Source organism: Rhinolophus sinicus, linkage group LG05 (assembly GCF_036562045.2).
Source record: "Rhinolophus sinicus isolate RSC01 linkage group LG05, ASM3656204v1, whole genome shotgun sequence".
Classification (NCBI taxonomy): domain Eukaryota; kingdom Metazoa; phylum Chordata; class Mammalia; order Chiroptera; family Rhinolophidae; genus Rhinolophus; species Rhinolophus sinicus.
This window is the reverse complement of record NC_133755.1, coordinates 130,522,770-130,666,948: the sequence shown is the minus strand read 5'-3', so window position 1 is coordinate 130,666,948 and position 144,179 is coordinate 130,522,770. Positions and strand designations below refer to the sequence as shown.

The window sequence follows — 144,179 nt, the reverse complement described above, 5'->3', positions numbered from 1 at the left end:
TCTGGCTCATTCTTTCCAAATTTACCATTTTATTAGCTGACATTACCTACCGAAGGGTCCAGTAAGTGAGAAAAGGGAAAGGGACCAGGAAGGAGGGTTTCACTTGTGGGGACATTTCCACATGGGAGGAAACATCAGAAGTGGGGAAGAAGCATCCTCCTTATCATTCACCCGTTAATGAAATCAGGCAAATTGAGGGCACAGACTGTGATGAGAAGATGAGAAGCTGGAGCAGGAAATCTGGGGCACTAGAAACCAGGAGAGGGCAAGTGGGAGTGGAATGAAGAGAAGAAAGATCTCAAGAGGAATAAGATTCTCCTATTTAAGTGAATAAACCTGACTCTGCCTTTTACTCCAAGAGCTACTTTTAATATGTGACTCTCAGTGTTGTCACTATGAGAGTTTCCTATACATTTTTTATTAATACTCACCATTTTGAAAACTATAAGCTAAATAGTATTTTACTACTATCATATAGAGGAGGCCACTGCAATCTGGAGAACTTAAGTAACTTAACCAAGATGACTCAGCTGGTCAGAAGAAAGCTTAGACCTAAATCCAGGATTTGGATGCAGGCCCCTATGTAGCACTCTCTCTGGGTACATAGTTGGAAAAATATATGTGCATGATCTCTTAATTCGGTAATTATTTAAAAGAAGGATGACCAAAATGATCATCTGTGATTAGTTATGGCTCCTCAGATGCTAACAGCACAAATAAAAATAAACCACAAGATCTTCTATGCTTTATAAGAGTGAAATAATTATAATAAGTTATCTGTGTGTTTGATATTACATTACTGTTAGTCTACCTCTATGACATAATTGTGTTCTTTTGGGCTCTGTAGTACAAGGGGAAACTCAAAGCTGAGGCAAAAGTCATAAATACCTGAGAAAACATGTATTTACTATCAGTGCTAAGTTGTGATTTGTATGGTAATTTCACCTAATAATTCAAAAATAGCATTTAACATAAAAAAGCTGAACCTCAGACTTTTTTCCCCCCCAAAAAAATGTACTTTTCCCCTATCTGTACCTCCTTCCAACATTCCTTAGGCTTTAATTAAATAAGAGCAGGGGAGAGCATTGGGCTTGAGTTCAGGATAAATATCCCTGGCTTGAACAGGAGATTTTGCTTTAATGACTTGGAATATATCCAGAAAGCTCAGACTGGCTAGCAGGCACATCTGACAGCTACTGGCTCTCACAGCAATAACATCCTAACCAATTAAAAGCTGAACTAGAAATAATGGTTTGTCACTGAGTGGTGTTTCAGAAACCAATTGGTCCAGATTAACCAGAGGATTAACTTTTTAAACTGAATTTAAAGGTCACAGAAAGCTGACTTTAATGAAAGAAAGAGGAAAGCATTCCATTAGAAGGAGAAAATGTATATATAGAAATTAGGTTAATAGATCTTGCTATATTATTTATAGAAAACTAACCAAATTTTTATCTTATTTTATGGGAAGTTCATAGTCAAGGATAAATACGCTCATTATGAAAAAGAAAGTTAAATGAGAAATCAGGTATTTTTAAGGGATTCCTCTAATGGAAAGGGCATAGATGAGCTTCCAACATCCACAAGTGTGTCACTTTTAAAAAGGATTCTTGGTAGATAAATGTAGCCTACTTTTGACTGATACTTAACTCTGATGGGATCAAAATCAAGTTAATGGTTTGACCTTCTGACTTATGGAGGCACCTGAGCTCAACTTGTCAGATGGCACTTGCATGGATAAGACAACACCAGACTCCCATTCTTATCAGGGCCACTGAAACGTGTGTGAAGAGAAGGTTTCAGTGCCACTTGCCAAGCTTTTCACCCACTGAATGAGGGATGACTTTTCCTTGTTGAAAAAAAATGTTCCTCTAAGATTCACTGTTCCTGCAGTACCTACCCCTAGAGCATCTACCCCTGTTGTCCAGTCAGCCCCTCACACACAAAGTGACAGTAGTTGGGTATGGGTGGGGGAATCTCCAGGTAGACCTTAGGTGAATTACTGGAGTGAAATTATGTGTTTAAAACATCTCCTGTTTCAAGTCCTTTCCTGTACCTAGCACATACTAGGTTTTAATAAACATTTATGGAGAGAAGATTGGGTTGGAGGGAGCTGAAGGAAAAGAGGGAGGGAGGAAAGTCGATGGGAGGGAAGCAAGATATTGTTACTGACTGTATGAAATCAGAATGGCCAAATAACTGAGTCAGTTCAGTACTGTCGTATGTGTGTAGAACTTGAGTGAAGTTCTAGGCCTGGATTTGAAGAGCTGGATTTTGATGTGAAGAGTGACGTTACATCAGAGGTGTGTGAAGGACCTTACAGAAGTATGGCACCTCGACTGTTTAAAGGGAGCCTGTTGGTCCCTCTCTGAGACATGTGTCAACAGCCCCCAACAGGCACCACTTGTCCCTACCAAGCCAGGCAGAGGTTAGCATTTTAGGCTGGATCTAAATTCTTAACTGGATCTATTAACAGACATATACAGGGCACAGTCAATTATCTGGACAGTCACCTCTGGTTGGTTGGTTGGTCCAATGTTCAGTTTATGGGTGGAAACCAAATTTTATGCGTATACGAGGTAGGACAATTAAGTTCGTGAACTCATCCTAGAAAAGTGCTACATACCTCATTACTGAATATCACTACGGTCATCTTCGAAGTAGTCCCCTTGGGAAGCTATGCACCGACACCAGTGCCTACTCCACCCTTCAACAAAATTTTGGAACTCTTTTTCTGGAATGGCCATCAGGGCTGTCATCATATTACCCTTGATGTCCTGAATGTCATCAAAATGTCTTCCTTTCAATATTTCCTTTATCTTTGGGTAAAGAAAGAAGTCATTGGGGGCCAGATCAGGTGAGTAGGGAGAGTGTTCGAATACAGTTGTTTACTGGCTGAAAACTCCCTCACAGACAGTGCCGTGTGAGCTGGTGCATTGTCGTGACACAAGAGCCATGAATTGGCAAACTGTTCAGGTCATCTAACTTTTTCATGCAGCCTTTTCAGCACTTCCAAATAGTAAACTTGTTTAACTGTTTGTCCCTTTGGTACAAATTCATAATGAATAATCCTTCTGATACCAAAAAAGGTTAGCAACATTGTTGCAGCAAGTTTGCGAACTTAATTATCAGACCTCATATTCAGGGATAATTTTCAATTGGTAGGCACTGGTTTGGCTCTACTGACTGTTAAGAGATCAAAATGTTTTGTACCTGTGGTAATGGCTGCTGCCACAAGCACCCCTGGCCCAATACCCAACGCTCCCCACCTTTGCTGCCCTAGCCTCTTCCTCACTATCCAGCAGCTAAAGGCCTGGCCTAAAGGGGACTTCCAGAATTCTGAAGCACCCCTGCGACCAGTGCCCATTCTCAGGGGTTGGTGCGGAACAGTGTGAATATTGCTCCTGGCTGCATCTGTGCTATGCTCTCAGCAGTTACTAACGCTTGTGATGTGTGTCCCTGTCATCGTTTCAGTTTAGAGAGGTCACCTCACTGACTTCTGTTCACAGGGAAACATGTAAGTAAGTTACCTGCAGCTATCAATGAAGCAGTTGGTTAACATCTTGGACTATATGCACCAAGACTGGGCCTATATATCCCAAAATGAACTTAGAAATTACTGTGACTTGGCTTAATTTAGATGTGAAGGCAGTCAAACTAGTTCTCTTCGTATAAAGTATATTTTGCTGACTGAATTATTTAATGTGGTTATTTAAATTAACCAGGTAGTTGACATTCTCACTTTGCTCTAGGTATAACTTTGTTGCTAGCATTTTATAGCAAGAAATACAAGCATTTCAAACATTCTCGGCATTAGCAAAATTCCTTTGTCGATAGTTTGTTTTTCTAAACCATCAATTTAAGTTTTCCCTTTTAAATCAGTTTTACTCAAATCATAAGAAGTAACAGTGACCAAATAAATTGACCTATGTTCGCATTAAACCCCTAGGAAAAGGCCTTTGTCCTGGTAACATTTCATCTCCGACTGAAGTTATCCCTTCTGTATACAGACAGCGTGAAGCTGAGTGGTGTTGGTTCCACTTGTGAGACTCGACTGAGCTCCAGTTGTTAGGTTTTGCGAAAAGTGCATTCAACAAATGCTAATAGAGGTCCTATTATGATCCATGTACTCTTTGGCGTTGTAGGGATTCAGACATGAGCAAAACAAAATCCCTTCACTTGTGGGCCTTAAGACAATCCTATACTACTGTGCTGTTTACAGGGAAAGAATCACGAAGTCCCCAAACATTTTGAGGATTTAAAAAAGATTCTAAGTTATTTTTTATCTTATTTTTCATTCATTCTAGTGACTATACTTTTCTATTGTATATTATATCCTGACTGGAGATGAGCAAACCTGAAAAGAAGAAAAAAAAATCTCAGAAAGCAACTTCTGTTTCTATTCATTTATTTATTATACAAAACACTAGATGTCATCCTAATAAATGACTTCCGATACATTTTTCCAAAAAAAGGTGCACCTTATTTGTTGGTTTTGGTAAAATGCATGGTGCTTAAAAGAGTATCTCTACCCCATGCACTGAATATCCTTCATGCACTGCACTGGGTCAGACTTCATGTTGGCACCTCTGTATAGAAAGCTCTTCCCCACATATCTCCACTTGTGCAAGTTCAATCTTCTCGGTCATTTGCAGACTCACTGTTTTGGTGCATATGTTTTCCTCCATAGATGTTATATCCTTTAAAACTGACAGTGTTACAGCTATGTAAGGGCCACCCTTTCTTCAAAGCCTTGCTCAAACATTTCCCGCTCCAGGAATCCCTCTCAGAGCCCCTGGGATGGGGCTCATCTCTCTTTCCTCTCTTCCACACTCATTATTCAGTACTTCATGCAGTCTATCTTGAATTAGGGCTCTTGCATGTACATTTGCCTCTTCCTTTAAAGCATGAGCTTCTGGAGGACTAAAGCTGTATTTTAATCATTTTTGTATTTCCCAGAGTAGCTAGCACAATGAGTTACACAGCGTAGTCACTTAATAAATGCTTATTGAATTGAATAGAATAAAATAATATAGCATCAGTGTAATCCTTTGTCACTGACTTGAAAAGTTGGAGAGGGGAAAAATTGGGTTAAGCTGAGCCATACTCCTCTTTGCAATATACCATATCAGACATAAACATTGTTCAATAAATTTGTTTCAAGTATCTTATAGAATATTCTTTCAATTCATAGATACACTGCATATTGGAGTGCTGAAGTGAATTACACATGAGGCACCCTGTCTCAAATATATAGAATTTATAGAATTGCCTAGGCTTTGTGGGACCCCCAAAATGAGGGAAATAAAGCCTATCAACCTTTTTTTGAAAGTCACTGGAGAGGAGTAAGATACAAAAAGGTAATCATGCAGTAGCAGCTACAACCACACTCCCTAAGTTGTGTCAAACTGCCTGACTAGTTAGAGCCATGTTCAAGGCATCTCCCGCCTTTTTCTCTAACTCTCTCCTTTCCCTCTGCTGCCTTGGGAAGCTTGCTCTCATTAAAAGGGATGGGAAACTAGCCACATCATTACATTCACTTAAGGCAGAGTTTAGCTGGTCAGTTCTCACCACTGTCAGCAAAGGCTGCCACTTTGGGATTTTGAGCCCTTACTGGCATTATGGTTTGGGTTGGGATTTTTATTTGTCTTGCTTTGAAATTTACATGTCTTTAGAACAACTGAAATTCACAAGAACAAACTAATTAATGGATTCCATTTTTGACAGCTACAAGAAGACGGATGAGAAAGTAACATGCTTCTGGCAGCGTGTTATCAATTGGGAGGCAACAGTGCATTCCCTCTATGTGGAACAGTGAGCTGGAACCAACACTGACAGATGACATGGCCCTTTGACAGTGACGCCTGTAGGGGCTGACAGCTCCACTTGCAGTCAGTCAGTCAAGTCCACACTCTGCAGTGGAATTTTAACGGGCTTAATTTGCAGAATATGCTTTGCCTACTTCTCAGCTTGTAGTAGAAGTGAATAAAAATTTCAAAGCATTCACATTAAATAGTGGATTCTAGGAACGTTACCCAACCGTCTTCTCCCCTCAAAGCTAAAAGTAATGACAGTAAAGCATAATATTGGGGGAAAAACACAAAACCCTAGGATATCTAGGAAAGGAACAATTCTCCCCTTAAAATTAGGTTTTCTGTAAATCAAGGTAGTTTACGTATTAGTTAACATCTCTTAAGAAGGACGAGGTACCAAGTTTCCCAAGGAAATGATAATTTAATCATAAAAATAAGTGTATGCATGTGTGTGTGTGTGTGTGTGTGTGTGTGTGTGTGTGTGTGTGTGTATACAAATCACCCTAAAGGGACTGACTGATTTAATTATGCTTTTAAAACCTACTGAATGTATTATACCAAAAGACTGCTTCCAAATTTTAGAAAATACTTTCCTTTAAGGAAATCAGTCTTGCTTATTCACTTCCTGGTTTTAGGTCATGCTTTTTATTTTACCCGTTGGCAGTCTATTCCCTTTGAACAAGACATGCATGAAGCTGATTTTTTGGTGTGACTTTTGGAAAGTTACTGTTCTGTGTTTCAATTCCTTCACCAATAAAATGTAGCTAATCACTCAATGGTCATCAGTATATCTCACAGACTCAGAGGAAGAAATAAGGGCAGCAGTGGGTGCAAACTAGTGAATGGAAGGCCCCTTGGACTGGCAGGGGCTTAGTGAAGTCTTTGCACTTGAATGCCCCTAGGCTGGACATGTCCCCTCCAGTTTACGTCACCGCTGCTCCCAGCCTAACACTGTGCTTGCACATGTATGTAACTTGCCTGGGCTCTGACGGCAATTGAGTGTGTGACCAGGCATCCTCATTCTCACTCCTCCTGATAGAAGCACATGCTAATTATAACATTGTTGGTTCTCAAAGACTCACCATAAATGAAAGGAATGAACAGAATTTAATGGTGGAGGCAGGCAAATACAAATGAAATAAGCATACGAGTACAATGAACAACTAAAGTAAAAGGGTAATATTGGCATATAATGCAAACTCTGTTCCAAGGGTGAGCCACACACCTTGGAACAGCCCGAACTCATCCTTCCCTTCCATCCCTACCACCCCTCTCCCAGTAAACAAACACATAGAAGGCCAAGGTAAGTGACTCATTTGTTACTTGGGTATGTAGCCAATTAAGATAACTGATCCAGCCTTCACATATGTATAATTATGAATGATTATAAAAAATGATATGGAAGGCATATGTTGGAGAGATGAGTTTCTGAAGTGTCTTGAAGGAGAAAGTTTTGTGGACTGATGGAGGAAAGGAAGAAGTCATTTTAAGCAGAGAGAATGCTTTACGCAAAGGTTCATAGATGAGAAAGACTAAGTCATCACTGCTGGAATGGAGCTCCATGCATTTTGCAATATGGAAAAGATAAGACTGGGTTCCCTGGATTAACTACAAATACCAAGTTATTACAGCATGCCAATTTGTAAGGAAACACATTTCACAGACTGCATACCAAAGCTCAGTAAGATATAATGACCTTCCATTTGTTTTATGGTAATTGGACATTTATTTCATAAAGTAAGTACTGTCATTATACCATGACCCATGATAAAAAGGAAAACTTTTCAGTTTACATTTCACCCATCATAACCTTGAATATTAAAATAAACTTACATGCTCCATTAACTAGAAAATAATTCCCATCCATGCTTTGAATTTGCCTAGGGTGTGGTTCTCAGTGAGCACAACTTCAATTGATATGCTTGAAGAATTCTAATTAAGAAACAAGGTAATTTCAAAGATATGACTTTTAGTGCATTACTAGCATTTTTTAAATGCATGTTTTTATTCCATTCTTCAATTTCTTAAAACTCCATTTTTTTTCTTTGAGGTTTACCTTTGTGATTTCTTGTAGGACAGGCCAACGTCTTATCCCACAGCTAAAAATTATCATGGGCTGATCAGGGATATTTGATTAGTGCTTAATATGCCTAGAATAATGTATCAATGACTATTAGTCGGATATCTATGTGCTAAGTGTCTTGGTGGTATTCAAAAGATGCATTGGATGTATTTTTTCCCTGTGATGAGCAGTTGAGGATATGAAACAGACAATTGTTGAAAAACAGATTTCCTCATTAATACTTCTTGCCAGGTTTCTCTTTTTCTTGAATCTCTAAATAATCAGTGTTATTTGCAAAGCCCTTGACCAGTTATGTGGTAGAAAAATACAAAATGGTTATAATATCAAATAGTCATGTTACATAAGAGTTTTAAATAAGCTAGGTTGATTGTAAGAAAATTATATATGATGTATAAAATTAATTATAAGAAAATGTCCCATTATAGATGGGAAAAGAGGGAACCAAAATTCAAATAAATAACTCTAGTCAGGTAGCAGGGGAGTATCCAAGTCAGATAGGAGCCCCAAATGCTTGGGGCATCCAGGATTCCTGTCAGATCTCTCACTGCCACTTTTATGGCCTATAGCCCACTATACTCACATGGTGGGCCTGAAAGCCTGTTTGCAGGAGATCCTCACCTCAATACCACATTGTACTGTCGTGAAAGAATTAAGCCTGTCAGGAAATACATGGTGATTTGGGCCACCATCATAACTCTGACTTGAGTTTTTTCCTCCTCTTTTTAAATCAGAATAACAAGTGATTTTTGTTGGGACATTGTCCTGAACATTTATAAATGGCAGGGGCCAAACGTAATAGTTCTCAGCTTAAATGAACTCCACGTTCAAAACAGGAATCTTAAAATTAAAAACTCTTTTTTAGGTTTCTATACACCTAAATCAAGTTATTTGTTTTATGAATTTCCTAGGAAATGTTTGCTTAAAGTTATGTTGTTTGGCATAGTCCTTATTCCTTATAAGTTGGGTAAAACTAAAGAGCGGGACACATGTATCTGATGATAAGTGTCAATTTTATTTAATAAGACCAATTTCATAACACATATAGCTAATAATGAGTGTATTAACTACAGATAGCCTTTGATTTCCAAAGCCTATTCACCCCATCAGCAATCATTTACTTTTTTTTTTCTTTCCTTTCCCCCAAATAATTTTGGGCTCAGTTGCCTCAGAATTCACCTTTCTACATCTTGTGGGACTCCCCTGAGTGAATCTTGCAGGAGCCAGGAAAACCAAGACACCACTGACTCAGTGTACCCACCATCTCTCCACCTGCGTGGTCCCTTGCTGTTTTCTCAGGCTGCAGATTTCTTCCCTTCCCCTCTTCTTTTCTTCATTCACTCAGTAAATATTTATTGACTGTGTGTTGGGTTGCTCTCAATGCTGAAGAAAGAACAATGAACACTACAGGCTTGGTCACGGACCCCTGGAGCCTACAGTCTTGGCAAAAGCAACTACATGCAACTACAGTGCAATATGGGAGATGCCATAATGGGGAAACACAGGAGGGGAACCCCACCCAAAGGCCTGAGGACACTTACTGGAGGAAATGACACAACAAACACCTAAAGGATGAAAGGGAATTGGCCAGTGAGGTGAAACGTGCTCCTGGCAGATGGTACAGCATATGCCAAGGCCCCACAGGCAAAAGAATGTGAAGGAAATTCACTCTGGCTGCAGTTGTGAGGGAGTGGTGGCGAGGACGCTGAAGCTAAACACTGGACAGGGGCTGCTCCTGTGGGGCCTTTCAAACCATACTAGGTTAACGCTTCATTCTTAGAGCAGTATGGAGCCTTCCAGGAACTTCAATTTGAAGCTTTTATATATTTTCTATTCTCCCCGTTGTTATCATGGGCAAGGAAGGGGAAGAGGGACATAATTCCTTTCCTTGACAAATATCATATTGTCCTTTTCGTCTCATTATACTTCTGTCTCTGTCTCTCTGTGTGTGTGCATGCACTGGTAGAGAAAAAAATTTCTATCTGAACAACTGGGATTCTCTTTCCCCAGAATAGTTTTCCAAAGGCCTCTGTATCACTGTGAGTTCTCCAACCCTTTTTTGATAAAGTGCGTCTTCACTGATTTAAAAATATACATATTTTTAATCACCTACTCTTGCCAATCGTTGCGCTAACTACAGGGACTTAATGGTGGGCAAAACCACCAGACACACTGCCTGCTCTTGGAATTTACATCGTTGTTGGTTTCCTAAAAGAAAACCCTAAATAAGTAAATAATAGATATTTTCCCAGTGATAAAGGAATGAAAATTTAGAAGCACAGAGCAACTTTTTCTCAAGAAAAGCACTTCAGAGAACACAGATCTGGATTGAAATGATTATTGGTTCATGTTTAAGCCCTGTTGACATGATGACAAATAAATATTTAGGCAAGTTGTAAACTGATGTGTGAAGGCCACAGCAGTATCTTAACTTCCCCATATCCTTTCCCAGCTTCACTCAGAAATGTTTTGTGAAAATGTTTCAAACTCCTGTAGTATACTGTCACACCAAAGGCAGGTTTCCAGGGGGAAGAGGAAAAGTGGCAGCAGCTTCTCTGCTACCACAGAGATTAATGTTTTCCAGTTATTTTTATTCCGTAACATGTGACTCCACGGCATGCCTGAAGGTGCTGGAGAGCAGGAAAGAAGAGTAGGAGAACATGTGAGAGGGGATTAAAATACATAGCTGGAAACAGGAGATGTGACTGGTGGGAGAAAATAAAATGTATGCAGTTTTTCATAGGATTCAATGAGGAGACATATTAATGAAATCAACTTCATTGGCTAAATTCACATCCCATAGGTAATAGGAATAAAAGGCTGACATAATGGGAGGCTGACTCTTTCTAAATGTACAATAATTAGTGAATATTTATTGACTACCTTTGTATAAAATGGCAGGGAGAGATATAAAAGTACAGAAATCCAGTGCGGATATGAGAGAGTTTTGTTTTAACTCCATGACACTTGTTCCAACGCTGTGATTGGGTGGAGTTACTGATCCCTGGGTTGGGGGCGCTGATACCTTGGAAAATTCTCAGAATCCAATACTCTTCCCTAAGGCTTCTCTTGTGCCATTCTGGGACTTCCTCACATTGGCCAAACCTTTAGAGAATTGGAAAGGTCGTTTCTGGAATGAGGGTGCAGATACTGTGATATGGACATTCTTTAACCAGAGAACTTGTGGGATCTGGGTTCCATCTACTGGGGGCTCCTCTGGCCAATAGAATTACCAGGGAAATTTTTTACTGAACAGAAAGTTCCCAAATCCAGCCATCTATCAGAATCTCTGTGAAGACTTTTAAAAAATACACATTCATGGCCTAATGCCAGACCTTCTGACTCACTCAGAATTTTGAGAGTATCAGAATCCTAAATTTTCAAAAGCTTTTAGGGTGAGTCTTATGCAACCAGTCTTTGAATGTGTTGGGGAAAGACTAAATAGCAATTTGTATGAAGACTATGTTGTTTCAGTCTAAAGTTTCCCTTCTGAATTTGAATTCAGTTCAACAATGGTAATTTGGTCATCTACTAAGAATTATCTGAGAGCCATTAATAAACATGGGGGAAAGTTATTTTTTTAATGTAGATTAATAGTTATAGTCATTAACCTGTTGAATGCTTCCAACTATTATCTTATTTAATGATTACAACAGTCCTTGGAAATAAACATTATCCCATTTTACAGATAGAGACACTGAGGGTTAGGCAGCTTAAATATCTTGACTCAGTCATGTCAACATTTGAGTCCAGGTCATTATAGTAACTCAAGAGCTTGAGCTCCGATTTGCTCAGCCTGCTGAATCTCTCTGTGCATTTAGTAAAGATGAGACTTAGAAGGAAATACTGTCAAATGCTGTGCAATGCATTGTTTAAACAACTGGTAAAAATTATTAGCTTTCTGAGTAAAATGCTGTAAGTAGATTACTTGCCTAAAGATATATATATATGTATATTTTAATTTTTTTTAATTTTTCAATTACAGTTAATATACAATACTATATTAGTTTCAGGTGTACAACATAGTAATTAGACATTTATGTAACTTATAAAGTGATCAACCTGATAAATCTAGTGCTCATCTGGCACCATACATAGTTATTACAATATTATTGACTATTCCTTATGCTATACTTTACATCCAAGTGACTATTTTGTAACTACCAATTAGTACTTAATCCCTTCACCTTTTTCACCCATCCCCCCAACACTCTCCCATCTGGCAATCATCAAAATGCTCTCTATATCTATGAGTTTGTTTCTGTTTTGTTTATTGATTTCGTTTTTCTGATTCTACATATAAGTGAAATCATATGGTATTTGATTTTTTCTGTCTGACTTATTTCACTTAGTATAATACCCTTTAGTTCCATCCATGTTGTTACAGATGGCAAGATTTCATTCTTTTTTATGGTGTGTAATATTTCATTGTATATATGTACGATTTCTTCTTTATCCATTCATCTATCAATGAACACTTAGGTTTCCTCCATGTCTTGGCTAATGTAAATAAAGCTGCAATGAACATATGGATGCACATGTCCCTTTAGAGTAGTGTTTTGGGTTTCTTTAGGTAATACCCAGTGGGCTTACTGGGCCCTTCTTTGTCTCTTGTTATAGCCTTTGTTTTAAAGTCTATTTTATCTGGTATAAGTATTGCTATGCCAGTTTTTTGTTTGTTTGTTTCCATTTTCATGATATATCTTTTTTCATCCCTTTACTTCCAGTCTGTGTTTGTTTTGATCAGAACTGACTCTCTTGTAGGAAGCATATGTAAGGGTCTTGTTTTCTTATATATTCAGCCACCCTGTGTCTTTTGATTGGAGCATTTAATCCATACACGTTTAAAGTAATTGTTGATAGATATATAGTTATTGCCATTTTATTATTCATGTTTTTTATCTTTTTTTCTTCTTCTTAAAAAATTCCCCTTAACATTTTTTTTTTTTTTTTTTTTACCTGTGGTTGAGAGGATGCGCTCCAACCAACTGAGCCATCCGGGAGGCAGCTCAGCTCAAGGTGCCGTGTTCAATCTTAGTTGCAGGGGGCGAAGCCCACCATCCCTTGTGGGACTGGAGAAGTTGAACCTTGTGGTTGAGAGCCCACTGGCCCATGTGGGAATCGAACCGGCAGCCTTCGGAGTTAGGAGCATGGAGCTCTAACCGCTTGAGCCACCGGGCTGGCCCCAAACATTTCTTATAATATTGGTTTGGTGGTGAACTCCTTTAGCTTTTTCTTATCTGGGAAGTTCTTTATCTGTCCTTCAATTCTAAATGATAGCTTTGCTGGATGGAGTAATCTTGGTTGTAGGTCCTTGCTTTTCGTCATTTTGCATATTTCCTGCCAATCCCTTTTTGCCTGCGAAGTTTCCACTGAGAAATAAGCTGAGTGTCTTATGCTCACTCCCTTGTAGGTAACTAACTGCATTTCTCTTGCTACTTTTAAGATTCTCTCTTTGTCTTTAACCTTTGGCATTTGGTTATGATATGTCTTGGCGTGGACCTCTTTGATGTCGTTGTTTAGAATTTTCTGCACTTCCTGGGCTTGTATGTCTATTTCTTTCACCAAGTTAGGGAAGTTTTCTGTCATTATTTCTACAAATAAGTTTTCAATTTCCTGCTTTCTCTCTTCACCTTTTTTTTTAAATTAAAACTTACTGGGGTGACAATAGTCAACAAAACTACATATGTTTCAAGCATACAATTCTATAATACATCATCTGTATATTGCATTATGTGTTCAGAGTCAGTTCTTCTTCCATCACCATATATTTGATCCCCTTTACCCTCTTCTACCACCCTCCCTCACCTCGTACCCTCTGATAATCACTAAACTGTTGTTTGTATCTATGAGTTGCTTCTTTATTTGCTTGTCTTGTTCCTTTGTTGCCTTCAGTTTTATATCCAATATATGAGTAAAGTCATGTGATTCTCAACTTTTTCTGTCTGACTTATTTCACTTAGCATAATAATCTCACGATCCATCCATGTTGTCGCAAATCACACTATTTCATCTTTTCTTATGGCAGAGTAGTGTTCCATTGTATATATACTGCAGCTTCTTTATCCAGTCATCTATCGAAAGACACTGTAGTTGTTTCCGTGTCTTGGACACTGTAAATAAACCTGCAGTGAACATCGGAGCACATGTATCTTTACAGATAAATGTTTTCAGATTTTCTGGGTAGATACCCAGGAGAGGGATTGCTGGGTCATATTGTAATTCTATTCTTAGTTTTATCTCTTCATTTTCTGATTCCCCTATGATGTGAATGTTGGTATATTTGATGTTGTCCAAGAGAGCCCTGAAACTATCCTCATTTTTTTGGATTATTTTTTCTTTTCATTATTTTGTTTGGGTGTTTTCTGCTACCTTGTCTTCCAAATCTGTGATTCAGTCCTCTGCTAATCTACTATTAATTCCCTCTAATGTAGCTTTGTTTCAGTTATTGTATTCTTTATTTTTGACTTGTTCTTATTTATGTTTTCTATCTCCATTTTTATGTTTCCTATCTCTTTGTTGAAGTTGTTACTGAGATCATTGAGCATCCTTATAACCAGTGTTTTGAACTCTGCATCTGGTAGATTGCTTGTCTTCATTTTGTTTCATTCCTTTTTTCTGGAGCTTTGTTCTGTTCTTTCATTTGGGATAAGTTTACTTTTCTCCTTAATTTGGCAGCATCTCTGTGTTTGTTTCTATGTATTAGATAGAGCTGCTATGTCTCCTGGTCTCAGTAGAGTGACCTGGGAGGTCCACTTGGTTCAATCTCTTCCAACCCTTCCACCATGCTTTTGGTGTCTTTTCACTCTGGACTTCAGCTCAGCTCCCTTCTGTTTCATCTATTTGATCCATAGGGAACTCAGCCATCATTACCACACCAAGTGGTGGCAGTCAGGCCACTTATCATTTAGTCCTTTCTCTTCACTTTGCCATCCCTTCCTTTCCTTCTACTCAGAAAAGCACCCCGAGTATGCTGTAGAGGGCATATTCAACTAGAGAACGAGAGGCCAGTCTCTTCTTACAGACAATCTGAATCTCCACAAGGAATTCTCTTAAAGACTTCCTCCTAACTTGGCAGAGTTGTTAACGGCTGGTAGAAATGATGAAAGAAAACAAAAGAAATTGTAGGCAGCAGTCCCCACTGAGCTGATGACCTCTGAATCCAGAGATCCCTTTGACACTGCCTTCACTATAATAGTAGAGCCAATGTGGCCAGCTTAGTCAGCTCTGAAGAAGGGTTTGTGATCCATTGTTTTCTGCTCACTTCATAATATGGGGTAATCTGTTCCTCAGTGTCTGTCTCGGGCCCTCGATGCCAATTCCAGGGGAATTACAACAATTTCTAATCAATATCTTGTTATATCCTACACATTTCTTGCAGTTTGCTATTCACAGATTTATGCCACCATCTGATATTAAGTCGGGGGTCATTTCCTCTACCCGAGCTGGGAAAAGGCCTCCCTTGTGATTCCATTAGTCATCCATCACATACTTTCATATACACTCTCTGCTGATATTTTTATGTGCTTACTAGTGCCAGGTACTCTTTTGGGGCAATGAACAAAATAGACAAATCGGCTGCCTCCATGGATCTTGCACTTTGGTTAAGGAGCTAACATTCTACATATAGATTGATTATTAGATTATTACAGGTAAGAACCTAAAAGGTGTTGGGTCTCACTGAATGCCTTGGGCCACTCCAGATTCTGGTTATTTTATAATCTCTCTCTCTCCCCCTCTTCCTCTCTTAATGATGAATCCTTAGTCTGTCCAACCTATATTCTTTTGGCCACCTCTGAGACCCTTCTTTTAAAAACTGTCCTCTTGACCTACTCTACTGAGTTTAATTTTGATCTCTTGCACCCTGCGACTAGAACCACTGGGCCCCTCCTGGGTGATCCATACCTCTTCCCCATCTTTCAGAATGGATGTCTCCTGCTGCTCCGATAGCCCTTAACTGTATCTTCATTAAAACATTTCCCACACTTGAGGGCAGGGACTAGGTCATCCCTCTTTGTAACTCTTCCCGCCCCCACACACACACACCCCACCACCTACTCTACCTCTATCACCACCATCACCATGGTGCAGGCCATAGCTGCCAACACTACCATCTTTGTGCCTTGTACAAAGTAGGAATTCAACAGAAATTGTTTGAGTCAAATTGTTTATCCATTAGCAATTAACCTTTCACAATGCCAGTGCAGTCTTTTAATAACTCAGCCTGGTCAGGCAATGTAAGAACTCCCCCACTTCCAAGCTGGCAACAGGGACAATTCATCACAGATAATTCTATAGGAAGTGACTGACCCTTGCTGCCCAGCTGTCTGATAGCTGTGGCTATTGTAAGACTAACCAGAGGCCTTCAGATTCCATGTCCTCTCATGATCCATGAACTCCCAGAAAGATAAATACATAAAGGAGAGGTCTGTTTCAAAAAGCTTTGCAGTGTTAGCCAGCCTTTAAAACCTTATTTATTGTATTCTTAATACGTCAATTTAGGACTCATGTTTGGTCAACTTGGCTGAAAAATGTTAGAACTGCAATCTGAGCTTCCTTTGTTGGTTTGAATTTTCCATAAAAGAATTTCTCCTATAATGAAAATAACCAAAAGGGCTTTCATTCATGAAAATATTTGAGGCATCCAAAAGCCTAGTACATGTAGGAGTACTTTTATACTGGTCTTTTTGAAGAAAATTTCTTTTAACTCTTTTTTAACTGTATCAAAAATGTTACGACAGATCTCTAGCAATTGCCTCTTCACAAACGACCATAAAATAGACACTAATTTTTAAAAAAGATATTTTCATTGGGAGTGGAGAAAAGTGGAGGGTAGATCAAGGTTAGTCTCAGTCAAAGAAAACAAGATCAAAAATCCTCCTGGGGTAATGAGCTGAAAAAAAAAGGATTTTCCAAGGTCAATTTGGGGCAAGTTTTCTAGAGCAATTGCCGATTAAACAAAAGAATAATAGGGAGCTTTACATGTCATTTGTTTTCCATATGACTTTGGGAAATTGTGAACCATATTTTCCCTTTCTACTTTGAAATTCAGCTAAAGACTTGGTCATCTAGTTAAACATTAGAAGAACAAACTCCTAGAACCTTTCTTTAGCCACTCAATAATTTCTAGGACTTTCAGGAAACATTGAAAGAAAAAAAGTAAAATTTATTATAACAGAAGAGAATGTAAAGGATGATTACATTGGAGACAGGAATAGATAGGATTACAGTCATTAATTTTAAATGGTTTAGAATGGAATTAATTTTATTTGCTTCTATTTGAAACAAGAAAATAGTAGATGATTCCCACATTAATCCATTCAAACATCTAACAAATATTTATTCTGCGTCTACTGTGTGTCATAATGAAGAGTAAGAGTAGATAATTAAGGCTCATAGAAAAAAACACCCAGGTAATAAATTTCAACTTAATTATTTTGAGTGTCCTATTACATTACCAACATATCATTTACCTTGAAGCAGTTCATAATTCTCTGTATTAAGGATTCCTAGAAGTTTTTTAAGGCTAATTCAGACTTACTTTCCAGCTTCCATAAAACCTATAACGATTCCATGTTTCTGGTGTTTTCTAAGAATCATGAAAAGTGAAGCAGTGAAGTTATGCAAATGATGTTGCAAATTGCAGGACTGGTGATTACCTTGAGAGTATTCTACATGTGGTAAAGTGTATGTCATAAAAAACAAATATTTAACATAGTGAAAAATTAAGATTTTAATAAAATTGTTAATAGTAATAATATAATATTACTATAGTAAAATGTAGTATATATAGTATAATAATATATAATAGTAATAATATAATATTACTAAATAAAATATTAATAATATGTATTACTTTCTTTTCTATTCCTAAGGAATAAATCTAAGATAAATGTAATTCATTAGTTCAGTAATTAAAAATACAAATTAAAATAGAAATGAGATAACCATTTTGTCTTCAAATCAACAAATATCATTTTACACTGAAAATGCCTATTATTGGTGGCAGTTCTTGAAAATAAGCAACTTCAAATAACCATCAATAGGAGTGTAAATTGATACAGTCTTTCTGGAGAACATTGTAATACATATATCAAAAACTTGAGAAGTATTCATTCATTTTGATCTACCAATTTTACTGAGAGCAATGAGAGCTACATACAAAGAGAAATCCAAGGATATTCATTACAGCATTATGTATAATAACCCCTAATTTAAAAAATCATCAAAATATCCAACAATAGGGCATTGTTAAAAATTTAGCTTGCATCTATGTTATGTTATATTTTAAAGCCATTAAAAATCACATTGTAAGTTCTCCCTTCGATAGCTCAGCTGGTAGAGCGGAGAACTGTAGTAAAAATCACATTGTAGAATAGTTAATGCATAGAGGAATCTTCATATACTGTTAAGAAAAAAACAACAACAAATGATACAGCAATGTATAACACAAGTGTATATTGGTCTGCTCAGGCTACCATAACAGAATACCATAAACTGGGTTGCTTAAACAACAGAAATTTATGTCCTCCAGTTCTGGAGGCTGGGAAGTTCAAGATCAAGGTTTCAGCCAACTCAGTTCCTGATGAGAACTGGCTTGCAGAGGGCATTGCCTTATCACTGTGTCATTATATGGTAGGGAGAGAGGGAGAGAGGGAGAGAGGGAGGGAGGGAGGGAGGGAGGGAGGGAGGGAGGGAGGGAGGGAGGGAGGGAGGGAGAGAGAGAGAGAGAGACTGGGAGAAAAGACAAACTCTGGTGCCTCTTATTATAAGGATATTAATCCTATGGGGTCAGGACCCCACCCTTAAAACATCATTTAACCTAATTACCTCCTAAAGGTCCTATTTCCAAATACAGTCACATTGGAAATTAAGACTTCAACATATGAATTGGTGGGAGGGAAACAAACATCCAGTACATAGCAACATGTATATTTCCATATGTACAACCTGCATTATGTATACATGGAAAGCAGCTTGAAGGATGCATATGATATACATCAAATATTAACAATACTTATGTTTAGGTAGTAAGTTTGAGAGTAGTTTAGATTTCTTTCTTTCTTTGCGAGTTCCTGTCATTTTAGAATATTCAATTAAGAATGTATTACTTTGTAATCAGAAAAACACTGTAAAGAGCAATCCGCATTTCTAATCCCATTGCCGTAACACCAATCCCCAAGGAGCCGACCATGCACAGAACAGGCCATCCATTTCGAGGCCAGTCCTGGAATCGCTTTGGGCAATGTATGCACAGCACAGCAGGGAACAGAGAGACGTACTGAACTTCCAAAGGACCCCTTAAGAGATAATACAAAAGACAAAGCTTTCATGGGATTTCAAGAAACAGCTACTTCTCCAGGAGAGCCTTATTATAAATGGGATATCTGGAGAATTTGAAAGCCAAATAAGAATAACAAATGCTTGAGTGGTACTTTTAACTTTTCTAAAGCACTCTCACATTTATTAATTCATTTGATCCTCATAACAACTATGCAGGCAGGGCAGCTATTAGTATTCCCATTTTAACAATGAAGACATAAAGGTAGAGAGCGATTAAGAGACAAACGCAAGTCCCACAATTAGCAGAGCAGGGTTACACTTGGGACCCAGGTCTCTGGCGCTGGGGTCCAGAGGTCCTCTCCTGTGCTCTCACTCACAGGACATTTTCCACAGCAGAGCCTCATGGACACTCTAGGATCTTTCCAGTGTTTATTAAAGGTAAAAGTCCCTTAGTTTTCTTGTGAAAAGAATGAAGCCAAGTAGGGCTGTAAGAAACAATAAAATTCAAAAGGCAAAATAGAGCCTCTTTTCACACAGGCTGAAGGCTTTACAGCTACAGTGCATCACATGCTTGTTTCTGGGCCTAAGAAGGTGTCACCTTTTCCATTGATTGTGTGTAGTTGCTCATTTGCCCCGAGACTTAAACAGGTCACAGCTTTTTAGAAGTTACGCGTAGCAAATACTACCATGGTAAAGTGCTTAGAGACAGTGCTTATTTCATCTTGAGTTGAGTGACTAGATGTATCATATAGTCATAAAATTATGTGGTCCTAACCTCCATTTTAATTAGAAAAGGATTATCTGAGGACATTATTTAGTATACTAGATGACTTCACAGTTCTCACCAAATGCAGGGTAAGAATATGATTTAACCATTTTTGTTTTAAACACTCAAATATGGCAGTTTGGAAGATAGTTGACAACTCTATTTTTAATTAACTGACTTAACTATAGATATTATAACTGCAAATAAAACACATTTACAAAAAGCTGTTGTCTTTAGAATTGTAAATCTGGCAAGGTTTTTAGCAGTGGAGTCTTAGTTAATAAAAAGATGCATCTTTTTAAACTATGGGTGTTAATTGGGCTTTTCTTATCATCAAGAACAGTAAAGCAGATGTTGATTTGAAACAACTACTTGTCATGTACAGTGGTCCTAAGAAATGGCATTTTCTTTGATGCCCTTATTTGTTCTGATTTACTATTGACCAGATTTAGCTCATCGTATTCTGACTTGGAAATGCCAACCAACAATCCGCAATTCAGGAGATAGCTATTACTAGAGCGGAAGTCCAACAAGAATATCACAAACATGTTTTATCAGTGGACTATAGCCATGTCAAGGTGAGATAAGCTAATCGTTTCACCTTGATGTGCTAAATTAAGTAGTGTGGAAAAATCAGAAGACAATGGTGAATAAAATGAGCTGAGTGAATAACTTGCTATTTCCTTGCATAAATACATTTTTTGTGATGATTAAAGCTTAGCAAATAAGTTCAGGGGAGGGGTGGGAAAGGCAATTATTCCACATAACAGGAGAAAGCATCTATAATTATTTCATGATAATTAGAGTCAAACAGGAGATGGTATCAGAAGGGTTGTGGTTGTATATTTATCTAGTAAACTAGGAAAAACAGAATTTGTCATTCTAGCTCGTACAACTTGGATTCAAATCCATCATTTTCAAAATGAAAAAGAAATATAAACATGGTCATCTAATAGAGCTGAAGCACAGAAAGAATGACTGCAAATACTGGAAGCTGTTGAATTTGAGGCAAGTTGTTGAGAAATGAACAAGAATAAGAAAGCTTGCTGTCCTCTTCCTCTCTCTCTCGACTTCACTCTTTTTTTCTCCCACACTCGGTTCACTGCACTTCAAGTACGCTATTTCTTGGGGACCTTCTGAGTTCCAGGTAGTCACTGAGAATGCAGTGGAAACAGTTCCTGCTCTCGGGCACTTCAGGGTAGGAAGGTAGTTCTGCTACATGAGTTTCTTCCTTTAGCTAAATGCTGCCCAGTCAGAAGACTTTCCACCTCAGATTGGATATGAAAAGTAGTCTCAACGTAGCTAATAAAGTCTGAGCAGCAAACATACACATTCTTAGGTAAAGTGTTGAGTGACAGCTCTTCTGTGGGATTTTCCAGTGTGCCTCTTCCACAAATGCATGCGCACATATGTGGCATGTACATGCATGTGTGTATAGGTGTGTAAGTGTGAGCCTGTGTGCATACGTGCATGCACATATGTACATGTGTGTCTCCAGTAGACAAGCAGTCAGCATGGCATGGGATTTTGCAAGTCTGAGGGCCTAAGTCCGGGACATTATCAAGCCTACTCTTGTATGACTATTTATTCTGTTTCTCAAGTTGGTGATTTTTTCATTGTATATGTGTTCTAAAGGCAGAACTCCAAATTTCTCTCGAATTTATATTGTTCTCACTTATGGGTTAACACATATCTTGCTTTATAAGACCCTTTGGTTGCAACTCTTCTTGCACACCCTAACTTGGACTCTTTGGTTTATACAATTTTGTAATGAATCCTAACTTAAAAAAAAATGTGTCACCAAAGCTAGTGCTGGGCACATGAGCATAAAACTTTCTTGCTTTCCTTACAGAGGAGCAAGCTGACAGCATCACTAACTTCTGCAGGGTGATGCATTTTCCCATTAAAATTAGGCAAGGCAGGGTCAAAAGTCAAACCTGTTAGCCCTAAGGGTGATTGCCCAGTGCCATGTGGTAAGTGTTGTGATGTGCTACTAAACACAAAGAGGGCACCAGACCAGGACTGCACAGTGAAGGAAGTTGTCCTGGAGGAGTTGTGATCTATACTGAGAGCTGAAGGATGAGTAGGAACTCACCAGGCTGAAGATGCGGAAGAAACACATTTGAGGTAGAGAGCTCAGAAAAGCCTATTTTAGAGATTAGAGAAAGTTATACATTCAAGGAGTTTGTATTAGCTTGCTAGGGTTATCAGAACAAAATACTACAGATCGGGTGGCTTAAACAACAGAAATTTATTTTCTCCTAGTCTGCACACTGGAAGTCCAAGATCAAGGACTTCTCTTGAGGCCTGTCTCCTTGGCGTACCGATGGCTGCCCTCTTGCTGCCTCTTCAAGTGGTCTTTTTTCTGCACACGCGCAGCCCTGGTGTCTTTTTGTGTCCAAATTTTCTATTCCTATAAGGATTGGATTAGGGTCACCCGAACAGGCTCATTTTAACTTAATCACCTCCTTAAAGGCTCTATTTCCAAATACAGTTACATTCTGAGATACTAAAGGGTTAGAACTTCAACATATAAATTTGGGGGGAGGGCACAATTCAGCCCATAACAGAGCAAAATTAATATCATCAGAGCATTGATTAAAGAGAAAATACTTCTGTAAATTCTAAAAACCAAACCATAATGTCAAACACTTCGTATTTTGGGACAATTCAAGAGGCTACATTAATTGTCTCAAAAGGAAACTAGAGGGCTTTCTCTTCTCCCCTCCAAATGGAATGGAAAACTATACTTTGTCTACATGAGTTGAAGATCTGGACCTAAAAACATCTCAGCAACTTGATAGTAGCAGTCCCTGGAGTACTTTTTTAAACAAACAAAAACAAACAGCAAGCAAATAAAAATCCCTACAGTTTAAAAAGAACATATTCCCATTATTCTATTAGTGCAATACCAGGCAATTCTCTGTAGGGTCACAGGGGAAGAGCCCACAACACTACTAAAGATGATTCTTGTTCTGGCATCTAGAGTGACATTATCATTAAAAGACCTGATAACCAAAAATAGCACTGTGTGGAATCAATGTTTTATTAACATGAAAAGAAAGTTCCTTCATGTATAGGGCATGTGCCTGTGTAGGCTGTAATGAGAAACATGAAGACTTAGGGGCATCTCACTATGGTCTAACTCCAAGAGAAGGACCTCTGCTTGCACTGTCAAGCGACCTGGATTCACGTACGAGTTCTGCCTGCTTACTGTGATTCTGATGTCACCCCTGGCACTAACATTCTATGATTCTATATCCCTCATATATCAAGTCGTGTCTGAAGGGGATCACAGCTAAAGAGTTAAGGCTGCACTTCTTTGCCCACATCAGCAATCATAAATGATGAGCCAATGTCAGAAAGCTGTCCTCATATGCCCCCAGCCCTAAGTTCATGAGGATGGCACTATTAATGGTAGGACGCCTGCTTTTCTTTTCTGGGCCTCTGGGCACTAGGCAGTGAAACTGCTCAAAACTTGGAAAGCTCCAGCTTCATGATTTATGGCTATAGCAAGTTCTTTATTCCCTCACTTTTATATGCACCACATTCCGTTAGAAAACTTGGGGGAAAATCTGCCAGTCCCGGGCTATTTTAGGGTTTCTTCATCATCTCTTGACCTTTGATTTGACAAGCCAAATAACAAAATGAAATATGGGTTCTGTAGTCTTGACCGTGATTACCAATCAGAGTAGGCAGCATGAGGAAGGGGAAACAAAAAAGCCACACCGTTTGGAGTAAAAGGTTCTGAGCTAGTGGCAAAGAAGAAACTTGAGAATTTGGACACAAAATCCCAAGAAAATAATATTTCAAATATGATAAATTATGTTTCTACTTTGCATCTATCCTTGTGGGGTAGAAATGGAAGCTTAAGGAATTGTATGCCATTTTAAGTGGCCACGTATATTAGGTAATCTTGAGAGATTCATCTCTGAGAGCGTGGATGTAGGATCTATAAAATCTGCTCGGTATTATTAATATCCTTAGCTATTCTGCAAAGTTAACATTGAAAAATGTCGCTTACCAATGATCATGATTTTCCTGTACTGTGTTGTAATTTTGTGTGAACATCAAGGTATTTCAGTATTGTTGATAGTTTTCCATTCTCGCTATATATATATAACATGGCTAAATTTGAAAGTGAAAGCAAAGTAACGAGGAAATTTGCAAAGCACAGAAATACATTCCATTCGTTCCCTTCCTGAATTTTCCCTTGCAGGTAAGGAAGAAGGTGCAATGTGCAAGTTAATCTATTTAAATGAAACCATAGCTTTTTAAGCTTTGAGGGAAAATATTTTTCAGACATTCACATGCATAAACAATTGCACTATGAAAGCTAAACTTAGTCATACAATCTACCTAGATCTTTAGAACATGCGCATACATTAAGCCAGCTCAAAATTAATAAAACTCTCTAAATTATGCATGGCGCAGAGGGTGAAAAAAGTTGATAACAGGAACTGCTGCCTGCCTAGTGCTATGAATTTGGTAATGCATTGAGAGCAACCCTATGGCTATGCACTCGAGAAGATCATAATAAGGTATAATTGTTGCTTGCTCATTTGTTTGAACTCCAAAACTATATCAAATAATACTTAATTATACCCATAGAATACCATTACAGTGAAGAACTCGCACTTGAATAGCTCCGTATAAGTGAGGACTTTTAATATTATTTGGCTCCAGTAGGTGCAAAAAAGATACAAAGTAGCAGCTGCTAATTAATCTGGAGTTCCTAGGTTTGCAACCTCAAAAGAAAATCTAAAGAATATTTCCTGGAGTTTGAATATGTAAAGTTTTAACAGCTCCATCTGGTACATGCCCTCTGATTACCCAGAATGTTGGCTGGCAGTTTGAGGGACGCATTTGATAGCTGGCCAAGTTTAAAGGTCTATTGGAGGTAAAACAATGCCCACCCTTTAACAAGAGGGCTATTGTTCCTTAACAATGCAGCTCTCTGGCTTATTTGAATGTCAACAATTCAGAAAAGTTGATGTTTGGAGCCATCAAATAAAATGTTTTTGTGAAACAGTTTATTATTTCAGTGGTAATTATTTGAATCATTCATGGTAAAGGATGTTTGCTAATGAGAGCTTGGCTGCTGTAAATTCCAGAGAGACTGAATGCTCTTTGTGCTGACAAAAAGACCCAAATCGCTGGAGAACGACTGACTGGACAAATCATTCATCTATGCAAATGCCAGCCGAAATGGTCAGATGCATTTATTACCCTCCTCATTATAGTAAACAAGGCAGGAATCGTGACTGGCAGTTATCAACTTGCCCTGAAGTATGATTTGTTCTCCTACCACTATTTAAATGAGAGGAAAAAAGGCATGCCACCAGGGACTTTGTTGGTTTATAAAAGAGTAAATGTCACATAGCCCAGTGCTTAAAGACTTTTGATTGACAAATGTTTTATTTGACATATCAAACAATGATGGTTTTCATATCAAATAGTCCATATTTGTTAGCAAAAACCTTAACCCCTTGAAGTTTGGCCAATGCTTTTAGCTCACTTCTGCCAATGCTTAGAAACTAGAACACAGATGGCAAGTTACATTAAAGGCAATACCAAATATCTCTACACACAATGTGCAAAGACCTAAAAATACTCTGCATCGGGTGACAGAAATGACACAGTGTTTTATCACAACACATATAGTGTAAAATGTTCTTCTGAACTGATAATGCAAATTAAAGTGATGTTGACCTACTTGCACTTACTAAGTATTCTTCTGCTGTTTAGTGCAAGATAAGCTAAACATTAAAGAATTTATACAGCATATGTCACAGTGAAATCTAAATTGTCTGGTGTAACTCTTCTTAAATGTCACAACAGTGTCACAACACACTGAGGGTTTCAGGGCTTACAGTTAAAGCCACAGCACCCTCATATAACCTCTCATTTTCATGTGCTGAAAACTTTCTCCTTGTTTCGTGACTTAAGTTTGTTTTTCTGTTTTTTTTAACTTTAAGGTTTTTTGAGGGGGAACAGTGTGTTTCTCCAGGGCCCATCATCTCCAAGTTGTTGTCCTACAATCTAGCTGTGGAGGGCGCAGCTCAGCTCCAAATCCAGTCGCAGTTTTCAATCTTTAGTTGCAGGGGGCACAGGACACCATCCCATGTGGGAATTGAACCAGCAACCTTGTTGTTGAGAGCTCACGCTCTAACCAACTGAACCATCCAGCCACCCTTCTGGAAGCTCAACAGCAGCTCGTTGTCTTCAATCTAGTTGTAGAGGACACAGCTCACTTGCCCATGTGGGAATCGAACTGGCAACCCTGTTATTCAGAGCTCGTGCTCTACCCAACTGAGCCATCCGGCTGCCCCTTGTGACTAAAGTTTTGAAGGCTTCTTTTCTGCACACAGTTGATATTTACAAGTTTACCTGAAAATACAGAAGCATACCAGGCAAATGTGTGAGCTTACAGAACTTGCAATCAAGGTTGTGACTTGATAAACATCATATGACAACCTGTCTTGGAGATACTTAGGGCGATGTCTTCCCACACATGCTTTCCTTTCTATGTTGCTATATTTTAGGATGTCACCACTGCTGGAGTTCAGTGCCTCTTCTTTCTTAGAACCAAGATAGAACTAATTTTTTGGAAAAGCCAGAAAGTAACTACAATCACAGAAAGAGGTTCTAAACAAACCCATAACTATAGCATGTTTGCCTAGCATAGAATACGGTATGAAATTTTCATTGGCTAAAACTAGGGTTAGTCAATTCATTATGTTTCATTCAGTTAAGCTGACATATTTTTAGGTATGTATGTCATTACCCTAAACATAAAAATAGTTATTTTCATTGGTATAATTTGAGTATTTTATCAAAAGAAATATTAGTATTCCTCCTTTAAATGTATGATGGTAAAAGTGGTGGTTCTCAATTAAAATCATATCATCTTGGATCTAAACTTTCTCCACAGAAATATTTCCACTTTTGTAAGTTGGAATCACAAAATAGAGCATGGCTATCAGGGGAGAATACTCATTCCCAATGCTTCTGCTTCCTTCTATATGGAGGGCCTTCCATTAGGAAACTCTTGGACTGTATCTTCCACATCACTCAATGTCTTCTCTGGCTGGTCCACTCGAGAAAAGTCTGAGCCCCTTTCTCTGCCTGCCACTTTGGGTGCATTTGTCTGGCTGCCTTCCGCTTGACTCCTTTATCTCTCAGATAGTTCAGAACTTGGGTGAGCACAAGAAATATATTCATATTAATATACAATGAAATTTGCTTCATTGATAAGATTTTGGAAATACATTTCTTCTGAACAAAATGGCGCAAATGCATTAAGAAAAGCCTAGACTTAGATTGCTCTGGTAAGTTCAGAAATGTCAGGGTTGAACAAAGAAAAGCCAGGACCATGAGAGGCAATAACACACAATAGGCTTTACTGGGGAGTGCTTGGACTAGGTGGCATAACGGGAAGCCCATCCTAGCGAGACCTTCCGGAGACAGCAACATAAGGCCATCACCCAAAAGGAGAAAGAGAACTCCCAGGGCAGAAGTAGACATCTGAGCAAGGGCTTTGTGTCTGGGTGAATTTGCTCAGCAACAAGGTGGGAAATTTCTAGGTCAGAGAACTCTGAAAGGTGACAGCAGTTTGGTATCATAGCTACAGGCTTTGTCTTATCTATGATTGGCAGATATTCGGTGCAGTTTATGAGGTACGTAAAGTAGGTAGGCTTCAAGTGGCTAAAAATATGTTCATTTGGACTTTATTTAAAGCAATTAGATGTGTGAGAATTTGAGTTTGGCGCAGACAGGCTTAGGGCTAATGGTATTACCTGCTGTGAAGAAGTAAATAACACTGGAGGCATTTTAGGCTAACACACAGCAACTGTCTCTGGCTCATTTATGTAACTCTAGCTCAGTCAAATTTTGTTTCTTTTAGAGGTAAAAAATATCTCTTGAGTAAGAATGCCCTAGGCATTGTTCTCTCTCTCCTTCTCCCTCTCCCTCTCCCCCTCTCCCCCTCCCTCTCCTTCTTTCTCTCCCTCCCCCTCCCCCTCCCCCTCCCCCTCCTCTCTCTCTCTCTCTCTCTCTCTCTCTCTCTCTCTCTCTCTCTCGGCCTGTTCTTCTCCTTCTCCCTCTCTCTCAGGCTTTGTTCTCTTTTCTTTCTTTCTTTCTTTCTTTCTTTCTTTCTTTCTTTCTTTCTTTCTTTCTTTTTAAGATTTTATTGGGGAAGGGGAACAGGACTTTATTGGGGAACAGTGTGTACTTCCAGGACTTTTTTCCAAGTCAAGTTGTTGTCCTTTCAATCTTAGTTGTAGAGGGTGCTGTTCAGCTTCAAGTTGTTGTCCTTTCAGTCTTAGTTTGTGGAGGGCGCAGCTCAGCTCCAGGTCCAGTTGCCATTGCTAGTTGCAGGGGGCGCAGCCCACCATCCCTTGCGGGAGTCGAACCGGCAACCTTGTGGTTGAGAGGACACGCTCCAACCAACTGAGCCATCCGGGAGCTCAGCGGCAGCTCAGCTCAAGGTGCTGTGTTCAATCTTAGTTGCAGGGGGCGCTGCCCACCATCTCTTGTGGGACTCGAGGAATTGAACTGGCAACCTTGTGGTTGAGAGCCCACCGGCCCATGTGGGAATCGAACCAGCAGCCTTCGGAGTTAGGAGCATGGAGCTCTAACCACCTAAGCCATCGGGCTGGCCCCAAGGCTTTGTTCTCTTAATGCACAGAAATATCTGTGGGAGTGGGAACTTTTGGCTTAAGTAGTATGGCATATAAAATCCCAAGATGTTGGCACTTTTCTGATCAAACGAAGACTTGTAGTTCTGACATCACACTAAGCACACACATTTCTTGATGGAAAGCTTCCTGAGGGCCAAGATGCCTTAGGAACATCTAAACAGGTCTTCCTTTCAGAACAATGACTTTTGCCTTGGCTTCAGCTAGTGACTTTACAGGGTTTTTGGACAGTGAGATTACAAAAATGAATTTGTCTAATCAAACCTGGGTTGTACCAGCCATATTCTTTATGTTGTCTGTAGTCAAACCTGACTTTTTGGTTTGTGGCCATAGTTGCTTCTTACAAGAAGTAACCATCCTGGCCACAGGGCTTTTGCTGAAGGAATTGATCCATCTTGCATTGGCGATTGTAATCTACTGCTACTGATGAGAAGTATTATATGTGTTGCTGGTCTGGTTTGCTCACCAAATATATCCCTCATTTCCTAGTTACAAGCTTGGCTTCATTCAGTTGACTCCGCCAGTTGAAATTCTGCCCTCTGAAATGTTAGCGTGGTCATTTCTGGATGATAGGGTTATGGGCAGGCAGATTATTTCCTTATTTAGCCTTGTATATGTTGTTCTTACGCTTTGCCATATTTATTTTATAATTTGGAAAAGACTATGAAGTTCTAATTAGGAAAATGTTCAGATTCAAATGATATCAGTTGTTGCCTGCTTTCTCTTGCTTTTACTGCCTGTAAGATAAGAGCATCTTCTGTTCTATTGACATGACTCTGGATGCTGCTGGCTGGCTCCTGGATGATGACAGGTTGCTTGAAAGATCAAGCCATGGTTAGAAGCTTGGAATTTCCTATCCCTACCCCCTATTCTCCAGAGAGGGGAGAGGGGCTAAAGATGAAGTTAATAATTGATTGTGCCTACATGAGGAAGCAGCCATAAAAATCCCAATAGTCGGGGTTTTGGAGAGCTTCCAGGCTGGCGAATGCATTCACATTGGGAGGGTGACATACTCTAACTCTTCAGGGACAGAACCTACTGTTCTCAGGACACTCCCAGACCTCTCCCTATGTATCTCTTCATCAGGCTATTCATCTATATTCCTTTATCATCTCTTTTAATAAACTGGCAAATGTAAGTGTTTCCGTGAGTTCTGTGAGCTGCTCTAGGAAATTAATTCAATGACCCAAGAAGGGGGTCATTGGAACCCTGGATCTATAGCTTGTTGGTCAGAAGCACAGGTGATAACCTGGGTTTACAACTGGCATCTGAAATGTGTGTGTATGTAAGGAGTGGGGAAGAGCCAGTCTTATGGAACTGAACCTTGAGCCTGTGAGATCTGACACTGTCTCCAGGTAGAGAGTATTAGAATTGAGTTACATTGTGGGACACCTAGATGGTGTGAGAGAATTGCTTGTTGTTGTGGAGGAAATCTCCACACATTTGGTGACCAGAAGTGTCAGAAGTAAAGTGTTCTGTTTGAGTGGTGAGGGAGGCTCACAAGGAAGAAACTCATAGTAGGGAAGAATGGGTTTTTTCCTACATAGGAAGATGGAATACTGATTTTTTTTTTTTAATTACACTGCTGGACTGTGCTTTATCTCTGTTGACCTTATTTGCAGACTTACATTCTTCTTGGGGTTGCAAGATGGCTGTCAACTGCCCTTGGGGTATAGTCTTCTTGGCTCATGCCCACCAGTAAAGTATGAGAGTATTTGTTCCAGTATTCTCATTAAAAGTCTTGACATTTACTCTGATTGGACTAGTTTATGTTATGAGTCCATCTTTGAATCCATGTCTGCAGTCCATGAAATTTGACTTATAGATTGGCTTAGGCCTGGGTCTAGCCCCTAAAGCTAGGAGAGGCGTCTCATCTGACCCCTGACAATGAGAACTGAGAGAGGAGGAGGGGTGCATCAGTAACGAAAAGTTATCCAAGCAGGCAAACAACAAACGTCAACTCTGTCTTTCTGGCGACCTACATATGAATTGACCAAGAGAATAGTTACTAAAGCGACAATGTTGATAGTAGTCTTATGACTCTCAGTGTACACCTGAATTATCTTTTCTGTGTTAGCTACTATGATTTTTCTCATGGAAAGTTTTAAAAATGATTTCATTTTCTAGAAATTTCATATTGTTTACTATATAGCACCTTGAGTCCAAGTTATAGTACTTATTATTTCCTGTAAGCTTTGAAGAACATGTACACATATATGGTCAGCCTAACTTTTTTTGGAGAACTAATTAATAATGGTAACAATGTTAGTTAACAATGGTAACAAACTCTTTAGAATCCAACAATGATTTTTCTACTGTGCATATATCGTCTGATGAATCATGATAGAAATTTTAGGTCACATTTGGAATATTTCGCTAAAAGCTAAAAGTTTTGACAAGAGAAGGGCACACTCAAATTATTAATATATGAAATTTAATGAGGTTAATGTTTAGAAAAATTGGTACATCTACTCTAGATGATTCTGAAATTGAATTTAAAAAATAGCAATTTATTAAAGCACATATAGAGAGGTCTGTAAAGCATAGAGACCTGCTAAATCCACTATTGATATATCTACAATGAGAGACTTAATATACAAACAGACAATGCTCAGGCCATATAAAAAAATAGAACTTTGACCCACAATCTGCCACAACCAGCCCAGGAAACCAATCCATTATCTATAGTCACCAACTAGGAAGGCAACCTGCTGTAAGTCAGACTTGTAGAAAGTCAGACCACTATCTGTAGCAACTAACCCAGGAAGCCAAACAATAACCTCTGTGACAAAATGGCCAGGACTTGATTAATAACTGACAGCTTTCCTAATGTTTGTCCCTGCTTCCAATTACGGATCAACCAGAGCAAGCCCAATATGCACCCCTAACCAATCACTTAGGATAACCTACTACTAGTTAGCTTTTCTACAGCTCCCCCACGCCAACAGCCTCCAATCAGGACATACCTGAAGGTTTCCTTTTTTCTACTCTACAGCTTTCCCTTTCCTCTACCTGCCTTTGAGTCTCTGCCAGAGTGAAAGTGATGGTGGCTAACTCCCTTGCTAGAGCTAGCTCTGAATAAATAGCCTCTGTTTATTCTCATTTGGATGGCCTTTGTTTTTTTCTATTATAGTTCTTTTCTATACATGCAAACTAAAATTTTGTTCACTTAATTTGTATTTTTCAGTTGCATAGATGTACTTCCAGTCCTTTTTTCCAAGTCAAGTTGTTGTCCTTTCAATCTTAGTTGTGGAGGGCGCAGCTCAGCTCCAGATCCAGTCGCCATTTCTGGTTGCAGGGGGCACAGACCACCATCCCTTGTGGGAGTTGAACCGGCAACCTTGTGGTTGAGAGGACGCACTCCAACCAACTGAGCCATCCGGGAGCTCAGCAGCAGCTCAGCTCAAGATGCCGTGTTCAATCTTAGTTGCAGGGGCGGAGCCCACCATCCCTTGCGGGACTTGAGGAATTGAACTGGCAACCTTGTGGTTGAGAGCTCACTGGCCCATGTGGGAATCGAACCGGCAGCCTTCGGAGTTAGGAGCATGGAGCTCTAACCGCCTGAGCCACCTGGCCGGCCCTGCAGAGATGTTAAAATATTAATTAATTCTACCAATGTCCTCATATTAGTATCTCCGTTTTACAAATGGAGTGAGTTAGAACGGCTAAACTGAGTAACTATAATAAATGAAAGGCAGAATTAGAATTCTAACATGACATTTTCGTTTCACAACTGATCTTTAAACAAACATAATAAGAATTGTAAGACAAAAATATAGCTAGAACAAAATTTCATTTTTTTTAATCAAAGTCTGAGGAAAGACAAAATTGAAGTTTATAAAAATTTTAAAAATATGTTTATCATGGGTATCCTCTGATATTTGATAGGAAACCATAAGGACAATGAAAGAAATTGTTATTTTATTTGACTGGTATAAAACATTTTTCTTAGTTGCTGTGTTCTTTGGGCTGGTAAAGGATAATAGGCAAAGTGGACGAATTGTGTAGTTAAATGAAAGTCAAAAGCTTAGTTCCTGTCCCAGGAATGATCCTATCTACCTGAGTAACCATGGTCAAGAAACTCCACCTCTGGACCTCAATTTCCTCATCTTCTAAAATGAGGTTTATAGCCTCTATCTGCCAGACTTTTGTAGGAATTAAAGGAGATAACGCGTGGCAGCAAATACATATTGGTTCCCTTTTCCCCTCTCTGTTCAGAGGGCTGCCACTCTCAGAATCATGGCTGTACGCTGATCCTATAGTGTTATTGTTACTGACTTGCCCGTCATTTTCTCTTCAGATTGAACTCCTCCAGGATAGGGATGGGGTCTTACTCATCTCTGCATAACAGTGGCTGATATGACATAAACACTCTGCAAAGGCTAAGTATAGATGAAGTATGACAGGTGGTCTCAGATTTCAGGACACACATACTCTATAAGAGAAGAGTAACATGCATGATGTAATAAAGGAATGACAAAAGACAGAAAATACTTAAGGGGTGAAATGTGTGGCCCTGAGTAAATGAAAAGAAAAATGTGGAAATGAAGGCAGGAAAAACATCACCAACGATGGATGAACCATGAGGTAAACCCTAGCAAAGGAGCAGATTTGCCACCTGGAGTCTGGTACAAGACATGGTGCAAGAGGAATGTACAGAAACATAGAGGTAGAAATAGACATGAAAGTCTTGGAGGGATGGTGAAACAATGAGCTTAACAAGCAGAAAAAATATCAAGGGGGATGAAAAAAAGATTGCACAGTTATGACCAATTCAGATGGGGCCTTGAGTTGGTCAACAGGTGTTTCTGAATATATATGCCTATGTTTGTAACAGCCTACATCCTCTGCTAACACCCTTAAGCCCCACCTTCTTGGTGGTTCTGGAACATTCTAGGCACCACCCTGCTTTAAGGTCTGCTTTTGCTGTTTGCTCTTCCTGGAATGCTCTTTCCCCATATATCTGTCTGATTATTTCCCTGACATGCTTCAGGTTTATGCTCCTCTGTCACTACTTCCATAACATCTACCTTGATCTTCATATTTAATACAGGAACTCCTTTCTCCAGATCTTCTAACCTGCTCTACATTTTCTTTTGCTCAGAGCACATTACCTCCTCACATAGCATAGACTTATTTATTTATTGTGCTTATTGTTTTATACCTCCACTCAAGTATAAGCTTAATGAATGAAAGGTCTTACTTCACTGCTGTACCCCAAATTCCTGGCACATGGCATGCCCCAATAAGGATCATTGACTGAATACATGAAGAAGTAGAAAACATTCAGTTTTAATCAAATGAAAACAAGACCGAGTTTCCAAATTTAAGTAAATCCTCTGCCAGCCAGCATTAAGATTATTGTTTCAGCGTCCCAGTTTAAGACTCTGACCACTATGGTAATATATACTCAAACCTAAGCAGAATCTGGACTTGTATTTACTCAACTGAAAGTCACTTGAATGTTGTAAAGGTTAGAAGAAAAAAAGAGAAAGTAATGGCTGGAGCACTGCAGATTTCACACTGACAGTAGGTAAAGCCAAGGAGACAAATGCAGAACAGAAAGCTCTCAATCAATGAACCTGGTTTCAAATGTGTATTAAGAAAGCCTGAAGTCTTAATTCCCTTTCTCAGAAATGTAGAAAGGTCAGGAACTTTTGTGACAGAATTTTGTTTGATCTTCTAACTGAGGTTTCCAAATGTTTTTCAGATATTTAAATGTGGATAAAAGGTCAAACATCTTGAACTAAAAGTTACGATCAGTCTTTAAAACTATGTGCATTAAACAGTTACACAAACTAAATCACCATTCATCAGGGAGCAAGAGTAAGGTAGAAACAAAAGCTGTGGCACTTCAACATCGTCAGCACAAATGGTAATTTGGCAATCAGCTTAATTCTGGGCAAGAACACTTCTTTTCCAATGGGGATAATGGTTGTAAGGATAATGAGACTTATGTGCCAAATGGAGAAAAATAATTTAGCCATACAATAAATATTCAAATTGAAGTTTCTTATTAGAATTAATAATATTATTTATCCATGGGACTCCAGTCATGTGACTTTGGTACGTTAGCCAGGAATTAAAAGTTGGAAGACAACAGTCGTCTTTAACCCATTTTTTTTTCCTTTCAAACATTGTATTCTATTATTCAATCATCAGAGCTTATGGATTTTTCTTTTGAAAGTTCACTAATGCGTATGCCTTTTCTCTTCTCACTGTCACACACTAATTGAGAGGTCTCTCTAGCTTTTGTTTCTTTCTTGTCCAAGGGCCTGTGACTTGTTACTTACAGAATAATCTTCCTAAAATTCCTCCTCCAACATTCAGCTTAATAAAGAGATGTTGACCCCTCCTAAGTGCAGTCCACCATACTAGGTGGTGTTCCTTCCTCTGTATTCCCTGCTGGAGGTCCTAGACTAATGGATTGTCTGCCCTTCTCTCATCCAACCCGGGACATGGGTGTCATGCTAGATGCATTCTGGCATGTCAGTTTTACATTCTGAAGATCTCTTATCCAAATTCCTCTCCATTCCACAGGCACTGTCTTAGTTCAATCAGTTTTTGCCTTAATTAATGCAGTAATCTCCTAAATTGGCATCCATTCTTATTTCCTTCAATCCTTATTGTGTTCAGAGCAGTGTATTTTCAATATAAATCTTAAGTCTACTGACCCATGTAAATTATTTCAGTAGCTTCCTATTAGGATAAAATGAACTTTTTTTTTTTTTAACATGGAATGCACTACTTCTTTTTTTGGGGGGGGGGGGGGAATCTGTCCTTATCTAACCTGAAGTATTGAGAGTGGGTACTGAGGTGTCATTCTGAGAGGCATCATTCTCACCTCCACCCTTTGTGTCCTAGACCCAAACATTCTGGCTGTGAGAGAGATGGAGTATTAACAATCCAAAGCGTATGCTTCACTCTTTAGCATCGCATCCCAGCCTTGCAAAAGGATTGTCTCTGAAGTTGTCTAGTTGAAGACTGTTTCGCTTAGTTCCAAAGGAGGTAGTAAGAGCAGGTTCTTTTCCTCTAAACAAATGGTTCCTTTCACAAGAACTCTAACTCACCCATTTGAAATCAAACCCAGGCAAAATTTAATGCTTCCTTCCAGTCTCCCTTCAATCATGTGGAGGAAGAGAGGTTGCGTGTCCAATCCAAAGGACAGTAGAGGACTTCATTTCTCATCTTTCTAGGCAAGGTACAGAGCCAGCTAGGAATACAGTGAGAACTGGGGATTGGAGTTGTATCACCCCAGGATGACGAAAACACCCTGTCTGAGCAGTGACAGATCAGCATTTCAGCCAATGGGTGTTTCCTGTTCAGGCTGCTTGGGAGTAAGTCAACATGTACTGTCTCTTATGATGCTGACTGAGTGTTGACCAGATTCTTACTGAGAACAGGCGGGCTCTCAGGACCTGGGCTGTGGGGGCAGGAAAGTGTTAACTCGGCAGGCTTTGGTTGATCAAATTCAAGGCCTATCTTTAGGTCTGGCCCTTGGCCAACTCCTGGGAGATAACCTGTGAGACCTTAGAATATTCTGTCTGAAAAGACTGGTTTTGTGTGCTCGAGGCCTTGGGTCATCATGCTACATGTTTGCCAGATGTTTACCCTAAAAATGTAATTTGTGTGTGGAGCAACAGGAACTCTCATTCATTGCTGGTGGGAATGCAAAATGGAACAGCCACTTTGGAAAACAGTTTGCCAGTTTCTTACTAAATTAAACATACTCTTACCATGTGATCCAGCAATTGTGCTACCAAGGGGTATTGACCCAAAGGAGTTGAAAACTTATGTCCACTGAAAAACCTGCACATAAATGTTTTTAACTGCTTTATTCATAATTGCCAAAACTTAGAAATAACCAAAATGTCCTTCCGTAGGTAAACGGATAAATATACTGTGGTCCATCCAGACAATGGAATATTACTCAGCACTAAACAGAAATGAGCTATTAAGCCGTGAAAAGACATGGAGGAAACTTAAATGCATATTACTGAGTGAAAGAAGCCAATCCGAAAAAAGTTACATACTGAATGATTCCAACTATATGATATTCTGCAAAAGGCAAAACTGTGGAGACAGTATAAAGATCAGTGGTTTCCAGGGGTTGGGAGATAGAGGGCTGAATAGGCTGGGCACAGATATTATTTAGGGCAATGAAACTCTGTATGACACTATAATGGTAGATACATGTTATTGCAAATTTTTTTCACACCTGTAGAATATACAACACCAAGAACGTTAATTTGTCAATGTAGGTTCCATCAGTTATAACAAATGTACCAAACTGGTGGGGAATGTTGATAATGGGGGAAGCTATGGATGTGTAGAACCAGGAGGCATATGGGGAATCTCTGTATCTTCTTCTCAATATTGCTATAAACCTAAGACTGATAAAAAAAAAAAAAAAGGTCTATTTTGTAAAAACTAAAATGTGATTTATGGAGAATGCTTATTTTTGCTCTGAGCTGGTAGGTGGACTCTGAGTAGCTATGATAGTTCATGCATCCCTACCAGCCTACAGGACTGACCTCCAATACAAACCCTGGACACCAGAAATCAGTGTCTTGTTTGGCAACACTTCGTAGGTGTTGTCAAATATTACTGCTGGGAGAACGAAGCGTGTCCCTGTGCAATTCTATTGGGGGATGGGAGGGACACCTGGAAGCTTGTGCCTGGTGTTTCCTAGACTTCGTCCTCTACATCTTTATCCTTTGCCGATCTCCATCTGGATCTTCTCACTGTAATAAACCACAATCACGAGTGCAACACCTTTCCCGAGTCCTGTGAGTCTTCATTGAGAACCATTTGGCCTGACAGGGTTCTTGGTATTCTTGACTTAGCTACCTTTGCACACACACCACCAAAGTATATTTTTAAAAGGTAATCAGAAACCTAGATTTCAAATATCCTCTTTTCACTTACATTTAAATGTATTGCTTTATAAACAATTTTCATCTTCTATTATTGGTTTAATGCCTTTAGGCTCCACTATAAGGCCACCTTTGTTTCACATACCAATGTCTTCCCCAGTCAGCAGTGGCCAGAGGGGCAGGTTGTTTTCACTTGAAGCTGGAGGCACATCTCATCCCAGGTTTTGAAGGGAGAAGAAACAAAGCAGTTCAGGAGACTCTCCTAAGGAAAGGCCAGTGAGTTCTGCAGACCCATAGGTCTTCAAGGATATGTGTGACACGACCAGTACATCCCCCTCTCTTTACCCTAAAAGTTTGTGTGATGAACTTAACTATAAAGGAAAAGCCACAACTATAGTGCATATGCAGATGTGCCTAAGGTTCCAGATGTGACTAAGGTAACGCTTTCTATCCTGCCCCAGTTTGGATGCTCTTTTTATATTGAGCTGGCGCAATGACTTTTTCTGTGTCCCCCACTATCATCTATATTAAATGATCACCTCTTCAGACCAGAGATGTCAGTGTCTATTTTAGAGCATGAGTAGCTTTTGCATCAGCATTTGCTCCATCAGTTGTATTTCTCCCCGAAAACATGCTCAATCAAATGCCTACCATGGCTGCCTGCTTTCCTAGGGGTGGGGCATTTATACCTGTGCAGTGCTCTCTGCCCTCTGCCTCATCTACCTGTGCTCCATCTATACCCACTCTGCTTCATGGTAGTGCTGTGGGAGGCACTTCCCATCTCACTCTCCACTTCTGGGAGTAGAGGCTAGATAGAATTGGACTGAAACAGGCTCCTCCACTGCACAGAATGTACGGAGTTTATGATACCCTGTAGCATCTCAGGGTTTTATTGTTTAACCACTTTATAGCCATATTAAGAGTAGGTGATAGTCATGCCGAGTGTGGAGTATCTGTACATTTTCTTAGTTCAAACTTATCAAAATAAATGCCCCCCCTTTTGCAATACAAGATGATAATCTGGTTTTCCTCTTGTAACTTATTCATCCATTTTCTACTATTGAGCTATTTTTGAAATTAACTTTATTAGGTCATTCTTTTAAACATTTAAAAATATTTGAAGTAAATGAGCTTATCTTTTACTTGGGAGTTTGTGTCAGTGCTTTTAAGGGCGATTGGTCTGAAGTTTGTGTTCTCCTTGTTAGATGGATGCTAACGTCATATAAGTAAGAGAGACAGTTTCTTTCTTTATCTATGTTCTGGACCAGTTTATATAACATAGAAACAATTTGTTTCTGGAAAGTTTGAAATAATTCATCTGTAAAACCATCTGGGTCCTACACATTTTTGAGGAGTAGTTCTATAACAATTTTAATTTTTTCCATAAAAATTAACTTATTTAGATTTTCTACCTCTTCAAGGGCCAATTTTGGTAATTTATATTTTCTTAGACTACTGTTCATTTCTTGTGGATTTTGTTATTCTAGAGATGTGCAAAGTATTTTCTTGGAGTTCTTTTAATATCCTCTCTGTTCTTTTTTTCAATTTCTAACTTTGTGTATAGGGTACTTCTGACAGCATAATTGGTTCTTGTATGATTGTTATAAGTTAAGTCATTATTAGACAAATTATTTTTGTGCTGCAGATACAATGTTACAAATCAGAGTTCTGATCCCATGCATACTATAAAAATAGCAATGTTAATCACAGAAGTAAATGCAAGGAAAATACAAAATATAGTTGTTGTGTAGAAACAAATATTTATAAATTCAAAAAACAAACATTTAGAATAAATTATAAATTGCAAACATCTTTTTTCAAGGATTTTTCTATGTGGAATTATACTAGGTAGGCTTTCTAAAATGAATTCAGAAAGTTTGGATTGAGCTGTTTAGTTTTTTTCCCTCTTTCTTGAAAGATTCCTTAAATCAAATAGAGATGCCCTTTGTTGATCCATTTGAGATCTTCTCCTTGAAAATTCTATGGTGTAAAGTTCTTGAATGGTGAATTCTGGGAGATGGGGTTATTTTTGTGATAATTCCATATGGCTGATTATAATGTACAAGGAGTAGAGCTGAATCTGGAAAGAAAAGCAGAAAGCAGATCACAATGTGTCCTGTATGTTGTGTACCATTTGTAGAATTTGGGGTTACATTCTTTAGACAATGAGGAACCACTGAAGTTTTAACCATTTCTGTAGTATGATCATATTACATTTTATAAATATCACTCTGGTAGCAATGTGAGGCGTGGATTAGAATGGAGAAAGCATGAAGGCAGAGATACCAATTATGACGTCAGGGAAGTGAGTTAGGAGGCAGAGGGACAAATTCAAATAAAATTTAAAAGGTGAAATGGCAAGTCTTAGAGACAATTAAGTGTGAGGGGTAAGGTAAGGAGAGACATTTAGATTGGTTTTCAGATCACCCCTGGCCTGAACAATTGGGTAAATGATGGCATCATTAGCTAAAGTGATTTGGAGAAGGAACAGCTGTTTGCAGGAAGACGATAAATGGCTTTGCACATATTGAATGTTCAATGAATGTTCTATGGAACATTCAGGAAGAGCTTTGTTTAGAAATCAGCTGTATGTATTAGTCTAAAGTTTAGCGTAGAGGTTTGAGCTGGGTTATGAATTTTGGCATGATTAGAATATGCTAGCCAAAGCCATGAGATGAATTTGCTTAGAGAGAGTGTTTTGGGGAAGAAATGAAGAGGGCTCAGGATCAAATCTTGAGAAATACCAAAGTTTAAAAACAATTGTATTTAAATAAAGTGTTTTCATCATTTCCTTCCCAAACTGAGTCCTCTCTTCTGATGAATATCTTCTCAAGTACTCAGGCTCAAGCCTTAGGGTCATATTCTTTGCTCTCCTTTGTGCACAAACAATTTGCAGGTCCTGTTGAGTCTTCTTTCATCAAGTCTCTCATCTCTGCCTCTTACTCTCCATTATCCCTGCCTCTCTCTGCCCTCCACCGGCATCACCCATCTGGCAAGAGCCCTCCAGACATAGAAGTTTCTGTTATCTAAGATCATTGGGACCAATGGCTTGTCTATATTATTTTTAAGTGTTTAAGCAGGGCATTATAAAAATTATGACACACACACACCCTATGAAAGTATAAGTGTACATTCACTCACTTATCTTTTGATGTAGCCATAGCATTTTCCTGCCTATTGATCCATATATTGGTGTTTGCACTGTCCCTCTTTTAAAAGACATATCCATAGTGCATAATAATGATGATCATAATAATAATAATAATAATAATAGCTAGCTTTTCTTTAACACTTTCTATATAGCAGATACTCTTTATGCACTTTAAAATTTTAAACTCTGTTATTCCTCATCATAAACTAGGAGGTAGGTACAATTAGTAACTCTATGTTACAGATAAGGAAACTGAGGCACATAAAAGCTAAGTAAATTACTCAAAGTCACATAGATCACAAATGGTAGAATTGGAATTGGATTATTAGGTTTGGCTCTATTGGCTCTTAACCACTGTGCTACATATACCCTAACATCTATTCTGAAAGTACAACACCATTACAGAGTAACCTGACTTTGGACTCCCTCTAGAGTTTTATTTGTCCCCAATCTTTTACCCCTGTCTCACCTACTCTATTCCTGCAGCAATTATAAAAACCCTTATTTAGGCGTTCTCAAAGAGGTCAGTTTGGTTTTCACAGAAACAACCACCCTCTTTCCCTTTGCACTCATAATTAATTTTGTTTAAAAATATTTAATTAAATGATGTAATTGCAAGTAAAGTTCATAAACAGATTTGGAAAGAAACATTCTGACTCTTGGTACACGAGCAACTCACCTGGAAAAGTAGGAATACAAGGGAGTGTTGGAGTGTGTCTTACTGATCTCAGCGTCCAGAGTACCCTGCAAATCAGTCCATGGATTTTAGAGACAACACTGAGAGCGAAAACTAATGAGGCATTCAGTTAAGAGAAGGTCGGTTAAGAGAGAATTTCTGTTTTCTCTCAGTTTCCAATTTCTTGCCACCCTGCCCAGGGCTTTCAAAGTGAGTCATTTTCCTAAATAATGTCACTCGCCTGATCAAAAACACGCAGCCATTTCTACATGGCCTCAGAACAAAATCCTGATTCCAGCATGAAACCTAAATTCTCAGGATGGCATTTAAAGTCCTCAAGGATTTATCCCAATCCATCTCTCCAAATGTATTTATCTTTTCCATGCTCCAGGAATATATTAATCTATCTTGAGTTTGAATTTTGAAAAAGACATAATAAACCTTATTAATAATTCCCGAAAGCAAAGTTCGGGCTTCTTGTTAAGTCCTCTGCCTCTCTCTTTAGTCAAGAAACTGCAACAGCAACAAAGGACATAGGAAAGGGAAGGAGAAGGACAGAAACCGAGAGCCGCACAGTATTTGTTCTGTGAGCTCTCTAGGGCCCTGTGGCAGACTGTATTTTCCAAATCCCCCAAATCCCTCATTCAAGCTCTTCCTTGCTGTTTTAATGTGGTACACATGATAGCCTCCCAAATGTGTTACCAGTATAATCTGCAGTGTCCTAACTAAAGTTACTGACTTGGTCTTATCTGCACAGTTTTTGTGTCATGTTTGCTTCTCGAACCTGATTAACTAGAATATTTCTCTTCTCCTCTTTGTAATACATGCTGTCACTTGACCTAATTTATGTGTAGGAGCACTACCCCACTGGTTTCCAGCACCCGACATGGAAGATACACACTTGTGTGAAGAATCTCCCTTCAGGCTTGTAATACCCTTTACATGGAAGATCAGTGAGGAAAATCTTTATATTATGTATAAAAACAAAATCAAATTTATATACTAAAACGCTTTGTGTAAAAATTTAAGTTGTTTTCAAATAAAAATAAAAATGCATTTCTGATTAAAAAAATGAAATTATGGCAGTGTTTCTAGTTTGACATGTGCTTCAGAACCTTGCTGTTCCTCCTCCCAAGAGGTGGAGTCTCTGTTTTCTCATCTTGAATTTGTGCAAGAGCTTACAACTACTTCCGCCTAGGATGCTTGCCCTTTGAACTCTGCCACCATATTGTGATGAAGTCAAACAAGCCTTTTTGCAGAGACCACCTGGAGAAACCCAAGTAGAGAGGCACTCTGGCCCCCAGCTGACCAAGCTAGAGTTGACTGCAAGATGAATCCTCAGATGACTCCAGTTCTCAGCTTTCCAGAATTCCATCTGAGGCCCAGAGAGTATAGAGCAGGGGCATGACCCTATTATGCTGTGTCAAAAACCTGATTCACAGAATTTGTGAGCATAATACATGGTTGTTTTCCTACACTAAGTTTTGGAGTAATATGTTATGCAGTCATAGTAAATGGAACAAGCCCTTTGGGAAAATAGATAAATTGTGTCATTAGGGGTCCACTTCCCAGAATTTTGGGTTAGAAATTGTTGGAGAAGCCCTTCCATTTTAGGATTACTTACTCAATGTTTGTATTCCAAACTCCCATTCCCCTTCTCCATGGGGCTTCAGCTGGAGTATGAAGTGATTCTTGGTGCCTAGACTAGCAGTCTCTGCTGACAGATTCTCACCCCAGTGGTGTCTTATGCCTTGTCAGCCATCTTCTCTGTGCACTGGGCTTGTCAGATGGTTGCCAATATTGTACGAGGTGTGATCAACAAATACAGTGAATATTTAAATAAAAAAATATTACAGTGAAAGATTCATTGCCATCAATCCCCCTCAAAATACTCGCCCTCACTTCAAACACACTTATCCCATCGTTCTTGCCATTTCCTAAAGCAGTTCTGGAAGTTCTCTTTTGTGAGTGTCTTTAGTTGTGCTGTCATGGCTGCCTCCATGTCCTGAATCGATTAAAAATGTTTAACTTTCATGGTCATTTTGACTTTGGGGAAAAGCGAGAAGTTGCACGGTGCCAGATCCAGTGAATAAGATGGATGAGGACCCACACAGAAATAATGCCATACCAGAAGCGATATGTGACACAGAGCAGTGTCATGACGCAGGATGAAGTAAAGACACTAACGAAAGAGGACTTTCAGAACTGCTTCACAAAGTAGCAAGAATGATGGGATAAGTGTGTTCGGGGGGGGGCAGTATTTTGAGGGGAATTAATGACAATGTGTCTTTTATTATAATTTTTTAAATATAAATATTCACTATATATTTTGATCACATCTCATATTACCAGATGACTCTTTTTTTGCCTGTGGGGTACTCCTTAGGCCCCTGATAAATGTTTACAATGTTAGTTAATGCCATCCTCAGTTGTCTTGGGCAATTTAAAGCAGTAAAATTATTGTGTATGTTCTCTGTAGAAAATCACTTTTGGCTTTAGAATTTCTTCACCTGTGAATTTGTATTTAAAAACAATATTTTCACAGCATTGATGAAAAGGAGGTAAAATTATCACAAAATACTGTGGGTAGAAAAGGGGTAGGAGATACTTTGCTACTCTTTGAAGCTCTCATTACCGATCCCCAAACATTTCCTGCCCTTTATTTCCCCCTACAGGCTTTTCTTCATGCTGTTGCCTTTGACTGGAAATCCCTGGAATTATACCTATCTTTTTAGGTCAGTTAAACATGCCTACTTCTTTAAGTCGCCATGCTTGGGGACAATCTTGTCCAGCTTGATGCTCACACAGCATTTTGTTTTATAATGCTTTGAAACCCTCTTCTTGTGATTAAGATATTTGGTACACATGGATGTTTGTACACACAGATAGTGAGGTCCTTGTTAGTCTTTATTTCCTTTAGTACATTTAGCAGAATGCCGTTCCCATAATATACGCTCAATAAACGTTTGTTGAGCTAAATGTCTGAGTTAAATTTCTAAATGAAAAGGAATAGTGAAATATTATGAGGTTATAATGTTATAATAAAGTTAATATAATATATATTATAAGTTTCAGAAATTTAAAACTGATTAGAGGCTTCAACTTGCATTTACGGTGTGTGTGTACGTGTGTACATATATACATAACTATACATATATATTTATATGTGATGTGGTATCTCATTTCCTTCAGCATTTTGATAAATTATTGTTGCCACTATTTAGGCTTAACTTGGTATATAAACTCAGAAAAGGCTCTAACGGACCTACCTGGGGAGAATGAAGGAATTTTAATGATGTCAAGTTGTCATACACAACTAGTGTTTAATCTGAGTAGTTAGTGGAACTGGACTCTAATTATTCCATTCTGATTAAGAATCAATAAATCCTTACAGCAGCTGAATGTGAAAATTTGAACATGAAAAGTGATAAAAAATATGATAAGAAAGAGCAAGAAAGAAATTTCAATGTTTTAACAAAGCTTTTACTTTAAATTGAAAAGTGTCTCAGCATATTTTTGCTTCAAAATACTTGCTAGGTATAGTGAATAGCTTCTACTTTGGAAGTGAGATAAACTACATAAAATAATTGTTTAGAACACGTATGCATGAATTGATTATTCCTTATTAACTATATGATGTACATCTTCCATTCAGAGGTATTAATATCAGGCCTTTCATTATGCAAGATAGTTTCCAGCTACAGCATTCCAATTAACATACCCATCTATTTCCATATGAACAGGGATCTGTGCTAATTTTACACTAATTCCTAAAATAAATAATTGAGATATTGGATTCAGTGCCTCCAAAAACTGAATATTGTTTGGCGCTTGAAGTAACAAGTCCTGAGCCATGAGTTAATCAAGAAAACTATACATAGGTCTTCATTAACATACCAAGAATCAGCCCACCAATAACAAAATCACTGAACATACACATTTAATGGTGTAAAATTCAATCACACTTAACTCAGCCTGAAGATATCAGTATCTTAATAATCCCTTGTGTTTATATAGATTAGAAGCTTTCCTGTGGAGAGAGCGAGGTTCTTTTACATATCTTCTTTGATTAACCACACTGAAGAGCAGATGCCATTATCCATTCTTTACAAAATATCGAAAAGGTGAAGCAGCTCAACCAAGGTCACACCGTCAGTGAGAAATCTAAATCAGCTCTAGATGTTTAGGCTGCAATTAACACTCTCCTGAATCCAGAAATAAACAGGACAAAATAGATTTCTATACTTGGACACTTCCAAGATATTATATGGTCTCAAATGATGCTGTCACCAACTTCTGCCTCCCTCCCAATGGTGTATGCAATGAATGAGGAAGTATAAAAGAGATGGAGGAGGTACCTCTCAGGAGTTTTGAGGCCATGATTCTGGAAAAGGATATAAATGGAAACCAGAGACACATCTATGTGTCCAACTATTTGGAACTATTTGGTCATAAACATTCTATAGTATGGTTTCAAGGGTTGTTATAACATCATTTGTGACCATGGAATCAGGCACAAAGAACCCAGTAGTAATATGGAAATGCTAGAGGGCAAAGCTTGCCATGGATGTGGTTCTAGGGAGTCCCGGGTGCTGGTCAATGATGAAAGAGGGGTAGAGGGAGTTTGAAGGTGAGGTGAAATTGGTAGAGCTGTTCCAGGCTCTTGATATGACCCTAATTCTTCCTCAGATGTAATTTTGAGGCCTCGTTAGTACTTGTATCTACATAGTTGGTGCTAGATAATGGGGGCGGGGGAGAAGTAAAAATGATAGAAAGAAATGAGAAGCATGGACTAGAAGTTAGGGTTGAAGCTAGATTTGGAAAATAAAAGGCAAACATGCCCTCATTCCTCTGCCCTTCAATATTGGAAGTGAAACCCATTTGTCATCTTGGACTAGATGCTCTTTAGAAATCCTTCTAGTTATATCATTATCTTACTCTGCTTAAGTAAAGAGCTCTTAAAAATTATAGAATGATAAAATGTATTCTCCACATGCTATATTCTGTTAACTGCTCTCCCTGAATACAGAGAAGTGTGGTTGTTTTTTTAAAGAGATAACTTAAGACCAGTAAAGTACTACAAGGTGATCTTAACAGCAACAGGTAACAGAGCAAGATGTCCTTTATTTAGATATTTCAACCACAAAGCTCACAGAGAACGTGAACAGATTGATTCAACACATATCCAGAGGTGAAGGGATATTAGATTCCTGAAGAAAACAAGGCCGAGCAAATTTTGCCCATAAATCAGCAATTACTGGTAGTTAGTCAATATCACAGGTTTGATAAAGTGCCAGAGCCCACTAATGGTATGAGAACATTAAGTCTTTGGTCACAAAGTCACAGCAAGACCTTGCTCAGATTTACTTTGGAGCTGTCTGGGCTTGGAGTCGTTGCTGTGAATAACAAATCGGATGTTTTTCTTGTGCTCTCATTTCTGTGCTGCACTTGCACTTGGTGAAAACAAAGGCAGGTCAGAGCAGAACAACAGCTGGAGACATGATACACTGGTTGAGAACTTTGACATATAGAAAGTTAAATTGGTCAAGCTCGTGTGGTCTTGGTACATGCTGGAATTCTATCCACAAAACTCTTCTAATATTGTCTGCTGACTTCTCTTGAAAGATGGGCCAGCCGTAGTCTTCTGAGACTAACTGGATGCCCACTCGTGCCATCACCTCATAGGTTTTTCTCTTGTACCTGCCTTTTCAGTAAAATGAAAACAGAATATGGATTACCTTTCCCTGTTCCCAAGGAAATCAAAACTATCTAAAGGAAACAACATATATGTTTAACAAGATTCTATCCATTTACTTTGTTCAAGTCCACAGTTAAAAAGTTGAAATATTGCTTTGTAATATTAGTACCTATTCATGGTAAATCTGCATAGTGCATAAACAATGTTCTGCAAATGACATGGCCTAAAGCTTTCTCCTCAAAGTATATAGAGTTCAGGGTTCAATGGCATCCAGATCATCTGGGATCTTGCTATAAATTCAGAACTCAGGCTCCAACCCAGAATCAGAATCTGTATTTTACAATCATTCCCAGGAGATGCATACGCACATTAAAGTTTTTTTTTTTTAATTGAATAAATTGGACATGTAACATTGTATACATTTAAAGTATACAACGTGCTATTTTGATACATTTATATATTGTAATACGATTGCTGATTAGTGATGTTTATCACATTACACGATTATAGTACAATAGTATTGTCTATATTCTTTATACTGTGCATTAGATCTCTATGGCTTATTTACTATATGTTACAAGTTTGTACCCATAACCAACATCACTCTTCTCCCCGCACCCACATACCCTGACAACTACCATTTTACTCTGTTTTTTACAGATTTAACTTTTTTAGATTCCATATATAAGTGATATCATACAGCACTTGTTTTTCTCTATCTGACTTATCTCACTTAGTATAACGTGCTTAAGGCCCATCCGTTTGTCACAAATGGGAGGATATCTTTCTTTCTCATGGCTGAATAATATTCCATTGCACATTAAAGTTTGAGAAGTATTGGCTTATAGGACTTCTACTATTTCTACTCTAAGTGGTATTTGTCAGGCATTCCATGTAAAAGAATGCCTTCTTAGATTTCCATCTGTACTTGGAGACACAAACAAAGTTGGAATAGAAAAAGCCACCAAACACTAGTATGATTTCCGTCTGTAGTTGGAGGCACAAACAAAATTGGAATAGTACAAAACCATCAAACACAAGTATGTGAGGTCCAAGTCGCAGTCTAAATGAACATAAATTCTTATCAGTGGGAGAATAAAATACTGATATTGTCCTTACAAAAAAATTGGCCCCTCCCATCCTCAAAATATGACCTTCAAAGAAAGTAGCTCAAACACCCACTCTTCTGAATTTCAAATACTTATGTTGGTTTCCTAAAGAGATACTTTTGAGTGATCGCATTAAGCTTGCTTTCTAGCTGTACTAAAGGCTATGGAATAATATTCATTATTAGGGAAATAGAACATACAAATATGAAATTGGCTCAAGACCTCTTATCCTATAAAATAGTCCAACACCATAGGAATAGCAATCTATTTAGTAAATAGTAAATAAAGTGCCCAGTTCCATAACAGACTGATCCCAACTGACCACTGTTAAATCTTGTCTGGCCCATCTCCAACTTGTTTGTGCTGTCCTGGCAGCTGCAGGCGTTCTCGGGGGGGAGGCTAGGAGGCGGCGGAAGGGGGAACGCTGCCAGCTGCCCATCCTGGCTTCTCACCCTCTTCTCTTAGTGACTTTCTTTGTGAGTCATTTGATTTGGAGGAAAAGACCCCTACTCTAAAGCAATCAAATCTCTCATCATTAAAGGCTAAAATGATAAGCAAGAAAAAAAAAAAGCAAGAGAATAGTATATAATAGGGAGCTTTATCTTTGGTAACATTTGGAGAAACCCATTAAAGAGGAAAGTCAATTTCTCCTCAAAATTCTGGAAACTTTCTATCAATTTATAACCAGGGGAAAAAAAGAAAGTCTAGTTTTAAATTTATTTTCTATATTTCATTTTAAATGACTTTGAAATAGAAGATTTTTTTCCCCAACAAAGCACTCAGGACTCTAACCAAGAAACCCCAGTTGTAGTATTATATCACAAAGGATGGTATTTAAAGATGCACTTTTAGAGAGCTTCTGCCAGATTGCCTTTGTCCTTTTACACACTATCCATGAGAGATACAGAACTGCTGGATGAAGGAAATGCCTTATCAAAGGGACTGGGTTTGGGAGAAGCCTTATAATAAAGGTTCATCAATCATTATAAGGATTTCATTTTAAATGATACTTAATAAGTTATTCTTGAGTCATTTATATTTACTATATATGTCTTATTACTTATATTAACTAGATGCGGGGAAAAAAAACACTCGTAGACACAGACAACAGTAAGTGGTTACCAGAGGGTAAGGGAGGAGGGGTGTGGTTGAAGAAGGTAAAGGGGTTAAATATATGGTGATGGAAGGAGAACTGACTCTGGGTGATGAACGCACAATGCAATATATAGATGATACATTATAGAATTATACACTTGAAACCTATATAATTTTACTAGCCAATGTCACCCCAATAAATTTAATAAAAATTGTTTTAAATACATAAATTGTGTCACAATGAGGAAGAGACATTCATAGTTGTGCAAGGGCACAAATAAATTGGTGAAATACTGTGTGTTTTATCTGAATAATCTAGTCCCCTCAAATCTTCCACTGAGGACAAAATAATTGTGAAGAATTGAAGACTTCAAACTATATGGAACACTAATATTCAAACACTCAGATAATCACATATATATTTTACCTGTATGGACAGAAAATCTGTATGGCTTTACCTGTATGGACAGAAAACCTTTGCTTTTTTTCGATTGATTACCATGTCACTCTGTGACTAGACCATAGGAATCTGCCTAATACAGATACACAGGTACTTCTTCAAAAGCATGTCCACTTAAAAAAGGAAAAAGGAAGGAAAGGGATTACCTGGGGCACTGGTCACAAGCTTTATTTTCATGGCTTTGTGTTCCTTCCATCAAAGAACCATAGGCATGAAATGACCTCAGGAAGAGATCTATTCTGTCCACTGTCTGCAGGTGGTATTTCTTCCTACATTATTCTTGACCACTGACAATCTTTTATTAATGCTAAGTTTTAAAGTAAATGATCCAAGCTACAGAAAATAGTACAGGTCAGAACAGTACAAACAGTAATAAGTTAGATAACTTTATTTTTAAAACATATTTTTAAAACATTTCAACATATCCTTTCGAGGCCTGTGTAAATTCAGTCTAAAGTTTAGCCAGATTATTTTAAAACATAGAACTAGTTTCTAGTTAGTATTCACTTACCAAAGAGATTAGAAGTTGTTCACTGGAAGCTGCAAGTTAGGAGACAAACATTCAAGTCTTGGCTTTACCAGCAACTTGCCGTAAGTTTTTGGGTAAATTATCCAGTCTTTCTAGGCTTTTCTCTCCTCTGGTAACAACTGAAAGAATTAGACTAGAATGAACTTGAAAGTCCTATGCTGACATTTTGTCCTAGAAAGACTCAATTTCTGATCTTCAACACATAATATTAACAATGTTCATACATTTTCATACTACTTTATAAGCTTACAAAGTGCTTTCAAATAGATGATCTCTTTTAAATCTCTCCAGTGCCTGTGAGTTGGACACATTTTATAGAGGTGAGAACAAACTCAAAGAAGTTGTAACTTACCCAAGATCACAGAGTTATATACATGGCAGAGCTGGAGAGACAGGTCTTCCTACTCCCAAGTTCAATTTTCTTTCTACTGTATTCAAGCTCATGATAATATGGAAGTATGATTAGTTAAGTTTTTGTTAAATCATAAAGTAATGTTGTATCATTAAAAAAAACCTACTAGGCTTAGTCAGAGAACCAAGTTTCATTGACAGTCTGACACTCATTTGGGAAGTCACTTAATCTCTCCAAGCCTCATTTTCCACATCTCTTAAAAAGAGGATTTGGACTACATGACATTTGGGCTTATTTCTTGCTTAACTTTTTTATTTTCCTTTTCATGGCTGTGACTATTTCTAGATTAATATTAAAATGAAACATTTTTATTGACTGTAAGAGGTTAAAAAAGGTACACTAAGAGATCACTCCTACTGGTTATTATTTATTTGTATGCCTTTTAGCCACCAGCATATTAAAAATCTTGGACTAATATTATTTACTGAATGCCATTTTCCAACAATCTAGGTAACTGAAGCTTTCACAGAGAGGTACATTATTTTAGCTGAGTTATGTAGAAAATGCATGGAGTTGCATTTTCTGAGAGGTCTTGACTTGACAGAAGACCTTACTTGAGAACCAATAATAGAAAACCTAAGGCAGCTCATTGTGAAGACATTTTTGGCCCTCTCTGCAGTGTGCTGAATGATATCTCTACTCTGATACAGTATCTTATTGTCATGTATACTGCTTGCCCTGAAAGTTTATAATTGGTAGACATTTTGTTTTTAAATAAGGAAAAATCACTTGAAAATAGTGGAGGATATGATGATGAGTGTTTCAAGGGTTAGAGACAAAGAAGAGTTTTGAACCTGCTCCTTCTTTGCCCGCCTCCCCGTCTGAGTAGAACATTGTAACTTTTGAAGCTAACAGAGAATGGATCACAACCAGCTTGCTGAGCTGGTGACTTTATGCACAATTAAGCTTTGTCGGGACTTTCTTTATTTGTGATAGGGCTGTTACAGCGTGGGATGCTATTCAGCTCCAAACAACATTCCATTTAATAAGTAGGCATTAGTTCACCCATTAAATCAGCGCCATCACTAACTGATAAGTATCACCCGTTTCTTTGGCCTCACTTGGCACTTCTGCCCAGCAAACAAAGCATGGCAATGGCATGGCCCTTGAGACAAGAAGATTGGAGGGAGGGTAGATTGAGCAATGATGACCAAAATTCCATCTAACACAGAAATGGAGCTTTGCCCTCGTCTTTTCTTTTCCTTAAACATAAACTTGCATACTTTCCAAGCAGCACTTTAAGTGCCTTTAAAAACAAAATAACTAACAGCACCAACTACTACATCTCTTAAATACCAATGAGATGAAAATGTATGGAGGGCCATGCAACAGATATGTACCAAAAGATATGCATAGGAATGTTCATAGCAGCATTGTTTGGAATAATCAAAACTAAAAACAGCTCAGTGTCCATCAGGAGTAAAATAGATAAATAAATTATGGTATATTTATACAGTAGAAACTCAACAACATGAATAATAGTCACAAACCTAATGTTGAAAGAAGCCAGACTTAAAAGAGTGTATAATGTATGAGTCCATCTATATAAAGGGAAAAACTTGGCAAAATTAATCTCTGGTATTAAAAGCCCAGACAACGGATACCTTTGGAGATGAGTAAAAGGTAGACATTTAGGAGAGCACATGGAGGGACGGGGTTGCTTCTGAGTGCTGGTAACTATTTTTTATCTGAGTGGTGAATACAAGGGTATGTCACTTTTCATCAAACTTTACACTCACATTTTGTGTCCTTTACTGAATATATTTTATACTTCAATGAAAAGTTTATTTGGAAATTATGTTAGAAACGAGAAACTAGTTAGACTGGATCTGAGTACCCTGAAGGCATCAACTCAATTCTCACCCGCAACCACAAAAGAGCTATTTACTTATTAGTAAATTAATTCATTATTTGTAATCCACTTTAGATTTTAGACTGAGATTTACAGAAAAGTTGCAACAAGGTTACAGAAGGTTCCCGTATACCCCTCATGCCTTTTCCCCTTAAGAAACCAACATTGGTACGTCATTACTATTAACTAAATCCACTCTTTATTCCAATTTCACTAGTTTTCCTACTAATGTCCTTTTCATGTTCCAGGAACCCATTCAAAATGCCGTATTACATTTACTCGTCCTGTCTTCTAAGTCTTCCTCTGGTCTGCGATAATTTCTCTGTTTTTCCTTTTTTTCTTCCCCATTAAGTTGACAGTTTTTTCAGGAATTTTGAGTTTTCTTATGTTGTCCCAAGTTTAGACTGGGTTTGTGGGTTTTGAGGAAGAATGTCATAGCAAGGAAATGCCCTTCTCATCATCAGGGTGAATGCTATCAACTTGGTTTAACGCTGATGGTGTTATCTTTCACCTGGTCAAGGTAGTGTTTACCAGGTTTCTCCACAATAAAGTTACTTTCCCTCCGTTCCATATTCTTTGGAAGCAAGTCATTAAGTGCTGCCCATACTCAAGGAATTTGGGGATTAAGCGTCAATTCCTTTCTAAAATTTCCTGTTTCGTGTACAATTTATACTGCACATCATATATCAGCTCAGTTCATATATATGTAATTTATAAATAAATGTCATTATTTTGCTTCCTTAGGAGGAGCAATCAGAGAGCAAGTAATGTGTAGTTCAACATCTCTTCATTATTAAATGTTTTTCTATCTTATTGGAAACTTTGTAAAAAGATAAATATGATGCAAACTAAACATAAGGGTGATATTATATATACTGAAAATTTAAAAATGACTAAGGGAGACCCGTGAGAGCATCTTGTTCATCAGAGGTAACGACCTCGGGTTTCTGAATGTTGGGAGGGAAGTGAGCCTGCAGGAAGGATTTGTATCTGGGGCATAAGAAGTTTGCAAATTTGGTGAATTATACCTTTAGAAAGCTTATAACTTTGTTGCACTTTTCCTCTGATGACTTGACCACCCGTAATCCCTATGCATCACCCGACCCACAAACTCTGGACCAAAGAAGCCCTAGGAGGACTACACTACAATGGCAAACTGGTGCAACCAAGGAATTTTTCCCCGAAGTAGATTTGCAACCAGCCCGCTTTGCAGTAACGGAGCAATTTATAGGGCACGCCTGGGGCCGGGAAGCTCCTCCCCTCGGCCTAGGAGAGGGCGGTCCAGACACCACGAAGAGCTTCCAGCAGGAACAGCGCCCCGCCTCCCCTCTCGTCCCGCCCCGTCCCGCCCCCCCTACCCGGCCCCGCCCCTCCTCGCGGCCTCCGCGTCTTCCTTCCGGGTCGCGCTGGGCAGGGCTCGCTGCGGTCACGCCGGAGCGCGGGAGTTTGGGAGCCGCCCCGCGCCCGGGGCCTCCCCAAGGCGCCTAGTCGCTGGTGAAGCCCACGGCGCGCGCTCTTCCGGACCCTGCAGGGTACGGCCCTTCTTTTACTTCTCCCTCCAGCGGGTCTCCGTCTCCCTCCTTCGGCGCCGGGGATGGGCCAGGCCGGGGCGCAGCGCCGCGCTTTGGGAGCCTGGGCGCGCGGCAGAGGTCGCCACCGATCTCCGCTCATGCCGCGCTTGCGGGGCTTCCTGGGGACCCCGAAAACGGCTTACGTCCCTCGGGCGCTGCTTCTCCGCACCAGTCCGCAGCGCCCGAGGCGCCGCCCGGGCGTGCGAGCGGCGCAGGGTTGTTTACGCCGGTGTCTGCGGGAGGTGGTGACCCTGCCGCCCTGTGTTGGCCAGTCGCCCGTCTGTGTACTTGTTGCTCCTGTGCCTGCTGCCTTGATTTCCTTTTGGCATCCCATCCCTGACCAGGCCCCGGTCTTTAATTCAGAACCGCCGGGAGAAATCCGGCAGCAGCTTTGTTTCTGTTCAGGGGTGTCCTTAGAGTGCGGTGTGATGGTGAACATCCACTTTACCTCCCTGTCAGCATGTTGGCAAGGGGAGTGGTTTTAGACTTCCTTGATGGTTTCCCAAATGCTCATTGCCACGAAGTCGGGAGGCAGCCACTAATTGAAATACACGAATAATTAGAAAGTCATGATAGAAACCTGTAGTCAGGTGGTTGCGTTGGCAGCGTACTGTGTCTGGCTTTATGCTCTGTAGGGCCAACACTAGGTGCGGGGTCTTGCTTGTCTGTTCGATGACACAAGCAGCCTTTACGGCTTCCTGGTGGGTACGCCTCTGTTCTTCAGTTCAGAATATAGGCACATTTTTTCCCCCCTTAAATCTCACTTCATGCTACTTTTATCCTGTATTACATAGTGTACCTGTTGGTTGAGTAGAGGGAAATGTTCCTTATATGTCAACACACCTATAGTCCTTTATTAGACAGTAGTAAGTTCTTGGGGGTAGTGCATCACCCCATAGGAGACATTCTTTAATTGTTCATTAGAATTGAATTCCTTTTGCCACACACTTCCTTTCTGAGTACCTACTTTTTTTTTTAACTGCTTTCCTAAATTTTGGCTTTTCTGAACCCTGTATTTTCATGCTTTTCCCTTTTGCTACGACTTGAAAATCAGAAGGGTCAGCTCACTGAGATGGTTAATTTCTTTCCACTAACACCATGATCCAGTAATGTAATTTTAGTCCTCTGTACAATGCTAACTGCTTATCTTGTACTTTGAAATAGGGTCAGTTAACAAAAAACGGCCTCTACTGTGTTTGCTCATGGCCTCATCCTCTTAATTTTCCTGTAATTAGCATAATACGTTTTAACTTCAAGGTTCTAACTCTGGTATCCTCTTAGACCTTTTGCATGAATTGTGTATAAATATCCTGCTCTGTTTTCTTCTAGTACTTTTTAATGGTCTTATTCTTCATATTTACATTTTTAACTTACCTCAATTATATTTTAATGTAAGAAAGGAAGTAAGGCTCTAACTCCCCCTGCCCCCCAAATTGTTAGTGAATGACCCCATCGTCATTTGTTGAATTCTGTTTTTCCCTACTGATACATACTGTTTATCCTAGCCCCTAATCCTGGTATATGCTTGGGACTTCTGAACTGTTGTTCAGTGGACTGGCTTCCTTTGCTGATACCATGCTGCTCTTATTACTCGAGCTTTATGATGTGTTTGAATGTCTAGGGATTCAAACAATGCCTGGCATCTTGTAGGCATCACTAAATATTTTTGGAATGAACACATTTAGTGGGGTATGTTGATTTCCTTTTTTTTACCCCTCCCTTTAAAGTTTCTTGCTTATTCTTGAAATTATTTTTTAGGTCGCTTTTCTCATGGTCAGTGGAATCATTATTAGCTGTGACTAAATCCTTTCTCTTGCTAATTCCGAACTCCATGTAGAGTTGCTCTTCGGAGTTGTACATGGAGAAGCAGCTCAATTCAAAATCTCTGACTTGCATTGTGTATTAGTAAGTGTATTGTTCTCCTCATCAGCTCTGACTCAGTATGTTATGTACCTGATTTCAGCAGCTCTAAGTGGTAAATGCATATAGAAGTGATCCCTGAGACCCATGTCTATTTGTATTTTACCACCCCAACTGGACATCTTAAATATAATAGATACTTAAAAACATTATTAGATCATAAAAGAAATGTATACATTCTTTTAAAAAAAATCAAGTAATACATGCAGAGTAGCCAAAGGAGAAAGTAAAAGTGTTGTGTATCCACCTGCCCAGTAACCCAGTTCCACAGAGATCACTGTTTAATCATTTGTTCTCTCTCTTTCAAGACATTAAAAATACATGTGTATAAGTCTACATTTGTTTCATAAATGGCAGTTTACTCTATATAGTTATTTATAACTTCCAGTTAGTAATAACTGATGAAAATCTTTCTATGTCAGTGCATATAACATTATCTATTTACAGTGTTTTTGGTATTTCATTGTAGGAATAACCCAGAAGTGCTTGGTCAAAGGGTACATACGTTTTAAATTATGACAAATTGTTCCATATTGCTCTTCAAAAGGTGTTGTAAGAATAAATTTATACAATGTTTGGGAATGCTGTTGCTGCCATATCATTGATAGGAATTGTGAAGGCTGAGATTTTACCCTACTTCAAGCTAACAGTCTTGGATGCTGGCAGAAGACATGAGACTCCTGGGTCAAAGACAAAGCACAGCAGTAACAGTAGCCAGAGGATTATCATTTTCTTGTGCTGCTTCCTTGACCCCTAATTTCCACAGGGTGATGTGACGAGGGTCAGATGATTCTAGAACACACAGTAGATTGCATTACAGGAAAGGAGTCCTGAGTTTAGGGAACCCAAATCTTTCATAATAGGCTGCAAGTAAACCTGCCTAATCTTTGCGCTAGTGAGAGGCATTACCTTTATTATGCTGGAGAGTAAACAAACCTACCTGCTGCTCCAGAAGTAGACCTCCCTCTATCTGCCAAGCTGTTTGAGATGCTTATATATCCTTGAAAAGATAGTCTGTAACGAAGACAGTGTACCTGCATATCAGACATGCAGAAATGTGAGACACCTGTGAAGAATTGTCTCAAAAACAATCGCTGCTAAAATGATAGTCATTTTTTACATTTTAGTAACTTTATGGATGAAAAATACTATTGTATTACTGTTTTAACTCTGCATTTCTTTGCTTATTAATGGAATTGAATATATGTAAATGTTCATTAGCCATTTATATTTTGTTACTTACCTGTTTGTGTTCTCTTTGCGTAGTTTTCTGTTGAAGTGTTTCTCTTTTTCTTATTGATCTGTAATAGCTCTTTATGTGTAGTGGCTATTAATGACTTGGTTCCTCATTTGCGAGCGTTTTTACATAGTCTGTTCTTTCAATGCTGTTTCTGGGAGCTTTTGTTAAAGGAAATCTTTAATATATAAGTTGTCAGTTCTGCTGTTTTCTTCATTTATAGACTCTGAGTTTCCACCCCAAGGTTATTAAAATACTCTTTATATGTATTCTCATATTGGATATTTTGTATTATATATTTAGATTTTAAAAAATGGTTGCTATGATAATATTCTAAATTTACTTTTCTAAATGTCTGGACGTTTCCCAAAACATTTTTGCCAGGCTGTCCTTTCCCTGTTGTTTTGATTTGACACATCTATTATGACATACTATATCTTTATGTATTGTTTTCTCGAAACTGACACATCAGTAAGCAAAATATGTTAGTTTCCTACTGTGACTATGAATTTGGTTGAATTTATCCTTATAGATTACTATGTGTAGTTGTTTGTTTAGTGGATTTTAATCTTACAAAATATAAAATATCTTTTTTTGTCCTGTGTAATGAATGATTTTTGCCTTGGAGTTTCATTGTCTGATATTACTATTGCCATCTCTGTCAGTTTTGTGTATACCAGATAGATCTTTATTGCCCATGTTTATTTTCCATCTCTATATTATTTTGCTTTACTTGCTTCCCTTAAAAACATCAAACAGCCTATAGCTGGACTTTTATTCTCCTTTCAGTCTTCACTCCTTCCAATTTGAAAGTTTGTCTTTATTTTTTTGCATTGTTAAAAAATTATTTTTTAAAAAGATAATTATAGATTCACATGCAGTTATAAGAAACAATAGAGTTCCTGTGTATACTTCGTTCTTTTTCCTCCTATGATAACTTCTTGTATAACTATAGCACAGGAAATTGACATTGATACAAGCTACAGATCATACTGAGATTTCATCAGTTTTACATGCACCTGTGTGTGTGTTTAGTTCTCTGCAATTTTATGTAGAACTTGTGACAACCACCATAGTCAAAATACCATTCTATCACAAAGATCCTTTGTGAAAAACGGTTTATCTTTTAATAGGAAAATTTAACCTATTCATATTTACTTTTTTCCCCATCCCCTGCAAATTTGAAAATTCTAGAACCATCTATAATTGACTTTCTGTTACCCTCATACCTCCATTTAATAAGGTGAGACTTTGACTCCTTGCCTTCCCCCCATTCTTGGATCAATTGAATTTATTTCCTTTTTACATTGCTTCTGTTTTTTCTCTCTAACCATTCCTTTCAACTTTACCAGTACTGTATCTGTAATGGTTTAGATTTAACTGCAAGGTCACTGATTACTTGATAATTATGTCTTCCCCTTTTTAAAATTATTTACTTTGTTTTTGTGACTAGAATATTTTCTTAAGTCATGTTTTTAAGAAGAGTTTTGGGACGCACACCTGCATGTTCATAAATACTTTTCATTTTGTTTGTTTTCTATGTGAATAAGAGTTTGAATTAGTATTTTTTTTCTTTAGAATTTCTAAAATATTACATGATCTAGCATTTCCTTGAGTTTTTGTGAGCTTCAGTCTCTTGAATTAATTTTATATGAATATTAGGTTTCTTGCTTCCGGGTTCTAGGTCACTTATCATTTTTTTCATTTTCATTTTCAATTTATGTTTGCCACAATGTTTTCAATTTCTGAGAACTTTAAAATTTTTTTTCATTAGCTTGCCCTTATTTTATGGATCCTATACCCTATGAATTCACACGAAAGGTGATAGTTATTATTTTAAAACTATTTGCTTATTTTTTTGCATTAACTTTTTTTTTTTTAACTTTTATCTGTTTAAGTGTGTTTTTCAGGACCCATCAGCTCCAGGTCACGTAGTTGTTTCAATCTAGTTGTGGAGGGCACAGATCACAGTGGGCCATGTGGGGATCGAACCGGCAACCTTGTTGTTAAGAGCACTGCTCTCCAACCAACTGAGCAACCGGCTGCCCCTGCATTAACTTTTAGTGGAGACCATTTGCTCTAGTAGTTGAACTTGTTTCCCCGGTGTTTGAGGTGGTGAATTCTACTCATATATATAAATGCAGATACATACTGATGGGTTTGTTTCTGGTTGGGAGTCTAGTTTCTAAAGTCCTGAAAGTCACTATTCTCTTTTCTGGACAGGTAGTACCCTAAGGCCAGGGGAGTGGTTGGGGTTCTGGGATCAGGCTGAATCCCAGAATGAAGGGCAGGACACGGCAACTTCGTAGTGAATATCTTTCAGGGTGTGTTGGTCAAGAACTGACTCATAGGACACCTGTAAACAAGCTGATCCTAGGGTATCAGATCTCCAACTTGACTTGTTTGGGTCCAAAAGAAACACTGAAAACAAAGGCATATGGAACAGTTCCATTGCCTTAAGAATTCCTTTGTGAGGCCCTTTTCAGTTATTGTGCTCAGCCCAGTCTTCTCCCCTGACTTCACCGCAACCACTGATCTGTTTGCCTCCCCTATAGCTTCGCCTTTTCCAGAGTATCACATAAATGAAGTTAAACAATAGGGAGCCCTTGGGTGTGGCTTCTTTCACTTGCAAAATAGCTTTAAGATGCATTTATGTTCTTGCCTGAATCAGTGTTCATTCCTTTCTGTTGTTGAGTAGTATTTCATTGTATGGGTGTACCACTATGTATCCATTCATCTGTTGAGACAGTCTTAGATGTTTCCAGGTTGGAGTGATTACGAATAAATCAGCTATAAACATTTGTGAACAGGTTTTTGTTTTAAATGTACATTTTCAGTACAGTTGGGTAAATACCTAGGAATGGGATTGCTAGATGGTTTCATAAGGGTATGTTGAACTTTTTAATGAACTGCTATACTTTTCCAAAGTGGTTTTATTTGGCATTCCCACTGCAAGCGTTTGCAGCATCCAATTTGATATCATCTTAAAATTTGATTAATCTGTAGTTAACTCTTCCCACATGTAAAATACTAAATACTCTTTGTCCCAGGGTTTGCCCTTTTGACACTATCCTTAATACTACTATAAAGAATGTTTGCTAGGACATACAAGAATAGGCCATAAAAGAAAAAAAAAAGGTAAACAATAAAAATGTGAAAACTTTTTAAAAGATATTATCAAATAGATGAAAAGGCAAGCACAGACTGAGAGAAATATCTGCAAACCACATATCTGATAAAGATTGTATTTAGAATGTGTAAAGAACTCTTACAAGTCAATAGTAAGAAAACGAAAAAAACTGATTTAAAAAACCAGCAAAATAGACATTCCACTACAGAAGATACAAATGGTAAAGAAGAACCTGAAAAGATGCTCCACATCATTACTAGTCAATTGAGAAATGGAAATTGAAAGCACAAGATATTATCACCCACATACTGGAATGGCTGCAGACTGACAACCTTAACTGTTGGTGAGGGTGTGAAGCAGCTAGAACTCTCATATATCGCTGGTAGACATGGAAAATGCTACAGCCTGTTTGGAAATATTTTGGCACTAGAAATAACCCAAATGTCTATCAACACGTGAATGGATATGTCCATATAATAGATATGACCTGGCGATAAAAAGGAGCAAATGCCTGAAATACGTAACTGGGATAAATTTCAAAGATATGCTGAGCAAAACAGACAAAGGAATACATATATATTTCACTAATACCTAACTCTAGAGTAGAGGACAATCTGATTTATAGTGACACGAAGCAGATCAGTTTTCACTTGGCATAGAGAGTGGATTGGTGGTTGAGAGGTGACACCAGGGGGTCTTTTGGGCTGATTGAAATATTCTGTATCTTGGTTTGGCGGTCGTTACGTTGGTAATGTTTTTCTCTGAAATTAAGACCTAACCGGAAAATAAGCCCTAGCATGATTTTTCAGGATGACATCCCCTGAGCATAAGACCTAATGTGTCTTTTGGAGCGCAACTTCATATAAGACCCGGTCTTATTTTCGGGGAAACACAGTGTATGTCTGTGTCAGAGCTCATTGAATTGTATACTTAAAATAGAGTGCATTTTTTTGGAGTGTAAATTATTCCCCAAAGTTAATTTAACAGTATTACACTGTTTTAGTTAATTGCTTTTTAATTTGAATGGCTAGCGGTGACATACTACCTATGACCTGTACTTGGATTTTTGTTAGGAAGGCTAACTAAATTCAGTATGTTTTTACTACGTAAAATGCTGTTTATTTAATGTACGAAAATGTAGAGCTAGTGTTTGGCTAAAGTAAATTCACACCTACTTTGTAGTTTTCATAGCTAGAAAGAGATTTTTTTTCTGTCTTCAGTGATTCCATTAAAATTATCCTCAACCAGAGATCCCTAATTTTTTAGTTATATTCTAGGTTTTAGTTAAATATACATCATGTATCTGCTAAAGATTTAGGGTTATTCTAATTATGTAGTTCTTCCCATCCAGATGATTTATTCTTATGCATCATTAAATAATTAGGAAAAGGTAAACTATAGATAATACATTATCTAAGATGTTATATTGTCATACCTGTATAATTAGAAGCATGTCCTTTGTCACTCGGTGACATAGTACCTTGGGCAGGAAGAGGGTTTCCAGATCGATAGTATCCGAAAATCACAATTCATGTCTCCTACAGCTCGGCTTTAAAACAAAACAAAACAAACAAAAAATTGACTCCTTAATTCCTTTTCCTTGCTGCTGAAGATTACTAACACCCCTGCCAGTTCTGAAAATGCCCCTGGAATACTTCATAAGTTTAGATAGGCTTGTTTAGGAAAGGATGAGGAGAAAATATTTTACAGAATATTGACCATTATCAAATTCTAGTTTAAATTCTAAATTTTATCCCTTGTTTTCTGACAAGTTCATTCCTAGTTTGACTTCTTAGCACTTCTTAGTAAGTCCTCGCCATTTGTTCATTAACTCTAGAAGTTTTGAAGAGCCACGTGTGTCCCAGTACTTTTTGTATTTTTGAGGCCTGCTTTGATTCCTGGAGAGAGCGAGGTACTGTTTGCCTCTTTGATTTTCCCTCCACCTTTAGGTTTTTCGTTCTTGTTGGTGCCCTGGACTTCTGCTTTATTTGCCTGGATTTCCAGGAAGCTTTGAAGCTGGATAGAAGGTTGTATTCTCCCTGTTCATCCACCTGGTTTAGTTAAGAACTCTACCTATTTATTCTATATTGAGAACTTGTTTAAAAATTGGAATCATAATAAAAAATGTTTTCATTGGAGGAAAATTTACTTAGAGGAAAAGAGAGGCACATAAAGTCATAATATTCTACCCCAGTAGTCTCCTGACAATGTTACATTTTTTCAGTGTAGTACATTGGAATGTAAATAATTATGATGAAGAAAAAGGATGCTTTGGCTAATACTCAGCCTTTGCTCCTCCCCAGCATATCTAATACCAGAACAACATCAACCTGTGTTTTTACCCTTGCTCTTACTGCCTTTTATGAACTGTCTGTTCCATCTTGCTCTTAAGTTATCCCCTTTTTAAAGAACTTTTTCATCCAGTTTTTCCAGTTTCCCATAATCACCTTATGGTCTTAACACAGGTTTAGAGTGTTAAAAAAAAAATCATTGTATTTGAGAAAATAGCTTTCTTTACCTCTGCAATCATTTCTTTCATGAATTTTTCTTTAATTTCAATCAGTTTCTTTGTGGGCAAGGTCAAGTCTTTTCCGTACTTGGGCTGCTTTTGTACTAACAGAAGTTACTACTTTTTTACATTCTCTTTGAACAGTAAAATTTCAATATGTATACTATTCCTTATTAAATGGCTTCAAAGAAGGTCATACATTTGATTCTTACCTATTGTGTTTTGGTTTTTATGATCCATTTTCCCCCTCTTTTTCTCTATATCAAGGAAAGGGACTTTTTTTCATTGTTTGGTCTACATGTACTTTATCTGGAAGAATCACTGGTTTCGTTTCTGTGTTATGTTCATTCTCTCCTGCCATCTTCTCGGCCAGTATTCAAAAAACATAACAAATGTTTATTGAGAATGTATTGGCCTGTGCTAGGTCCTATAGGTGTACTTATAATTAAGACACATTCTCTGAACCTGAAGAATTCATAGTCTGAGTAGAAAATTATCTCAGCATATAGGAAATGACAGATAACATGAATGAGCAAACAAAAAGTGGGTGATGGATAAGGTCTGCACCTGACCTTAAAGGATGAAAAAAGGTGCCAAGCTGAGGAAGAGCAAGGGCATTCCAGGGCAACTCAGCCTGGGTGGCAGGCTTGGAGACGCTCAGGTGGGAAAGCAGAGGAGTAATTCTGGTGGATGTGCCGCACGTGAGTGGGTATGTGGAAGTAGAGGGGAGAGGGAAAAGACTAGTGCCAAGGGAGGTAGAGCGTTCTTGTGTATCATTTTATCAGCAAGACAGCCGTCCTTTAATGGTACCTCTATACATTTGAGAATGAGGAAGAAGGCAACTCAGAGAGGACTGAGAAGCAGTTATCTGAGAGGCGGAAGGAGATATAAGAGCCTGTGGTGCCACGGAAACCTAGACGGGCAGGCCAGGACAGAGGGCTGGTTATGAGTGTTAGCTGTGCACCAAATTCAAGTATACTTCCACTCTTCTCGATTGATAATTTCCTTCATTCCTCCATGTCTTGATTTCTAGATTCAACCAGAAAAGTCGTTTCCTCAAAATAGTATCTCTTGATCAGTTTTAGCAGGATACAGAAATATAATAACATTTAAGGTTCCACCTTTTTTCTTGATTTGTTACCACATTATGCACTCTTTCATTTTAGTATTAGGCTGCAAAGCTGCCTAAATGCTCTTTTTACCCCCCTCTCATTTCGTTGACATGTCTCTGTGGGATATTTCGCAAGTAAGATTTGTGTTGTGACTTGCCTTCAGTACATGACTATACCTTTATTGTCTGTCCATTTTATCTTTTTCTGTATCTTTTCGCTTTAAGTTAAGAATCCTCTTTTGAGTTTTCATCGTGTTTTCCAGGTTCTTTCATCACTCTATGAACCTAGCTTTTGGGTGGTCCTGGCTCAAGTTCATTCCCATTGCCTCCTTTTGTTTATTTCATGAAAAGTCCATTTCCTCCCTTCGTTTTCCTCTGCCGAAGCACAAGCCGTCTTCTCTGCAGTTCCTGCCATCCTGCTTCTCTCCGCCTCATCGATTCCCCATCTCACTTCAAATCTCAGTAGTAAACATATGTTCTCCCTTGTCTATACCTCTTAATTTCTCTTTTCCACTGTTAGTGCTTTCTCTGTAATTGTATTATTTAACTTTGTTAAGCATTTTATAATATGAAAGATGTAGTTGAAAATAAAGTTGTAATAAAATCATGCCCTATAAAGCAAGTTGTTTCCCAAGGAGTATGGAAGTCTCATGATACAAGTTAAAATGGCTATTATTTTGTATTCCTTGATGATGCTAGTAAAAAAGTTCAGTGTGTTACAGAGAATTTCTCACCTCAATCATTGTTGATCAGTGTTTGGATTAAACAATTAATGAAACAAAGATCACCCTATTTCTAATTTAGACTCTTTGTTAAATGGAAAATAATATTTATATATGTTGTGAGAGTCTTTAAAATTAAAGCAGCATTTTGAATGAACTGGAAAAGAAAATGTCTCCCAAAAGGTATATTTTATGATCACCCTTTTGGACAAATTTAGTGTACGAGACTAATAATTATTTATTTGCACAAAGTGGGAAAAATCACTTTGTTTTTGAATCCCGTTCCCCTCACAAAATAGAGTTATGGTATCTTCTGCATTGGGTTTATTGACTATTGGGATGTTTATTGGTTATCACAAATTGCCTCCATGCCTTGGCAAAACTCCAGATGTGCCTGGACAGTTTGGACTTTGTATCAGTTGTAGCTGCCCACATGTGTCCTGAGACTATAGCTCTCTTCCCTTCTGCAGCTTCATTTCCCAGGGAAAAGAGTGAGCTGTCCTTTCTTCTCCATATGTTCTTCCCCACCCCAAAACGCTTTTGTGTATCCTCTTAGTTGACTGCAAAGGAGTTTAGAATCAATGAAGGATGTTTGCAATGGGTTTGCACGTTCCTCTTTTTTATTTCTATGTCTTGTTTTTTTTCAAAAACAGGTTTTAACTTCGTTGCATTTTTCTGAATTGTATTGCTGATAAAAGAATAAATATATTTGCTTTTTCAGTGTTTTATACCCTGCTTTTTCTCCTTTCAGAAATTTATTTTGTCATGTTTAGCTTCATCTCACAAAAAATTAACTCTAAAAATTGTTATTCATAGTTGGAAAAAAAGTAAAGCATCCATTTACATTTCTCTTGTATACTAAAGAAATTTAAACATATATATTTACAGTTTATAACTCATTTTTATATGTTGCCTCAGTGCAAAATTGTATTTAACTTTAACACAGTCTTAAAATGATATTGTCCATATGACAGTCTTGCTGCTTTTGATATTATCCCATAATCCACAGTGGTAAAAGCTCACTGGGAAACAGTTACAAAGTTTGTGGTTTGGTATGTCAAATAGAATTTGACTTTCACAATTTGTCTCAATTTTTTTGCCAAGAATGATGGTGAACATTCACATGAATGATGATACCTTATTTTGGAGGTGTTTTTTTGGTTTGTAAAACTTTTACTTTGTGATAAATTCAGTTTTATAAAGAAAGTGAATGGAGCTTAGTGGAAGCAATTTATAGACTATGGATTGAGCAGTGATGTCCAAAGATTATACAGCCAAATTCACGCGTCCACTTTGGCAGGTGGTATTCTGTCCTTCTCTTGAAGATTTCCAGGAGTAAAACATCCAGTCTTCCAAATCAGCTGATCTATCAGTTGAGTTGGATACTTGTGCATTGGTCTTTATTCCCCACATTTCATTTTTATAGTTTAAATTTACTTCATTAGTTCTTTTTCTTTTAAGAAAGTGAGCAAACAAGTAATTCTTTGGAAAACTATTCTTTTTAATTTACCTGGGGGCCTACTTTGGTATATATGGTAAAAGGAAGAGTTGTATCTTTTCAAGTTTTGCTGTTAAAGATTAGAGGTTTGTGCAGTTGTGAAATTTTTTTTTTACTTGTGGGATTTATACTTGTGGCAGGTGAAATGTTTGAATAAGCAAATGATATCCTAGATAATGACTTTTTCCCACCTTTGTAACATGACCTATACTTCAGCACTTGGTGTTACATGTCCTGAGGCGAATCTGATTTGTTGATTCATGATACATCAGCACTGGGAACATGCGCTGCAGAAACACCTTCTGTATTTTAATACACGCTTTGTTACTCTTCTCCAGAAAATGTCTTTTTCACATTGTGCTATTATTGCTTGTTCTTGGGGTGCCAGTTTTTCCAGTTAGTCTACCTGCTGGACTGCCCCTCACCGTGGTTCATTTTCTCTTGTGGGCAGTAGGTTTTGAATGTGATACATCTTAGAAAGGGTTTAATTTGTCCTGTGCTGTGGAAGCATCCCTGCAAAGAGGTTTCCCATCTGCCCCTAACAGGTCCTAACGTGTTACTAGTTCAGGACTTTTTCTTTGTAAGTGTTTTGGTTTGGGGGTTAGTGTGGATTCTACACCATAAAGATAGTATGAATTTAGGCCCCCAGTCTGTGCATGGTACATGCCGAACGGGGTTCTGATTTCACTCTGGTGACTTTCCCCGTTGCCTAAGTGGATTTCATTCATGTCTACTTGGGCTTCCTGGCCAGTGAGCTAAGTTTCCATACTCCTGGTTTCTTGGATAGGGCGATCTTTTTCCTTAGCTTTGGCTTTATGAACGTACTTCCTAATGTGACCTGTGGCTTGAAATGACCTTTCTGCATGGGTGTTAAAAAATCTCCTTATAGCCATTAAGGCCTGTACCTGGTTCCATGAGTCATATTAGCTTCAATTCTTGCTCTCTGCTCTTTGATTTTTCTCATTGTTTCTTACAACTGTGGATTTTCCTCACTTGCAGCTGTTTTTTTACTGTTTTATTTGTTACATTTTGTCAAGCATTTTAGTGAGTTTGGATCTGGCTGGGATTGAGAAACAAACATGTTAGTATGTAATTTTACATTATTTTAGAGTTTCATAATTTTTTTTGTTTGCTTATCACCTTTTTGTCAACATGTCAATATTTTGTGCTTACCGTGTTTCCTGGAAAATAAGACCTAGCCGGACCGTCAGCTCTAATGCGTCTTTTGGAGCAAAAATTAATATAAGACTCAGTATTATATTATACCCAATATTATATTATATTATACTATACGTGGTATTATAATAAAATAAGACCGGGTCTTATATTAATATTTGCTCTAAAAGATGCATTAGACCTGATGGTCTGGCTGGGTCTTATATTTGGGGAAACACGGTAGTATGTGCTGAGTACTTTGAGAAACAAAGGTCTTTGGCTAGATTCCCTCCTTCAAGAAACTTAGTCCTAATGTAGACCCTTGTAGATCTAGGATATATATCTGATATAAAGGTAATAGCAGGAATAAGCTTATTTATGTGTTTTATAAATTACAATGTTTCACAATCTAAGTGCTAAAATTTTGAAAGGCTAGCACATTGCTCTACTAAAGAAAAGTTGGTACATTCCCTTTCTTTTACTTAGGAGAAGTTAAACTTAAGACTTTACAGGTAAAAAAATAATTATGTTTGATTTCCTTGTTTGTGTAGACAAGAGGTTACTTGATGCAGACAGGTCAGCCCTGGGTAGAGCTGGCTGGAACAATGGCAGTCACCCAGAGAGCTGCGGCCTCTTCTAACTGGGGTCCTCTTGACTGTTAAAAGTTGCAAATTAGTCAAAATTTTAAAAACCACTATTTGGTCCCAATAAAATATGTCTGCTGGCATAGTTTGACTCATAAGCTGTGGGTTTACAATCTCTATATAGAAAGGGTTCATTACTGTATTTATACATTCATAAAATTAAAAATATATATGTTAGTTATTCATTAATTGTTCACAAATTCAGAAAAATGTGACCTATTCAATTTGAAAGTTGTTTGTCTAATAAGTAACTGTTCATCTATGATAAATCTTTTTGGGATATTTGACTTCCTAAGTTGGAAATAGAAATATTTTCTAAAACTCTCATCTTACAGGTAAAAGAATGTCACATTTCAACATTTGTAACTGAAATCAGCATGCAATTTGCAGGCCACATGGATGAGTGCCAACTTTTGCATTTCCTGTGTGTATCCTGTGACCATTCTATCTGGGGTGAGTGATTTCTAAGAGTGGCTGGCAACAAACCAGATGCCAGCCAGCTGTGGACTGCCCTAACAAATAATGCTAAGAGTTATAAATTAAACACTGTCTGGTGATCTGTGATGTGTAAGGAAGTTAATTTAGTTTGTCTGGATTAACTGTCACCTCCAGAAAACTATATTCCTATAATGTGAAATCCGTACTTAGCGTGTTTGGACATGAGTAATAATTAATAATAGGGAATCATTTGTTAAAAAAGTGAAATTGTAAAATGCCAAAGATTCTTTTGGATTTACAGCACTGTCTTAGTGGTTCACCATATATTTTAAATAACTTTAATTTTAAAAGTTCAAGGACTTAGTATTTCTTGAATGATAGCTATAATTTTGCATAAAATAGGGGGGTTTGGATCATTCATCTTCCATTGCCTTATAATATTAGTTTTGCTTCTCATATAGCATAAAATTGTATACATTTTTAATACTTAGTTTTCTTAAAAACACATTAGATAGATTATACCAGAGATTCACGTTTACTGTGAATTTTGGTTTTTCAGTTTCATTCTCGGAAATTACCTTGAGTTAAAAGCCTGTTTATTACCTTATTCATGCTTATTTAAATTATTTTACTTCACCAAGCCATTCATTTTTTTTTTAGAACATCCTTCAAAGAGTTCATGCGTCTTTCTGAGGACATCTGACCTTTTGAACTTCATAATTCACATCTAGATGTCAACAGTCTTCCCCATGTTAACAGTTCTGACTATGTTTTATTATTTATGCCTTCGGCGCCGAGCCAGGACAGCTGCAAGAGGAGAAGTAATGAACAGCCATAGAACTGTAGAATCCAACAGCAGAACTTCCCCTTTGAATGCAGAGGTGGTCCAGTATGCCAAAGAAGTGGTGGACTTCAGCTCTCATTATGGAAGTGAGAATAGTATGTCCTATACCATGTGGAATTTGGCGGGTGTACCAAATGTATTCCCAAGTTCTGGTGACTTCACTCAGACGGCTGTGTTTCGAACTTATGGAACATGGTGGGATCAGTGCCCTAGTGCTCCCTTGCCATTCAAGAGGACACCGCCGAACTTTCAGAGCCAAGACTATGTGGAACTTACTTTTGAACAACAGGTGTATCCCACAGCTGTGCATGTTCTGGAAACCTATCATCCTGGAGCAGTCATTAGAATTCTAGCTTGTTCTGCAAACCCCTATTCCCCAAGTCCACCAGCTGAAGTAAGGTAAGACTCATTTTCTAATAATCGAGCTCGATGGCTGGAAGGTTTGGTTGTTTTAACATTGGAGGGCATTTTTATTGGAATCATTCTCTAAAGTCATTTAAGCAAATTTGATTTTTAAAATTTTCCTTAGTTTTGTGATAGGGAAAGATCACGCATGTGAAGATTTAATGCATTCTTCATACCTGTAGCACCTCACACCATGATATTCATAGATTCTGAAATTTGCATGTCACAGAATTTTCTGTAAACGAAAAGCATGATTTGAACTAATTGAAACATGCCCCACTCTGAGAAGTTAGGAGGAACTATGACTTCTAACGTATTTTCAAACAGGCATCATGTTACTGCTTTTAAATACTGAGAGGCGGTCCATAGAGGATTAGCTTTAATATTAGGTGAATGTTTCTCTAACAAGCATATTCATTTAAAAATAAATGTTGCTTTAAGTAATTCATTCATTCTCTCTAAAAGCCTATTTATTTACACCATTAATTTGCATAGCAGTGCCCCTATCTCTTGCTCTTGTAGTTTAGCCTCCTTATTCTTTAAAATATAATTATTTGACCAGTGGTATATTCACATTTCAATAATTAGAAAGTGCAAAACACAGTCTTGTGTGTGCTGTGTTCTCCATGTGCCCAGGACATACCCTTCCTTCAAAGAAACCACTCTTATCTACTTTTTTTTGTATTTTTTCCATAGTTTTATGCAGATATCAGCAAATATATTCCTATTTTCTTTGTACACAAAAATAAGCACACTGTTCACATTTTTCTGTACCTTATGTCATTTAGTAGTATGTATTGGATCTTTACATATGAGTGCAGAGAGCTTCTGCATTCTTTTCTACAGTTGCAAGTAATCTACAGAGTAGTATATGTGTACCCCACCTTATTAACGACTCCCCTTCTGATGCATACTTAGTTATTTCCATACTTGTAAACATTAATACAGTGAATAACCTTGTCACTTTACATGTGTGCAAGTTTATTTGTGGGTAAGTTCCCAGAAAGATTGCTGAGCCAAGGGTCTATGCATTTGTAATTTAAATATATAGTGCCAAATTTTTCTTCAAAGAGGCTCTACCTGTTTTTATTCCCACTAGCAATGTATGTGCATACTGCATACATGTTTTACCAAAGCCTCACCTATAGACTGTGTTAATACATTTTAATATCATTGTTAGATTGCTAAACAGTTATCTCATATTAATTTTAAGTTAAAATTATTTTATTATCTCTGAGGTTGAATATCTTTTCATGTTTAAGAGCCATTGATATTTCCTTCTCCTTGAGCTATCTCATCATATTATTTGCCCATTTTTCTATTTCTTGTTAATATGATCAGTTTTTAGATCTTTGTATCAGTTTATAAATTCATTCATTAAATATTTGCATGTGTAGCACGAGCTAAGCATTTTTCTGGGTATTGAAGCCTCATCAGTAAACAATGAACAAAACAGATAAAATTCCCTGCCCTTATGAGCTTATTCTAGCCCCTAGCAATTAAAACTGTAGGACCCCAGCTGTGGAGGGGGAGGGCGGGCAGGGATCAGCTGCCACTTGTCACACTGCTTCCTTAACGTCCCTGTTTCCTTAACTCTAAGGGAACTTCCAGCATGCTAGTAAACAACTGCAGAGGACAACTTAACTCAAGCTGAAGACTGCTGGTGTTATATAATCGTTATTTGTTCTTTTCAGAATTACTTGGCTAATTCATTGTGAACAATTATTAATACATCAAAAGTTTTTGAAACACAGAAAGCCAGCATCTTTTAATACACAGATTTTTTTTTCCTAAGAAAAAAAAGTACTTTAGGCAGGATCCTTTCATAGGTGAGAATTGATTTATTAGACTCAGTCATTCTTTGCCTTTTACCTACAAAGTCATCCACTTTTTTCTTAAAAAGCTGAACAAATTTGGGGATAAAATCTATGAAACATGTAATGTCTTTAATCTGAAAATTAATGTCTGCGTGATTTTGAGTATAAATTATGCTCTTGGGTTCTTAACTGAGAGCTAAGCAGACAACTTCATTTACAATGTATCTCTAATGTACTTAACTGATTTTTAGCTTTATCTTACTGAAAATACCATTAAATTTTAGAAGAGAAAGAATCTAACCAATATGTATTATTGGAGAGTAAAAAACGAGCCTCTTAAATTTTACTGATTATGGAGTCAATAGATTTTTTGCTGTTTAACAAACTTGTTAGAAAATACCAAAAGAGAAAATATGCAAGAAAAAAAAACACAACACAGTTTTTCTGCCCAGATTCAGTAACTGTTAACATTTTGGTGAATTTCATTTAGACAAAGATATTGATTGAGCACCATCTCTGCTAGAGAGCCAGATGAATGCAGATGTTCTTTGAGTGTGACTCTTAAGATCTCGACCAGTGATTTCCAGACTTTGGGCTTTCGCAGAGCTCTTAGATCCAGTGCCCCAGAAAGAGACCTTGAGAGGACTCTTCCTGTCCAAATGATTTGTTAAGGAAGTGCTCCTGGGGAAACCAGTAAGGGACTGGGGAAAGTGCCATGGGGAAGGGAAGTAGCCAGGCAAGGATTTCACCTGTGAACTTCCAGTCTGCCTGGAAGCAGAATTGCTGGGGGGAAGGGTTCTTACGCTCCTGCACCATCTCTCCCTGGCTGTGGGCTGGCGGAGTGGGAAGGGGAATGCACATGAGGAGGAAGAGATTGCGATCGTATTAAAGAAAATGATTGGAATAAAGGCACATACATGCCACCCTCTGAGTGATAGAGGCCCCAGGAACCCAGGTAGTTTTCTAAAGAAGATTGCAGGTAGAAGCCCTTCGGAGTGCAGCAAGCAGATGGGGCACACAGGCCTGTCCAGGAGCTCTAAGTAGGGAACGTCAGTTACAATAAACCAGTGAACATAATAATGATAATAAAAATTAGAGAACTGATATAGGGTTGTCAGATTATGTACTTTGTTAAGTAGGCACACATTAAAAAGGCAAACAAATGAAACACCAACATCATTTATTGTCACCATCATTTCATAAAAAGTAAGCTTAGTTTATCCTGAGAAATTAGCATGATAAGAATCTCAAATAAAGAATGGTTGGCAAATATACACATGTATGTGTGCATATTTTTATATATACCAATATAGTCCTTTTTTTTTTTTTAATATCTAGTCATGGAAAGCTCCATCACACACTGTCATTTGGGAACCACTGGACTATACTGCTTATTAATTTAAATGAGCACCTGGTTTTATGCCCACCTTAGGAATTAGCAAATGAGAGAGTGTGTTGGAGTAGCTCAGGAATTTATTTGTGGGAAATGGACTTGTAGTCCTAGAATATTCAGAATTTAAAAGCAATCTTTCCCCATTTCGTCCGGTTGCATTTCTTTGTTCAACGAATGAAGTAGAAAAGTTACAGGTTGTTCTACAAGATCTCAGAGCGTTCTGACTTCTTACCTAGTGCCCTGTTAAGGAAAAAAACAACAAAAAACGGTGGTGTAGAATGTCCTATTCTTGAGGATAAGATCTTAATGGATGCTTGTGTAAGAGTCAGAAACTAGGCTAGCCCAGGGTTACACATTGGAAGAGAGAGACGGAAAAGATGAGAAAGAAAACGAGGCCGTATTAAAGAAACTAATTGGAATAGTTATTTGGGGATAAAATTTAATGGTATGGATCTCTTCTGGTTTGTTTTTGTTTTTTGAGTGTTAAAAGCATTTTCACTATATGATATTGAAGTTAAGAAAGCAAGGAGAAAGGAAGTAACTGACAGAGAATTTGCTGCCAAAGGGAATTGCTTACGCAACGATTTCACAAATTGGTGTGGTCTGGCCTTCTTGACTTTGTGGGTCAAGAAGCATGATTTTGACATTTAAGTCAGAATTGACCAGACCTTGTATTGGTTGATCCTTTTTAAAGCAGATTCCAGTTTGTTAGCGCTAATTAGAGATGGGCTGGGAGGCAGGAAGTGTATAGGTACCCCTGCCAGCATACTTTTATTGTTGTTGTTTTCCAGTTCTATCCCTTCACTTTCAACTGGTGAAATGGAAGAAAGTTGGCAAGAGAACTTCTTTGTGTTGGCTACTAGATATACGTGCTAGCCAGGAGAAATTTTGATTTCGGGAAGCTTTTTGCATCCATGTGCCTGGCTTCCAATCTGAATACGTTAGAAAACTTGCTTTTTCATGTTTCCGTTGATGAACTCTCTCTTCCTCTCTTATCTACATGCTGCTTCCAGGGATCCCTAGAGAGAGTTTCTCAGTGGGCTAACAACCGCTCAGCAGTCACACAGAGTGGTTTGTTTCTTTGTTTCCAAGCACTGGACTCATAGTGCTCAGTACACTCAACAGAAAGAGAAGTAAGTGGGCTGGTGAAAAGAATGCCGTTGGTTACTATCCCAGAATTAAGTGGTCCGAGTACAGACCGAAGCACAGCCTGAAGGGGATTCCAAGCTGAATTTTGCACATCTGATACTGTAGATTTAAAATACTCACATAGAACATTGGAGGTTGTCCAATGTGTGCAGTAGATAAACACAGTGTGTGAGCGTATATAGTAAACACATAAATGTACAGACTACAAAGGCCATGAGTTAAAGCAGCTTAATCACATCAGCGCTGCCCTTGGCCTAGAGGACTAAGATTTTGGATTGTCTCACCAGAAGAGAGAGAGAGAGAGAGAGAGAGAGAGAGAGAGAGAGAGAGAGAGAGAGAGAGAATACATGTGTTTGTATTTGCTTGCTTGTTTTCACTAACTAGTTTTTAAGATTCTGGCTTTAGTTTTCTAGAATAAAAAAGATATTGTTATAGTCTCTTGTTTGGTAAAATAAATAACTTTCTCTTTCTAACTTTGAAATAACATATTCTAGTAGGGAATTTTCAATAAAAATTCACTTTAATAAAGATACCTCAAAATTAGTTTGTATTATTAGTCTCATAGTGAACGTTAATGTGAGTCAAATGGCCACAGACCTATAAAATAACTTTCCCATCTTGTTGTTATTTCTCTTTACTTTTTAGGTTATCAAGAAAAGTCAAAATAAAATACAAATAAGGGAATGATACTTGAAAGTATTTTTATATTTAGATATAGTTTTAAATCTTTCTACATCCTAACATTCTACTTTTTAAGTATGCTGTCTTATGATATATGTAGAAATTATGATACATGTATAACTAAATATATAATATCCATGGTATATAGAAGTCAGAAGCAAGAATGGTACTAAAATAGCATTAACCCTGGTATGTTTAAACAGCAAGAAAGGTTAAGGAAGTCAATTTAAGGCATCACATTAACCTTGTCTGTACTGCAAGGTACTGAGGACGTTAGTAGACGAATACATTATTAAAATAGTATAGTCCTGCTCCAGTCAGTGCTTTTCTTTAAGATTATATTTGTGATTTTATAATGTAATTTACATTATACTACAAATCAAGCTATACACAAAGAACATGTTTTTAGATTTAGATCTCAGTAGGTCATTGGGCCTAGGATGGGAACTGACATATCGGGGAAAAATCCTCATATAATTAATAAGTGTATAAAATATTTTAAGTGTTATTAGTTATCAGTGAATTATAAATTATGTCATACGGAGATATAGCTCACTATGAAATTAGTAATTTTTAAAAATAATTAATGCTCTCACTGGTGATTCTTCTATACTATTGGCATAAGCTTCTTTGAAAGCAGTTTGTTGTATATATTAAGAGACTTAAAAATATTCTTAGTCTTTGACATAAAATCTTTATTAAAAAATTCTGCTAACTAAAATAAATACTTAGGAATAGCATAAAAATATTTATTGAAGTATTTCCAGTCTGTGTTTTTAATTTTCTCTGCTATATTAGGAAGCAATATTAGAGAAATATTTACTTATGACATATATATGAGAATATTATATATATCTAATGATGCTATGTTATGAAGAATCTTTAAGTAATTTTGGAAAATAGTTTTATGAGAAGACATATGAAGAGATGGAATAAGAGTTGGGCCTTGAGGAGTAGATGGGCAGATAATTGTGGGTTAGGTATTTCATTGGGGGGAGACAACATGAACAAAGACACAAAGGTGGAAATAAGTTTATTATTTGAAAAGTAATGATTAATCTGACTGGAAAGGAGGAGTTCATTTTGGAGGAATAGGAAAAAATGTTATTCACCTGTTAGGTGTTAGATACTTGCTAGGTAATGAGGATACACAGATAACTGAAAGATGACAATAATGGAAATTTAGGAGAAGGGCGTATGTAAGAGACAATTTCATGAAAATTTTGACAAAACTTAATAACTGGATAAAAGAAAATCAAAGATAATAAAAATTTTGATTTTGTATGATGATAGTGACAGAAGTAGAAAAGGAGACCTTTGTGAGGAAGATGATAAGTTAGGTTACACATTTGGTTTAAGACATGCACACGAGAGAGCTTTACCACGTGTGCTTTCTTCTTACTTTGGGTTTACTTTTTCTTTTAAAACTGAATGTTGTTCTTCATGTACCTCCACCTCTAACTACCCATTCCAGTTTTTAACTGACCACATGAAATCTGCCAAAAAGGACTTTCTAGGGAGTTGTAAAAACAATTAATGTAGTAAAAATAATTTAAGTAATTAGGTCTTTGGCATTTAGTTCTTAAAATTTGTTCATGTTCTGGAAACAATACTTGTGTTTGGTTCTATACACTTTATTTAATGCCTTTGCTTCACACTGTAATGTATCGGGCATGCAGCCATAGCCTTACGGTAACAGTAAATCTCATTCTAAACTGTTTTACAGAGAAGTTTCTTTCTTTGGCAGATGGGAGATTCTTTGGTCAGAGAGACCTACGAAGGTGAATGGTTCCCAGGCTCGCCAGTTTAAACCTTGTATTAAGCAGATACATTTTCCCACAAATCTTATACGGCTGGAAGTAAATAGCTCTCTTCTGGATTATTACACTGAATTAGATGCAGTTGTATTACATGGTACGAAGGACAAGCCACTGCTTTCTCTCAAGACTTCACTTATTGATATGAATGATCTGGAAGAAGATGACTATGAAGAAAAGGATGGTTGTGGAATGGACAATCTTAACAAAAAGCTTAGCGGCACTGCCCTCAGGGAAGGGCCAAATAATGGATATTTTGATAAACTACCTTATGAGGTAAGCCAAAGATATTCAGTAGTAATATTGGGTATGACACTGTAGTTCTTTCAAGTTTAGGTATTAATACTTATTATCAGAGAAATAGAAGCATTGGTAAGGCGTACATAAGCTGATGTGTTGTATACTTGGATTTTGGGAAAACTAGACAAAATTCTGTTAAGTAGTTTCACCACTTTTGTTTTAGATTAACTTTAGTGATTTTGGATAAATGATGAAATATATGTTATTGTATCACTGATTAACAATAAGCAAAATACATGAATCAATAATAAATTATTCTCCACTTTAAGTCATAATTATACAATGTAAATATGGGTAATATGTGCTTAACTTTATATCAGTTAAGTTAAAGATAATTTCCCATTAAAAATAAGAGGAATAATAAAATTGTGAGAGGGATGCTTATACAATGTAGTAGTTCACAGTTTCTCCAAGTGTCATTTATTCTTCTGTTCCAGCTCTATTCTATATTCTTCTAAGTAGCTATAATTTTTGGTCTAAGCAGGTACAGCGTGCCGTTACCTACAGTCTTGTGTTCAGTGTGTCTCCACAGGGGCATTTCTGCAGTATATTTAGCATCCCTGGCTCCTGGGCATCAAATGCCAGTAGCACCACCCCCGAGGGTGGGGTAGAACCAGGCATTTCTGTCCCTTGCTGAGAACTGCTGTGTGTAGTTAAAAATAATATAATTCAATTTTTTAAAGAAAAATTTAAAACCTCTAATTGTAAGCAATTCGGACTGTGCCCCTTCCAAATTGGTGGGTATTTCAGGTTTCATTATAATAACACAAGTAGTTTAAATTGCATGGAACAATATGATAGCTTCTTGAATGCCTATCGGTAACTATAATGTCTGTGTAACATTTTACAGTTAAAATGCTATGGTACATCTTGTGAAATAGCTGAGGTTCCACATAGATGAATGTAAGGATCCAAGGTAATTCCGTCAGTATGCCTTGGGGACCATGATCCAACCCAGGCCTTCTAGGGCAAGTCTTGTGATATGGAAAGGAAGCTTCACAGATTGAACGAGACCCTCTGGTCTTTAGTGGGAGGAGGGAGGAAAGATGAGTGGAGTTGGGGAAAGAGAAGAACATGGGATAGTGACAGTGTAGTTCCCCAGGGCTGCAGGAGGCTCTGTCCCAACAGCAGTGGGAGCACTTCATCTGGAGGAAACGAAATCACTTCTTGGATTCTTACCCATTTCCTAGAACTACAACATAGAAATTTAAATTCAGCAAATACATGTTAAACACTTACTGAATTTTATCCAGGCCTGATAAAATAGTTGACACTTAGCATTCAGATGAATAACTGAGGGGAACTTTAGGCAGAGGGAAGAGAATGTACAAAGGTGTGGAGAAGTGAAACTGTGTGGGAACGCTAGCATTTCCATACGGCGGGAACAGGCTTTGATAGCAGAAGCTGCAAGAGATGAAATTAGATGGAGGCTCAGGGCTGCCTCAGTGAAGAACTCCACAGGACAGCGTGCATAGATGACAGAGAATTGGGACATCCTAGCATTGGCCGGGCACAGCCTGCATTGCTGCATACAGGGGACTCTGAGTTTTACCAAGAGATTTGCATTTTATCCAGTGGGCCTCACGGTGCTCTGTTTCTCCAGTACACGGCAAAATCAGTTGGGGGAGTCACACATACTTCAGACCATATAAATAGTTTACTTGTGGTAAAAAGTGAGAGCAGATCCAAGATTATACCTATAATAATTTCACACTCACTCTCTTTTGTTTTCTTGTATCCTTCATATGCTTTTTTGGAGTGGGAGAGAAAGTGTGGAATAATTGCTAATGTTCCAGGAATTATCCAGAATATGCAGGCAGTTTTGCACATGCTTCAACCCACAATTAGAATAATTGCCCAGGTGTTTGGCATCATGTAAACTTTGTGGTATTAAAAAGATTGAACCTCTTCTATAGTCAATAGGGAAACAGTGAAGGTTTTATTTTATTTATTTTAAGCAGGAAAATAACAGAATGAGATTTCTGTCTTAGATTTCTCTGTTGGTAGATGAAGAACTGACCAAAAGGAGGTCAGGGTGGGAGGTGGGGCATCAGTTAGGAAGCTACTGCAGTAATTTGGGCAAGAAGTGATGGCATCCTAGATATTGGAAGGTTTGGAAAGGAGACGAGTGAGAGAAATAGAGGTGCAGAAGGTGGGAATCAAAGGTAACTAGTGAATGTGGAGATAAAGCAGAACATCAGAAGGACTTCTAGGTTTCTGGTAGAAATGACTAAATGTATGGACATGCCATTAATCATAAAACAGTGGGTGCAGGTAGGAAGGGCATATTGACTTTGAGGTGCCTGTGATTCATCAAAGCAGACTTGTTGGGTTGAGAGGACAGTAGGCAGTTGCTATTTGAGTTTGTAACTCAGGAGGGAGGTCTGAGTTCACGTTTGCGTGAGTCTACTCGAGAGAGGGGAGGCGCATGATGGTAGATGAAATTGACCAGTGAAACTCTGTAGAGTGCAAATAAAGGGCCAGGAATAGAATTCTGGGCATATCAACATCTAAGAATCTCTTAGAAGAAGACAAATCAGAAAAGGCACAATAGTTTAGTGGTTACCAGAGGGTAAGGGAGGTGGGGGGTGGGAGATGAGGGTAAGGGGGATCAAATATACGGTGATGGAAGGAGAACTGACTCTGAGTGGTGAACACACAATGGGATTTATAGATGATGTAATACAGAATCGTACACCTGAAATCTATGTAATTTTACTAACAATTGTCACCCCAATAAATTTTTTTTAAAAAAGAAAAGGCACTTGGGACAAATATGAGATAGTCTTAAAAGCAAAGTGCTAGGAAGCTAAAGTATAGAAAACAAAAAGGGTGTCGTCAGCCACATTACTGCAGAGAGTAAGTTACAAGTGTCCACTTGTTTTGGTCATTGGGGAGTCTTTGATAATCCTTTACCATTACAAGTTCAATGGCACCATAACCGTAAGTTGAGGGATGAGAAAACCTTGCCATATTTGGTTAAGGCATGAAGCAGATGGGGGGAGAAGCAGAGACAAAAAGTGTTTTACTCACTGAGTAAAACAGTAATTCTGTTAATATACTCTAATCATGGGCTGTGACATGGGGAAGACTATCCATCAGAAAAGAATAATACTTGGCATCCTAACACTGCACCCCCTTTGTGACACACTCAAAAAAGGGCATATTAAAATGAGGGCATATATGAGTTGTTACAGGTATATCTGTTCTCACTTACCCTTTAAAGGGAGAAAAGACGAGTGGTGTTCTGGGGGAAGCCAGAGTGGGAAGGTTTCTGTTTGTGACGCAGGCTGGGAGAGATTTCAGCATGTTCATATGCGGAAGGGAAGGAGCCAGTAGAGAGGGAAAGGTTCCAAAACCTGTGAGGGGTTTAATTAATACAACAAAGGCATGTGAAGAAACCAGGAGATGGAATCAGTCGTCCTGGAGGACATTAATTAGCCACGATGAAAGCAGAGTGCCACGCATAAAGAGTTAGTGCTGCGAACCACTGAGTGATCTCACAGTGAGTAAAAAGAGAAGCTCTTTTTTTCAAAAAAGTTATTTAATTACCCATATTATTTAAAGGAAACCCAAATTATTTCAAGGGGAAAAACACATTCAATTATGTCAAGTGATAAATATTTTTATCGTTGGAAATAAATGTATTATGAATAGAGTGGGTTTGAGGGCAGATAAACTGTTTTGAGGGTCTTTCCCAACACGTCACGTGCTGCATTCACTGTGGTACCAACTGGTGCTTTATGCTAGCATACCCAAATATAAAAGCACGTTTTGACAGACACTAGATACTAGGTGAGTAATGATTAATGGATGTTGTCCTGTAGGCCTGACACGTGTAATCTTTTATTTAATCAAAATCCGAAAGTATTTTTTCACATGTCAGTGTCATAGTCTCAGTAACTTTTCATTATTCTTTTTCTGTTCTGATATTTGCTTAAAATGTAATATTAATTATCATAGAATGTTTTCACACAGTATATACATATTTTAATATTGGTAACTTCTGTTTGGAATGATTCCAGAAATTGCTGGGAATTATTTAAATTACAAATCATCTGGAAAAAGTAAATTATTTATCCTCTGATACAGGGATATATTTAACTTTTAATGCCTCTTTGTACTGACTACTTAAAATTCCACTGAAATAACTTTTATTATTGTAGTTAAAACACATTTTTAATTCATTTTACAAATACTTAAGATTTTACTGTTGCTGAGCCCAGATAGTTCATAGGTTCTTTCAGACATTTAAGAAATAGAGAAATTCTATATTATTTCAAGTCTTTCATAGCATAAAGAAAAAGGAAAGTTGTCAACATTTTTACGAAGCCAATGTAACAAACACTATGGCACATGAGAAAACTACAGACTACAGTCATCCCTCGGTATCCTCTGGGGATTGGTTCCAGACCCCTCCACCCCTCCCGCATACCAAATCCTCAGATGCTGAAGGCTGTTATATAAGATGGCGTAGTATTTGCATATATGCACAACCTACACACATCTTCCTGTGCACTTTCCGTCATTTCTAGGTTACTTCTAATACTTGATGCAATTGTAAATGCTATGTAAATAGTTGTTATACTTTATTGTTTTAGGGAATAAAAAAAAGTCTGTACATGTTCAGTACAGTTACAACCATTGCAGGTCTAACTACATAGTACACGTCAGCAACAATGTAACATTTAAAAATATATATTTTTCATCTACAGCTGGCTAGACCTGCCAATGTGGAACTTGAGGATATGGAGGTCCAACTGTAATTTTACTTCTGCAAACAAATAAAATATAGTCTATAGAATTATTTTAAAAGATGATAAACAAAATCCTTCAGGATGTATTCCTGGAATTCAAGGGTGTTTGGGATTAGAATATAATAATACCATACATAGTACTGGGTGAAAAGGAGAAAAATCCTGTGATCATGTCAGTAGATGTACAAAATCGGTTGACAGCTGACAGCTGGACAGATAGCCAAAGTTTTAACCATGTCTTTTAAAAAGCAAACACTTTATTAAGCTATCTACTAATTGCCTACTACCAAATATCATGAAGCAAAAGCTAGCATATTTAATTAATTGAACACTAGAAATGCATTGTCCAATCTGGTAGCCACTAGCCATATGTACTATTTAGAACTCGAAACATGGCTAGTCTAATTTGAGATGTGCTGAAAGTGCTGAAGGATTTTAAAGACTTAATACAAGAAGAAGAAGAAAATACCTCAGTAGTAATTTTTATATTGATTACATGTTACAATGATAATTTTTAATATACCTCATTAAATAAAATACAACAATTAATATCACCTGTTTATTTTGACTATTTTTTAAACTTCATTGAGTAATAATTGACAAACATATTAGGTTGGTGCAAAAGTAATTGCAAATTTTACGATTATTTTTAACTTTTTAAACCGCAATTACTTTAGCACCAACCTCATATTTAAAGTATACATTGTGATGGTTTGATATACATTGTGGAATGATTACCAAGATTAAGATAATACATATATTACCTCACAACTCCTTTTTTGTGTTTGGTGAAAATGCTTAAGCTCTAACTCTCAGCAGCTTTCAGGTATACAATATTATTAACGGTAGTCTTTGACCTTTTAAAAGAATGTAGTTACTAAAAATTTTAAATTACATAGGTGCCTCATATTTGTGGCTCACATCCAAACTAAAGCCAGGAACAAGACAACGTTACTTAACATTGTTCTGAAACATACTACCCGATGCTGGAAGATGTAAGAAATAAAAGCCATAATTTTTTAAAGGAGGCTGTAAAATCATCATTTGCAGACAACATGATTATGTATTAGAATACTCGGGAGACTAGACCATACATTATTAGAAACAGTAAGTAAGTTGGCAGGTTAAAAAGTTAATAGACTTTAGGAACTCTAGAGACATAACAGACCATGAAGTGATAAACCATACCATGCTTGTTAGTATGAAGACACAATAAAGTAAAAGTGTCAATTTTCCTTAAAGTATTGGTATGTTCAATGGAGTCCCAATTAAAATGCAAACAGAATTTTTTGTTTTTTAATTTGAAAAGTTCACCTAAAAAACCATGAAATTCTCAGGAAAATTCTGGCAAAGAAGAATGATGGAGGGGGCAGTAGTCCCACCAGATACCGTGTTTCCCCAAAAATAAGACCTAGCTGGACCATCAGCTCTAATCGTCTTTTGGAACAACAATTAATATAAGACCTGGTATCATATTATATTTATTATATTATATTATACCAGGTAAGACCGGGTCTTATATTAATTTTTGCTCCAAAAGACGCATTAGAGCTGATGGTTCATCTAGGTCAGGGGCCCGCATCTAGACTAGCCAACTGCGGCCCCGCGATCCATTTTTTATTGGCCCGCAACAAATTCCAAAAATATATTTAGTTTACTTAAATAAACCAGGTGAGGCAATACGTACTTCACCTCGAGTGAGTGGCCCGGCTGTTTGTGTATTTTACCGCATATGGCCCTTGGTGAAAAACGTTGAAAAAAGTTTGGACACCCCTGGTCTAGGTCTTATTTTCGGGGAAATATAATAAAGCATAATATGAAGCTGTAGTATTGATACCTGTTGGTCAACAATGAAGATAAATTCTCATTTGCAACCAAGCTATATAATGCATTCTAACACATAAATTTTTAAAAATTTAGAACAGAACTTACTTAATTGAGCCAGAGGGCTATTGATATGGACGTAATAATGACTAATAAATGGAATAGAGAAGAGTCCCCAAAACAGACCTTGTTTTTGTCTTTTTTTCTTTTTTCTGCCTTTCAGAATGACAAAATTTAAAGTATTGATACCAGTGCTGTCTAGGATATAGTGGGTACTTTTATACACTGGAGTAATTGATGCAGACGTTCTGAGGGTCAATTGTGTGTTTATGTCAAACTTTTAAATGCATGAAATTTACCAAACTAAGGTATATTTGTAAACTTTGTCAAGATATACATATGCACAATGATATTGCAGTGTAATTTGCAATAGGGGAAAAAAACAGGAAATATATCAATGAGAAATTAATTGAATTAGTCTGTCACATCTATAAAATGGAATGGGGTGGATTTGTATGTGCAGCTATAGAAATATCTACAAGATACATCATTAACTGAGAAAAGCAAGGTGCGAACAGTGTACATACTATTATTTTAGTGCAAATCCAAGAAAAGCATTTCATACATATTTATCTGGAAGCGATCAGAAACACAGTTAACTGTGCTTACCAATAGGGAGAGGGCTTGTTAGATTTGAGGGTAGAGAAATTGAAACTTCTTTCCTACCTTTCTTCAATATTTGGGTTTCTAATGTTTTACCTAAATTTTCTTTCATTGTTTGTGTAACAATTTGCGTATCAACAGTTCAATGTTATCTGGATGATGAGATTTTAGACTAATTTTTAGTTTCCTTGTATTTCCCTATTTTTATATCACACACACACACACACACACACACACACACACACACATTGATGTTATTTTTTTAAAAGCCCAGTTCAGATGTTAAAAATAAATAGCAACAACACCCAAGTCTTATCATACTTAATAAACGTTATTAGTCAGAAATGTTCATGCTTTATACTCTTTAAACTTATTTTAAATATCATATTGTTGTCACTCTTTATTTTGTAATATTTTGGCCTAAAACAGTGAAATTCTAACCTAAAATTAATACTGGGCCTACCTAGTCAAATAAATTGAAGAACATCATTGACGTTAAAGGGCACATTTGCAAAACAGGAAAGTGTAGCTAGGTAAATACACTCACTGCATTGAGTAAAAAACTCAACCTCTCATCTCAGGATTTTTACCATTTAGGAAATATTTGATCTTTTTTTCTTTTATGTTTCTTGGTTCAGAATATACTATTCAAGCAGTAGTTCTTTGTATATTTGTTTAGAAACCCCCAATTGTTCACCATTAAGAACAAAAAAAATCTTAAGCTAGTTCAAGGAAATTATTATAATTAGCAATAAAAATCCTTTTAATTCCTCCTTTTCAGTGTTTTTTTGTACCTGTCTGCCACTCCATCATCACTCCCAGCTGCCTGAAACTGGCCCGTTTTTTCTTTCCTGGAATTCTGCAATAGCTCCCACCCTGACTGCTTTCCTTTCCTGCCTCCCTGCCTTCAGTAGTACCCTCTGCAATAATCTTTCAAAAATACGAATCAGACTGTGTCACTCTGTAGTTTCAATCCCTTCAAGACTCCTCATTATTGCTTTCAGAATAATCCCAGCTCCTCTGTGAGGCTTTTGTAACCCAATCCTTCCCTCTGTCCTTTCACCTAGTTGGCCTCTCACCCTTTAAAGCTGAGCCTACCTGGTACAAGTCTGCTTTCACTGAGGGTAGTAGGCCTGTGTCTTGTGTTCGGCTCTAGTAGCAGTCTGTTTCTCTCTGTCAGAGCTATTAAAACGTGCCATTGTTCTTACCAGTTCCCACTGGACTCTGAAAACTCTGAAAGTGGGAACCCCTTTTCTCTATCACAGTATTTGATATGTAGATGTCTGGTAAATGTTGGGTCTATGAAAAATTGTATTATTCAGCAGATTACTGAAATACATCTTTGCTCTTTTAAAAAAAAGTAGTCAAGATGACCGAGTGTCGTGCGGGGAGGCCTGCGGGGTCTCTGGGCCCGCTCCCCATACAAGAACGCAGGATATGGTGAGGCCAAAAAGGAACACCCACGGAGCCATAGGTAGGGGAGTCATACCACTACGGTCTCACTGGAGGCTGGGTTCACTGGACGTGCGACCTGCTGTCCGTTTTGTCTGCAACCCACCGACCACTCTCCTCCACTCTCCTCGGCTCTCCTTCGTAGCCGCAGCAGTTATATTAGCGGCTAATTGGCTAACTGGCTACAGCTGACGGCCATCTACTACCCGAGCCAGCACTCCTCCACGTGAGGCTGAGAGCCTGTAAACTACTTTCTGGGGCTCTGTCCCCACACTGAGTATATTGAACAATTTTGAAATGTAATATAGTCATATGTCTCTGTGGTTTCTTCTGCTCTGGATAATTGGATTGAATGTTGATTTTTTTTTTTTTTTTTTTTAGTGTGTGAAAATATTGGTATAAAATATGATACTGTTGTTCTTCATTAGACTGTGTTATGTACTTAATAAAGTGATACTGTTCTTTTCAATCTTGATAATCTTGGTTTCTCTGCTTTAACGTAGCTCATTCAGTTGATTCTGAATCATCTTACACTACCAGACCTGTGTAGGTTAGCACAGACTTGCAAGCTGCTGAACCAGCATTGCTGTGACCCTCTCCAGTACATCCACCTCAATCTGCAGCCATACTGGGCAAAACTAAACGACACCTCCTTGGAGTTTCTACTGGCTCGCTGCACTCTCGTCCAGTGGCTTAATTTGTCTTGGACTGGCAATAGGGGCTTCATCTCCGTTGCAGGATTTAGCAGGTTAGTGCCAAACCTTACTGAGGTTATTTCACCAGCAGGCTGTGCTTACTATGTAGCAGTTTCCATAACAGCTTGAAAGTATATACCATATACTTTAAAGAAAAAAAATACATTTTGTGCATCATTATGTTCAGAATGCTTCTGCTTATAAAAGTGAATGAGTTTCACCATCCTCTCCAGCTAAACTTCATAATAATATGAAGGAAAACTGTGCCTTTTGCCTCATAGTTTTTAAATCCCTAGTAACTTTCAACAGAGCTCCTTTTTTTTCTTTCTCATATTTTCAGCACAGATGATTAACACATTTAAAAAACTATTTCCAAATCAAAATCTACCTCTCTAATGTGATTTGCCAGAAATGGAAAACAATTTATTATAGAACATTTTTAATTAAATCTTAATTACATGTGCAATACATCACCCAAATTTAGAAGCTCATTTAAACTAATTATATTGAAAATGCAATTGCACGCTAAATAGGCGACCACACTTGCAGACCTGCCCAGGTGTTTCTGCTCCTTTCTATTTAAGCATTTATTTTCCTTACTATTAAGTGTCACCTGTTAAACATTTGAAAGCTTGCACAAGTGCATATTCATTTAGTAATGCCATAGTAATTTTTATTATGATACAAACAGGTGTTTTTCTCTTAACCTTGATGATGGTTATTCTCATTGTATGTAAAAGTATACTCCCATCATTTCATTAGGTTAAATAATGAAGGAGTAGAAACTTTGGGGAAATTACCTGTTATTTTTGATTAATGAATAATCTTCTATCCTGTTTTCAGAAGTTGAAAATGAACTTCAGCTCTCCCTATACACATCCCCAGTGGATACACTGTTGAACAGTAGTTTATGAATCAAAAATGTGTATATTGAGCCTTGTTCCCCCTTGACTTACCTTATAAAAAATCAAAGTGCAATTCTAGAAAATGAAATAAATATTTGATACCATTAGATTTGGATGAAATAATGTTTGGAATAGTAAAATGTGTTCAAAAATGCTAATATTGATAGTTTATGCATCAAAGTAAAAAATATGCACAAGCAGGTAATGGCTTTTGGCACATGTTGAAACCATGAATGCACTGAGTGTCTTTCTTGTCTGCCAGAAGCAGCCAGAGGAGGGGTTCTTAGGTGAAACATTATTGTCTTGTGGGTCAGAGAATCTAAAGATTTTATAAGATGATATGTATACAGAATTCTTTTTCATTATGTAAATTTGCGTAAGAGGGGATATCTATAGTAGAAAAATAAGGCATTTCTTTTTAGCAATGTGATTTTAGTGAATTTTTATAGAATTCACATTTTAAAAATTGCCAGACATTTGACAACTATTTAGTGGAACACAGTTTAGTCCTTCCTACTTCCCCAGCTCAAACACATACACTTTATTCGCAAATTGTCCTCTCTGCTAATAAGATCGAGAAGAACTGAAGCTAAGGACGACTGGGGGTATTTAGAGCACACACTGCGGATTACAAACCAAGACAAACTGAGCAGATAGAACAATTGGTGTCAGTAAGCATTATTTTACATTATAAGGACCTTTCCGGTATTTTAATTACCCTCATAGCTCTTTCCTTAATGTTTCCCATTATTAGGAATTTATTGTTTGTTTTCAGCCCTTTATGTGTAAAGGCATTACTGTAAGTGTTGTTGACCAAGTAAAGAGATATATACTATAGTTCCTGCCTTCAGGCTATAATAAAGACGATAACATCTCCTTCCTACATTTTAATAAATTAAATAACGGGCAATTAGTGAGTATAAACATTATAGGGAACTTTGGTAGTGATTGCTGAAGTCCAGCTTCTTTGGTGAAATGTGGCCTATAATAATTATAAAATGAGTAAAATGTAAAGGTACTATTAAGTCAGTTTTTAAAAACTCTTTATATAGTTCATTCTGGTGCATGAGCAGAAACATAAGCTCTGCGAAGAAAACTTAGCAATGCTACTATTTTTTAAATTTTAGACTCATCAGGAATAAAGATCTTCTTTTGCAAGGTTAAAGCGCTAATCCACTTTCTCACTAGCAATTTCTCTTTCATTTTCAATTCAGCCATGTTAGTTGCTGTGGGGCTGTTTGAATAATCACAAAAGTACATACATAAATTTAAGTTTTCCATATTTTACTCTAGTTTTCAGCCAGTAAAACCATAAATCTTGATAGCGTTTCTTTAAGCGTAGTCATTGTTCCCATTAGAAAAAGGGGAAGTTTAAATAACAGGGAGAGAACCTTTTTGGGATGGGAAATACTGGAACTTCACCTCCTGACTACTGTTGGCCCCCTGACCTGACTGCTGAATTGATAATCATTATGGCTTGTAGGCAGCATTCCCAGAATAAACAATAAATATTCATGCCGTGATTATTAATGAATAATCTATGAATAAATATGGTCTATTTGTGCTCACTACCGCGAAGAAGACTTATTTATAATACTTCAAAGAAAAAAAAAGTACATTTTTAGAGACCAATGGTGATGAGCTGCTGTTTGAGCAAGTCTGGGAAAAGTTTGATACAGTTTATATCTGTTGCCTAAAAAACCTTACCTTATCCTCATGAGTTAGAACTGTATAACTGGATTTTAAACAAGTTTTTAGGAATTTATGTTATTCAGAATAGCAGGGAAATAGGTTAGATTGGAATAACGAGAATTTAAGAGTTTTAATGAGTTATTAAAATCCTATTCTATTTACAGATTTGTGTTGGAAGTTTACTGCTCATGTATAACATCACTTATTAAAAATCACATCTATTATAATTCTACTTTTCTTGTATAATACAGTTCCCTAAAGTCTCAGATATTCCTTTACCTCCCTTCCTGTTTGTGCTTTGAGGCTTAGTCTGATGTTCAAAAACCCTTAGGTTTATTTTTCCTCTACCATTTTTTCTTCAGATAGTTGCCCAAACTAAACACTGTGAGTCCACCTCAGTTACGTAGAGATTTTTACCCCTAAACCCTCTTACTTGTTTTCTTCAGAAAACATTCTTGGAAACTCTAGATTCAAGAGCTTCACAACTAGATGTTTAGACACAGAGCTACAGTTTTATGGGATAAAGAGCTTATTGCCTCTTCACATATTAGTTTATTCAATTGCTTGCCTGTATTTTGTACACTTGTTTCTTTTAGATCGTCAGTACCTAGAGATTAGAGACAGTTTTATGGCTTTTTTCCCCTTCCTTCTAGTATTGCTGGATAGTACCATACACAGTTAGGCAGGACGTTTGGCATTATTTTGAATCAGATATAACAAATAATGTTCCAAGTTATTTGGAATTAAAAATTATCTTAAATATGTTGTTTTATAAAACTCAGTGAGGGTCAGCTAACAAAACAAAGATTAGGAATCAGAAGCAATGGATATTTAAGTGTAATTCTCCCCTTACCTTTATACATCAGGCGGCTTCTGAGGATTAGTGCCTTTTATTCTGTGATGAGTAAATTCCAATTAAATCATTTATTCATGTGATCTTAATTATTTTAGGGTGCAAGTTACCACTTAGTAAATTACTTCTTATGTACTTACATTACTCTGGACAAATTAATTCACCTCATAAGGATAAGCAATTTATTTCTCTCTCCAGAGACTCCTTTTCTCATAGCAGGAGACCTAGTTTGGGATTGTTTATCTGAACTTAGGTCTTCTCATCATACCCTCAATATTAAGAAGTACTTTGTGAGAATCTATAGCATCGAATGAATAGGCTGTAGGGAAACAAAGAAGCTACAGTTCTGCTTTCAGGTGATTGGTATCACAATTGAGATGAAAAAAATAGATGATCAAGACAAGAACATATATGTAATTATGTAATTATATAATTATGCATTAAAATAAAACTTACATGAGGAGCATTAAGGAAAGAAACAAGTTGTTTTCAGCTAATAGACTGAGTTTGCTGCTACTTCTGCTTTCTTGGAATGGAGATTTTATGAAAAATTACGTAGTATAGATCTTATAAGTTTAAGAAGAGGCAATATGGGGATATCGACCAAATAATCTGCTCAAAATAAAAATATGCAATATAGAAATAGAGAGTCAGAAATGTAATATAGGCATGATCATTACTTTTATTGTGCTTTCAAATTCTATCATTCACTAAATCAATTTGGGGATTTTTCTAGTCTGTGATTGGCTTGATATCACTGGATAAATTCTTTAGGGGGAAAAGGTCAAGAATGAGAGTAAGAAGAAAAGGGATGTCAAAGGATCCCAACTCCAATATGAAAAAGAATTGTAGAACAAAGGACTTTGCCAAATAATGAAGACTTGCAAGAGATAAGAGGCCTAATAAACATTTTAATTTTAAGAGAGTTAATATACCCATTTAATTTCTATGATCTGAAAATAATTTTAGAAGTATCAAATCAAAATAGGATACTCTTTAGTTCTTTGAAGTTTTATATCCATTTCTAGATTGCTAGCTTATAAATAATGAAGAAGTACGCATAACTACTATTGTACTCAAAGTAATGTAAAAATGTTAATTTTGTCATATGTCTCAGGAATAGTTTGACCCGTAAAGGGAAAAATACCCTGAATCCATAGAACTTTGTTCCAGAATAGAGGTAACTTAAATTCTTCAAGTGAATTTTCATAATTGGAAGATTCATTAAAAAAAAAAAAAAAATCATCAAAAAAAATTTTTTTAACCTCCCTGACATTTTGCTAAGTACTGGGTACATCAAGAATCTGTTCCAATTGCCAAAGGATTTGAGGCTGCATATAAAACTCTATAGAAACAAATTAGTAAGGAAACTGTGGGTAAGATAAAAATAAATAGTGGTTGAGAAGTAGAGGAGCGTGCGTTCAGCTTAGTGTGGCGTGTCCTGACGCAGTATGCACACACACCGCCTGCCTTTGAGATAGGTCCGGACCCTGAGTGCTGAGCTCCACAATCGGTGCTGCCACCTGGATCCCGCGCGCTGTCCTCTCTTCCCTGTTTACTGCAGTGCTGTCCTGATAGTCCCCTTGTTTTACCCCTATTTCATTCAGTCTGTCCTCCTCACAGAAACCAGTGATCATATTAAAAGGCAAGCAGGTTGTATCACTTCTCTGCTCACAACGCTCAGATGATGGGGAATCCCATCTCCCTCAAAAGAAAACCCAGTCTTAATAGGACACACATTCTATGAACTGCCCCTTACCTGAAATATCAATTACTCTTGATATTTCCTATTGCCCTTCCTTGCTTTCATTTCCTCCTTGGCATGTTTCACTCTCTAATACACTATTTATTTTACTCATTTATTTTTTTATAGTCTGTCTCTCTTACCAAAAAGTATGTAAGCTACATGAGAGTAGAGACTTTGTTTTGTCCACTGCTAACTCTCCAGTGCCTAGAGTAATGCCTGGGTCATAGTAGGATCTAAATAAATATTTTTGAATGAATGAATGCATGAATGAATGAATGAATGTGTTTAATGCAAACTGCAGTTTAGCTAATATAACTAGCAAAGGTAACTAGTCGGAAGGTGGAAGGAAATCCAGGAGAGAGTAGATTGAGGAGTGTTAGAGAACTTTAAGGAAGGGGTGAGCAGTTGTGTGAAATGCCTTATATTACAGTAAGTAATACAGGACTAAAGAGAAAGGCCATTAAATTTGCTATGTAAAAGGAAAGGGTGAATTTAGGGAGAGCAGAACACATTGCAACGGATTTAGACTAAATAGTTATTCAGGTATAAATAAGATGTGTGGGCTACAGAGTAATTTGCAATATTTTAAATTTATAGCGGTTGATTTTTTTTTTTATTGTTGTTTGAATGAGAATTGGCTATGCTTTAACTTTATTTTAATATTTGTGAGGTGCTTTGACCTTTACAAACTGTTTTCTCGTATTGTTTGATGTCCAAAACCAGGAGGTAGTGTGGTGAGTGCTGTTACATAATTCTAGTCTGCCTTTGACGACTGAGGAAATGCTGAGTCTTGGGTAAACACCTTTTCCCAGGTCATAATCTAGAAAGTAGTGCAACAGGGGGTAAAAAAATCCATCTTTTGACTTGGAAGTCTAGTGTTACTTCCTTTATTTAATTAAGTGATTGAGTTAGTCATTTTAATTTTGTATGTGTATTTGTAAGCTAATTAAATCATTTAGGAAACGTGGCATAAATAAACTAACAGTATATCACTGATGTGACACTGAGGTAGGCAAGAAAACGTCAGGGATGATTGGCTCATTTGTTTAAGGGGTCAGTTTGCTTAGGTGATAGTGTCATGGATTCAAATACTCTTAGACTCATATTTACTTTTAGACAATTTTCAGATGATGATTCTGGACAGGACAGTTTCTCCCTCATTTGTAATGTAATTAAGATAAATATTGTTATTCCTACTCTACTAAGGAATTTTGTGTCTTCCGCATTGAATTATTTATGTATATTTTATGTGAAGCTGCAGTTGAACATCTTGTAATAATTTCAACATCAGTCTAACTGCTAAATAGTAACAGTTACAAGGAATATATCAGAACAGTACAGTTAAACCAACCCAGAAATTTTCTGTGTTGAGAGTAGGCTAAGTCTGATTTGTTTTGAGGTCATTTAAAGTTGTCACTCTGTGTGCCACATTCCGAATAAATTATCTAGTAGTGGATGGGTACTGTTTAGGGGAAAATATTCCAAGAATTTAGAATTTTCTTATGTTTTGGGTTTTAGCTCTATTAACTTAGATGTGAATTATATGTACACACCTTCCACACTTTCTTAATTTTCTACTTAGCATTAGCTGACTTTATATGGTGTGAGTCCATTTTATCTTCTCAGGTTGATTTATTTTAGCCTAACCATACCTATTTCAGTATGCAGGAAGTGAGGATTTAAATGAAACAAGTTTTACGATTTCCGTAATGGAAATCCATTCTTCTGAAGGTGTTTGCTTAGAGTTAATATAGTTCCAAACTACTTGCAAAAATATTTTTTAGTTTTACAAAATTCACATGGAACATTATTTTTACAGGTTTCTGAAGGTCTGTGGATCCGAATTAGTGCGCCTTGAATTATCTTGCAGCCACTTCCTTAATGAAACTTGCTTGGAGATTATTTCTGAGATGTGTCCAAATCTGCAGGGTTTAAATCTTTCATCCTGTGATAAACTACCACCTCAAGCTTTCAACCACATTGCCAAGTTATGTGGCCTTAAACGACTTGTTCTCTATCGAACAAAAGTAGAGGTAAGACTAACTCATCATGTACGTCTTTGCTAGTGTAATACCCAACTGAATATTGAGTTCCTTATAATTGCTCATAATAATGTGATTTCTGATTTTTTTATTTTGTTTTGTTTTTGTTTTATTATTATTATTATTATTGAAGACCTTAAAAGCCAGTTGTAAAAGATTTTGTTTGGGGGTGTGTGAGGACCCTTCTCTAGTTTCTGAAGCTTCCTGCGAATATCAGGAGCCGGCTGGGAGATGAAATGCGTGGCTAAGACAGCTCTGCCATCCTGATAGTAGGGATTAATGTTAGTGTAGGTTTGTAGGGCCTCTGAAAGGCGGGAGAGAAAAACAGCTGGGTTCTCATGGCAGTCCTGGTAGATTTCCCTAACTTTTTCATAATTGACAGCTTTCTGAATGGCTGCCTCCACGACCTGAAGGAGACAATTAACCATATGGTCTCTTTAGGCAGTCGGGATTGTGCTGGGGGTGAGTCTGATAATTCCGGTTAGGATCCTGGGTAGGAACGGCTGTCTCCCCAGGGGGATAGGTGCTATTATTTTGGTGATGCATGTAGTCAGCTATTTCCCTAGCTTTTTGACCGATTTGATCCCTTTCATCAGAGTTAGTACACGTGGAGAGAATAATATAGATCCACCGCCAAGTAAGGTCATAGCTAAGGATGAGGTATTGGAACTCTGTAGTAAAGCGGGAGGGACCAGGAGAAAAGGAGTAGATTCAGTCTGACTCAGGTCCATCATCGAGAAAGGGACATGGACCCTAACAGGGCCTTCAGCGCCTGCCACTTCCCTGAGAGGCATCTGGGTGGCTGGGGGTGCAGGATCCGGTATGAGAAGCGGAAGAAAGGTCGGGAGCAGGCGGGGCAGTGGTGGAGGAAGTATCGGGTGGTTACAGGGCGGCAGCGGGTTGATACGGTGGGGGGATTTGAACTAGCGGAGGTCGGGGAGGAGAGGGAAATTGGGGGTCGGAGCAGAGGGAGAAGAAGAGGTTGAAGCTAAACCTAAGAGGCGTGATTCGCCCTTAGTTAGGAAATGGGACAAGTCCCATCGCAGCTCAAAGAAAGCCAGGAGGTAGGGAACCGCACTCCATTTACCCTGCCGACGGAGACGGTTGTCTACATCTCGGAGAATATTAAGGTCAAGAGTTCCAGTAGGCGGCCAGCGTTCGCCATTATCAAGCTTACATTGTGGCCAGGCTGCACTTGAAAAGGAAATAAGGTGTTTAGCCTCTAAAACGAGGTAAAGTCTTCTCTTAACGCGGTCCAAAAGCATCTCCAAAGGGGTGTCCCTGGGGTAAGCGGAGTAGCCGGAGCCCATAGTAATGAACGGGGGGCAAAAGACGGTGCAGTCTGGGTCCTGTTAATCACCCGGAGGACAAGGGAAAACGGCAGGTGTCCCGCTGTCAGTGTCTTCAAGTCCTACGGAGGGCAAATCTGACTGAGTCAGAGGGTAAAGGAGGGAAGACTTACCTAAATCATCTGCCGAAGGCTCCTGGTCTGGACCACCAAATTGTTAGGCATTGCGGAAGGAACGAGTTGCAGGAGACCAAAATTGGTCTGTTAGAATTTATTTGGCATGTTTGAGCTGCGGGAGATCAGGCTAGAAAAGACCATAACCTCCTGATTTTTAAATAGATAAGTTTATGCTACTTGACTATTGCACAGTCTTTAGTGCTTTTTCAGTCATTTCAAAATTATTTAGAGTCTATTGTGGGGTGTTTTGTGTGTGTTTTTTTTAATAATTATAAGCACATGTTCTTCTCCGCAGTCTAAAAATTTTTGTAATACTGTTTCTAGGTAAAGAAAAAAGTAATGGGCTGAGGTGAGCTGAAATGCTGACAGGGAACAAATTAAAGAAAGGAGTAACAGGATAGGATTCAGGATAGGACTTTTGCTTGGAGCAGGAGGAAGCAAAGTGGAATTTATCCAGGATCAGACTTCGAAGTTAGAATTCCAGATACAGTAACTTATGAGTCTTCATTGAAGTAAAATGGAATCATGTAATATATATATTGATCTACTGGCTTTTTTCACGTGATATCTCTAGGGCATCTTTCCAGATCATTACATGTACCACTTGACTTTTCCTGTGCTTGTTCCCTCTACTCCAGTTATGTTGGCCTTCTTTCTATTCCTTGAACATTCTGATCTGGTCCCAGCTCCTGGCTCTTTCTCGTCTGCCTGTGTGGAATATTCTTCTGTCTTATTACATGGCTGCCGTCTTGTCAACTTCATGTTCAATTTAAATTTCTTTTCAGAGATGGCTTCTTGGACATTGATAAAAGGTAGCCCCCCTTCTAGTGTGTTTCTTTCATGTCCGCTAGTTTTGTTTCCTTTTTTAGCATCTTTATCACTCTGAAATTACTTGTTTTCTTGCTATTATCTGTCTCCTTACCCCAGGAGATAAGTTTCATGAAGGTAGGATCCTTGCCTGTTTTTTTCATTGCCATGTTTCTAGCATCTAGAATAGACTTGGTAAAGATTGCCCATTCAACAAATATTTAATAAATGAATGAATAAGATAGCCAAATTACTTTTCCAAAATGATACACCAGTTGCTTTTCCCACTACAGTGGCCCTTTGCCTCTCTTGAATGTTACCTTGGTCAAGGTATCCAGCCTCTTAGTATTTCAGTTTCCTCATTTCTGAAATGGAGATAATAAAAATAACATCTCATATGGTCATTGTGAGAAGTAAGTAACATGTGAAGTGCTTAGAGGGTACCTAGAGCACAGAAAAATCTCAATATTAGCTAATAACAGTAGTAGTAGTAACATCATCATCGCAGTTTTGCTGTATGTTTTGCGGGGTGGTGGTGTGGGGGGGGCCTCATCTCTATTCTTTTGATTTTTTTTTTTTTTTTAAGTCCTTGTATTATTCTTCCAGATGTGTCTCCCAGCAAGGATTTTATTAGGAGTGCATTCATTTTATTTCATTTTATTCTTTAGTAAGCTTTTCATCTGTTCACATAGGTTTTATTTTACATCCAAGAGCATGTTATAGTTTTCTTCACTTAGCTTTTATATCTTCCTGGTTAAATTTATCGCTGGCATTTTATAGTCTCAGATACTATTTTTTCTTCTGTTTAATTTTAATTGGTTATTGTTAATATAAACAGAAATTTGGGTTTTGTATATTTATCCTGTCGCTGCTCACAGTACTGAATGCTTAAAATATTCTATTAACTTTTTACTTATGTCCTTTGAATTTTACAGTTATGTAATCTGGAAGTAAATATACTTTTCCTTTCTTTTCCAATAGTTAAAGTATTGCTACAATAGGTAGAACTTCATAAATAATAAAGAATAATAGCGTCACAACAGGTATACCAGTGTTATTTCTAAAATAGTGGAACTGCCTTCAATGTTTTATGTTTTTTATATTTCTACAAAAAATATTTCAGTACGTATTATGTGCCAGACACTATTTATGCACTGGAACTTAACTAATGAACTAAACAGACAATTCCTCATGCAGCTTATTAATTTTCTATGTTGTTTAATGTTGCTTTTCATAAGTAGTCTTTGTCATTCTTGTTTGAGAATATTTTATCAAAAATGTATATTTTAAGTTTTTTAAGGCTTCGTTAACACTCGTCTTTTTTCTTCTTTTATTTATTAATATAATGCCTTACTTTAAACAGTCCTCGCTTTCCTAGAGTAATCCCTGTGTGTTTTTAATGTAATACTTAGCGAGGCTAGCTTCCTGATATTTTGGAGCCAAATTGCTTGGGTTTGGGATCTGGTTTTATCACTTACTAATTGTGTTTCATTGCAGAAGTTTTTTGATACCCTGTCCTTCAGCTTTCCCTTCTATAATGTGGAGATAATAATAGTATGCATCTCAAAGAGTTGTTGTGAAGATTAAATGATTTAATATACATAAAGTGACTACAACAGTGCCTGGTTCATAGTAAATATTCTTTAAGGGTAAATACTTTTTACATCTGCTTTCCTAAGTGAGGTTGAGCTTTGGTTCTCTGTTTCATGCTATTTTATTAGGTATGGGTCTAGGATTATGACAGCATAGCAAAATGATTGGGGAAACTCCCATCTTTTTCTTTGATCTGGAATAACTTGAATAAATGGGAATTGTCTGTTAAATAGAATTTACTTATAAAACCATCTGGGCGTATAGCTTTTTTTATTGGTAGATCAGTGTAGATACGTTTTTCTAGACATAGCTTTTTTTCCTAATCTATTTGATAATTTAAAAACTGGGAGGATATTTGTTATTTACTCTGTATCATAGACCCAAGTCATAAAACTCAATCCTTACCTTGGCTTTCCCACTTGAAATATTTATGTGCTTGGGTAAGTTACTTACACTAAGCTAAAAGTTTATTTATTATAAAAAGAAAACTTACCCTATCATATAGGCTATTAAAAAGACCAAATTAGGTCATACATGTGGAAAACAAAACAAAACCACACTTTATAAGTTAGATGGACTTGTGAAAATAATAGTATAGATTTACTTAGTATAGTCCCGCACAATTATTTCCACCTCTGCAAAATATTCTTATAGATCATCCTAGAGTATTTTTTTCTTTTGTGTGCTAAGAGAGATTTAGCTGAATTATCTCTCACCCTTAGGACTTGTTTCTGGTAAAAGGAATGTTCATTCCTAAATTGTAAACGCCATAATGGGAGGGACCATGTTTGACTATTTATTCCTTTACAACTGTTACATAGAACAGTATCTGGTCTTCAGTATAGTGAATATACGTAGCTGATATTCAGTAAGCTTGTAGTGAATGAATGAGCAGTATCTCTCTCCTATTAATTCATTTTTTCATTATTAGATAAGTTAGCAAGCATAAGCTAAGTTTGTCTTTCTACAGAATAATCACATCTGCTAAGCAGATGGATGGGAGGATCTGCAACTTGGAAAACTTGTAAGAAAATATTTGTTCAGAATCTTTAGCCCTAAAAGATAGTGAAACATAGTTCAATTTGTTTTGTTAATTTACTTCATGAGATGTTTTTCTTTCTTTTTTCTTTTCTTTAGATGTGTTTAGGATTGAAACAAAAAATCGCTTTATCAGAGAAATGACAAGTGTCTTTTTATAACATCAAAACAAAACCAAAAAATTACTACATAAGCTATTTGCAGTTAGTGGTATACATTTACAGAATTTCAGTAGAAACAGAGCAATAAATATATGCCTAATAAAGAACAAGATACTACTACATTAAAGAGAGACAGAGTAGCCTGCTATAGAAGAGGCCCAGTGCATCCTAACGTCTGTGCTTGGTCTGTGCTTGGTTGGAGAATGGTCTGTGTTGGGAGATCTTTTTAGAAGACAGGACCCTCAAGCTGAGATTTAGGCCCTATTTACTCTGGGATCCCAAAATAACTAGTGAAATGGGTTGGTAAATAGAGTAATTTGCTTTTTACTGAATTTAGTGGATCTTTTAGGGTTACATAGACAACACTTTAGGTAAAGATGGGAACTTAGGATAGGAAAGAAACTTTAGTTGCACTAAGATTCTTCTAGTATCTGTGACAAAGAAGTAAGTATAGTAGAGTTAGATATTTCATGATTGGAAGGACTTTTGTTTCAATAACTTTGGTTCTTCTCTGTTCACAGATTCTTAATATGTATGATGAGCATTGATTGCAAGTATAATTTAGCCTATATGTCGATGCATTTTCATGAGAGGAAAGCTGTAAAAATTTAACTCATGAAATAGACTTTTAAATCCTAAAAAGGAAAAAACCTTTTATTTTGAAATAATTTCATTAAAAATGTTCTATGCAAAAAAATTGCATAAAAAGTCAGTTCTCCTACTGTATGCATAATTTTTTTCCTGAACCATTTGAAAATAAGTAGAAGATATAATTCTCCTTTACTCCAAAGGGGCATATATCTACAATGTATTCTTAAATGCTAGCGTTATGGGCTGAATTGTGTCTCCTTAAATTTCATATGTTGAAGTTTTAAACCCCAGTGCCTCATAATTTGATTGTTATTTGGTGATAGGTTCTTTAAAGAAGAAATTAAGGTTAAATGGGGTCACTAGAGTGGGCCCTAATCTAATGTGACTGCTGTCCTTATAAGAAGAGATTAGGACACAGACATACACGGAGGAAAGAACATGTGAAGACGCCAGTATCAAACAAGAAGCAAGGCCTTAGGATAAACTAACCCTGGACATACCTTTATCTCAGACTTCTAGCCTCCAGTATTGTGAAAAAAATGATTTATATTGTTTAAGCTACCTAGCCTGTAGTACTTTGTATGGCACCCCTAGCAAACCAATACAACTTGTAAACAGTGGCATAAGAGTAACTTTTTAACATATTGCACAAAAAGTATCTTTAAGGGAAGTCCTGTGCATTTGCGAAAACAATCTGGGTTAGTATTAGAAGTTTGGTCTTGTTTACCTTTTCTTTGGGGGAAAAAAATGTATATATATATATATATATATATATGGAGTGGGGCATGACAGGTAGCCCAGTAAGAATGTCATTCTGTTGCCTAGCAGCAGACAAGAAAGCCAAGAATGTTGTTTTTCTTAAGTTGGAGTTATAAATGGAACACCTGCATTCAATTTTGATTGCCTCACTTCAAGAATGATAGAGCATAAATTGACAGAATCTGAAGAAGTGAAAAAACTGATTATAGGTATTGTGGGAGACTAGTATATGACCGTAATCCCTAAGTATGGTTCAGCAACTGTTTACTAGGCTGGGACCACCGTTTCAAGGACCCCCGCTGTCTTCATCTTCATGAAGCAGAAGACAACGAAACTAGTTGATCTGTACTTCTGTTGGATATCAACACTCTCCTCCTATTTTCTTTTTTTTCTGTGCCAGTTTATTTGGCAGAGCGGATATGTAAGTAAAAATTCCTACCACCCTGTCTGTTGATGAAAAACACCTGGGCTTTCCTACAAACGATGCATGAACTGTCTTTTGAGAAGAGTATGATTTGAGTTAGTGCCATGAATTTGCTTCCTGATGCATACACAGTAGTGGTCTTCTTAACTGCATTCTTATTTGATTTAAAGGACACATCATTATATATTGGTAAGTAGAAGCAGGGATGGCCTTTCTCTTAATAGCGTCTATGCAGCTAACAAACTCAGACTATAAGAGCAGACTGGATGGCAAATGAAAGGGGTGGCCTTTCACTTAACAGAGCCAGTGCTGATAACTCATCAAGAAGGAGAGGAAAAACTGAAATAGGAAGAACCTACTTTGGTCACCTAAATTGACTAATATGGGCTGTCGTTAGCTCATTGTTACCGAAAATGCAGTCTGTTTCTAACAGATACATCTAGCTAGATAATGTATACATAAGGATGTTACTTGATTCTTAAACAGAATCAAGAGTTAAGGTTTTAATAACTCGTATTTAACTTATTAACTATCATAGACTAAAACTAACAAACTTTTTAAGTCTTTGACATATGTCTCCAAGCAAGAATATATTTATAGTTCTCTCTATCCTTGTAGAAGTTCTAATGAGAATATGAGACTTTTGGTGAGGTTGGGTTTGTGTGACCTGAGCAAGTGGGCTGTGGTTCTGTCGGGGTCAAAAAGCCTCACTTGTCAGTGTAGTGAATTGGGAGGTTCATTTGTTGGGAGTCAGACTCATTAGCGTCTGCATTCATGACAGTGACCCGTAAACCAGGTATGATAAATCTACCAGGAGAGGACACCATTCACATTCTTTCACTGCTGGTATGTCAGGAGGAAAACCAAATTGTACTTACAAGACTTATTTGGTGAGTTTAGAAACAGAACGCTGAGAATTATGTGACTTAAATGCTTAACAGGTTGACACCTTCATCTTAATAGGAAGAAAGAAGTACTTTTGGAGGAAGATAGATATATATATATAAAATCTTTGGACCAGTGTCTTCTCTCAGCTGGGCATCATTTAGATGGACAGTGTCAACAAACATATGCCTCAGGCACCTCTTACATGGTTCCTTGACAGTCCAACCCTTACTCTTTGATCGAAATATTCTTTCTTTATATATTCAATAAGGTTATTGTCAAGTCCAGCAGGTGTGCAAATCGCCATGAATTTCTGACTGCATATCTGCCATCATCCCTTCTGGGTAGATAGGGAAATTCAGTTTAGTTATCTGTGAGCAAAGATGTATTCCACTATATTATTATGGGAGAGATCCACTACAATGGTAAAAATGGGTTCTGAAATGAGAGTACAGAGCAAGGCAGATGTGTGTGATTTAATCTTAGATTTTATTCTGTCACACACATGCATTTTTAGAATTTAGCAAATAATCTGAACCTTAACTGAAACTCGTACTATAGAGCCAAATTTCTGAGTGTGTGATCTAGTGTAGCTTTAACCATCTACAGTTAAATTTAAAGAACTTTCCCTTTTTATTCTCAAAGTTATATGTAAGAGCGTTATTAATTTATGCCATTTATGGTTTTTAACCTTTTTCTTTTTAGAGATCAGTCAGAAGTCTAACTTTTCTACCACAATGTTGATCTTAAAGTTTAACCTGTAAAAGACCGTATTATTTTCAAGTTGTAATCATGTATAAGTACATAACTATACCATATTTTATATCTAAACTGTATAAAAGATAATTTGTAGTAGATGGTTCAAAGCAAATCTATATAACATAGTTGAATTTAATTATTCTGAAATGATGATGTTTATTTCTACCTATAGTTAGTTTCAAGTACTTTAAATAGTTCTGAAAATACTTGAACTTTTATTCTGTATTTTCCTTCTCAAATTTATTGAGATTGGATCACAGAGGCAAAAAAATTAGAGAAAGAGATTCACACATATATGTGTATTTTAAATTCCAACAACTGAGTGATTATGTTATTGGGATTTCTTGGTGGTATTTGTTACACAAATTTATGAATTTTCATTTAATGAATATACTTTTATAAAATCTCATTACTTGTAAATATTGCTCTGATGTGCTTGAAATGCATCATGATCAGCTGAAAGTACATTTGTTTGTGATCAGGTGATGTCACTAGTCTATATTTTAGCTTGTGTATGTCTGTAGTACATAAAACTTGTATATGTTTCTTTAATATACTTTCTAGGAATCATACCATCTTTCCCCAGAAAGAAGACCTAGCCGGACCATCAGCTCTAATGTGTCCTTTGGAGCAAAAATTAATATGAGCCGGTCTTACATTATGTTAGATAACACCCTGTCTTATATTGTAGTAAAATAAGACCGGGTCTTAGGTTAATTTTTGCTCCAAAAGACGCATTAGAGCTGATGGTCCAGCTAGGTCTTATTTTCGGGGAAACATGGTATTAGATTGCAGAATACTGATTTGGAATTCTACCCTCCTATATTAAGAGTGTTGTGATTAAGAGTTTCATTATTTAAGATAAGCAACAATTTTTAACTGAGCAAAAAAAATTGTGAACTAGTCATAACTATAAGCCTGTATTGTAAAATAGTTAACATAGTACTGCATACATTGATTTTACATGATCTCACTACATTATAAAATATACAGGTACGCATAAATATAACTCTACTAAGCCGTAAATCTGGAATATGTAAAAGTTATATGTGAGTATAATAAATATCAGTTATCATTTTATTAACTATTTTTGCTTAGCACTTGGGAGTCTGGAGGATGGGAGGTTATGCAGTTTACAGATAGCATCTCTTAAAAGGCTGTCAATGAAAATTTGAATTTCTGCCTTGTTTTACCTCTTAATAAATTGCCTTGAAACAAGTAGAGGCATTAATAATAATTCTCTATAATTCATTGTTATCCATTGGATTTTGAAGCTGCTGAATTGGGTTAGTAGGTTGATTTTAGGTGGAATGCCAAAGGATTCTTTCTTTATGAATATATATTCTACTACCAGGTGCCAGCATTCACCTAGGGTATGCTTTGATAATTCTGTAGAAGAATTTAACATGACCAGTCATTCCTTATTAATTTCTTTCCACGGTGACTTAAATAAGGTGGGCCTTTGTTTCAAAATTACAAACTCATGTGAAAATGAATCTGCTGCCTTGCATTGTAAAAGCTACTAACTCTTTAAATTATATTTTAATTTTATAGAGTTAGTCTTATGCTTCTGTTGAATGAATTTTAGAGAACTAACCACAACAGAATCTGTGGACTTGGGTACCTAAAAGATATCTGAAGTCTTAAATAAGAGGTTCATAAATTTGTTCCCTTTTTCTTTCTGAATGCCTTTTCATAGTACACTTAATGGGGCTTTAATCCATCCATTTGTGGGTTCTCGATATGTAAAAAAGTGCGGGAAGTACTCATTACAGTAGAATTGTTCTCTAAGCAGGGGTTGGCTAACTTTTTCTGTGAAAGGCCAAACAGCAAATATTTTAGGCTTTGTAGACCATATGGGCTCTGTCACAACAACTCAACCCTGCTGTTGCAGTGTGAAAACAGCCATAGGCAATAAATAAATGAATGGGTGTGCCTGTGTTCCAATCAAATGTTATTTACAAAACAGTTAGTGGCTGGGTTTGGTCCATGGGCAGTAATTTGCTATCTCCTGCTCCAAACCATTGAATCTGTGGTCCCTCCAAAATCAGGTTCTTTTATATCTGGAAATGAAGAATTCGTTTGTCCTCTTTGCTGTAGCATCAATAGCAGTACTTTAATTCTGAATACTAACAGCATAGAGAAAGAATATGCTAACGATATTTTAGAAGGGAACTGGTTAACTGGATTTAGAGAAATTTCAGACTGATCTATAGATGTGTTTTTTACACCTGGGGGTACTCCCACAGTCTCTGGCTTCTCATGAGCTCTGCCATAGGAAGTCCTGAAAGTGTTAACGTGTGCTGGCTCACCTCAGTGCTACCTGTCAAGCCTTTGGTTCATCTCTGTTTGACTCCTTGTTACATACCTCACAGCATCTCTTCCAAGGGGATGCTTGTTTTCTTCTTTAGCTGATACCTCCACCCACTAATATCTTAGTCTCAGCATTTGATCTCACATCTCTTAATTTAGCAAAGATGTGTGATATCCTTCAACATGAATCTCGTTTGTCCTGTTAGGTCTTTTTTAAGGGGGGGGAGAAAAGTGATTGTTCTCTATTAAATGATTTTTTAAATTTCCAATTTAATGTGCAGACTGTTTAAGTTATTATAAAATATTTGCCTGAGTAAGTATAGTATGCCATGAATTCCTCTTCTATGACTTGAAATTCCTCCAGAGTGCATCTACTCTTACACAAGATATTTTCTAAATATGTGATTACTTGAATCTTAACAATGAGTTGTTGGTGCCTTAAAGTTACAACCTTTAAGATAGACAATAAGCAGTAGATACAGCTCCTCTAAGAAACAGTCCAGGTAGATCTTACTGTTATTTTATCTTACTCTTATTTTTCATTAGAAGAACCAATACAATAGGGAATTCATCCCAAACTATATTTCTTTACATAGTGACTTAAATAAGGTTGGCCTTTGTTTCAAAAATCACAAACTTATTTGAAGAGAGAATCTTGCTGTCCGCTTGGGGGTAGTCAGTTAGAGCTAGGTAACTGTGTTAGATGGCTGTTCATGCTACCCCAGGAGTTGGATGTAAATGTTAGCAAGAGGAGGGAATTTGGGCCAGGACACACATACCACAAAGTATATAGTGACCTGGCATTGACTGCGCCTCAAGGTCAGAACTGAGGCCCGCCTCCTTCTGCTTCTGCATCCCCCCCACCGCATTGCAGAGCAGTGGAAGTCCTGGTTCTGGATGGGGGCCGTCTGCAAGACCCTAGACAGGGAAGAATAAAAAGAGTGAGGGCAGGGGCTTGGAGTTCAAAGACATCAATGAAAGCATATTTTTAAATAGAACAAGAAATTATGGACCATAAAGAGGCTAAAACACAAATCAGTTCTGGAAAAGAACTGATTAAAAATCTAGGTAATAAATGACAGTCATTGTAATTTTTAAAAATCGATGAATTCTAAATTAAAGAGAGAATTGCTAAATTAGAAGCGAAGTCTGAGGAATGTACTTAAATTTGTAAAATCTTTGTGTGTCAGGCACTGCTGTACGTAGTTTATTATATATAATATAAACTCACTTAACTCTGATAGCAACCCTATTTATTCATTTAGTAAATATATATTGTGGCTACTGTGTGCCAGTCACTGTATTATTTATCTATTGTTGTATATCAGTTACCCCAAAACTTAGTGGCTTAAAAAAAACCCATTCATGATCTCACACGGTTTCTGTAGGTCAGGAATCTGGGAGCAGCTTGGCTGCGTAGCTTTGGCTCAAGTTTTCTAACAAGGTTGCAGCCCAATTATTGCTGAAGCTGCAGTCATCTCAGGGCTTGACTGCAGCTGGAGGATCAGCTTCCAAGTTCACACATGTGGCTACTGGCAGGATTCCCCAGTAGCTGTTGGCCAGAGGCTGCTGGTTCTCTCTACATAGGCCTCTCCTGCCTGAGTGTCCTCATGAGATGACAGGTGGCTTTTCCCTAGTGAGCAGTGGGGGAGGGAGGAACCCAAGAGGAGCCACAGCCCTTTTATAACTGCATTATCAGGATTCTTCACAGAAACAGAAATAAAACAGTATGTGTGGGTGTGTATAACTTTATTATGAGGAATTGGCTCGTGATGATGGAGGCTGGCATTCCCAAGTCCTACACAGTGAGTCGGGAAGCTGGAGACCCAGGAGAGCCAATGGTGTAGTTCCAGTCCAAAGACCAGCAGATTGGGGACCCAGGAAGAACTTAGGTTTCAGTGTGAGTCTAAAGTTGATGTCCTCTTTCGAAGGCCATCGGGCAGGAAGAATTCTCTCTTTCTTGGGAGAGAATCATCCTTTTGCTGTATTCAGGTCTTCGACTGATTGGATGAGGTCCATCCACATTAGAGAATAATCTGCTTTACTCAGTATACTGATTTAAATATTAACCTCATCCCAAACACCCTTACAGAAACACTCAGCATAATATTGGACCAAATATCTAGGCAGTCTGTGACATAATATTAACCATCACAATAACCTTACATACCATCACTTCTGCTATGTTCTGTTTCTTAGAAGTAAGTCACTAAGTCCAGCTCACACTCAAAAGGAGAGGAGTGAAATTCCACCTCTGGGACGAGTATAGAATAATTTGTGAACTTACTTTTTAAACTACTGTAGGCACTGGTACTGGGATACTCCAATGTTCATTTAATAGGAGTTCCAGAAGAAAAGAGTGGAAGCAATGATGGAGAAGCAATATTTGAAGAGAGAATTGTTAAGAATCTTCATCTTTCATGAAAAAAGATGTAAGTCTGCAAATCCAAATGTTCACTCAGGATGCCAAACAGAATAAATGAAAATAAATCTTTATTTAGATTGATTGTGATGAAATTGCAGAATATAAAAGATAAAGGGACAAGAGCTACCAGATGGAAAAGACATATGACTTACAGAGGAAGACAATTCTCACTATAGACTTCTTATTAAAATAATAAAGGCTGATAGGTAATGGAGTAATGCTTTCAAAATGATGAAAGAAGATAACGGTCATCCTAAAATTTTAAGCAAGGCTAAACTTTGATTCAATGTTGAGGAGATGTATGCAGACTAAATACATTATTTAACTTTCTGTGACTCAGATTTCTTACCTGTAAATGGGAATAATCATATCTACCTTAGTTTATTTATCTGCTCTGTTTGCTGATATATCCCAAGTGCTTAAACAGTGTCTAACACATGGTAGGCATTCAATAAAACCGTATTTATTAAACGAGTAAATGAGTGAATAGGGTGTTGTGAGGATTAAACATACAAACAATAGGGTTGTTTTAAGAATTAATATATATATATATATATATATATATATATATATATATATATATATATATATAAAGAATTTACAGCACTGTCTGACATGTTAATACTACTCAATAAATGTTTGCTGTTAAGATTTTACCACTCACGGGTGCTTACTAAAAGAACTATTAAAAATATTTTTCAACAAGAAGAAAACTTCAGGTAGAAGGTGTCATATATAATAAACAGTTATGACAGAGAAATTGATAACGTGGCAATAAAATAATTATCATGGGGGAAGAAAGAAAGAGAAACTAATCTTTCTGTATTATTTTTGAAAAGGTGAATTAAAATCTTTAAAGTGATTCTAAAATTCATATGAAAGAGCCTAGGCTAAATAAAAACAGCTAAAAGAGTTCTGAAGACCAAGGAAAGGGTATTTTCCTTACTAGATTGATAAACTTATAACAAACTATAAAAATTAAGACTGAAGTGTTGGTGCAGGGAAAGGCAAATAGACCAGTGAAACAAAATGACCAGAAATAGACTTACACATATAAGAGAACTTGATATATGACAGAAAGCATCACAAATCAGTAGATAATGTAGAATCTTCAATAAATTGAACTGGGACAAGTGGTTTTTCTTAAGGGGAAAAAATGAAATTTGATATCCTACTATGTATAAGAGTCAATTAAAGTTGGGTTGAAAACCTAAGTGCAAAAAAGAAAAATCTTTAAAACTGTCACCAAAAAAAAATAATAAAAGAATATTCTTCCTTGGGCAAAGAAGGACTTTTTAGGAAAGAACAGAATACACACGTAAAGATTGATGAGACTATATTAAAATACAAAATTTCGTGTCTCAGAATATTTTATAAACAAAACAAAAAGGCAAGTCCCAGATTTAGAGAAGAGATTTGTAATGGATATAACTGACAAAGGTTGGTATTCAGCATAAAAAAAGAAGTCTTATACATCAAGAAGGAAGAAACAATCTAATGGAAAAACCAGCAAAGGATATGATTAGCAATTTACAGAGCAGGAAATAAGAGTGACCCATAAATATAGGAGAAGATCTTCAATCTCCCCAGGAATTGTACTAAATGCAAATTGTACCATTCCATACTCATCAGATAGGTGGATGTTAAAAAGGATGAAAAGACTATATGTTAGCAAAGATGTGGAGACCCCACACTCTTACACTGCTGGTGGGAGCACCAATTGATACATTACACAGGAGAGGTGTTTTGCAAAATATAAGGTCAGAGCATACATAAACACCTGGAAATTCTTCTGGTATGTGCTCTAGAGAAATACTCTTCTATAAATGCACAAGGAAGCACTATAAGAAAGTTTATTCTGACATTCTTTGTTATGCTGAAACTTGTAAACAAAGTGTTCATCAAATGAGAATGTATTGCATTTGGTAATAGTATAAAACCGTTAAAAAGTCAGCAAACTAAAGCTATGAGTATCAACACGGACAAACCCCTCACAAACACTGTTGAGGAAAGTGCACTCGTATATGCATATTCTAACACAATTTATATAAAACCCATGTGGAACAGTATGTGCTAAATATGGATCCATAATATGTAGTAAAATTATATAATCTTGAAACGTGTTTTTCAAACACAAGCATGATAAAGGTTACCTCTGAGGAAGTATGTGAATGGATGGGGGGGTACGCAAATAGCCAAGTATAAACAAAGAAGGCAGAATGGTAAGGTTTGATCCATCTGAGTTGTGGCTTATATGGAAGTTTGTTATACTGGACTCTACTAGTCTGTATATTTGTGGTCCTTCATTGTAAATAATTTAAAAATAAAGCACCAAACAAATTACATGAGTGAAGTGTGTGTGTGTGTGTGTGTGTGTGTGTGTGTGTGTGTGTGTGAATTTAAAATTTCTTAGCCACAAGAATATGTGGGGTCCTCTCTAAAAATTCTCTAATATGTTCAGGATCTTGCTCATGGGAAAATCGTATAAAACAACCTTATTATAAAGATCTGGTACTTTAATAAAAATAAACCTCATATCATTTTCATATCTGTTAGTATAAGTTAAAATAGCTAAGTATTATGGAGAATCTGAAAATTAACTTATTTTCATGTATCTCTTCTAATGTCAACATTCTGAGAGCTACATGAGATTGCCTTGGATATGTTATAAGTTGTGTTGAAACTTAAGCATAAGATTCGTATAAACTTTTTTTTTTTTTGCTTTTGCTTAAATTTAAAGAAATGCTCAACAGTGAAACACTCTTAAGTCTGTTATTACTCTAGGGCCTGTTACAACTATTATTTTATTTCTGAATTAACTAAGTTTATTTTATTTGAAATACTTTATTTTCTCAATGAAATCTTATCTGGAGTTTGAACAAAATTTTTTTTCTTGAGAAGTTCCAACTTTGATATGTGGCTATTTTTTAAATGATTTTTTTATTTGTCAATTACAGTTGACATACAATATTAAATTAGTTTTAGGTGTACAACATAGTGATTAGACATTTATATAACTTATGAGGTGATCACCCCGATTAATCTAGTACCCATCTGACACCATAAATAGTTATTACAATATTATTGACTATACTACACTTTACATCCCAGTGACTATTTTGTAACTACCAATTTATACTTCTTAATCCCTTCACCTTTTTCAACCTGCCCACCAAGCCCCCTCCCCTCTGATAACCATTAAAATGTTCTCTGTATCTTTAAGTTTGTTTGTTTGTGGATTTTGTTTATTAAACTCCACATTTAAGTGAAATCATGTTGTATTTGCCATTCTCTGATTTATTTCATTTAGCATTAATACCCGCTAGGTCCACCCATGTTGTTATAGCTGGCAAGAACCCATTGCCTTCCATGGCCCCAGGGCCGTATTCCATTGTGTATATGTACCACCTCCTCTTTATCCATTCTTCCATTGACAGACACCCAGGCTGCCTCCACATCTTGGCCATTGTAAACAGTGCTGCAATGAACATATGGATGCATATGTCCCTTGAAGTAGTGTTTTGGATTTCTTGAGATAAATACCCAGAAGTGGGATTACGAGGTGGTTCTTTGTGTCTTGTTATAGCCTTTGTTTTAAAGTCTGTTTTGTCTGATATAAATATTGCTACCCCAGCTTCTTTGTTGCTTGCTCGTTTCCATTTTCATGAAATATCTTTTTCTGTCCCTTTACTTTCAGTCTGTGTGTGGGTCTTTCAATCTGAAGTGAGTCTCTTGTGGACAACATATGTAAGGGTTTTGTTTTTTATATATATTCAGCCACCCTATGTCTTTTGATTGGAGCATTTGATCCATTTACATTTAAAGTAATTGTTGATAGGTATGTAGTTATTGCAATTTTTATCATTCATATTCTCTTTTCTTCTTAAAGAAGTCCCTTTAACATTTCTTGTAATACTGGTTTGGTGGTGATGAACTCCTTTAGCATTTGCTTGTCTGGGAAACTCTTTATCTGTCCCTCAATTCTAAATGATACTTTGCTGGGTGGAGTAACCTTGGTTGTAGGTCTTTGCTTTTCATCACGTTGAATGTTCCCTGCCAATCCCTTCTGACCTGCAAAGTTTCTGTTGAGAAATCAGCTGACTGTGTTATGGGAGCTCCCTTGTGGGTAACTGACTGCTTTTTTTTTTTTTTTAAAGATTTTATTGGGGAAGGGGAATAGGACTTTATTGGGGAACAGTGGAACAGTGTGTACTTCCAGGCCTTTTTTCCAAGTCAAGTTGTTGTCCTTTCAGTCTTAGTTGTGGAGGGCGCAGCTCAGCTCCAGGTCCAGTTGCCGTTGCTAGTTGCAGGGGGCACAGCCCACCATCCCTTGCGGGAGTTGAACCGGCAACCTTGTGGTTGAGAGGACGCGCTCCAACCAACTGAGCCATCTGGGAGCTCAGCGGCAGCTCAGCTCAAGATGTCATGTTCAACCTTAGTTCCAGGGGGCGCTGCCCACCATCCCTTGTGTGAGTTGAGGAATTGAACTGGCAACCTTGTGGTTGAGAGCCCACTGGCCCATGTGGGAATTGAACCGGCAGCCTTCGGAATTAGGAGCATGTGGCTCTAACAGCCTGAGCCACCGGGCCGGCCCTGACTGCTTTTTTTTTTTGCTGCTTGTAAGATTCTCTCCTGGTCTTTAAGTTTTAGCATTTTAATTATGATGTGTCTTAGTGGGGGCCTCTTTGGGTGCATCTTGTTTGGGACTCTGCTTCCTGGGCTGTACAAGGTTGGACAACTAAGTTCGCGAACTCATCCTAGAAAAACTGCTACATACCTCATTGATGAATATCACTATGGTCACCTTCAAAGTACTCCCCTTGGGAAGCTATGCATCAATGCAAGCGCCTAATCCACCCTTCAAAGCAGTTTTCTGAGAAGGCCATCAGAGCTGTCGTCATATTACCCTTGATGTCCTGAATGTCATCAAAACTCCAGTGGAAGAACTGTTGTGCAGGAGCTGACCCTATGGAGCAGGATTCGCTTTAGTAGGGCTCTGGTGCCTGCCATGTCTGCCCTTTGAGTGTGTCAATGTGGAAGTGGTTGGGTAGTGCTGTGGTGTGGTCTGAAGCTGGCTTCTGGATATGTTGGTTTTAGGGCCTCTTGGGAGGGGCTCTAGGGCACACCAAGGTCAGCCACTGCCTGTGCCATGCCTGGGGCTACTTGGTATGAAACTACAAAGTGATCTGCACATGGTTGCCACTTGTGCTGCAGTGGGGCTATTTGGATGTGCCTGGGAGAGGCTAAGCTGTGAACTGAGGCCAACTGCCACTAGTGCCGGGCTTGAGGCTGCTTAGCAAGAGGTATGGGGCATGCTGAAGCCAGATGCTGCTTTGTTTGGGGTTTGTGAAATCTTTAGCAATATTAGGAAAGAACACAGTATGAGTCAAAACAGGCTGTTTGTATGGAAAAGCCACTCAAAGTAGCTTGGGTAGACCCGTAAGTAGGGTGCGACAGGGTTTCTGGGAATCATCAGGGCAGGGAAAATGGTGTTAGCTGGGTTGATGGAGACTCAGATGTGGCGGCCATCTGTGCCTGCAGGCCAGGTTTTGGGAAGGGCTCAACAAAGGAACAAATGTTTTGTATTGTCATTAACATATTTGTCATCTCCTCCTCCGCTGATATTTTTCAGTTTCTGAACATTTATAAACAAAGGTTGTGTGATATTCTCTTAACTTTGTTAACTATGATATAGTACAACTATTTAGAAACAAATTTTGCCACATAAATTGGAGTCTTTTTTTTTTTAATGTATAAGGTAAAAATTAGAAATGTGAATGTTTTGTGTTGTTTTTCACAAATTTTAATTTCAAGCATGCCCTCTAATGAAATTATAGCCACTTGGAGATATTTTTAGGTACCATGATTATGTCACAGTCTGGCATACCTCTGGGTTTCTTTAGTGGTGAGACTGTTTTCATTGCACAGGATAGATGGGCGAAAATGGCTAGAACATGATTAGAAAGTGCACATTATATGTGTTTCAGTCAGCATGCTGCTAGTGACAAGTGCTCAATGGTTGTAGGGATCCTTGTCAGCAAAGAGAATCCTTTGACATTAAAGTCACCAGCTCAGTCCTGATTTCAGGTGACTCTATTGGCAGTTCCATCAGGCTGCAGCTGATAAGTGAATGTCAGAGGTGCCGCTATTCTTCAGAGTGTCACCAGTCCTCTGTGCGTTTTCTTTTTTTTTTTCTTTTTGAGGGAGGGGTTGTTTAGCTTGTCTTGTTCAGTCTTAACCAGACTTTCAAATTGCTTACCTTTGGGAAATGAACTGAGGGGTCATAGGGAATATAGGTATCTTTAGGGCATGCAAACCATATACAGAATAACGACTTACATAGAGACTGGTAATGATTACCTTGACTCCAAGCCAATCAATGGTGGGAGCACCTGGGGACTCGTTAAATTGCATTTGTGGTGTCTGTCACCCTGGTTTTGAGCTCTATTTCAGGAAAAGCAGTGACAGCCTTTAATGTCTAATTGACCTCTTCTCTTTGTTTCACTTTCTTTCACTTTCCATATTTGCCTCTGATGTGGTCCCTGATGGCAGCAAACAGCGCTGCTCAGCATTTTGAACTTCTGTTCAGAGCTTCAGCACCTCAGTTTGGGTAGTTGTGTAATGGTAAGTATTTGAAAATTCTTTACACTCAATTGCTTATTCTCTTTTTCTTCCCACAGGTGAATTTTATTCTGACTCACCCCACCCCACACCCACCCACAGCTTTTCTGATTTACGGTTAACTATATGTACCCCACTTTCAAACATTTTTCTTAAATTGGAGAGTATGTCTTTGAAATACTGACATTATCCATAAGAGCAAGAAGAGAAGTATAGTATAGTGGAAAGAGTTTGGTTCTGCCTCACGTCAGATGTTATCAGATGTTATCTCTGACAAGTTATTTACCTCTGGATTTCTTTATAAAATAAGTTATCCATCACACCCAAATGCCAGTAGTTCAGTAAGTTTTTCACAAAGCTAATTTTAATTTTTAAGTTCTGAGAATGTTTCCTGCAAATGTTGATGATAGTAAGAAAGATTTACTTTGTTTTTATGTTTGTTTTCCTGGCCTTACTGGGTGAGATAAAAAGGTGGATATTCTGTATTGGAACTCATTTTTGAATTTTACTGATTTCATGAAATCAAAAGCCTAGGGACTGTTGGATTAGATAGTCTTTAAAGCCCTTCCAGATTTAAAGTTATGATTTTATGTGCCATTGAAAGAGCTCATGGGATGAGTTAAATCTTTTTATCTAAATTGTATGGTTTATAAATAATACTGACACTCAAGGGACTGTACAGCCCTTGGTGTTTGTGTGCACATGTGTATGCGTGTGCGTGCACATATGCACATTCACAGGAAATGCATCTCCCAATATAAATGACTATGAGCAATCCATTTCTCTTCACTTCCTTATCCACCCAAAGCAGATTTAGAAGATCCACAGCCATTTCAATTTTGCATCCACGTAGGAGAAATACCAGCATGAGCAGGATAGTTGTAAGAGTCCAGAGAAGTTCTCTTGGTGTCCTAGGCTTGGAATCAACAGGCACAGTCACTGACCTGAAACAGATCCCATTTGAACATCTTTTGAAGCTCAGCAATGGCTTCAGAGATGCCCCAAGGTTTGGCATTGTAGGCTGGAGAGGCCAATTATAAGGACATATTTATCTCCATGTCCCCGTAGTTTTTAATCCTGGCGGTTAGGCCTGATTAAACCCCAAGTATGAACTCAGTCCCATCCTGGTGTCTGGAAACAATCTTGGGAGCCCACTAATTTAGCATTAGGTTTTCCTTACTTCTGGCCAAATTCTTACCTAAGTCATTTCATAAGCTTCTGTTGGTCCCTCTAGTGGCTCTTGTAGATGGGCCCAGTGACATTCAATTGGCAGTTTCTGTGACAAGTGTTTGCCTTTGCTTAAATCAGTATTTTTCATCTTGACCTGCCTTGAACACGATTTCCCATGTTACAACTATTAATATGTAAGATACTATGGAAAATACTGCTTTAGATACATAAGCTGTTTTTAAATTAAAGTATGTAGTTACCAGTAAAATATATTACCATTGATATTGTTTGCCAGGAAATGAAGTTTTAAAAATTTGACTTTAAATTCAGGAATACTGCTAATATTTCTGATTTTGCTACTACTGTCATGATTGATACATTTCATGCTTGTTGTGGAAACACCATTCTTACTTCACAGCAGGAACAGCGCAGCAGGTCCAGAGTTTATCAGGACACTGCCATAGACAGCTGTTGAGCGATACTTTCACACCATGTTCATCTCAGTTTTTTTCTGTCAATTGACCAAAAGCAGGATGATTCATTTCCTATTTTGTATTTGACTATTAAAATAATACCAATCAGAATCACGGGTTTCAGAACATTTTTAAATTGTTTCTTTCTAAAGAAGCAAATTGGCTGCACTAATGATCGAAGCTACACTTTTGTGTTGTTCAGGTACAGTCACTTAAGTAAATAGTTACATTCCCCACAGTCTGCTTCTCGTGGTTTTCTGCATGATTTTACCATACACAATTCCTGAAGACCAGAACCTTAGACATCATCATCTCTATGTCTAGTCCATAAACCTTGGTTTCTACTGAACGTATAGCCCTGCATCTGTCCATTTCTCCACTTCCACTGCTGCTGTCTTAATCCAAGCCCTTGTCATCTCTCCTAAGCTAATACAGGCCTCTTCACTGGGCTGCCTCCTCCATTCTTACCCACCATAGACCATCTGATAGAAGCAAGAGGGGTTTTTGTTTTTGGTTTAATGTAAATCATTTGTAGCAAACCCTCCATTGATTTCCTTATTACTTAAAATAAAAATCAAATTCCTTTATGGCCTAATGGCCTGACCCCAGCATTCACTCTGTCCTCTATGGCGTGTCCTCTCCATCACTACCCAGCGCCATACTGATCTGATGCACCAAGCTCATTCCCGGAGGTCCCAGCAGCCACCACTGCCTCCCTCTCTGATCGTGCTCACATCACCCTGGTTTGTTATTTCCACGCTGATCGCTCTCTGAATTTATTTTGCTCTTATATTTGTCTGTATGTCTTTCCCAAAAATGTGAACAAAGTCCTGTCTTTTGGTTCACTGTTATTCTTAGCATCTAGAGTGGTGCTGGCACATAGTAGTTGAAAATATGAATAAACAATAAATAAAAGGAAATAATCATTGGAAATTGTTTGCTATTTTGTTCCCTTTTGACTACTGGTGATAATTTTGACACCTGATTACAACCAAATCAAATGAATCTCTTAAAAGAACCTGTTTTAAGAACCATTACTAAAGCATATAAAGCCCGTGAACTTAAATGTTTAATCCTTGGTTGGTGGAGGCTTATCCTGTGGTCTGGAGGTAAATCACTGGATACCTCCTGTAACTGACAATGATTAACAACATAATCTAAATTATCTTTGTGTTGTATCTTCAGTCCCCAAATGCCTCACTTAACTCCAAACTAGTATCCTTATTAGTCCTATCAGAATATTTACATACTATTTTAGAGCCTAACAAGGTTCACACCTTTATCAGGGAGATCTTATTTGTCTACCAAAATTGATTAATTATATATAAGATAGAAGAAGCCATGCCTTCTCAGCAAGTAGCAGCATCGAGGTCAAAATGGGAGGCAGGCAGGACCAACACGTAACCCTCAAATTCTTCATGAGGGATGGAGGATTTCAGACTGCTTCGAGATCAAACAATCAAACAATATGAATGATTAAGAATGTCTTACTTGCTCTAAATAGTTTGTTTTTCTGAGCATCATATGTAAAAGATTGGAATTATTTGATTTCCAGATTGAAGACTATGATGTGATCGCTAGCATGATAGGAGCCAAGTGTAAAAAACTGCGCACTCTGGATTTGTGGAGATGTAAGAATATTACTGAGAATGGGATAGCAGAACTGGCTTCTGGATGTCCGCTTCTGGAGGAACTTGATCTCGGCTGGTGCCCTACTCTGCAGAGCAGTACTGGGTGCTTTGCCAGACTGGCACGCCAGCTCCCAAACTTGCAAAAACTCTTTCTTACTGCTAACAGGTCTGTGTGTGATACAGACATTGAAGAACTGGCATGTAATTGTACCAGATTACGGCAACTGGACATACTAGGTAAGGATACAGTATATAAATTTATTTTAAAGCCTTGACATAAAAGCTAATCTCAGACTTTTTGCAAGAAAAAACAGAATTTCTTGGATAAAATAAAAATTTTGTCTTGATAACACTGCTTGGCTTGATAGGAAGTACAAGATAAGTCAATTAATATGAAGAGTAATTATATCTGTACTTAAGTAAAAGAGTGAGGACAATAACAAAATTTTATACTTGAACCCATCAGAAAGCTCCAAATAATCATTAATTCTTGGTCGAGTAAGAAGAGTGAGAATTTATATGATCTGTGTTATCCGTTTTCATTAAGGACAGGTAAGAAATGAATCCATTTGTATAAGGAGTTCAAATATAAATATACATACATATGTATATTTATACATGTATAAATATATATGTACTTATGCGTATATATGTGTATATATACATATGTATGTGTGTATATATATGTGTGTATATATTCTTGATGTTGAACTATTGATTAAAGAATTTTATACACTCTCCATCCCTGATAATTCCAGTTTTTGGGAATGGTTCTACCCCAAGGCCGAGCCAATGAAGATCCTTTCCGGTTCTGGGACTCTTTATGTCCTTACTGCAGTTTCTCAGCAAGGAACCCTGGGAGATTTTGTCACTTCTTACTTTAGCCAGAGTGCTGGCAGTGTCACAGTTACAAATGCCCACATGGTTGGTACTTTGTGAGCCCACATAGCATTTGTTCTTTGTTCTCTGGTAATTTATTAGTACTAACAGATTAGTCCACGAAGTGCTAATTATATCCTTTTCTTTTTATTAAACATTCAACGAAAGGAAAATTTGTATTGGTGGTTTTAGTTAAAATCTTTCCACAGTCCAGGTTTATGATAACATTGGTAGATGTTGCTTATATAGTTGCATGTTACTTAATCAAGCTTCTATTAGGCAGAAATTCTTGCCTAAAAACTAGAGAGAAATTTTTGCCTATTATATGTACACTTTGGGCTAGATACATATTTCATCTGTTATAGTTTCCTTATCTTCATAGCTGAGCGAGTTGGATGTCATTGTTTTTTCATTGGTGAGGGCAGTTAACATGTGGCAGAGCAGGTTTCAAATCCAAGGTCTGTGGCTACATAGTATCATTTTTTCATATAACACCACACCCACTTACCTTGCTTGCTTCTTTTCCTTACTACCCACTTTCCCCCTTGAATTAGCCCAGACCTTTTATAAGAGAAATATTTTGAAAAGTTCAAGAAAAAGTCATGAATTCACAGGGAGAATGAGAAAAAGTGGCCAGGGCCTTTTAAAAGGGATTTGCTGATGGAGTCACACTTCACTTCAGAGGGTGGTGCTATTGTTGGTTAAAATCTGTTTTACAACCCTCCCCCTCAAAACAAAGAACAAAGAAAACAAAACAAAAAATGAAAACCAAAAAAACTCATGCACTACAGATAAAGAGTAGCCAGTATCTGAAAGAGATGCTACAGAAGCACAGAGAAGTTGGTAACACTGATCCTAGAACAATAGCACAGTTGTGACAAACAGTGGGGTTGAGTGTCAGGTGACCTAACTTTGGCTTATAAATGTATTAACTACTTGACAGAGACATAAAAGAAAAATGGGTAAGAAGCATAATGACTTCTTCATGAAAGCATTTATAACTTTTATGAGCATAAGAGCAAGGAAGTATAATTATCTATTATGCCAAAACTAATTATAGATGGAAGACAGCCATCAGCAAATATATTGGAACATCTTATTTCAAATACGAAGAGCACAGTAAAAATAATATCAATAATAGTTAATAATGTTAACAGCAATGTTACTACCTACTGCTGAGCATGCATTAACTGATTTAATCCCCACAACAATTTTGTGAGGCAGGTATTAGTATTAGCCACAAACGAGGAAACAGAATGAAACAGGTTAGTGATCTGTCTGCCTGGGTCTCATGTCTAGTAAGAAATCGGGTGTTGAACCAGATTAGGTTGGTGCAAAAGTAATTGCGGTTTTTGCAATTGTTTTTAACCTTTTAAACTGCAATTACTTTTGCACCAACCTAATACTATGCGATATTTTCTTTATTTTTATTGGTTTCGTGTTTGTCTCCTTTCATCCTTAAGTGTTAGAATCGATATTTTTAAAAGGATTCTTAATTGAACCAAGCTAATAATTATTATTTTGTCATTTTGTGACCAGCACATATGAGTGTTAAGTGGCATACTTTCTTCATACTGAGAATACTTACTGATCAGGACCAAGCTGAGTAAGATACAGTCCTGACTTTCAGAGAGTTTATAATCTAGCAAGGAGGAGTAAAACAAGTATATACATAACTATAATGCAAGCTCGAAGCAAGTCCATTTTCATGGGGCTCAAAGAAAAGAGAGTATATATGATTTTAGAAATGAGAAAAGGCTTAATTAAAAAGGTTAATAGGTATTTGAAAAATATCCTTGAAAAGTAAATAGGAAATAGGAATGGGGGGGCATTTTAGGAAGATTGACTAGCATGAAACAAAAGTAAAAGAGTTAAAAATACAGAATATGTTCAGAGAACAGGCAATCTAAGTTGACTGAGAATGTTAGTATAAAATAGGCTTTCATGGAGAATTTTGAACACACCAGAATGAGGAATCTGCACAAAATTAAACAAGGAAGAACTATTATTGGGTTTTAATTAGGGGGGTGAGAGACACATTTAGGGAATATTAATCTGGAAACAAGTGTAGGTGAATTGGAGAAGGAAGAGATCTAAGTCATAGATCTAAAGAGGATCCGAACCAGGGCGATGGTGTTGGGAAATTAACTACCATTCCTTCATCGCTTCATTTATTACACACTTATTGAGCAAATACCATGTCAGGTACCGTTTTAAACACTGGAAATATGTCAGTGAACAAGATAGATATGGCTGCTGCCCTGAAGGTGCAAGCTGAAAGCATAATTGTGTCATAAGTGAGTAACAAAGCATCAGCACAAAGTGCTCTGGAAACCGAGGACGAGGCACCCTAGCCTAGTAAAATTTTCAGCCTCCGACTTCCTTCCCTGACATTTTCTTAGGCACTCCTGATTTATCAGGAAACTCAGATTCTAATGACCAAGACTGGCAAATAGAAAATAATCACAATCCTAGGTATAAAAAAAAAAGTAGTCAGGTGTCTTAGCTGAGGGTCTCTGATCTTATATAACAGAAACCCACTCAAGATAATTTAAACATAAGAAAAAGAAAATTATTCTGAAGATACAGGTGTCTCAGATCCCATGGTTAGGAGCGAGCTATTGTCAGATAATAAAGAGGGATTGGAAAACCATCAGGAGGCAAGGAAGCTGTTTTCTCTTTTTCTGTCTTACATGATCAGGTACCTGTCCCCTACCCCTACCCTCTGCAGCTGTACACTCACAAAGACTTTGATGTTTGCTGCTCCCTTTGGTTTTGCCTTGTTCTTGTCATACTGGACGTCTCTGCCTTATTGGGTGCACGTAGCCAAATACAGCAGACCCAACCCAGTTTTCCATGTCTTTTGTTCAAGGGATGGCTTTACTGAATGCCAATTCTAAAATTTCAGCGAAATCTGTGTTAGGTGCAGGGCCAGTCACCACCTGAGTAGCAGTATAGTTACAGCTTCTGGAACCCATGGCAGGGAGGGGAATAGAAAGAAGCTCTCAGAGAAAAAGGTATAGGTTAACATTTTAGAAACTTGAATCCCCATCCCAGTAGATGTGTATGTGTAATACAACTGTGATTTTTTTTTTCCTCCCTAGAAAAGCTGTAGTTAAAGCAAGGTATGTTTTACAACAGGTGACATCTTAGAGCTAGTGACAATTTAGCCTCCGTCTGAATGTCCCATAATCTCTTCATTTTTAACATGGGCTAACTAGTACTCATCATCCATCATCTGTCTTCCCAGTAATGTCATTTTATACCAACCAGTTACTGTAAAACTGATCAAATTGTGTTGTAGTTATTTGCTTTCAACTCTGGTCAGTGAGTTCCCTATGACATAAGTCTGTCTTACGTATCTTTGTATTTCTAATGCCTGAAACAGATGTTTCTATAGGGTAGTTAGTTGCTCAGTAATTTATTGCATGGAGTTACAGGTTGAATCCTTGGTGCCTGATATGACGCATGGGTAACAGAAAATGGGATGTGCAAACAGTTTTGAACTGGGTGACAGAAATAGGAAAGCCTGGAGGAGCTGACTGGAAGAGGTAGGAGGTAGGAATGAAGATAGTGGGTGGAGTATTGACAAGGTGCCAAATTGGCTGGGAAAATTCAGTTCATATTTTTTTATCAGACTGTTTCAATATGAAGTCTTTTGTTTTAAGAAATGTTTTTAATTTTTAAAATACAATTTACTTTGTTATTTTTAAACAATACATAACAAAGGGACCCTTTATCGGAATAGTATATAAATGTTATATTTAAGATGTTTTATGTGGCTTTGTTTTTTTAAACAGGAACAAGAATGGTAAGTCCAGCATCCTTAAGAAAACTCCTGGAATCTTGTAAAGATCTTTCCTTGCTTGATGTGTCCTTCTGTTCCCAGATTGATAATAGAGCTGTGCTAGAACTCAATGTAAGCTTTCCAAAAGTGTTCATAAAAAAGAGCTTTACTCAGTGACTTCATATATGTTCTATAATAAAATGAATGTGCTTTTGTAGGGTTTTATTTTAGGGCAGGTTTTGTGTTTTTGTTTTGTGTAGTTTTCATGTTGGTGGAAATATCTTAATGTAGATTTTTAAAGACAAATTTGAAATTGTCCACTAAATCAAGTATAAATGTAAACAAATGTTTTCACAAAATATTGTAAGCACTTTTCTTCAAGAATATGTGAGTAGCTGATATTATTTTTACCTTATGTTAAGTGGTGATATTATATGCCCTAGTTAATAATTACATGTTTAATAAAAGAATAACGTGGAACCATTTTAACTTATTTTTAAAGGAACAGTTTGAACAGTAAGTTATCATGATGTCTATGAAAAAAATATAATTAATTTTTCACACCTCCGTGTAAGGATGCCTTATTAATAAGCCTTATGACCTGGACTGTATTTTGTTTGGTATATACAAAATTGTCAGTTAGTTGGAGAGTCTTATTTTTTTCATTTGTTAAAATTATTTTTTTAAGCTGATACATCAGCTCATCAACTTCCAAGTTTTTTGTTTTTATACTTGTCTTTTGATATATTTATCTACTTTACTACTGGATAGTATCAATATAAAAATATGCGCGTAACCAAGAGCAAGAGGTAACCTACTAAACAAAACAGCTTTCCGACTGTTAAGCAGTTACCTTAAAAATTTGCCAGAGGGAAAGGTTTGAAACTTCTGAGTTTTATGTGGCTTTTATTTGTATTTATTTTTTTCTGTGCCCCAGCACCTTAAGTAATTACAAATCACCTATAGTGGAGGAAAAAACAAACCAACATTGTTTGCTAAGAAAGTAAACAGAAAATACTTTGTGGCATGACAAACAAGGGCTGTTGTGAATAACAAACTAATATTAAGTGTATAGTGTAACAAAATTTATTTTCCCACATAGGGCAAAATGTTAAATTCCAACACCTTCACATCCTAGAGTGAGCCTGTGCTGCTGTCCACTACGGCAGCCACATCCATATGTGGCTATTTTATTTAATTTTCATTCACTTAAATGTAATTAAAAATTCCATTTCTCAATGTACTAGCCACATTTCAAGTGTGCAGTAGTGCACCTGAGGCTGGGGGTTATATTGGACAACATTAATCTAGAATTTCTTGTGTTATAAATGTAGTCATTTAAGAAAAAGCACATTTGGTTAAAAAATTAGCATAATTAATATATATTTCTAGGCAATTTTTGAGGGTACTCATCATTACATATGTGAAAGCATTGTTCCTCCAAAGTTCTTAAGTTAGCAAATTAATACTTATGGCAGTCAACAGGCATTCAGTAAATATTTATTGAATGGATAATTCTATATTGAGTTAAGCCATGTAATGTCAAATTTTTAAAATGTAAATGTTATAAATTATTACTAGTACTATGCTTATTTTATAGACTATAAAGAATGTAATATTATGACATTTAAAGTATTAAAATATTAATACAATCTCCTACATATAAGAAACCATCTCTATGAGAATTCCTGTCCTGGCAGTATATGTTGGCAGTATATGTCCTGGCAGTTGGAAAAGAGCTTGGTTATCCTCCATTGTTATCTTCATGTACTTAAATGTTCTTTTTACTCACTAATGTATGTAAACATTTTATAAATTGTATTTGATGGACCTTTTAGGATGATGAGATTTATACTTGGACTACCACCTAGATGAAGTAGTACTAATGCTTACTCTTTCTCAAGTGCTTTGCATTTACTAACTCACTTAATCCTCAGAAACAGCACTGTAATATAGATACCATTACTTACTCCCATTTACTACAGACAAGGAAACTGAGGCAAAGAAAGATCGAAGAACTTATGATCACATAGCTGCTAGTGGCAGAGCCAACATACACATGCAGGACATCTAGCTTTACAGGCAGTGCATTCAACCTATGCTTTAAGTATCTGGGGTTGCTTCTGGTTCTAGAGCAGAGGTCAGCAAATGTTATCTGTAAAGGGCCAGATAATAAATATTTGAGGATTTGGAGCTTAGAGGCAAAACTGAGATTATTACCGTGTTTCCCAGAAAATAAGAACTAGCCGGACCATCAGCTCTAATGCATCTTTTGAAATAAAAATTAATATAAGACCGGGTCTTATATAAGGTCCGGTCTTATATAAGACCTGGTATATATTATAATATTATATTATTATATGATATTATACCCGGTCTTATAGTAAAATAAGACCAGGTCTTATATTAATTTTTGCTCCAAAAGATGCATTGGAGCTGATGGTCCAGCTAGGTCTTATTTTTGGGGAAACGTGGTATGTAGGAATTTTTATATAAATAGAGAGAAAAACTTTCTACAATGTTTTTGTTGATAGAATTCAAAAAATAGCAATAATTGAGAACAATTTTTTGTAATACGGTTCTACTAATGAGAAGAATGAAATACTCTTGGGGAGGATAATATTTCACAATTGGGGTTCAAAATGACTATTTCCTGCCATCAAAATTGATTGCAAATATTCATCTTTAATGTTGATCTCTAGTATGATCTTATATTTTGTCTTTGAAAATCTTTTCATGCAGACAGGTATTGCCAAATACATATATTAATCCATGAGAAGAATATGATTTTCATTGAGCATATTTATCACTTGGAAGGCATTGGTAGAATTCTATAGATTCTTCTCTTGATGATTTACTTTTAGCACATATTACATTGCCGATTAATCACTTCCAACTGAAGATTATGTGGAGGCTCCTCAATCGCACAACTGAATGGATTTTGGAAAATGGAAATTTCCTTTATACTTGCATCAGGGTCCAAAAAATTGTGTTAGACCTACAGTGTGAGCTTAGAGCTTGGAAAATATATCTGTTGCAAATTTGTGTGAGAATAGGGATCCTACTTATTGTCTTACCTTTTGATAGCACAGGAAGTATATAAAGCAACTTAAGATTACTTTGTGATTCAAATAATGTTAATTATTATCAAAATTACATTAGTATGTTTCATACATAAACACTGTATCGCTCCATCTCCAGAGTTTGTGATTCAGTAGAATTTGCATTTCTAATAAGTGGTCAGGTGATGCTGATGCTGCTGGTTTGAGGGCTACCCTTTGAAAAGCACTGCTCTAGAACTCTCCTTGAGTCTGAAACCTTTTCCGAAATCCTGGTGAACCCCACAGTATGAATAACTGTTCTCACTGTTTTGCACTGTTTCAATTTTTGGTTGAATTTATTACAGAGTATTATCAAGTTTGTCAACAAAAGCTAAATTCTGAAGCCTCTCAGTGTTTCATAATAGTAGTTGAGGGTATTTCTTCTCATTCAGAAAAAATTCAATATCAGTTCTGAGCTCAAAAACATACAACAAATGTACAATAAACTGCTGTGTGGTAGGACAAATGTGCATATTCCACTTCTATATCTGACAAAACATAACAACTGATGATGGTTAAATGAAGTTCACCATTGACACTGCTACATTGAGTCAAATATATTCCACAGATAACTTGCTGATGAATAATACAGTAAACAACCACAGGTTTTAAAAACTACATTTTTACAAGCTTTGTATATTTGACCAACTAAATCTTTTTGTTTTGCTCCACACATATTTTTACCACCACCAGTTGTAACACATCTTAGCAGATTCTACTTCAGGTTGTACTGAATTCATGTTTTCTTAACTTCTTAGGAAATATTCTTGCCGTAATTGTTCCACACAGACTATTCATAGAAACTAACTCTTCAGATACTTCAACCTTGGCATTGACTTATCAAATAAACAACAATAACTAGGCAGTATCAGTGACATCTGTTGATTCATCAAGAGCCAAGGAAAACCACTGAGAATCATTTGCCTCTTTTTTATTATTAACTATTGATGTTGCCAGTGTTCTCAATTCTTTCCAGCAACTGTTCTTGCCAGAAGGCTAATTTAATAGTCTTAAGCAAATTTACTTTGGACATGTTTCTTCAACTGATGAATCAAAAACAATTTAATTAACTCACCATTGGTAAAAAGGCTTTCTTTGCTTGGCTAACAAATGAGCCACTCAGAAAGTTACTTGGCTGTAACTTTATTTTCATTTTTTTATTTTTGTAGAGAAATTCTGGCGTGATGAGATTCCTTGTTTTAAATTTTCTGATTTCTCTGGCCACTGCATTCTATGAATTGAGAATATTGTGATGAGTACTTCATTTAGTAATTCCAATGTATACATAGTATTTTTTCAGAACAGCTAAAGTATTACTACTGCATGTTAAACACAATGCTTTGCCATCTAATTAGATAACAAAATAGTCTATACTCCACTTTGCCTTAAATACATGACACTTGAAGTCCACCTCTCTCTCTCTGTTCCCCTCTCTCTCCTGACATTATGAGTATGCACTGATAATAAAGAAACTTTAAAATATTGTGATATTACAATATGTGTGGCATTCAAAATGCTGGTAGTTATAACTGCATCACTGCAATTTGTAATGTGCTAAGCAGCAGTGCAAAACGAGAGAGCACCAACTAGGTCTCTGTTGCAATTACTGAACTCTGCCTTTGTAGTAGAGAAGAAACCAGTCGTAAACAATACGTAAATGAATGAGTGTGGCCATGTTCCAAAAAACTGTTTACTTATGGGCACTGAAAGTTGAATTTCACATAATTTTCATGTATCACAAAATATTCTTCCTTTGATTTGAATTTTTTTAGCCATTAGAAAATGTAAAAACCATTTTTAAGTGGCAATCTAGATTTGGTTTGTGGACTGAATTTATACCCTTTTCTAGGATATTTTCAGATCAGTTAGTAAACCCAGGTTTGCCTATTCCTAGTTTTATAAACCATGTTCAAACCTGTTCTCAGCCTTTATCTTTCTCACTTTGCCATTTAGATTTAAAAATGAAAAACATTACTTTATTGACTTAGAGAAAACAAAACTTGTTACCATAGTAAAAGACAGTTTTGAAATTTTTGTCTTTTATTGAGATATATTTGACAATTGTACATATTGTATACATTTATATTAAGAATTGTATCTATTGAGGTTTATAATTTGATCATTTGATATACATTTACAATGTGAAGTAATCACTACATTCAAGCTAATTAACATACCTATCTATTCAGATAGTTACCACTTTTATTTTGGTAGTGACACTTAAGATCCACTCCCTTAGCAAATTTCAAGTATACAGTAAAGTATTGTTAAATATAGCCACATTATTGTACATTAGATTTCCAGAAATTACTCATCTTGCATAACTGAAACTTTGTACCTTTGGGCCAATAGCTCCCCATTTCCTTCTCTCCAGTCTCTGGTAACCACCATTATACTCTCTGCTTCCATGAATTTGAATATTTTACATTCCAAATATAAGTGAGGTCACACAGCATTTGTCTTTCTGTGTCTGGTTCATTTCACTTAGCACAAATTCTGTAGATTCATTCATATAGTTGCAAATATCAGTATTTTTAAGGCTGAATAAGAATAATATTCCATTATAATGGCTATTGTGAATAATACAGAAATGAATGTGGGAGTACAGATACCTCTTTGAGATCCTGATGTTATTTCCTTTGGATATATACCCAGAAGTGGAACTACTGGATAATATGGTATTTTTATTTTTAATTTTTTGAAGAACCTCCACACTATTTTCCGTAAAGGCTGTACCAATGTACATTCCCACCAACAGTCTACAAAGGGTTCCCTTAACAAAAGAGAATGTGCAAGCTATTCATTAAATCTGAAGCCAAATGACCCGTTGTTATTAGCATTATCAACTGACTTAAATTTTTAAATAATTATTTATCTTAGCATTTTGTAAGATAAATTATCTTCCCAGTGGCTAGTGATAAAGATATGTCCCTGACTCTGAGCATATTTACAGGGTCCTCTCAATTTAAATTGCTCTGAAATAAGACCCTAAAAATATACACTATTTAGCAAACCATTTAGATGGTTAATATTCCTCCTTTCCTTTGGAGTGATTAGTTTTGAGCCAATATGTAGCAAAGAAAAACTGATTTCTTTGCAGAGTTATTTTTTTTTCCGTCTTCCCCAGGAATTAACTAAAGACTGAAAACTCATTTGCGAGTGTAGTAATACTAACCAAGGAGTCAATAAAAATTACATTTGGGTTCCATGTATATTAAAAAGAATGTTTGGCTTTTCTTTTTTTTTATGTTAAGGTATTAAAAGGATGCCTGTTACAGTAATTTTCATTTTCAAAGCCATTTATCACACATTTATCTGTGTTGCATCTAGTTTTCCACCCTCTTGGCACATTTAATAATGATACTTCAGAAAAACTGTCCTTTTTAGCCACTCTGAATATTTTGTCAATGACCCTTAACAGTATATTAGCTATTGCCAAAACACTATTCTAACAGCTATCGTTTTATACTTACAGCCTACTTCTCTAGCAGCACATTAATGTCAATAAACAAATGAGATGATGGTTGGCAGTAATAGCTACAAGTCAAAAGGGAAAAGATAAATTATTTTTATCAGAGATCATGATTTATTATATGTATTTTTATAAAGGTGGTAGAGGCCAGGCAGGATATTTCCTTTTGCACAGCAGAGGGATTATTTAAGATTTTTGCCTATAAATCTGAATTTTTGGCTTATATTTTTGTACATGTCAGTAGTATTAATGCTTTGATTAAATTTTGAACGGAAAAAAGTAATGTCAGAATTGACATTGTCAGAAAAAGGAAGATTTTTATAAATGTATTTGGTAAGTTAGTGGTCTTAGCTATAAAGTTTTTTAGGAAAAATTTAAAAACAAAGCGGTCATGTGATCAGATAAATTGAAGAGATTACACCAAAGATAAAATAGCTCTTTCTGTTACAAATGAGAATCTGTATGAACTGAGGTGTTTTAAATTTTATTTGTGTAAAAATGCTGTTCAATGTCTAATGATTTTTTACTGTTTGTATTATTTTGTACTTTAGAATAATAAGATAAGCTAGGGAGTTTCATTAGCTCACTTTCAAAATTGAGTATTTCAGGACACTGATGTATATTATGGAAGGTTTGTGTCACAGCCTCTGTGAAATTACGAGGGTCAGACAATTACATTCGCGAACTTTGCACCATACACTTACACGGTGGAAAGTTCGCGAGCGTAATTGTCCGACCTTATAGATGAGGATAAGCCTGGAAGACGAGCCATCAGCTAGCTACGTGCTGAACACTTACAATCCATCCTCATGCTATGAAATGACATCAGCTAGGATGCATTTTAAACCCTAAAATTATATGAATCTGTAAATAAACTGTAAACTGAGTTCACACTGTTATTTATTTCTTTCTCAGTAATTCTACTAAATGAGATTTGTTTACTTAGAGTTTGTTTGGTTTGCTACCAAAAACCAAAGTTTGATAACGTTTTTCTGCTTTTATTTGTAAGGTATTATGTACTGTGGTATTTATTTGCCTTTTGTAGAAGCCAATTCCTTCATTACTAATTAGCCCCTAACTTGTCCCCTAGTTCTTAATTCATGCCCAAACTACTTTTGGTGAGCTAGAATGGAATAAATAACAGATAAGACACATTCATCCATCCATTTAGTCAACAATATATATTTACAACAAATACATATTGACATCTGTGCGCTAGGCACAGATTGGGTGGGGGGGGGCGAGTTTACTGAATGCATATGAATAACTACAGAGCAATTTTCAAAAATCATTATGTGCCAAGAAAGAATTACGTGGTGAAAGAAGCATGGGATACGATAGACAACAAAGTTAGGCAGGTTTCTTTACTGCTCAACTTTAGAACCTTCAATATACAATGGATACTGTGAAAGTGGGATGAGGGAAGGTTTGCGGTGTTAATTTCTGATGGAATGCCTGTCAACATTTTTTGAAAATTTTAGTTTCTCAGAGCACAGTTGGGAAAAGTTACCCTACACTAACTTTTAATAGACTTGCTAAAGATTATGCAGTGTAATTTGTTTCTAACAAAATATTTTTAATTTATTATTTAAGAATGTTAGGATGTTACTAATACTTCGGTGATGTGATTTTTAAAAAATATTTCTGAGCATGATTACTTTTTATTTTGGCCCACAATTGCTAACTCAATTTTTATTCATATACAGAGTTTTAGAATTTGTGTTTGTTTTCTGTGAAATATGAATCTTGTAGTCATTGGGAATGCCTGAAGAAACTGCTGTACCATCTAATGATTATGAATATTTGTATGTAGGAGTTCCCTGTTCAGTTGCATTAATATTTATATGTTGTGCTAGTCCGTAAACCATTCTAATCATTAATTGTGTAGTAGTAGAAAAAAAGTAAAAATTTTAGATTAGCTTCTGATCAGTGACTATGTTTAATACGTAATTTTTAAAAATAGGTATAGTAACAGTTCACAACTAGCATCTGTTTTGCTAAAGTCTGAATGAATAAAGTGGTAATTTATGACGAGACTAATTTCTTCCCAAATGGATACTTTTATGTGAACCCTGTTATGTGTGTAGTCACATATATAAGCAATATTTATTTCAGTCTCTCAAGAAAATATGTGTTTATTTTGTTAAACTTTATTTTTAATGGGAAGTTACATTTCTGCAATGCAGTCTATAGAATATTTATAAATTGCTGCTAAGATTACAACAACAAAAGCTAGAGAATTGTTAATACTAACAACTTCTGACACACCATTTTTCTTACTTGAGATGTTTTTACTGATAGATACTCCAGATAAAGCATTGATAGTGTTGAAGTCCTGCTTATTTTGTTTAGAAGTCCTAAAAATAAATCTACCCAGTAAAACCTAAAATAAATAATTCATAAGTTCCTATAATCAGAAATATTTTTTAAATTGTAAGACCTTAAAACGTATTTACCTAGCACATGTTATCCTTAGTTTCTTAGCAGTGTGTCTGACCATGTGTATCTACCCAGAAAAGACAAATACTATTCGACTACGATGACTGTTCTGCTTCTGTCTTTCTAATTGCCTTCTGAAAAACTAACAATCCAGTTAAAAAGCAGGCAGAGGACCCGAATAGACATTTCTCCAAAGAGGACATACAGATGGCCAATAGGCATATGAAGAGATACTCAACGTCACTAATCATCAGAGAAATGCAAATTAAAATCACAATGAAATATCACCTCACACCTGTCAGAATGGCCAGCACCAATAAATCAACAGTTTGGCAAGGATGCAGAGAAAAGGGAATCCTCATGCACTGTTGGTGGGGTTGCACATTGGTGCAGCTACTATGGAAAACAATATGGAGATTCCTCAAAAAATTAAAAATAGAACTTCGGTATGACCCAGCAATTCCACTTCTGGGTATTTATCTGAAGAAATCCAAAACACTAATTCAAAGAAATATATGTACCCCTATGTTCATTACAGCATTATTTATAATAGCCAAGATATGGAAGCAACCTAAAAGCCCATCAATAGACGCTCTATAAAGAAATTGTGGTACATTTATACACTGAAATACTACTCTTCCATAAAAAAGGATGAAGCCTTATCATTTGCGACAATGTGAATGGACCTGGAAGATACTATGCTAAGTGAAATAAGTCAGACAGAGAAAGACAAATACCACATGATCTCACTTATGTGTGGAAGATAAAAAACAAAATAAATGAACAAACAAAACAAACTCATAGATGCAAAAAGAAACTGATGGTTGCCATAGTGGGGTGTGGTGGAAAAGGTGAAGGGCTTAAGAAGTACAAATTAGTACTTATGAAATAGTCACTGGGATATAAAGTATAGCATAGGGAATATAGTCAATAATGTAATAAATATGTATGGTGTCAGATGGGTACTAGATTTATTGGGGTGATCACTTTATATGTTACACAAATGTCTAATCACTATGTTGTACACCTGAAACTAATATAATATGTATGTCAACTAACTGAAAAATTTTTTAAAGGGGGGAACAGGTGAAGGGGAGTAAGAGTTTCCAGTTTTTGATATAAAATAAGACATGGAGATGTAACGTGATAGTATTGTATGGTGTCAGATGGTTGCTGGACTTAACAGTGATTAGTTCTTCAGGTATATAAATGTTGAATAATTGTGGTGTACACCTGAAACTAATATAATATTGTATGTCAGCTACATTTTAATAAAAATGTTTTTTAAAAAAGAAGAAAATGTATTCTGATTTCCCATCTATGTACACTCCTTGCCCAAGTCCAGGATCTCATTTCCTATTCTAGGTGCATCAGTTTTACCAGCACCTAGAGTCTGAGCAAAACAGTCTTCCTGGAGCATCATCAAGTCTCATTCTTCAGTGCCTTCAGTTCTAAACCTCTGTAAGAAGCCACTAGCTTCAGTTTTAACTCTAGCCTTAAATCCTCCCTCATAAATGAAATTAGGCAATCTATTTTTTTATGGTTTGAACATTAAAGTACCAAATGTTAAGGTGAGTTTTTAAGCCTCTTTATACATGGATAAATGTTTTACCACCAACTCTCTGGTGGGGCAAAAAACCCTTATTTGTAGTACCTTCCAATTTTTGTTACATAAATTCTCCTTCCGTGATTGATTTCAAGCTATCAATGTGAAGTCACTCAATACTGAGTTGGGATGAGATGCACACACTTTGCTCTTTTGACTTGATATGAACCAGCTCTAGCTCAACACTGCCAGATGAAATTATTGAACAGTGATCTTACAACTTTTGAAAAATAGGCATGATAATCTATAACTAGATTTCCCCCAGAGTTGGTGTTATCTGTAGTAGAGTTGTCCTTCAAAATCTATGAAATTCTTCCTTGCCACTGAATACATTGAAAGAATAAAATTAAAATAGATTTTCCTAAACTAATAGCCAGTAATCATTAGTAGGAGATTTAAGAATAGTAAGAAGGAAAACTTTGAAAAAACTTACAAGGAGAAGCAAGTTATTTTTGATGATGTAAATCTGACATTGGTTATGTAAATTGATAGAGCATGTGTGTTTGTGGGATTATAATTTAAAAAAAATTCTTATGTATTTCCATGGACTTTGAAATTACATCCCCAGATAAATTGTGACATTTTCTTTCTGCACATTGGTGCAATTTACATTGTGAAATTGTCATGTAGATTCATTACATGTATTTTCCAAACACAAATGACTGTAACTCAAATACATACTTGTCATATACCAAACTCTAAACTGCATAAAAACATTCTATCACTTGTACAGGAACATTGATAAGATATTTATACATTATTATAACAAAAATTCTTAGCTTGGGAACCTCAGAATTTTTACTTTTGATATCTTTCTGGCTCATGTCACATATTTTTGGTCCAGATTTGGGAACATTTATGTGCTAGCTTTTATCAGACTGCAATGAATAACAACTTCAAAAATTTTCGGTGCCTTTCAATAGCATTTCTCACTCATGGCATGTTGGGTACTGCAGGTTGGTTGCTGTGCTGTCCTCCATGGTTGTGGTTCAGGTTCAGCTCTGCACCGTCCAGGACCCAGGCTGAAAGAGAAGGCTCCTACCTGGGATATGCCCTTCTAGTGACAGAAGGCAGTGATTCAAGAGAACTGCCAACAATGTGAAATGGATCTAAAAGTGTTTAAGTAGATACAGTTCTCATCTAGTCTATTCACATTCTGTTGACCATAGCAAGTCGTGGCTAAGCCCAGTCATTTGAGCAACAAAACTGCTCTTCCTACATGAAGCCACTGTAAATCATAGCTAAAGGTATGAAAATATAATTCTGAACAACAATACCGCAGGTACCACAATATTTGAGCTCATAGGAGTAACCAAAGTATATCAAAATAATCTGAAAGGAAATATTAAAAAAAAAATTTATATATATATATAATTTATATATATATATATATATTAGGGTTGCCAAAAAAATGTATACAAGTGGTCAACGTTGCTCAAGCAGTAGTTTGCCGTAATCGGAAGTGTCTGGACGCTGATGGTAACCACTTTGAGCACCTGTTGTAATTGCAGAAGTCAAACGTGACTTGTATTCATTTTTTGTTATCAGTATATGACTACATTGAGTATTACAATTTTAATAGTTTATTCCTTTCTTAAAATATGTATACATTTTTGGCACCCTGTGTATATAGATATATAGATATACACATATATCTATATACATATATATATCTATATGTATAGATATATATAGTATATAAATATATATACATATATAGATAGGTTTTATAATAAAATAGGTTTTAGAAAATAAACCTACATAATAAGTTGGTTCAGAATTTTTCATCTTACTCTGTCTATATTTCACTTTTTGGAAAATAAGATTTTTTTTAATGTCACTATCACCTAATTCTGTAGGAAATAAAAAATACGATAAATTAATAGAAATATTCCTAGATAATTGATGGTGTACTATTTTTAGTACTAATTGTACTAATAGTACAATTAGTACTAAAAATAGTACTCTTTGTATTATTATTTTTTTTGGGGGGGGGCTGTTAACTAAACTTTTCTGAGTCTCAATTTGCTCATCTCTAAAATAAGAAAATTGTTCCACAAGTTTCCTAAGGTCATTTTTACTATTATATAAAGCTCTCATTCTAATGCTTTTTCATTGCCATCTAATTAACAAAGCATATCCTTCTGCAATTTTTATTACAGTTTAACTCATTGTTTTTCTTAGAATTATGGCAGAGCAATGGAATTTTAGTTTCCCTTTATTTCTGTCCCGCCCTATTCAAACATGGATTTAAGCTAAAGTGATAGAATCCAGTCCTCCTTGTTTTAATCTTAATATTCAAACTAATACTTTTTCGTTACTCTGAGATTTGCTGGTTTAAGCATCATTATATGTTAAAATCATCTGAGAGCTTGTTTAAAATGTAAATTTCCAGTCCCTAAACCCCTGGAGATTTTGAGACTAGATAGAACCCAGAAAACTACATTTTTAATAAGAATGGCAGGTATCTAAACTAATCTAAGCAGTACAAACCCTATAAATTATTTTGGTAATAGCAATAAAAAACAACACCATATACTGGGATACTAATATACATAGTATAATAATTTAAAATTAGTTGTTAATACCATATTTCTCAATTGCACCTTTGTTTGGTGTATTTTGTTTTCATGAATTTAATTTTTGCTTTTTGTTACCGCATTTAGTGTATTGGACCTCTGTAAGTGATGGAATTATGGTCATATACAAATTTTAGAAATGTGGAAACTGAAATATCTTAATATTCTGAAAGTACTTTGATTAGTTTAGCATTCTCCAAATGCGTACAGGGTAGATTTATTTCAGAATGAAAAACTGCAGAATTAGAACTGTTGGATTATTACCTCCAGTCTCCCTGCTTCTTTCCTTGTTTCCTTACAGTCTAAGCTCCACAGCCTAGTACGCCTTTTAAAATATACTCAGATCATGTTATTTCTCTGCTTGAAACCCTCCAGAATGAAAACCAAAGCTCTTATCCTGGCTACCTGTAGGATCTTATCTCCCTAACTTCACCCACCCCTCCTGCATCTCGCTGTTTGCTGAAATGCACTTCTCCATTTGTCTTCACCACACCAGCTAAGGCTTTCCTGAGGTCTCTGCTCAAATACTGCCTTACGCTGACAGGCCCGCATTGGCCATCCAAGATAAAATAGCATATTCCCTTCCACCCATCAATCATTACCCTTTGTTCTCTGCTTTATTTTTGTTTACAGTACTTAAGACTATTTAACATGTATTGATTTATATCCACCCCTTTTTAATTTTTAGTTTTATAAGCACAAGGACTTTGTTTTGTTCACTATGTCTCCAGGGCTTAGAATAATACCTGGCACATAGTAGGTACTCAGTAAATATTTGTTGAACAAACTTTTGGAGATTATCCACAGGTTGGCCTATCTCCAGTATAAGGCAAGACTATTAAGACTCAAGTTTTATAAAATAAGTAATGTTTTTAAAGGCAGTTTTATTTTCTCTTAGTTTCTCATTTATTTTTAAAGATACTTTAATGTTTTTAGATTTATCATCCCTTTTGCAAACTCCATCTTTTTTTATTATTTTTCAATTACACTTGGCATTCAGTATTATTTTACATTAGTTTCAGGTGTACAGCATAGTGGTTAGACGTTTATATAATTTAAGAAATGATCCTCCTGACCAGTCTAGTACCCACCCTGCACTATACATAGATATTACCGTATTATTGACTATATTCCCTTTTTTTACTTTACATCCCCATGACTGGTTTGTAACTACCAATTTGTACTTCTTAGTCCCTTCACCTTTTTCACCCTCCCCCAACCCTCTACCATGTATCACCCCAATAAATCTAGTACCCCTCTGACACCATACATAGTTATTATAATATTATTGATTATATTCTTATGCTTTACCCTACATCCCCATGACTATTGTGTAACAACCAATTTGTACTTCTTAATCCCTTCCCCTTTTGCACCCACCCCTTACTCCTCTCCCATCTGGCAACCATCATAATGTTCTCTGTATGAGTTTTTGTTGTTGTTTCATTTGTTTATTTGTTCTTTAGATTCCACTTATAAGTGAAATCATGACATTTGTCTTTCTCTGTCTGACTTACTACACTCAGTACAATACCCTCTAGATCCATCCATGTAGTTGCAGATGGCAAGATTTCATTCTTTACTTATGGCTGGATAATATTCAACTGTATATATGTACCACCTCTTCTTTATCCATTCATCCATTGAGGGTCACCCAGGTTTCCCTCATATCTTGGCCATTGTAAATAATGCTCCAATAAACATATGAATGCATGTGTACCCTTGCATTTAGGGTTTTGTTTTGTTTTTTTTTTTTTTGATGAATACCCAGAAGTGGGATCAATAGGTCCTGTGTCTCTTGTTATAGCCTTTGTTTTAAAGTCTATTTTGTCTGGTATAAGTATTGCTAACCTAGCTTTTTTTTTTCTATTTCCATTTTTATGAAATATCTTTTTCCATCCCTTTACTTTCAGTCTGTGTGTGTCTTTCGATCTGAAGTGAATCTCTTGTAGATAGCATATGCAATGGTCTTGTTTTCTTATCCATTCAGCCACCCTGTGTCTTTCAGTTAGAGCATTTAATCTATTTACATTTAAAGTATTGTTGATAGAAATGTAGTTATTGCCATTTTGTTATTCATATTTTTTATCACTTTTTCTTTTTTTGTTCATCTTTAAGCAGTCTCTCTAAGATTCCTTGTAATACTAGTTTGGTGGCAATGAACTCCTTTTGCTTTTTGTTGTCTGGGAAGCTCTTTATCTGTCCTTTGATTCTAAATGATAGCTTTGCTGGGTAGAGTAATCTTGGTTGTACGTCCTTGCCTTTCATCACTGAATATTTTGTGCCAATGTCTTCTGGTCTGCAAAGTTTCTGTTGAGAAATCAGCTCATAGTCTTATGGGGCCTCCCTTGTGGGTAACTAACTGCTTTTCTCTTTCTGCTTGTAAGATTCTGTCCTTGTCTTTAAGCTTTGGTATTTTAATTATGATGTGTCTTGGTGTGGGCCTCTTTGAATTCATGTTTGGGACTCTGCACTTCCTGGGCTTGAATATCCATTTCCGTCTCCATGTTAGGGAAGTTTTCTGTCATTATTTCTTTTTTTTCTTTTTTTATTTCAGTTGCACAAAACAAAGTAATACTTAGACGTTTATCATTTATATCCCTCACACTGTGTCAACCCCCCTTCCCCCATCCATTCTCCCTCTGACATCGCACATGGCCATTACATTTCCATTGTCTCTATTCCTAATGCTGTACTCCGCTTCTTGTAAGTATACACACACACACACACACACACACACACACACATATTTGAACTTGTAGTTGACATTCATTATTGTTCAGCTTCAGCTTCAGGTGTACAGTGCAGTGATCAGGCCTCTACGTCATCCCTGAGGTGGTCTCCCTGTCATTATTTCTTCAAATAAAGGTTTCAATTCCTTGCTCTCTTGCTTTTCCTTCTGGTACCTCTATGATGCGAATCTTGGTATGCTTGATGTCCCAGAGACCGCATAAACTCACCTCATCTTTTTGGATTCTTTTTTCTTTTTGCTGTTCTGATTGGGTGCTTTGTGCTACCTTCTCTTTTAAATTGCTTATTCAACCCTCTGCTTCATCTAATCTGTTGTTTCCCTCTAGTGTATTCTTCATTTCAATGATTGTATTCTTGATTTCTGACTGGTTCTGTTTTATTTTTTATCTCCATTTTTTATGTTTTCTGTCTCTTTGTTGAAGTTCTCCCTGAGATCATTGAGCATCCTTATAATCAGTATTTTGAACTCTGTCTGGTAGATTGCTTTTCTCCATTTTCTTTAGTTCCTTTTCTGGAGATTTATTCTGTTCTTTTATTTTTCTCCCCATTTTGGCTGCCTCCTTGTGTTTGTTTTTGTGTATTAGGTAGGGCTGCTGTGCCTCCCAGTCTTAGTAGAGTGACCTTATGTAGTAGGTGTCCTGTGGGCCCAGGGGTGCAATCTCCCTTGTCACCAGAACCGGGCGCTCAAGTTTTGCTCCTTGTGTGGTTATGTGTGTCCTGTTATAGTTGAGCGTTGGTTGCTGTTTGCACATCAGTGGGAGGGGTTGACCCGCAGGCTGGTTGAGAGGACTGGCTGTGACTACAGTGGAGTAGCTGTGGTACAGACACTGACCCTACAGGGTAGGGTTCACATTAGCAGAACTCTGGTGCCTACTCAGTATGCCCTTTGGGTGTGTCGGTTTTGGAGGTGGCAGCATGATTCTCCAGCTTGTACCAAAGCTGGCCACTGGGCGTGCCAGCCCCAGTACCTTCTGAAAAGGGATCTGCTGTAAGCCAAATTCAGCTGCAGACTGTGCCCTGCCCACAGCCACCTAGCATGAACCGCAAAGCAATCCACTGTGCTCGGAGGTGCCTGGAGAGGCCAAGCTGCAAACCAAGGCCAGCTGTGGCTAGTTTAGGGCTTAGGGCTTTTCAGCCAGAGGTACAAGACATGCGGGAGGTAGAAGCTGCTTGTTTGGGTTTTGTGAAACTTTGTGATATTTTAGGAAAGTCTGCAAATGAGCCAAGGCAGGCATTTTGTACAGGAGAGTCACTGCACGTGGCTTAGAAGGGCCCACAAGTTGGGAGGGGCGTGGTCTCAGATTCTTTGGGGTGGGGCCAGGTTGATGGAGACTTAAATATGGCGGCTGCCTGCGTCTGCACGCTGAAAAGGGGGGGGGGGGAACTCAACAGAGAAACAATGGCTTCTGTCAGCTCCTCCATCTGGGAGATAGCTGCCCCTCCAGCCCTTGCTCTACAACCAGACAACTCAGTTCCTCCCCGTCTGTCCCTGGCACCTTTGGAGCTGCTGCCCCAGCGCTGGAGCTCAGAGCAAGTCCGTCAGCAAGTAAGTTCTTGCGCAGGCCCTGTATGAAGAACACCTTGGAGTGCAGCTGCCTTCTGGCTCACTCAGCCACAATTTCTGCTGATTATTAGAAGTTAAGGGGGCTTCTCTCCCCGGCTCTGAAATCCTGACCGGGGAGGGGGAGCTTTGTGTGGCACTGGGACCCCTCACTCCTCTGGCAGGGTGGGGACCTCCTCAGCCGAGATATTCCACGTCTCTCCCCCTCCTACCAGTCTCGAGGTGGCTTTTTATGTATGTCCTTATTTGTAGGGCTTCGGTTCAGCTAAACTTTAGGTGATTCTCAGTGATAGTTTTTCTGTGGTTCAGTTGTAATTATGATGTGGTTGTGAGAAGAAGTGAGCACAGCATTTACATACTCCACCATTTTGACCAGAAATCTTTTTCCATCTGTTTTAGTCTATTTTTTAAATTATTTGTCATACTTTGTTTTGAGTTACGGCAACTTAAAGTTGATATTTTACTTCAACAAGTTTTACTTAATTGAAATTTGAAACTCCAATTATGAATTCAATGTTGGTGAAAGGAACCAGATTTACATTCCCGTAACATGGAGTACTTACCTTCATGTGATACCTATTTGATGTAGTTACATAAATAAGTAATAGCATTCATGGTTTCCTCTAAAATTAAAATTCTTCTTGATTAATAAACAAAGTAAAAGGATAATTTATTCTTAGCATCCTCTGATACATGCCCTCTAAAACCAATACATGTACTGATAGAGGATTTTATGCCATAAAAATATGCCTGACTGGAACAATACTGAGGTTATTTAGACAATAGGTCCAAAGCATTTTGCAAACTAAAGGAATAAAGTAGCTGTTGCAATGTTTACAACATTTTTAGTCAAGTAATATTAAGCCACAGTAAAATAGTCCATTTATTTGGACATTTTCTCCTCCCTGGCCTAGACTTCCCTGCTTGTTACTTACTGCATGGTCTGGTGCCTGGAAATGCCCCATGTGCCAGTACTCTGTCAGAAATGAAGGTTTGGGTCACCTCACAAGGTAAAGAACCAGGACCAGCAGAGGTGTTTTCTAAGGGCAAAGGGAATACAAACGAGGTAGTGGAAGATGGTAATCATGAATACCAGCTACAGCCATGTGACCAGTTATAGAAACAAGGACTGATTGTCATGAGTATTTCCTTATTTTGTTATGAATATGTTTGTGTGTGTGTTTGCATAGTAGATATCTTTGTTTTCTTCCTTTTTTTATCTCCTTATCATGTAATATCAGATGTGTGTTAGGTAGAATTATGACCCTCTTATTCTCTTTATTTGGAGGTTAACAATGGAGATTATTTGGAGGTTACGTATTGTTTCAGGAGTTATATATGGATACCAGGTTGACAAGGGGTGCACTTGTGATGGTTAATTTTATGTGTCAACTTGGCACCACAAAGTGCCCAGGTATTTGTTCAACCATTATTCTGGGTGTATTTTGTGTTTGGATGAGATTAACATTTAAATTGGTAGATTTCAAGTAAAGCACAGTGACCTCCGTGATGTAGGTGGGGCTTTTCCAATCAGTTGAAAGCCTAAATAGAACAAAATGTTCAGCCTCCCTCAAGCAGGAGAGAATTTTCCATCAGAGTGTATTCAGACTTTATCTTCAACATTGGCTCTTCCTGATTCTATAGCAGATTGCCTTTGGACTCAAACTAGAACATTGGTTCTCCTGGGTCTCCAGCCTGTCAGCCCACCCTGCAGATTTTAGACTTGTCAACCTCCATAATCCCATGAGCCAATTCCTTATAATATTGTATAAATATATATACATATATGCATACATACACATTCTATTGGTTCTATTTATCTGCAGAACCTTCATACACTTCCCAACAAGGCCAAAAAAAGTTTGTGACCTACAAATTATAAAGAAGGAAATAATGACATTTTATTAACTGGATTCAAAACATTTATCAAAGCTAGCATACGTTTTCATTACATATACTTCGTTGCAGAGATCTAGTCACTCACTGACCTTTAAGTGTGTAGACTTTTCTATTACCATGCTCTTGTCTACCTTACAAACATCTACTTTGTTTTTTAATAAACATCACTTTTATAGGACTTCTGCTTTTTATGAACTTGAGACCCATGATATTTAAATTAAATATCATTGCAGACAATTTTTGTAAATTCTATTAGTTAACATAACACTGATGCACAATGAAACCTATTTTCAACTTTATGTATTACCAATAATGGTAGCTGAATTTATTTCTTATCAAATACTAGAAAATGTTTCTGTTGTTTATGGTACTACCTAATATCTATATGCTAACTACAAGCTAGGAAGTAAAATAAAAGTCAGATTAAAATATGTTGGCTGCTGTATTCATTAAGTCAATGACATGAAATTGGGCCACAGAAAAAAAGTACAAAATTATGATAGGTATTTGCAGAATCACTTCAGAAACTTCTGTGAGATATTGAGGCTCTGTAGAACAATTTACAAAACAACATACACAAAATTAGAGTATAGCATTAGTAGGCTGTTTATAAGAAATAAAAAACAATTTTTTGAAGTTCCTTCAAGGACAAAAGATAATGGATGTTTTTATAGTTTGCATCTGGACTAACTCTATTAGCATCATTAGTGGTAATGTATTCCAGAAGCCATTTAATGTAATTATGCAGATAATATTTTTTTCATTAAGAATGTTGTAGAATTTCAAGTAAGTACAGTTTTTAGATGAAATCTTTTAATCTTCTAAGAGTAGTTTTCTATAAAGGTCTATTACCTGTACAGTAAAAAGTAGGGAAACTAGTTTGAGACTAATAATCTTCACTTTTGCAACTCACTTAAACAGTGATATAACCTATTTCTTTAAGTTGCTAACTCAAGATAGAAAAGAAAAAGAGCTCTCCAAGTACGCTTACTTTTAGTTCTTAGATTAGAGGTGTTTAAAATATAAGTATAACTGTATTAAAAGTACATTGATTATAGTAGACACTTATTTTTCTCATTTAAACATCTTTTTTCTATTTTTTGCCTATTCAGCCATCTTTTAGCCTTTTTAAAAATTAGTTTCCAGTGTACAAAGATACACAATAGTTAGACATTTACGCCCCTCACAAAGTGATAACCCCCCCATCTACTACCCCTCTGACATCGTATATAGCTGTTACAATACCATTGACTATATTGCCTGTGCTGTACTTTACACCCTGTGAATGAATATATATATATACACATATGTGTGTGTGTGTGTGTGTGTGTGTGTTTGTGTGTGTGTGTGTGTATATATCATATAGTTGACATTCAATATTATTCAGCTTCAGCTTCAGGTGTACAGCGCAGTGGTCAGGCATCTACACAGTCCATGAAGTGATCCCCTGATAAGTCCAGTGCCCATCTGGTACACTACATAATCTTTACAACATTATTGGTTATATTCCCCGTACTGTATTGCATATCCCCGTGACTATATTGTGATTACCAATTTGTACTTTCTCCCCCATCCTCACCCCCTCCCATCTAGCAACCATCAGTTTTTCCCTATATCTCTGAGTCTGTTTCCGTTTTGTTTGTTCATTTATTCAGTTCTTTAGAGTCCACATATAAGTGAAATCATATGGTATGATTTCTCAGTCTGACTTATTTCACTTAGCATAATACCCTCTAGGTCCACCCATGTTGTTCCCAATGGTATGATTTCATTCTTTTTTATGGCCAAGTAATACCCCATTGTATAAATGTACCACAGTTTCTTAATCCAGTCGTCTACCGATGGGCATTTCGGTTGTTTCCATGTCTTGGCTGTTGTGAATAGCACTGTAATAAACATAGGGGTGCATATATTTTTTTGAATGAGTGTTTTGGATTTCTTTGCATAAATACCCAGAAGTGGAATTGCTGGGTCATAAGGTACAGTAGTACCTCGGTTTTCAAACATCTCTGTTGACGAACATTTTGGTTTATGAATGCCGTAAATTTTATGGATCTATGGTGTCATTAGATAGTAAAATTCATGTTAAATTTGCAGTTTTAGGGTTTGATTTTAAAGGTCTGGAATGGATTAATCCATTTTGCATTACTTTCTATGGGGAAACCGTGCCTCAGTTTTCGAACGTTTTAAAACTCGAACTGTCTTCTGGAATGGATTACGTTAGAAAACCGAGGTACCACTGTAGTTCCATTTTTAGTGTTTTGAAATACCTCCAAACTGATTTTTATAGTGGCTGCACCAATCTGCAATCCCACCAACAATGTATGAGGGTCCCTTTTTCTCCACATCCTCGCCATCACTTGTTTGTTGATTTATTGGTGATAGCCATTCTGACTGGAGTGAGGTGGTATCTCACTGTGGTATTTATTTGCATTTCTCTAATGATTACTGACATTGAGCATCTTTTCATATGTCTGTTGGCCATCTGTATGTCCTGTTTAGAGAAATGTCTCTGCATGTCCTCTGCCCATTTTTTAATTGGGGTTTTTTTTTATGTTGAGTTGTATGAGTTTTTTTATAATGTTTGGATATTAACCCCTTATCAGATGTATCATTGGCAAATATTTTCTCCCATTCAATGAGATGTCTTTTTGTTTTATTAATGGTTAGCCCTTCCTGAACCACCGCCCTGACTTTGGGGAAACACCCCTGTGAGATTCTTAGGATGTATGGTTTGGATGGAGTAGGTTCCTTGGTTTTAGAATTTGGCATTAGAATTTAGGATTGACCAATCAGCACACACACACACACACACACACACACACACACACACACACACATTGTTTAAAAAGATGGGCAATAAGACTAATTCTGGGCCTCAGGTGGAATTCTTCAAGCTGAGGCTCTTTGTAGTACAGAATACAAACCTAACTTATATCATCAAGCCAACAGTTCTAGTCACCCGAATGAGTTCACCTACCAGGAGATGAAGCGAGACTGACTCAGTCCTGATGATGCCATTTGTCCCCCTGGGTCGAGTCATTGCAGAAGTTTTCTGTTGCATGATCCAATAAATTTCGTTTTTGTTTTTTTGTTTGTTTTTGTTTATTAAGTCTGTTTGATTTAGTTTCAGTTACTTGCAAGTAAAAGAATCCTACTAGTCATATACTGCTGTTTTACAGAAAATATTCTTACAAGCAACTCCTTCTCCCACCTATTTCCTATAAAGCGCAGGTTCCCTTTGTCTTTTCCTGTGTTCCCTCTGCAGAGTACCATCCCGCTTCTTCCTGCCAGATCACATCTCATTTTGTTAAACGCTGATAGATCATTTTCTTATATTACCCTTTATAGTTTTGAATTCTCCAACTAAGAATTTCAGTTGTTAGCTTGCACATAATATTCGTATGCTTCTGTTGTGCTGGAAATTGGTATGTATTTGTGTACTTGGATTGTAAACTCCTGAGGCAATTATAAATAACACTGATACCAGAGTAGTTCAGGGTTCCCCACACGCTTAGTA

At 37.0% G+C, this 144,179-nt stretch overlaps 1 protein-coding gene and 1 long non-coding RNA gene across 3 annotated transcripts; one reads left to right on the top strand and one right to left on the bottom strand.

Moving 5' to 3' along the window:
• Nucleotides 1-46,448: 46,448 nt before the first annotated feature.
• LOC141571884 (uncharacterized) lies at nucleotides 46,449-53,689 on the bottom strand. Its single transcript, XR_012496938.1, has 2 exons — nucleotides 50,218-53,689; nucleotides 46,449-47,048 (listed from the first exon to the last, which is right to left on the bottom strand). It is a non-coding gene; the product is annotated as an uncharacterized LOC141571884 (long non-coding RNA).
• A 206-nt stretch (nucleotides 53,690-53,895) lies between these two features.
• On the top strand, nucleotides 53,896-121,950 carry FBXL4 (F-box and leucine rich repeat protein 4). 2 transcript variants are annotated; one of them, XM_019743411.2, is made up of 9 exons: nucleotides 53,896-54,031; nucleotides 68,332-68,449; nucleotides 69,095-69,677; nucleotides 76,471-76,816; nucleotides 86,040-86,284; nucleotides 93,248-93,461; nucleotides 113,243-113,314; nucleotides 116,510-116,822; nucleotides 121,265-121,950. In XM_019743411.2, exons 3-9 carry the CDS (start codon nucleotides 69,166-69,168, stop codon nucleotides 121,426-121,428), a joined length of 1,866 nt encoding a protein of 621 aa, XP_019598970.1. In that variant the 5' UTR covers nucleotides 53,896-54,031; nucleotides 68,332-68,449; nucleotides 69,095-69,165; the 3' UTR covers nucleotides 121,429-121,950. The 2 variants fall into 2 exon arrangements, with proteins under 2 accessions (XP_019598970.1, XP_019598973.1); XM_019743414.2 differs by lacking the exon at nucleotides 68,332-68,449 and having other exon boundaries at nucleotides 53,907-54,031; nucleotides 121,265-121,731.
• The last annotated feature ends 22,229 nt before the right edge of the window (nucleotides 121,951-144,179 follow it).

What these genes read in the sequence shown, in the direction of transcription:
- FBXL4 (XM_019743411.2), top strand. Translation starts at nt 69,166, where the DNA reads ATGTCAACAGTCTTCCCCATGTTAACAGTTCTGACTATGTTTTATTAT. An exon ending in TCCGTTGCAGGATTTAGCAG is followed by an intron (nt 86,285 to 93,247) that starts GTTAGTGCCAAA and finishes TTATTTTTACAG; the next exon opens with GTTTCTGAAGGTCTGTGGAT. An exon ending in GTTTGGGTAGTTGTGTAATG is followed by an intron (nt 113,315 to 116,509) that starts GTAAGTATTTGA and finishes TTTGATTTCCAG; the next exon opens with ATTGAAGACTATGATGTGAT.